Source organism: Ornithorhynchus anatinus, chromosome X5 (genome assembly GCF_004115215.2).
Source record: "Ornithorhynchus anatinus isolate Pmale09 chromosome X5, mOrnAna1.pri.v4, whole genome shotgun sequence".
Classification (NCBI taxonomy): Eukaryota; Metazoa; Chordata; class Mammalia; order Monotremata; family Ornithorhynchidae; genus Ornithorhynchus; species Ornithorhynchus anatinus.
The window spans coordinates 62,274,981-62,419,159 of NC_041753.1; the positions used below are offsets into that span (position 1 = coordinate 62,274,981).

General features: G+C 43.1%; 1 protein-coding gene across 1 annotated transcript; it reads right to left on the bottom strand.

The window, feature by feature from the left end:
* Positions 1–2,784: 2,784 nt before the first annotated feature.
* LOC103169475 (protein prune homolog 2-like) lies at positions 2,785–87,165 on the bottom strand. Its single transcript, XM_029054986.2, has 7 exons — positions 86,884–87,165; positions 35,135–35,239; positions 33,443–33,645; positions 30,872–31,035; positions 9,466–9,618; positions 5,831–5,925; positions 2,785–2,869 (listed from the first exon to the last, which is right to left on the bottom strand). Exons 1-7 carry the CDS (start codon positions 86,917–86,919, stop codon positions 2,837–2,839), a joined length of 789 nt encoding a protein of 262 aa, XP_028910819.1. The 5' UTR covers positions 86,920–87,165; the 3' UTR covers positions 2,785–2,836.
* Positions 87,166–144,179: the final 57,014 nt, after the last annotated feature.

A 144,179-nucleotide genomic window follows, 5' to 3' on the forward strand; every position in this document is an offset into this window, starting at 1 on the left:
CTTTTTGTAAAACAATGTGCCTGGCACATAGTAAGTACTTAAATACCATAAAAAAAAAAAGAGAGGGAGTTCCAGGCCAGAGGGAGGATATGGGCAAGGGGTCAGTGGTGGGAATAGAGAGAATTTAAAACCAGTGGTGAGGACTTTCTGATCAATGCAGAGGTAGAAGTACAAAGGGCAACCACTGGAGGTTTTTGAGGAGTGGGGAGATATGGGTTGAACCATTTTCAGAAAAATGAGCTGTGCCAGGCAGAGGAGATAGCAGAGTTAAAGCAGGTGAGGATGATGCTGAGATTGACAAGGTCTTTGAGCAACCCTGTAGTTAAAAAATGAAATAAAACAAAACAAAAATGTTATCTTTGGGCTTATGCTGTACAGAATATTCCACCACTAACCACTGGGTCAGGGAAGCCACAAATGACCTGTTTTTATCATTTCTCCAAGAATAAGGATGGAGTGGAGAGTTTCACATGAAATAGCAATGGCATTAGGAGTCAGAAGATCTGCATTCTAGTTCTAATTCTGCCACTGGCCTGCTGCCTTAGCCCAATTGCTTAACTTTACTGAGTATCATTATCATCTTATAAAATGGAGATAAAATGCCCACTCTCTTTACCTCTTAGATTTTTGAACTCTATATAGGGCAGGGACAGCTTTTGATCTTATTATTTTGTGTTTACCCCAGTGCTGAGTGTAGTGTTTGGCACATAGTCAGCACTTAATAATAAGCACCAAAATGATCTCAATGGCTCAGAATGAGTGAGCAGCCAACAAAACCTCTGATCCCATTCAGTTAGTAAGAAAGGAATATTAGCTTCATTGAAGGATAAAATTCCCCAAAGTAGTTTAAGCGATCCATATTTCCTTTAATACTATTGATACTATGATAGTGCCACATTTTAAAGGAATATTAGAGAAGAGGTTGAAGCTAATGATTAAAATGGGGGCTTCAGGCTCTCTACAGCTATCGTCTCTATTATAACCAATCTGAGGAATGGGGAGGTGAAAGAGGGGGAAGTTGAGTGAAGGGGAATTTATCAAAAGATTAACCATAGTTCCACTGGTACTCAAATCCTTTCAACAATCTGCAGACAATTCGCCGTTAATATAATCAGACTTCCCAGAGTAAATGATTTACAGTCCCATCACTGAGAATCACTACAATTAGTGGCATGACTTTTCCTTCCAGGTAATTTGAATTAAAAAATAATTGCTGAACTATGAGGATTTGGATGAAAGCTCTTCTTATTGTGAAATCCCTTAATGATTACATCTCTCTATGTGCCCAAGTACTTTTACTGTCATGTTTAACTGCACCTAATTTTGTAGCTTGAAATTCCACCCTCTTCCATTTGGGCCCCGTTTTCCCTGCTGATGAGTCATTCTGACAATAGGGATTTAGTCCAGGAGCATAGGTATTATTAAAACGAATAAAACTTGAGGATTCACATGACAATAGCCTGTGGTCTTACTGGCTGGGTGGAGAAGCAGCCAAATGATACTGATGTGGACCTCAGAAGCTAACCAATTTCTCCTCTCTGTCATTTCCAAAATGCTGTTTTTTTAATTTGGCGACAGTATGCCAACCACATGTTATCTCATGATGTATTTCTAACTTGAGTGGATGGATATCTTCAAATCATGCCGACCCATCTTTCTCCCTAGAATGCATCCTTGACAAGTGGACAACATTAAGGCCCTCTTTTGTGATTTCACTCATATTTATTTTTGGCCCTGGCATTTCTCAAGAGATATATCTACTGCCTTGGTTTAATAAGCTCCTTCTCCGCCTTTGCCTTTACTGGGCACCTGAGCTTTTTTCCTTTATGAAACAAGGTATTACAATCTCCACGTACTTTTTATAGTCCCCTGTCCATTAGCTCTTTAAGCAATTAATCATATTTATTGAGCACCTTCTATGTGCATTGTGCTTTACAAGCACTTGGGACATTACAACATTGGTAAACATGTTCCCTTACCAAAACGACATTAGTGTCTACAGCACTTTTCCAGGAAGTTTCTTGTTGCTTCCCTCTATGACTTGTCTCACAAATCCTGTTTCCCATCTTTTACCATTGCCACATGAATCCTGATTCTCACTTTCTACCACAGTTCCATGCTAACCCATTTTCTTTTAGTTTTTTGTTTGTTATTTTTGCAGGGGGGTGGGGTGTCTCTTCCAGCCCTTTCTGTTTTTCCCTGCTCTGCACTGCTCCCAGGTCTGGCTGACCCATTACAGCCTTAGCCTTACTTTTGTTATTAATAATAATAATAATAATGTTGGCATTTGTTAAGCACTTACTATGTGCAGAGCCCTGTTCTAAGTGCTGGGGTAGATACAGGGTAATCAGGTTGTCCCACGTGAGGCTCACAGTCAATCCCCATTTTACAGATGACGTAACTGAGGCACAGAGAAGTTAAGTGACTTGCCCACAGTCACACAGCTGACCACTGGCAGAGCCGGGATCCGAACCCACAACTTCTGACTCCCAAGCCCGTGCTCTTTCCACTGAGCCACGCTCCCCATTGTTTGTTTTTTTTTAATGGTATTGGTTAAGTGCTTACTGTGTGCCAGGCAATGTACCAACCTAATCAGAGGATATGCTCCAGGCAAATAGACTCATTGAATTAGAACAATTTCACTCCAGACAACTGCTGCATTCCTCCTGCCATCACTCTGCCAATCACTAGTATTTATTAAGTGCTTAAATTGTGCAGAGCACTGTACCTAGAACTTGAGAGAGTACATTATAGTTAGACACAACCTCTGCACTGAAGGAACTTACAATCTAGCAGGGCTTTAGCGGTAATAACGTGAAGCACAATGACTTGAGTTCTAGCTTCTCTCTATTCCCCGCTGACTTTGTACCTAGAAGAAAGGAGCAGAGACTAGCAATCATTTGAAGTGTGTAGGCAGGGAAATAATGGGGTTTTGAAATTATTGTGATTATCAAGAAATAACAGCAAGGAGGGAAAAGGGAAGAGGGGAAAGAAAAGGGGGGTTTAAAAACAAATAAAAAAATTATGAGTTAATCAAATACCAAAAGAGCCTTTGGCTAGAAATAACCAAAGGCCACTGTCAATGAGATTACTTGGGGAGAGAACTAAAATGTATCCTTAACATGGGCTTTAAACATTTGAAGGATTGAGCAAATCACACCTAATCATCTTCCTTGTCCTGTGAACCTGAGTAATTCTAATGTCGCCAATCAACAGTTCTTAGAGTCATCAATCAGTAGCATTTATGGCCTAGTGGATAGAGCATGGGCCTTGGAGTCAGAAGGACCTGGGTTCTAATCCCAGCTCCACCACATGTCTGTGTGACCTTGGGCAAGTCACTGCAGTTCTCTGTAACTGAGGCACGGTAAAATGGGGATTAAGACTGTGAGCCCCTTGTGGGACAGGGACTGTGACCAACATGATTAGCTTGTATCTTAGAACTTAGAACAGTGCTTGACACATAGTAAGTACTTAATACCACCATATTATTAATCAATCATATTTATTGAGCACTTACTGTGTGCAGAGCACTGCAGAGCTTGGGAGAGTACAATAAAACAGAGTTGGTAGACACATTCCCTGCCCATAAGGAGCTTACAGTCTAGAGGGGGAGACAGACTTGAATATAAATAAATTATGGATATGAACAGGAGGGTGGGGTGAATAAAGGGAGCAAATCCAAGTGCAAGGACAATGCAGAAGGGACTGGGAGAAGAGGAAATGAGGGCCTAGTAGGGGAAGGCCTCTTGGAGGACATGTGCTTTTAATAAGGCTTTGAAGGTGGGGAGAGGGATTGTCTGTCAGATAAGGAGGAGGAAGGAGGTTCCAGACCAGAGACAGGAAATGGGTGAGGGGTCAGCAGTGAGATAAGCAAGATCAAGGTACAGCAAGTAGGTCGGTGTTAGAGGAGCAAAGTGTGCAGGCTGGATTGTAGTAGGAAATCACAGAGGTATGGTTGGAGCGGGTACGGTGATTGGGAGTCATATCCTTAAATGTCTGTACCTCAGAAAACCAAAACACTTCTTACCTAATAAGATTTTAAGAAAATCAATATGCACATTTGTTTTATAGGTATATGATCTATTCTTGGAATAAGTAGCATTATCATCAAGTGTCAAGTAATGCAGTATACTATTGATCATCCTCTAGATCAACATGAAAACTACTGTCAAGACCAAAACGATCACTTCATCTCTATACACATGCTGACATTTCACACACAGCAATTTATATACAGCATTAAATGAGGACATGAGTGTCTACTGTGATACAATGATAATGATAGTGTACACTGCATAAATGACTATTGGCTGAGCAATTATAAAATGTTCTACATTAGCAAAGCATTCCAAGCAAAGCATTTGAAATCTAATAAGGCTTTCACAGAGCAGGGAAATTATGGAAAAAGGAATGCAGTCTAAGTCTTGAAACAACAGAAGGAGATTTCTGAGGCTCTGACTCATAGAAGGTCAATGCAACCATTGGGGATAACTACTTCCACCATCCTAAGTGGGAGGAGGCAAGACTGGGATTTCACTCTCAAGGCACTTATATGGCATGCCTCCCTCTCATGTGGCCAACCTTGTCAGCACCTATCTGTGGGGTAGCAAATTGCCTGAAAAAAGGGCTTCAGTTTGTGTGTATATGTGTGTGTGTATATATATGGAATTGTGCATTTGTGTATATATCCCCTAGACTGTAAACTCCTTGTGGGCAGAGAACCTGTCTACCAACTCTGTTGTATTGTACTCTCCCAAGTGCTTAGGATGGTGCTTGGAACAGAGTAAGTGCTCAATAAATACCATTGTTTGATGGAAACAAACACAGACCCACTCATATCACTATATAAGATTAAGAAAATCAATATGCACATGTTTGTTTTATAGGCATATGATCTATTCTTGCAATAAGTGGCATTATTACCATCAAGCTTCAAGAAATGTAGTAAGCTACTGATCATCCTCTAGATCAATATAAAAACTACTGTCAAGACCAGAATGATCACTTCATCTCTATACTCACACACACACATATATATATATATGTCAACGAGTTCATTCAAATAGAGAAATCAACTGGGACATACAGCTCTAAAAAAATAGATAATCCATGTTACTATTGCAGTAATCTTGACCATGGAACTAGATATCACTGGGGAGACACACACACACACACACACACAGAGTATACCGTTCTAGGGAACGTATGGAATTATACTCAAAATACATTTCCCAATTAAGTGAGATTAATACAGAAGACATCAAAAACTCCCAATCAACCCCTAAGAAAATTTCCAAAAGAAACCCAAAGACAAGAGAAACACTTGCAATTAGTTATTCGTATAAACTGGAACAGATCTTTTATAAAAGCTGGAGCTGAATTTTTTTTAGCCAAAATGACAGATTCTCTCAGGTTTCTAAATGTGTTCAGGGAAGATAAAATAAAGCACACTTTAAGAGTAAATAAATAATTTCAGTAAACAGCAACAAGTGGAAATGAGCTATATTTTATATTGATTTTCTGTAGAAAGATGTGAGGAGGTATGTGAGAATCTACACTTCAGGAATTAAAGCAATACATTTTCATGGCTAAGACTATCATGCTACAATATTTGAATTGGAAAGATTAACATGTATTTCTAAGCAAGCAAGATATTAGATAAGAAATCACATTAAACAACTTAAGTGGTCAAAAACTACTCACACAGTATTCACATATGCTCACAGATGAAATGATAAAACTGCACAAGTTACTGTGAATGAATAGACCACCTTACATTGATGTTGACCTAAATTGGGTACGTGGCTTAAAATAAAATTTCATTACCTACCTCAAGGTTCATGCACACAGTACTGATTCCTACTTTTATTTCTCCATCGGACAGTTCCTTTAAGTCCTTCAACATTGTCTGTTCAATGCCTAAACCTGTTGGAGACAGAACAAACAAGCCCATTATTACATTACTATTTAATACATTTTAAACAGTAGCCGTTTTCTTCCTCCAGTTGACTCCTTGTAAACTTGTTATGGGCAGGGAATGTGTTTATGAACTCAGTTAAACAGTACTCTTCCCAAGTGCTTAGTAGCAGCATGAGAAGCATCATGACAGTGGAAATTCAATTCAATCATATTTATTGAGCGCTTACTGTGTGCAGAGCACTGTACTAAGCTCCTAAAGAGCTGGAAAGAGCACAGGCTTGGGAGTCATGGGTCGTGAGTTCTAATCACAGCTCCGCCACTTGTCAGCTGAATGTCTTCGGGCATGCCACTTAACTTTTCTGTGCCTCAGTTACCTCATCTGTAAAATGGGGATTAAGACTCTGAGCCCCACCTGGGACAACTTGATAACCTTGTATCTCCCCCAGCACTTAGAGTAGTGCTTGGCACATAGTAAGCGCTTGCTTAACAAATACTATTATTAGTAGTAGTAGTAGTAGTACAATGCTCTGCACAGAGTAAAGTGCTCAATAAATACGACTGACTGATTGATTTGGTACTTCGGAAGGCTGATAACAGGAAAGTTTGGAAACCACTTTAGCCCATAGTACAACACTATGCTTTAAAACTGAAATTACATCAGTGATAATATCATAGGAAAATACTTCCTTGGGGTTTATTTCCAGGGTAGTCTACAATGAACCACTGTGTTTGTCCCTGGGAAGATTAGACTCTTGGTGTAAATCCTGTTCATTTTGCACAGCGTTTATGCAATCACTTTGGCTATTTTTGAACTGGGGTGGTAATAACCCTTTTATAATAGTAGGATCTTGATTTCATTTTCCTCCTCAGGTTAAATGTCTAGAATGTTTGAAGTTTTAAGTCAGATTACTCATTGATTTGATTGGACCCAATTAAGATCCACTTCAGAAGAAAGAGTGATACGGTTTATGAGGGATCTAATTCTAATTGTACATCAGTTGGATCAGATTCTTCTTCACTCCTCTACTCAAAGGCTACTTCTGAAGGTTGGGGGTGCCTGATTGACAGAGGAACTGAGAGATCAAGGAGTTGAGGGTTTTTTGATGGTATTTTTTAAGTGCTCACTATGTGACAGACACTGTTCTAAGCATTGGGGGAGATACAGGGTAATCAGGTTAGACATAGACCATGTCCCACATGGGGTTCACAGTCACAATCCCCATTTAACAGATGAAGTAACTGAGGCCAGGTCACAGCAGACAAGTGGCAGAGCCAGGATGCGAACTCAGGTCCTTCTGATTCCCAAGCCCACGTGCTATCCATTAGGCAACACTGCTGTCCCAGTGTGGTCTTGATAAGTATGAGAGAACTGGTGGAGAACACTGAAGCCAATAGTCAGGAGGCTTTGCCTGATATTCAAGGAAATGTGTAACTGTTAGAAGTTTTTGAAGAAGAGAAATATGTGAGTAGAATAATATTTTAGGAAGTTGATCCAGACTACAGAACTTAGGATAGATGGAAGATGCAAGAGGTCAGAGGCAGGCAGACTGGTAGTCTAATTGGAAGATGACAAGAGCTTGAACTAATGTAGTGGCCATTTGGGTGGAAAGAAAGAGGTGGATGTGAGCAATACTGTGGAAAGCTGAATGTCAGGGTTAAAAGAGAGTGAGGAGTCTGAAATAACAACAAGGTTGCAAGCTACGGAGACAAGTAGGATGGTGACACTGTAGTCAGATATGGGGATGTTAAGAAAGAAGGATTATCTCCATCAGATGCTGGTGGCTTTCTGTTTTCTCCTAGAGTTCAGGGTCACTAGGAAAAATGTCTAAAGACTGGTGTGCAGTCTTAACGGTCAAATTGAACAAATTGAAAGGTCAAAGGCTTAGCAGTGTGGTTTCGTGGAAAGAGCACAGGGATGGGAGTCAGAAGACTCAGGTTCTAAACGTGGCTCTACCACTTCATTCACTCATTCAATCATATTTATTGAGCGCTTACTATAAGCAAAGCACTGTACCAAGCACTTGGGAGAGTACCATATTATAATAAACAGACACATTCCCTGCCCACAATAAGCTTACAGTCTACAGATAAGAATACTTGTTCTGTGACTTTAGACAAGTCGCTTAACAACTTTGGGCCTAACTTTCCTCACCTATAAAATGGGGATTCAGTATCTGTTCTCTCTCCTTAGAATGTAAGCCCAATGTGGGACAGGGTCAGTATCTGACCTGATTATTAGTATGGTGCTTGACACATAGTAAGCCCTCAAATACCACAATTACTATCATCATTATTAATAAAATTTGTAACTCTCATTTTATACAAACTTTTTTTGTGTGGTCCTACTCCTGGGCAGGCTAAATACTGCCAGTTCTAAAAGCATGGTCAATCGGAGAAACTAAATTCTAAAATCCTGAGGCAAAAACCAGAACAATCATCTCATCTTTTGCACCACTGTAGCATTTTTCACTTACTATTTCTCATTGCACTAGAGTACATGTCATTTTACATACTCTGCTTTTCCTCCTCTTTGAAAATTATTTTATGTCAGTCTCCCCTGCTAGATTGCAAATTCCTTGAGGGAAGACATTGTGTCTTCTTCCTTTATTGTACTTTCCAAAGTATTTAGAAAGGTGTTCTGTGCACATTAGTCACTCAGTACAATGGGTTGATTGATTCTGTAATTGCATAAAAATGTTCATTTGTCCTGCTTGGTTCTTAAAAAATAAGACCTGAGCTGGAAAAGAAATCTGAGATTGCTAGTCACTGGACAACTGAACAACTCTCACATCTATTTGGGGCTCCAAGGAAGATTCCTTTTTATGAGGGCATGTCCCCAGTAAAATACTGTTGGCATACAGAATAGAGCCTGGGAGTCAGAAGATCATGGGTTCTAATCCCGGATCCATCACTTTTCTGCTTTGTGTGATCTTGGGCAAGTCATTTCACTTCTCTGGGCCCCAGTTACCTCATCTGTAAAATGGGTATTGAGACTGTGAGCCCCATGCGGGATGGGGACTGTGTCCAACCCGATTTGCTTGTATCCATCCCAGTGCTTACTACAGTGCTTGGCATATAGTAAGTGCTCAACAAATACATCATCATCATCATCATAATAATAATAGTGCCAGTATTTTGCTGAAGATTATCCTTCATTGGGAATGATAAAGGCAATTATCAAGCTGCTGTGAGAAGCAGCATGACATAGTGGATACAGTACGGGCTTCGGAGTCAGAAGGGCATGGATTCTAATCCTGGCTCTGCCACTTGTTTGCTGTATCACCTTGGGTGAGTCATTTCACTTCTCTGGGCCTCAGTCACCTTATCTGTAAAATGGGATTGAGACTGGAAGCCCCACAAGGGACAGGAACTGTGTCCAACCTGGTTTATTTGTATCTACCCCAGGGCTCAGTACAGTGCCCAGCACCTAGAAGCACTTAAATACCGTAATAATTACCATTTTCAAATTCATCTGAAGAGATACTGTGATGTGTCTCTGGCCCAATCATACCCATTCAGGGAAAGTCAAGTTAGGTCATCACTTACCTTGAGCACTGTACTGGGTATCTTGCAGAATACTGATAATGTCTTCTCTTGGAGGTAAATCAGGAAATTTCTCTTCCAGCATGGAAATAATTTCCTCCTGCTCCTCAGAAAGCCTCTGTGACTCCATGGATATGCACTTGAAGAGAATACTGCCTGAAATGCATCAAAAACAATACCTTAAACCTTCTATCCAAACTGAGAAAAAGGATAAAGATTGCCCAGTTCTTACTAACACACCAAAATCACACCCTTTTTCTTTAATCCTCTTGCCAAATCCCGATATTTCAAGGTTCCTCTTGAACACAGCCTGTACACATCATGTCTTCAAAAAGGCCTTTCGGGACCGCCTACCAAGCTTGAGTTCACTTAGTCAAATAACTCCAGCAGGTTTTGAGCCAAAAGAATTTGAAGATCAAAGTTCATCCAAATAACTTCAAATCCAAAGAACTTTTTTTTGAGGAAAATATCCACTAAAGCAATGGTGGAGCAACTGGCACACTGTCAAGAGGCCTCGGCAAAGTACCTTCCTTCGAAAGATTACCAAGTACCATCCTTATAACAGCTACTCCCACCTCCCCAAAGTCAGAAGTGAAATGACTTGCACCTTTTAACTGCAGTGCATCAGTGTTCTCTGCTGGACTTTGTTCACTGGCTCAAGTTTGTGGAAGGACCTGTTTTTGGCAATCTCACTCACTCATAAGACTAACTCAAACGGCAACCAATTGCACCGTCTTGTAATCCGACACAGCTGCAAACTTCAATAGGGGTCACACTACCTAAATGCCACTCATGTTCTGTCATCCAGACAAGCCTTAGGACAAAACAAAATTCCCCTCAGATTACCAGGATCTACTAGCTCCCATCCCTGTCTGCCTGTAGTCCAGGCTGAAGTGACTATGTAACATTGTTCTGGAATTTCGGGTGCCATTGTCACTGCAGTCTCTTGTTATAACAAATGTTTTCATTTCACACTTTGGATATAACATGAGATCAGAATTAGGGAACATTCTTCACTAGACATGAGTCTGTTCTAGGGTAACCTGTTCCACAATTTGGCACAGGTTCATTCATTCATTCAATCACATTTATTGAGTGCTTACCGTGTGCAGAGCACTGTACTAAATGCTTGATTCAGTATAGGAAGAAAGAGTTATGTGTGTGCACACAATGGTGAACAAGGCATGAGCCTTCAACACTTTTTTAATGGTATTTGTTAAGCCCTTATGTGCCAGGTGCTGTACTAAGTGCTGGCGTAGATACAAGCTTAGGTTGGACACAATCCCTGTCCCACATGAGGCTCACAGTCTTAATCCCCATTTTAAAGATGAGGAAACTGAGGCACAAAGAAGCAAAGTGATTTGCCCAAGATCACACAGCAGACAAGTGGCAGAGCTGGGATTAGAACCCAGGTCCTTCTGACTCCCAGACCTGTGCTCTATCCACTAGGCCATGCTACACTTCCCAGCTTTTGCCTCACTCTTATTTTACCATCCTCCCCTGTTCTTTCTATTTTTGCAGCTTTACAGTATTTAACACAGTTAGGTGTAAAGCATTCTAATAGTGGTGAACATAAGTAGCAGTACAAGTAGCATAAGTAACATTACTTTCCAAGTGCTTAGTACAGTGCTCTGCACACAGTAAGCACTCAGATATGATTGAAAGAAGTAGCATGGCGTGGTGGATAGAGCACGAGCCTGGGAGTCAGAAGGTTATGGGTTCTAATGTGTGCTTGGCACATAGTAAGCACCTAACAAATACCATTACTATCATTATCATTATAATCCCGACTCTGCCACTTGTCTGCTGAGTGATCTTGGACGAGTCACTTTACTTCTCTGGGCCTCTGTACCCTCATCTGTAAACTTGGGATGAAGACTGTGAGCCCCACGTGGGACAGGGACTGTATCCACCCCAGTGCTTACTACAGTGCCTGGCACATAGTAAGTGCTTAATAAATGTCATTATTATCATAACAGAATAGGAATTTACATCACAAAAATGTTAGTCATTGTGGAATCTTTAAACCATCCACCCACTAATTCATGAATTCCCATTAAATCGATGGCTACTACAATGTGATTTTCCCATAACATGAGGTTCTTTAACACAACTACTGTGTTAAAGAAGGTGAGTTGTTACAACAGGCCTAGTGCTGTAGAATTGCACAACTTTACTGTTAGGGAATCTGTGAAAGAATCTCAAGAAAAATTGAAAATGCTAGCAAGTTAAAGTGAATTTAGAGAGGAATGACACATAGTATTAAATATCAGGAAACAGGTACAAATGCTCAAGAAATCAGCACCCCCACCCCTACAGTTGTGCAATAAATTATTGCTGGGCTGAAGTAATTATTTTGTACTCTCTATAAATTTCTGTTAGGGGTGAATGTCCTCTCAACCATCTCTGCCTATGCTCTCTCTCCTCCCTTGGTCAGGTAACCTCACTTTGCAGAAGGGGTGACAATTGAAAATACCAGTTCCTAGGAACGTTAGACTGCAAATTTTCAGCCTCTATATGCTGACTCCATTACCACTGGTCCCTCTGAACTTTCTCTGCCTCTTAATGTACACCTGGGCACTCTCCTCATAATGCCCTTGGGGATGGACAGCTGGGAAAACACAAATACAAAAGCATGCTTTGATCCGTCCTCCTTTTGTCAAGAATATGACCACTCACTCATTTGTCTACTTAAATAAGTTGGCGACATTCTTCTTGAATGAGTATTAGTGCATTAAATAAGGCTGGGAGGGGAGGAGGAGGTAGAACCACAGTGATTCAACACAATCACCCTCCATCAACTCTGCTACTCAATTCTGAGCGACCACATAACAATGTGGTTATATCGGCTGCGGGCGCATGGAGACTTCAACTACCCATCTGCTGTACTTCTAAAAAGAGCATCAGAAATAGAATACGGTTGTTTTTAACTCCAAGCCCTGAGAGCATGCCTTGAGACCATAAAAATGGTGACTCATTCACTTGCCCAGGATGGGTCAGGATTTATGTTGGCCAAGCAATAAAAGATATTAATTTCATTGATTTTCCTGCCCAAGCACCTCCTTGGAGGAGGTAGGGGGTAATGGAAAAGTGGTTGTGGGCTGGGTAATCTTTTCTTCTGATTTGCAGGGCTCTTCTAGACCGGGCTGCCACTCCATATCATGGAAAGCTGCTGAATTGAATTGTTGAATCGCCTAAATCCATCCAAACACAACCACCTACGAAGGTTCTCATCCATGTTCAGTGGTAAAACAACAACAGCACTTGCCATTACCAATGTGAACTTTAAAGCCTCTGGTCAATTTTGGAAATTCCAAAGGTTTTTTTCTATGAAGAATGGATTCAAGGGTCTTAGGAAAGAACACAAAAGCTTTAAACCACCAGACATCTTCAATACGGTAAAGCACACGGGGAGTTGTCCGTCTTTTTATCTCTGGAGCCGCAATCTAGCGAAACACCATCTAATTGGGCAAGAGACAAGCTACCCGGTTTACACTTTTGAAAGCTTGGAGAGCCTCTTCAGCAATTCAAAACTTCTTTGAATTGTAATGAGATTTATAATGGGCTCCATTCCCAGCCTCCCAAGGGTCAGGTTTAGGCCAGCCCTTCCCAAATTAGAATCATCACCTACCTGCAATGAACTTGATTAACATACATATCACTCTCTTGGTGCCACATCTCATGACAGAATATTAACATTTCTAACACTCAGACTATTTAATGATAAAAGTGAGGCGTTACCAGGTTTATGTGGGGCCAGGGTAATTGTGGATCTTAACTCAATGATCAGCTGAGAGGTGTGGCTACATTTAGAAATGCTTGCAGCTGCCTGACACATCCCTCTCCACCCCTTCTTTTTCCTGTCCCCCACAGCTCCATTTTTTTCAAAAAGGAAGGCACTCTCCCTGCTTCTCTACCCCCCCCCCCACCCCTGCTCCTCTCCCCCTCCTCTCCCCCCAGATTTCCCTTTTTCATTCTTTCTGTGTTCAGGCTAACTTGTAGATTTCAGACTGAAGGTGAAAGTTGTCACTTGCAAACTGCATCTCCCTGCAAAAACAGCCTGGAATCATTCTCCAGGGACCTATTTTGGAATCATTCTCTCACTCTTCTTCTTTCTCCAAGGACCCCTTTCTAAATCTCTCTTCAGAGACCTGTTTCTGGATTATAAACGGAAGCATTTTACTTCTGAATTGATTACTGCAAGGCAAGAGGCTCAGGTCACCAGAGCCCCCTCTCATTGGCTTTGTCACCATCTCCTGGCCCAGATGTAGTTGCTGTTTCCCAAGCCCCTACAGCTATTTTAAGCATGAGGGGGCACTGCCACTGTGCTAGGCTGCTAAAGTCCTCCCTGTACTCCAGGCCCAGCCCAACTCAGCAGATGAGGTGCCTGAAATTAAAGTGCCTAAGGTGCTACCCCATGCCTAGAGGGGAGAGAGAAGGCCTAGAAAAGGGGCTTCACAAAGCCTAATCTTGCTTGTTCTGAACACTGTTCTCTTTAAAGGCAAGGGCTGAAGATAGCAGAGATAGGTCTAGCATCAAACTTTATTATCATTATTAATAATTATGGCATTTAAGTGCTTACTATGTGCAGAGCACTGTTCTAAGCGCTGGGGTAGATACAGGGTAGTCAGATTGTCCCACGTGGGGCTCACATTTTTCTATTTTTTTTTTAAATCCTCATTTTTACAGATGAGGTAACTGAGGCACAGAGAAGTTAAGTGACTTGCCCAATGTCACACAGCAGAGAAGTGGCAGAGCTAGGATTAGAACCCACAACCTCTGACTCCCAAGCCCGTGCTCTTTCCACTAAGCCACGCTGCTTCATTATGGGAAGAGACTGTGTCTACTCGTTGTTGTACAGCACTTGGCACAAAGTAAGCCCTGCAGGGAAAAGTGGGTTCAGAGAATAATAAGATGGAGATGGAGCTGAAGAAGGGGCATCAATCAATCGATCATATTTATTGAGGGCTTACTGTGTGCAGAGCACTCTACTAAGCCTTTGGGAGAGTACAATATAAGAGGGTTGATAGGCACATTCCCTGCCCAGAATGAGTTTACCATCTAGAGAGGGAAAAGTGTTAATCAGGTCAAACACAGTTCCTGTCCCACATAGGGCTCACAGTCTAAATAAAGAGAACAGGTACTGAATCCCCATTTTGTAGTTGAGGAATCTGAGGCACAGAGAAGTTAAGTGACTTGCCCAAGGTCACACAGCAGGTAGATGGTGGAGCCGGGATTAGAATCCAGGTCCTCTGGCTCCCAGACCCGTGCTTTATTCACTAGGCTACACTGCTTCCCACAAGGCAGAAACTATCCCAGATAAAAGAATAAGGAGACTCCACAAGGCATAGCTGTTTGAGCATTCATATGAAACAAGATGTACAAATACTTCGAACGTACTCTTGTTCTCCCTTCCGGCCTGCTGCGCTCTAGAGGTGGGGCCCTAGGGTGGAGCGGCTTGGTGGATGTCGATGGGGTAATGGGAGTGAAGAGGTTGTTGGCCCTGGAGGAGCTAGCAGCCTTGAGCTGAATAACCTCAAAGTAGATTAATTAATTCATTCATTCGTATTTAGTGAGCACTATTGTATTTGTTAAGTGCCTACTATCTGTTAAGCACTGTTCTAAGACCTGCAGGAGATTCTAGTTAATCAGATTAAATACAGTCTCTGTTCCACATGGGTTAACAGTCCAAATAGGAGGGAAAACAGGTATTGAATCACCATTTTGCAGATGAGGAAACTGAGGCACAGAGAAGTAAAGTGACATTCCCAAGGTCACACAGCTGGAAAGTGACAGAGCTGGGATTAGAACCCACGTCCTCCAACTCCCAGGTCTGTCCTCTTCCCACTAATCCACCCTGCTCCTTTGTCATCAATAGTATATACTGGATGCCTTCCTGAGTGTGGATTGCTGTACACTCATGCCTGGGGTCCATTCAATCAGTTCATTCATTCATTCATTGAATAGTATTTATTGAGCGCTTACTATGTGCAGAGCACTGTACTAAGCCCTTGGAATGTACAACTCAGCAACAGATAGAGACAATCCCTTCCCAGTGATGGGCTCACAGTCTAAATGGGGAAGACAGCAAAGCAAAACAGAATAAAACAAAAACAAGACATCATCAATATAAATAGAATCAAGGAGTTGTATACCTCATTAATAAAATAAATATGGTAATTAATATATACAAATGAGCATAGTGCTGAGGGGAGGGGAAGGGAGAGGAACAGAGAGTGGGGGAGAGGGGAGGGGGAGCAAAGGGAAAGGGGGGGTCAGTCTGGGAAGGCCTCCTGGAGGAGGTGAGCTCTCAGTAGGGCTTTGAGGAGGGGAAGAGAGTTAGTTTGGCAGACATGAGGAGGAAGGGCATTCCAGGACAGGGCAGGATGTGGGCCAGGGGTCGACGGCGGGACAGAGGTGAATGGGGGACAGTGAGGAGGTGAGCAGCAAAGGAGTGGAGCGTACAGGGTGGGCAGCAGAAAGAGAGAAGGGAGGTGAGGTAGGAGGGGGCAAGGTGATGGACAGCTCTGAAGCCAAGAGTGAGGAGTTTCTGTTTCATGCGAAGGTTGATAGGCAACCACTGGAGGTTTTTGAGGAGGGGAGTGACATGCCCAGAGTGTTCCTGCAGGAAGATGATCCGGGCAGTGGAATGAAGAATAGACTGGAGTGGGGAGAGACAGGAGGAAGGGAGATCAGAGAGAAGGCTGACACAAAAATCCAGTTGGGATATTATGAGAACTTGTACCAGCACGATCGCCATTTGGATGGAGAGGAAAGGGCGGATCTTGGTGATATTGTAAAGGTGAGACCAGCAGTTGTTGGTGACGGACTGGATGTGTGGGGTGGATGACAGAGCTGAGTCAAGGATGACACCAAGGTTGCGGGCCTTTGAGATGGGAAGGATGGTCGTGCCATCCACAGTGACAGGGAAGTCAGAGAGAGGACAGGGTTTGGGAGGGAAGATAAGGAGCTCAGATTTAGACAAGTTGAGTTTTAGGTTGTAATATTGAGTGCTTACTGTGTACTAAGTATTTGGAAGAGTACAATATAACAGAGTTGGTAGATGCATTCCCTGCACACAACAAAAGCTTACAGTCTAGAGGGGGAGGCAGACATTAATATAAATAAATAAATTACAGATATGGATATAGAGCACAGGCTTGGGAGTCAGAGGTCATGTGTTCTAATCCCGGCTCTGCCACTTGTCAGTTGTGTGACTTTGGGCAAGTCACTTAGCTGCTCTGTGCCTCAGTTACCTCATCTGCCTCAGTTACCTCATCTGTAAAATGGGAATTAAGACTGTGAGCCCCACGTGGGACAACCTGATTACCTTGTATCTACCCTAGCACTTAGAACAGTGCTTGGCACATAGTAAGCACTTAACAAATACTATCATCATCATAAGTGCTCTGGAGATGAGGGAAGGGTGAATAAAGGAAGCAAATCTAAGCGCAAGAGTGACAAAGAAGGGAGTGGGAGAAGAGGAAATGAGGGTTTAGGTGGGGAAGGCTTCTTGGAGGAGCAGTGCCTTTAGTAAGGCTTTGAATATGGGGAGAGTGATCATCTGTCAGATATGAAGAGGAAAGGCAATTCAGGCCAGAGGGAGGATGTGGGCCAGAAGTTGGCAGTGAGGTGGACGAGACTGAGGTACACCGAGTAGTTTGGCATTAGAGGAGCGAAATGTGTAGGCTGAGTTGTAGTAGGAGAGCAGTGAGGTAAAGTAGGAGGGAGAAAGGTGGGTAACAAGAAGAAAGAAACAAACAAGGATATTAAATGTTCAGAGCAACTGGGAAGTCTTGGAAGCAGTTACATTTGACTCCTTTATTTAGGGGGCTACATCCCTAACCCTCTCTCTCTAAGTCACTTCTCTGCTTCACAGCTATATTCCCCTGAGACTAACATTTCATTGTTTTGGGCCAATAACAAAACCCAAATTGGGTTTTGAGATTTGATTTAAAAGAGGTCCAACATTACACTAACAGAGGTGAAGAGCATCAAAGTGAATTGGCTGCTACATGGAGCACCCAACCAAATTCAGCTGTAGGAAGTGCTGCAGAGGGATGTGGGTTCTAGCTTTTTGGTTGAAGAGCCAGCCTGAGAATAAAATGGAAAAGAACCAGCCTTCTGAAACCTTTCTTGCCCTCTGTCTCTCAGTGGAGGGCAATGAGCATGCAGAGTTCAGGTAGTCAAAGCATTTCAAGGATTTTTCTGCCCTAGGCTGTTACAGCTTTTCTCCACAGGTCCTTCTGTTACTCTTTTCTTTCAAACTCAGTTCATTTATTAAAAATAATAATAATGGTATTTGTTAAGTGCTTACTATGTACCAAGCACTGTTCTAAGTGCTGGGGTAGATATAAGGTAGTCAGGTTGTTCCATATGGGGCACTCAGTCTTAATCCCCATTTTACAGATGAGGTTACTGAGGCACAGAGAATTTAAGTGACTTGCCCAAAGTCACACAGCTGATAAGTGGTGGAGCTGGGATTAGAACCCATGACCTCTGAGTCCCAAGCCTGTACTCTTTCCACTAAGCCACACTGCTCTCTTTTCATTTAACCAACCATTTAGGAAAGCAGTAGTTCACAAAATATCCATCAACCAAAATACCTCCTCCCAACAATCTGCTCTGTACTGAAGGTTGGATGAACTTCCACTGGGTTCCTGACAGGACAGAAAACCTAGATTTCCTCCACTCACCAGTAACCTAAAAAGACACCTTAAATTGTTCACCTACTACATGACATGTGAGGCACACTGAACGATCAAAGCAAAGATGAGAAAAACAGTCACAAGCATGGTCTCTTTCTCCAGAAACATTGGCCTCTCTGTTCTTTGTGCAGCAGGGTTCTGAAAGGAAGCACCACTTTTGCCAAAAGCAATTGCAGTACATTAATATTAAACATGATCTAATGAAGGCAGAAGTCATTTGGGGAAAACATTAAGAACAGTAAAAGCATCCTCTGCATGATAAATTTGTGGCAGAAAAGACAGTACTCAGACATCTTTCTCCATGTCACCCAGGATTGATTTTTTTTTAAAGCTTCGAATAGAATTGTGGTGAGGAGCAAGAGGGCAAAGCCTAGGCAGATAGCCTCTCATAATCCTGTAAAATGGAAATACCTAACTATAAATAAAACAAAGACAAAAATGACCACCTTTTGCTCACGTTGAGAAAGTTTGGGGTATTAGGCCTACCTAAAAAATACCCCCTAAAATTGTCCCCTTTCTACAAAACAAAGTTGGTGATGTACTATGCTTGGAGTATGGGCCCATTCAGGAAAAAGCATGATTCACTCTTCTGAGAAGGAAGCAATCACATTGGCACTGTTCCTTGCTTATCTGACTGCCTTAAAAGGACCTTTTTGAAGTAGCTAATCAGAGGGAGTAAAGTAGCCAAACTACTTTTCTCTATCAAAAGTCAAAGGGCCAGGCTCATGAAAGGAACAACTGGGCCTTAATGAAGTTTCTAAAGATAAGAAACCCAAGTTCTTCAAACTACCCCAGACCTCCACCCCAAACTGTGGTTGTTCCATTTCCTTTAGCATCCTGTGGCATTCTTCAAGGCCTTATTCAAACAAATTTAAAGGGTCATTTGTGCAAGTGTTCCGACCCAAGGTGCTTGACAATCAGTGGCTTCAATCTCATCATTGCCAGCTGGTGTCCCCCACCACACAAAAAATGTGATGATTCAGCAATTTAATGCATCTTGAGTTTGGCAACAGTCCCCCAGTAGACCTCTCCAGGGAAATAAAATAATACAAGCCCAGGACTCTGGTGGGTTTTATAATTGTTTGCTTCTGGCATCAATCCAGGGCACAAACAGGAACTGACTTTAAGCTTGTTTGACTGCCTCACACTTTGGCGGTTGAAGCAGGTTGAAGGAAAGCTCCACTGGGCAAGATTGTCTTACTGCTTGTTTGAAGCAGGAAAAAAAAAAGAGAAAGAATTAATGTACAAAGAAAGGTCCAGATAGGTGGAGGAAGAGGGAAGCCCTTAAAAGCAAAGCTGTCAATCAAGTCTTAAATGAATCATTTCGCAACCCCAATAATTTTGAAATTAGTACATTCTGGAACACTTGATTTTCTCACCCGGAAAAGTAAAACAAGTCATCATTTTAAAATTAGTTTTTACATCTAAATTTAACTTCCAAGGAGCAAAAAATAATGTTAACAATTTTAAAGATCTTCACTACATCCCTTGTAAGGACAACAATCATTCAAAGTTATCATAGTCCTAAACAATGCATCATGGAAGTCAACCAAATAGCGATCGTTAATGAATGCTTACTATGAGCAGAGCGCTGCACCAAAAACATCCCTTCTAGCCCACTGGAAGTTTCCTCTTAGTGACAGGATCTCCCGAATAACAGAAACCCTCAATAGCAGTTATCTCTGACTACATGTTAAGCACTTACTATGAGCCAAACACTGTACTCAGCACTGGAGTAGGTACAACAGGTACAAGAAAATCAGGTTGGACATAGTTGCTGTACCACATAGGGCTCACAGTCTAAGTAGCAGGGAGTAGGATTTAATCCCATTTTACAGATGAAATAATTGAGGCACACAGAATTTAAGTGACTTGCCCAAGGTCACACAACAGACAGTTCCATGAAGAAGTAGCGTCACTTAGAACTATGACCGGTTTATCTGGTCAAGTCATCCAAGATGATCATTTAAGCTTTGTAGTTTCTCTCCGCCTCTTCCATTTCCCAAGTAATTTAACCTATGTAGTCACCAGTCTAGGGACAAAGTGCCAGAGGCAGGGAAGAGGGAGGTGGGACATTTGGTGAGCCCAGATTCTATCTCTTTTGGGCCCTCCCTCCACCTCTTCTCTGTCATCTTCTGTGGCTCTGATCCCTGAGGAGTTGGGGAGGCCGTAGAAGTGGAGAAATGGTCACCCCAGCTCCAAATCTCTCCCTCAGAGGTGGCAGAGATGGAGCACACTGATTTTGATTTTTCAGAAACATTCCTTTCATCTTTCAGTCTCTGTGTCCCACTGTAATCTCCCTATTACCTGTTATCAGGTGTCACAAGCCCCCCCTAGCTCACACCAACCAGGACCTTCCCAGACCAGGAGAGTCTCAGTGACACATAATAAAGTCGAACCACACCATTGATCACCAAGGTTACTGTGGAAAGTTTTTTTACTTAGTTTTACCAACATGCAAGGGAGTAACACATACACACACTCACTCCACCAAGAGTCTAATACCAGTCTGCCAGTCAAGGGAGCCCATTCTGCCATTGCTTCTTCTTTCTGCTTCCAAGTACTGCTCTCCTACTGCTTGATTCTTCTATGTATGCCCTTTGCGTGCCTGTGTGGGCTTCCTCACTATTCAAAGCAACCACGTTTTATCTGCCCTAAGTGTCACAGCTGTGTCTCTACACAGCAGTCACTGATTGGTCCAGGCCCATTACTGGCTAGAACAGAGAGAGAAGGCCATGCTCCACTCCCCACTGACCAGCAATCACCTGTCTCAGGTAGAGCCCATCAGTGCCTTCACCAGTCTCTTCCTTGTTGTTGTTCATGGGATGACGAACAGTCACTGGGAAGGCAGCTTGTTGTGAGCTCGCCACATGGGGGGCGGGGGGAGGATTTTAATAAAGTTTCAGCATCTCCCCCACCAACTGTTCTAATCCCGGCTCTGCCACTTGTCAGCTGTGTGACTTTGGGCAAGTCACTTAACTTTTCTGTGCCTCAGTTACCTCATCTGTAAAATGGGGATTTAAGACTGTGAGCCCCATGTGGGACAACCTGATTACCTTGTATCTACCCCAAAACTTAGAAAAGTGCTCAGCACATAGTAAGTGCTTACAAATACCATCATCATCATCATCTATTGAGACTCAGGAGCCTCAGTTCCAAACCCCTCCCACAGCCAGTGAATGGGGAAGGACTAATTTTTATTTTTCCGAGACATTCTCTCTGTCTTTTGGGGATAGTTTTAATAAAGTTTCAGACCCTGTTGGCAGGAACCAATCAGAGTTTGTGGCTCATGTTATCAGGAACCAATGTATGTGGCTCGTAACCACACTGTAAATTAAGCCCTTCAACTGAGTGAGGGAAGATCAGATAGGGGCACCCAAGGACAGCCATAATCCAATTAGACAGTTTAGGCAGTTCGTACTCGAATCATGTACCCCAGCAGACAAGTGGCAGAGTAGGGATTAGAATTCAGGTGATCTGACACCCAGGGCTATGATTTTTCCACTCGGTCACACTGCATCCCTATTTCTTTACCTCCCCTCACCAATGGAATTTCAGTAGTAAGGAATGAATGGTGAGAGGTGGGAGAAGGGAAAGAAAACCAAAAAAATAGAGAGATGAAAGAATGACATACTAGTGAGAGGGAAACCCCACTCTTGTAAAGCTATCCCCAGTGTCCTAAGCCCCTGAAAATTGGCCCGGAGTCTTCCAAGGAGGTAGTGCATTCTCATCCTCCTAAAATGTATATTTTAGGTGCTTACTTTTCATCACAAATTCACCACTGAGAGGAAGGGGACTGGCAGCAAAGGGCTAACAGAGTCAAGCCAACAGTCATTACTCTTTTGATGACAGAGGCTAAGTATTCTAAATGCCCAGAAGTACTTCTCTTGGGAGCTCAACAGAAGCTTCTGTGTTCCGTCATGGGAAACAAGTTGAAACCCCAAATCGTGGAAAATGTAACCCGCCCCAGTATGGACTAAAGGTCTGCTTGTCACTGTCAGCCTCTAAATCTGCTCTAAGGAGGGTGGTTTCCATCTCCTGGTAAAATGAGACCTCTAAAGTTTTCATTTGTGAAAGGTTAATTGTGTATGAGAGGCCTTCCCTAAGTCCCTCCTTTCCTCTTATCTCACTCCCTTCTGCATCACCCTGACTTGCTCCCTTTGTTCATCCCCCCTCCCAGCCCTACAGCCCTTATGTACATAACTGTAATTTATTTATATTAATGTCTGTCTCCCCATTTAGACTGTAAGCTCATTGTGGGCAGGGGAAGTTTCTGTTTATTGTATATTCTCCCAAGCGCTTAATACAGTGCTTCACACATAGTAAGCACTCAATAAATACAACTGAATGAATGAATGAGTCTCCACTTCCTCTCCTCCAATTTTCTCTTTGATCCCCTCCAATCTAGTTTCCACCCCTGTCACTCCATGGAAACAGCCCTCTATATGGTGGTCTTCTTCTCCATAGCCAATGGTTTCTCTTCATCCTAATCCTTCTAGACCTCACAGATGCCTTTGACACTATGGACCACTCCATTCTCCTTAAAAGTTTATCTAACCTTGGCTTCACTGACACTATTCTCTCTTGGTTCTCCTCTTATCTCTCTGACCACTCCTCCTCAGTCTCCTCCTCTGCCTCCCACCCTCTGGCCCTGGGGATCCATCAAGGCTCAGTTCTGGGTCCCCTTCTATTCTCCAACTACATCCACTCCCTTGGAGAACTCACTCATCCCCGTGGCTCGCAACCTACCTTTTTTCAGAAATGAATTTCCCCATTTGTAACCTTGTTCCTATGAGAAAACTAGTTCCACAACATTTTGCCTTAAGAAGCAGTTTTCAGGAACCAGTTGTCATAAATCCTTAGATTACCTTATATTTCCCTGTGTTGTGAGCTCAGCAAAGGCCACCATCTTCTGTAATATAATTCTTCATATAATTGAACACTTTTACTAAGTTAACCCTCCCTCTTTCTTCTCTGGTATAATCAGCCTCAATCAATGGTATTTACTGAGGACTTACTTATACAGAGTACTGTACTAAGAACTTGGAAGAGTACAATACAATAAAGTTGGTAGACACATCCCCTGCCCATGAGTTTACAGCCTAAAGGGGGAGACAGACATTAATATAAATACACTATGAATATGCACATAAATTCTGTGGGGTTGAGGGAGGGGTGAATAAAGGGTATAAATCCTAGTGCCAGATTAATACAGAAGGGAGAAGGAGAGGTGAAAATTAGGGCTTGGTTGGGGAAGGCCTCTTGAAGGAGATGTGTTTTTAATGAGGCTTTGAAGGTGGGAAGAGCAAATGTCTGTTGGATATTAAGAGGGAGAGGGCTTCAGCAAGGAGGCGGGACATGGGAAAGGGGCCAGTGATGAGAAAGATGAGATCAAAATACCATGAGTAGGTTGGCATTAGAGGAATGAAGTTTATAGGCTGGGTTGTAGTAGAAAATCAGAGATAAGGTAGGAGGGGGCAAGGTGATTGTGTGCTTTAAAGCCAGTGGAAAGGTTTTTCCGTTTGATGCAGAGATGGATGGGCAACCACTGGAGGTTCTTGAGGACTGGGGACATATGAACTGAATGGTTTTGTAGAAAAATGATCCAAACAGCAGACTGAAGTTTGAATTGAAATAAGGAGAGACAGGAGGCAGGGAGATCAGCTAGGAGTCTGATGCAGTAATCAAGGTGGAAAGTACTGTGGCCTAGTGGAAGGAGCATGGGCCTGGGAGACAGAGGACCTGGGTTCTAATCCTGGATCTGCCACTTGTCTGCTGGGTGACCTTGAGAAAGTCACTTAACTTCTCTACGCCTCAATTACCTCATCTGGAAAAGGGGGATTAAGACCGTGAGAGTGTTCTGCACACAGTAAGCGCTCAGTAAATCCTATTGAATAAATGAATGTGGGACAGGGACTCTGACTAATCTGATTAGCTTGTACCTACCCCAGCATTTAGTACAGTGCCTCCCACATAGTAAGACTTTAACAAATACCATAAAATAAGGTGGGATAAGATAAATGCTTGGATTAACATGGTAGCAGTTTGGATGAAAAGGAGAGGGTGGATTTTAGCGATGTGAAGGTTGAATCAATCAATCAGTGGTATTTATTGAGCGCTTACAGTGTGCAGAGCACTGTATTAAGTGCTTAGGAGAGTACAATACAAGAGAACTAACAGATACGTTCCCTGCCCATAATGAGCTTATAATCTAGAGACATGAATTGACAGGATTTGATGACAGTGAGTATGTGGGTTGAATGAGAGAGACAAATCAAGAATAACACCAAGGTTATGGGCTTGTGAGACAGTGAGGATGGTAGTGCAGTCTACAGTGATGGGAAAGTACCCAAAGGGTACAGGTCCAAATGCATAGGTGACACAGAAGGGCGAGGGACTCGGGGAAAAGAGGGCTTAACTGGGGAAGGCCTCTTGGAGGAGATGTGACTTAAGTAAGTCTTTGAAGGTAGGGTGAGTGGTGGTCTGTCCTATATGGAAGGGGAGACCAGACCAGAGAGAGGATGTGGGTAAGAGGTTGGCAGTGAGATATATGAGATCGGGGCACAGTGAACAAGAAACCCCAGTTCCTTTACATTTTCCTTATAGATCCTATTTTTGAATCCCTTAACTTTCCTATACTACTCTCCTTGGCGGCATCTCTTTCTTGTGTCACTGATCCTAAAACTGAGGATAGTGGACAGATTAGCTCCTGCTTTAACTTCATTTATCTATCTCTGAACCATGCTACTTTCTTGACAGCACTGTTTCAGACTCATTTTCACTTTAACTGCTAGATCTTTTTAAAAACAAGAAATATCACATTGGGTCAAGACCAGTGGTCCATCCAACCTCACATTCTGCTTCTGATAATGGGACCAAGAACTACTTAAAGGAACCATGGGATGGGTGCCCTCATATTTATCTGAATTCATGGTAGGGATGAACTCTCTAACATTCTTAACTTTCTCCTGCTGATAACTCAAATGTATTATTTCAGTTGGGCTTTCCTCCACAAAGGCATTTGACCATGGTGAACTTCATTCTGTTGGTTTCTGACCACTTCTCCAACATGAATTCTAATATGGCCCCCCTAGGCGATAGTGACTGACATAACAGCTTGGTGTTATGCACAGACTCACTGGGTGTACTCTTTTCTATCAACTAGATTATTAATGAGAATTTTAATTTGCAAATCCTGGGGTTTCTGTTGATATATCATAACCAAGTTATTTTGTGCATTTCTTACAGCTGTTTCTTGATACTGAAATGTGTGAGTGTGTGTGGTGTTTTTATGCGTATGTAAAATCCACAAAAAGAGGAAACCTATTCTAATGACAGGTTGGGGGAACTATAGTTTACCATTTACAGCTCACATATTTAGGGCATTTTTTTCCAAAATTTAAAAGCCATTTAAGGAATATTCATGCAGTAATATAAACAGTAAATATGGCTCTCATTCATTTATGCATTCAATTGTATTTATTGAATGCTTACTGTGTGCAAAGCACTGTACAAAGTGCTCTCCTGAGTTTAGGGCAGGAAATGGTTCTACCAACTCTGTTATTGTCCTCTCCCAAGTGCTTAAGGCAGGACTCTACACACAGTAAGCACTTAATAATACCATTGTTCGATCGATTGATTTTAGGTTTAAAATGCTTAATGATTAACCTTACCAATCTGAATTTACTGATGCCACTGTAGACTGTAATATCCTTGTGGGACAAGAATGTGCCTACCAATTCTCTTATATCGGACTCTCTCAAGTGCTCTGTAGAGTGTTCTGTACACAGTAAGCACTCAACACATACGACTGATTGATTGATTGTTCTGTCTTTTGAAAGAATCTGTTGTTTTAATGGCCAGCATAGTTTCAAAGCCATTGGCTCCAGCTGGATTTCTTAAATTGAATTTTCAAGGATTGGAAACTACTGTATCTGTCACACCTTGAATGTAAGAGAACTGACCACACTGCTTATTGAAATGAAAACCCAACACTTGTTCATTCCTTAACATTACCTTCTGATTTCTGTTGCTATGGATTTTTTTGATTACTATAATAATGTTGGTATTTGCTAAGTGCTTACTATGTGCAGAGCACCGTTCTAAGCGCTGGGGGAGATACAGGGTAATCAGGTCATTCCACGTGAGGCTCACAGTTAATCCCCATTTTACAGATGAGGTAACTGAGGCACAGAGAAGTTAAGTGACTTGCCCACAGTCACACAGCTGACAAGTGGCAGAGCCGGGAGTCGAACTCATGACCTCTGACTCCAAAGCCCAGGTTCTTTACACTGAGCCACGCTGCTTCCCCAGCGTGATCAATCAGCATTCAGCTATTGATTCTTTTTTTTTTTCTCAGTCTGACCATAGTACAGAGCTAGACATATATACTGCCTAGTATAATGGCACAGTGGATAGAGCATGGGCCTGGGAGTCAGAAGGTCACAGGTTCTAATCCCAACTCTGCCACTTGTCTGCTGTGTGACCTTGGGCAAGTCACTTCACTTCTCTGTGCCTCAGTTACTTCATCTGTAAAATGGGGATTGAGACTGTGAGCCCCATGTGGGACAGGGACTGTGTCCAACCCTATTTGCTTGGATCCACCCCAGTGCTCAGTACAGTGCCTGGCATATAGTAAGTGCTTAAATACCTTAATTATTATTATAATTCTCTGCTAATATATGTGGTTGACTGTTGAATCTCAAGCAAGGAGAGAAGCCCAGAAGCCTTAAACTTTGCAAGACAAAATATCAAAAGCTGCACAATTTGGGTAGAAGGGAGATATCAGATTGCACTAGAAGTCAGACTATACTAGAAAAGGCTAAAATCATGTGGAAATATTCGCAGCAGAGAAGGCTATTTCTCAATGGATAGAATGAATAATAACCACTCTTTGGTGAACTTATTATTTCTTAAAAAGGTTCCCAAAATATGCAGTCACTATTGTGGCATTTGTTAAGCACTTGCTTTATGCCAAGCACTGTTCTAAGCACTGGGGTAGATACAAAATAATGTCAGAGAAGCAGCATGGCCTAGTAGATAGAGCATGGATCTGGGAGTCACAAGAACCTGAGTTCTCATCCCAGCTCTGCCACTTGTCTGCTGTGTGACCTTAGGCAAGTCACTTAACTTCTCTGTGCCTCAGTTACCTCATCTGTAAAATGAGGATTAAGACAGAGTTCCACTGTGGGACAAGGGATTGTGTCTAACCTGTTGAACTTGTATCTACCCCAACGTTTAATACAGTGCCTGGCACATAGTTAGGGCTTAACAAATACCTTTAAAAAAATCAGACAGTTCCTGTCCCACAAGGAGCCTACAGTTTAAGTAGGAAGGATGACAGGCATTTAATCCTTATTTTACAGATGAGGAAACTGAAGCACAAAGAAGTTGTCACTTGCCTAAGGTCTCACAGCAGGCAAATAGTGGGGCTGGGATTAGAAACCAGATCCCATGACTCCCAGGCCTGTATTGTTATTTTTGTAATAGTATTAAGTGCTTACTATGTGCCAGGAACTCTACTAAATGCTTAGGATAGATAAAAAGTAGTCAGGTTAGACACAGTCCATGTCCCACTTTGGGCACACAGTCAACCTCTATTTTACAGATTCTCTAAAGGTATTCTGTTAAGTCCTGCTATACTTAATAAACTATCAAAAACTCTTTGTTGTCCAATTTTTGTTCATAAAAATCTGGGTCCATGTAGCCTTCAAAGACTCAGGATCAAGGGTGCCTTAGCCCTTCCTGGTCTCTGCTCCTGCCACTATAAATCCACCCACGATCAGACATAAGATCCAAATGAGGCTAATTCTACTGCAGCACTGAAACTAAGGCTTGAGGCAAATTAATTTCCAACCCCTGTGAAGCTCAAGGTAACCCCTGATAAGGCAGACATCCTGCCGTGGCCAGTGGAAAGAGCATGGGTCATGGGTTCTAATCCCAGCTCCGCCACTTGTGAGCTGTGTGACTTTGAGCAAGTCACTTAACTTCTCTGTGCCTCAGTTGCCTCATCTGTAAAATGAGATGAGGAGAAGCAGCGTGGCTCAGTGGAAAGAGCCTGGGCTTCGGAGTCAGAGGTCATGAGTTCGACTCCCAGCTCTGCCACTTGTCAGCTGTGTGACTGTGGGGAAGTCACTTCTCTTCTCTGTGCCTCAGTTCCCTCATCTGTAAAATAGGGATTAAAAGTGTGTGAGCCCCACGTGGGACAACCTGATGACCCTGTATCTCCACCAGTGCTTAGAACAGTGCTCGGCACCTAGTAAGCGCTTAACAAATACCAACATTATTATTAAAATGGGGATTAGGAATGTGAGCCCCATGTGGGACTACCTGATTACCTTGTATTCCCCCAGCGCTTTGAACGGTGCTTGGCACATAGTAAGTGCTTAACAAATGTCATCATCATCATCATTATTAAAATATTAATTGCATTTTTCTCTTTGTTTTGAAGTTGTGTCAAAACCACAAGGTGCATATTTTGTTACAGGTAAATGATGTATTGGATAAAGTTGGTTTCCATTCTGTCTTTGTAGAAACAAGTATCATTGTACCAACCCCAATATTTATCAAATTTATTGTAAAATGCATGTCCTGGAGTCTCTTATAATACAGGCATAAATACAGAGAAGTTAAGATACATCCAAACTTGTATATGAAGAGGTCTTTCAGAAAGACCTGCTGGGTTACTTTAGTTACATTTGCAAAGCACCAGCTTTCAAGCTTAAGTCTTTGATGGAAAGCTAACAGGTCCAAATTCTCATCTCCAAAGAGGAGAGAAATGGAAGGGGGAATATGGAATATGTGATGGTGATCAATCAATCAATGGTATTTATTGAGCACTCACTGTGTGCAGAGCACTGTATGAAGCACTTAGAAGAGTAATCATTCCTTCAATCATATTTATTGAGCGCTGTGTGCAGAGCATGATGCAACAGTGAGTAGACATGTTCCCTGCCCACAGAAACAGCGTGGCCTAGTGAATAGAGCACAGGCCTGGGAGTCAAAATGACATGGGTTCTAGTCTGGGCTCAGCCACTTATCTGTAGTGCGACCTTGGGCAGGTCACTTCACTTCCTCTGTGACTCAGTTACCTCATCTGTAAAATGTGGGTTATCACTGTGAGCCCCATGTGGGACATGGACTGTCCAACCTGATTTCCTTGTCTCTACCCCAGAGCTTAGAACAGTGCCTGGCACATAGTAAATGCTTAACAAATACCATAAAATAATTGTCTCAGATAAACATCTCACATAGTTTTGATACAACATGTAGCCCACTGTTACTTTGTAGTCCCTCTAGAGACTTGATTTTCCAGAGCTCCCAAACACAATCCTTTGTGGAAAAGGCAAGACTCATTACTGCAAGCCTTAACAGCCCAGACGCTTCCGACTATCACTGAAAGTAACAGGTTTGGCTTTTCCTTGATACTCCTGGCTCCTGAATTTTTGAGATTATTTCCCTAACACCTGGGGGAAGAAGAAAAGTGTCGGAAGAGTTACCGACACAATATATTTGCTTCCCATTAATTGTATGTTTTGTATAATAAACCTAAATTCGTGGTGTGGATAGCATGATGCATACAAAATGGCCCACAGTACTTTACCAATACTGGATTTTTTGCACTGTCTTTTTTTTTCCTGGTTCTGTCACAAAGATAAATGATTATGCTTACTTGGTTTAGTTGAGGGCACAGTTTCCCATAGAGTACTTGTACTGTGATCTGCAGACAGCAAAATATTTAATGGCAGCTTTACTGGGGCCATTAGTTCTAAAACGTTTAAAGGGGATGGGCAAAGGTTAACCCCCTTTCTGTATGGTAGCATGGGAGAAGAGCCTTGTAAAACAGTTTGGTAAACACACAAGGGGGCATTCATTCAGAGGCCTTCCTTAAGCCTGGCTCTGTGCAAATTTGCACTTTGACATATGTCTATGTTAATTACTGCTGGAAAATTGTTTTAAGTGTTGATAATTTCAAGACAAGACAACATTCGGAAAGAAAGCATAACGAAACCGGACAGGAACATGTAAAGAAGATCAATCCTGCCCAGTTTTGTCTTATTGTATTGGCCCCTTTGGTGCAGAAGGGAGAGGAAGGGATTGATTATTGCTTCACATGACAGGAAAAAGGAGCAGACATCGATGGCTCTCCATTGCTTGATGGATTAATGGGGCATACAGAGGAAAGAAAAAAGAAGGATAGTGGTCATGAGATCATGACAGTCCTAGGTCAGAAAAAGATAATGAAAGTTACCTCTTCTATCACTAAAACCATTGCTATAAATAAGGATGTTTCTGATCAAGATATAGTTTGACATGTAAGCACTGGATTCTGATCTATATTCATGGTCCAATGTAGGGATTGGCCACCTTCCTTCACAGCTACAAAGCCTCCAGAGAGAGCATACGAACAACCCAGAAGAGCTATTCCAGCTACCCAACTGATTGTAATAGCTCCATTTAATATTCTTGTCTAGTGAAATAGCAAAGATCCCTCGCGCCTATTTTTAAATGCACATTTTTAATACGTATTCATATAATGTTACTCTTTAACAAACTCTTTACTCCCCGCTTCTTTTATGAAGCTTCCCGTGGTCTTTAAAAGGATTGTTAACCAAAGAATGGATCACACTCTTTCTGCATGAGCAGACTGAGAAACACTCCATTAAACCTTTCAGTATTTAATATAAAGAGTAATCTCTCACCTCTGAGGAGATGAGCCAGTTGCTCAGTGACTAACTCTGGTGCCTCCTGAAGAATCTCTTTCACCACAAACGAAGAAGACAAGTCCGGAAAGTCCAAGCTGGTACTGCATTTCTCAACAGGATTAATGACTTTGACAACAGCAGATTCTAAAGTTCTCTCCTCACTGGCAAACAAGAGAGAGAAAGTCGGGGAGAGGAGAGGAAATGTTACCTTTCTTTTCAGGATTACTTGATTTTTTATGCATACAAATAGCATTTCTCAATTTTTCATTATTATCTGCATGAAATCTTTATGCCTAACAATTAATAGAGGATACTGCTGCCTTCTCCCTATTTTCTTGAGAATAAATCTGCCCAAAAGTTTTAGCAACACTTTCATGACATGCAGTTCCACCTCTTGAAGCAAAAGAATAGACATACATAGGCAGTTACATTCAATCTGATGGAGATGTAAATGAATTACTTTTTATAATATACAACATACTCAGCTTTCTCGATTTGTGATCTTATGAAAATTAACAAAATGTGCTTTGAAATAACTCAGTTATTTTTTCAAGCATCATTTTCCATGACTAGGTGGGAAATTTTTTAAAAATGTGTTTCAGTTTTAAAAATCCAGGGTCTCTAATGAAGGCACAGTCAGCATCCCTGCTGGCTTGTAATAGAAATAATGAAGGCAATCAGGAGCCCTGATTGCCTCTTATATTAATGGGGACAAATAGGAAAGAAGTTTTGCATGTTATGTTACAATTAAACACAGACTTAATTTTCTTAAGGGGAAAAAAACCCTCTTTCTGTTGTGATGCCCATTTTTTTCAGTGAAATAAAAAAATCCCATATTTTTAGTCATTTTCCATGTTTCAGAAACCAACCCTATGTTCTTATATATTTGCTTGTCCCTCAACACAGATCTTGTCAAAGGGAGACAGTTGCTGAAATAGAGGTAGCCAGTGGCTTTGCTGACTCAATAGGTGGCACTCTTCCCCATCCCTTAGGACGGGAACTGTGCTTCTAGGGAATCTGACTTTGAGATGAGGAATATCAACCGACTACCTCCCATTTATGCCTCTTAAAGATCTTGTACCATTTTCTAAAACAGCAAAGTCCCGGAAACTTAACTTGGGTAATTCTCCATGTCGTTTCCAAGCTACTGAGTGTGGATATGAACTCAATGGCATGTCACTTCGTAACTATAGGCCAAAGTTCTATTTTCAGACCTAAATATTTGTATAGAAATCCTAAGCTACCTGTGGGTATATTAAACAGATCTGCGAGGCTATCACATAATCCAGAGCTACAAAGGAGTCTCTGGGTAGCCAGAGAATGCTGCAAAGTCCCATGTTCATCTTGGATAAAGGGACCAGAATCAATTAGTCAAGCAATCAATGACATTTATTGAGTGCATACTATGTGCAGAGCACTGTACTAAGTGCTCGAGAGAATATAACAGAGCTGGTAAATGGTATAATAACAAAGGACCTGCAGAAACGGTTTCCCCCAAAGAGATTTAATGAAACTCTTCTAACAGAAATTCCTGCTGTAAAAGTGTTTCTAATATATATTCAAATGTCTACATCCCAGCTATATATTCCCAATTTTACACTTATCCCCTAAGAACATTTTAGAGGCTGGTCCTTTAAAAATCATCTTAGCATTTTACTGAATTTGGAATCTCAGTCCATGCTAGTAACAAATTCCATGTGAAAGGTGTTTTTGAAAAATTCAGCATATTGCATTGCTCGATCATCAGAGAAGGGGGAAAAAGTGTGTAACTTCCTAACTCTGACTCTCTTGCAGGACTTCACAGTCATCCACGATTGCCCAGCAATATCCTTCCCCAGTCCTCCTATTTTCAGAACAACCTCTGGGAACAACATTCTGGGTATGTCACCCCCTTCTCAAAAATCTCCAGTGGTTGCATATCAACCTCTGTATCAAACAAAAACTCCTCACTATTGGCTTCAAAGCTCTCTATCACCTTGCCCCTTCTTACCTCACCTCCCTTCTTTTCTTCTACAACCCAGCCCACACACTCCGCTCCTCTGGTGCTAACCTTCTCACTGTGCCTCGTTCTCACCTGTCCTGTCGACCCCTGGCCCACGTCCTACCTCTGGCCTGGAATGCCCTCCCTCCTCTAATCCGCCAATCACACTTTCCCCCTTCAAAGCCCTACTGAAGGCTCACCTCCTCCAGGAGGCCTTCCCAGACTAATCCCCCCTTTTCCTCTGTTCCCCCTCCCCATCGCCCCGACTTACTCCCTTTGCTCTACTCCCCTCCTCCCCAATAGCACTTGTGTATATATGTATATATTTATAATTCTATTTATTTATATTAATGATGTGTATATATCTATAATTGTATTAACTTATATTGATGCTACTGATACCTGTTTACTTCTTTTGATGTCTGTCTCCCCGCTTCTAGACTGTGAGCCTGTTGGGGGCAGGGATTGTCTCTATTTGTTGCTGAATTGTACTTTCCAAGCACTTAGTATAGTGCCCTGCACACAGTAAGTGCTCAATAAATACAATTGAATGAATGAATGAACCTTGAAAAGAACAAAGGTCATACCTTGTCAGCACATTGGTGCTCACGAGTGTTAGAAATAACTTCCCTTCATCATTTAGCTGATGCAGATTGATCTCATCCCGGAAGATGTGGACCGATTCAGGGATATTCAACTCTTCTAAAATGAACCTTGTCTCGGTGAAGTAGCTGAACTCTGTCCGGCTTATGTTCAGCACCGGCAGACAGAGGACACCAGGTGGGCTGACCTGCCACAAAAAAGTGACATTAGGCACGTCAGAGACAGGCTTTGGCAGCAAGGAATACAGGAGCTGCGAGAAGCAACTGGTCCAAGAAGCCAATCTCTCTCTGTACATCTCTTTCCACCATATATTTACCTTGACTTTGATTCATGTTACATCATCTGTGCAATCCACTTGCTAGTTTACCTTTCTCCTGTATTCAGAACCATCCTAAGGAGGAGTAGGCAGAAGATGAAAGAGAGGTAGCACCTCTCCGATAGTCCAGGCTCTCAAAGAAACTCATGCCCACTACATTCTCTGGAGGCGACTGCTGGTCCTTAAGAGGAGGGCAGGGAGGGCAGACCAAAGCAGGGAAAAGCTAGCTCCACCTATCCTCTCTTCCTCCCATACCTCACTTGCTGGGCCATCACCAGCACCCAAGCTTGGGTTCTGCACACCTCCCTTCTCTCACTCAACTGCGCATTTCTCTCTTCTTCATCACCTCAGCTGTGGCTCCAAGCTGGACCAAGGATTAGGCCAGTAAAACCCCAGGCACAGACACAGTCTGAGGAGACACTGACCTCAGGGGTGGAAGGTTTTAGAAAGGGTTCAAGAATTGTCCTCAGAGATCAGCCATACTCTAGTAGGGTGGCCAGGCATTAATCTAGACAGTGCAGTTTTCAGTAGATCTTCCACCTGTCTGCTCGAAAAATACTATTGACTAATTGAAGTAGAGTACCAGATGCCTTTGTGTTCACTATTTTGATTTTCAAGACCCAGACTCCCTCTACTTCACCAAATTCCATGCCCCAGAGAGAGCTGCCATTTTCAGAGGGACCTGGATGGGGAACACAATGGCTCTGGAGCAATTGAGAAAAGAGGGAAAGGCAGTCATGTTAAATGCAGGCAGAATCGGCTGGACCTCTGCAAAAATGGTGTCCGTATGATGTCACCATGTATAGCGCATGCCAGTGAAATTCATGTGATGTCACTTGGGCCTTGGGGACCAGTTTGAGTCCTATCGCTGGCCATCCTATATTCTATGGACAGAAGTACTTAGATTCAACTGGTTCACATTTTTGAATACCTTCTCCATTTCATTGCCAAACACCCTCAAAATCCAAATAATACAATGCCAGGGGTGGGTGGAAGTGGAGGGAGAAAAATAGGGAGCTGGGTGGGGGCGCGTGGGTTGGCCCTGTTTGGGCCAGGCCATGAAATGGTGGGGCATGTTTGGGCTGACTTGCACTTTACTCTTTAGTTTTTTCTCTTGGTTGGGGGCGTCTGAGGAGAAGAGAGAGTACAGCAAGCACAAGTAATCTGACCCTACCACACCACACTGGGGGAGATCCACTTCACCTGGAAGTGAGGCCTGGACCCTTTAGACCGGGCTTATATCTGTGATCTGCTGGTGGTTACTCTATATAGTTTAAAAATATGTTTTAAATAAAAACAGTTTTACTATATAGCATTGCAGCTAAAACACACAAGTCACATTCCATTTTGTTTCTTTTACCTTATCTAGGAAATAGGCATAGGTGAAAGCAGAAATAAGAGAGTCCAAGTCACATGACTTATGTCCAAGAACCACATGCACTTTGTCCAAACGTTTGCTCCGGGTCTGAAACAAAATTCCAATTAAATATGGTCACTTTAAAGGCATCAGGTCAGTATGAAAGAATTTAAGTATTTAAGTCATGGTCTCAAGTGACAGGCAACCATTGTGTTGAAAGCAATAGCACTGTTTTTAAACTTTTTATCCATGACAACACAAGGAGGGAAACGTTATTTTGCCCAACATATATAATTAAAAATGAAGAACCTTCAGCATAATTTACTACCCAAATTCTAACCTATTGCATAAAGATAAAGGATGCCAGAAAGATTTAGTTTTAATCTGCAGCCAAATAAAATGAAATATGATTAAATGACAAATATTTTTCTGTAACAAATCATTCCTGAAATGTGGACTGCATAGAACTCTATGAGGTTAAACAATAATAATGTTAGTATTTGTTAAGCACTTACTATGTGCAAAGCACTGTTCTAAGTGCTGGGGAATATAAGGTGATCAGGTTGTTCCACATGGGGCTCAGAGTTTTAATCCCCATTTTACAGATGAGGTAACTGAGGCACAGAGAAGTTAAGTGACTTGCCCAAAGCCACACAGATGGCAAGAGGCGGAGCTGGGATTAGAACCCATGACCTCTAACTCCCAAGCCTGGGCTCTTTCCACTGAGCCATGTTATATCCCTTAATGAGCCGTGTTTCTCAGTTTGAGAAACAAACCTTGGTGACATTTTTCATCTTTGTCTCAAATACACACATATACACAGGTATTTTTTTAATATGAAAGCTAAAGGGTACACTGTTATTTTGAATTAATTTCCTGAGCTCTACCAAGAAAAATGTGTTATATTTTCTTCAGTGATAGATCTATAATTAGCATCTTAGATAAAAATTTCAAATTAATTACTAACTGAAAAGTATACAGTATCAGTATATCAGCTGGGCAATAACCCAGGATTCCTGTTCTTCACAAAATGCTAGGTTGGAGAGTCCATAGAACAATCAAATTCTGAATAATTTTATTTTAAGAAAACCTGTCCAAAGAAGGTAACGTGACAAAAATTTACATCTTTTACTCCATGTCACTGATTTTCAGTTACGCATATTTCTCCCATTCCTCCCCTCTCTAATTATCTTCACTCAGCATATTTTTAGGACTGACTGGCAGGCCAACCCAGTTTTAATTCTATCCTAAAGGCTAAATAAAAGGTCAGGCTGTTTGTTCATTGCTGCTTCAATAAAAGTGAAATGACTTTCTTTTCATTTCTTTCCAGAACAGAACACACATAATGCTTTTAGGATTGTTTAGTGACCTAGCATGTATTTTGCAAAAATACCTATGAATATTTCAGTATTTCTATTGCACCATCAGTATCATTTTCACAGTACCAGGCCAAAAAGCAACGATGTTTCTAACCTGAGGCAGGGTCTTTAGTTTCCAAAGGAGGAAAAACACAACTACAATACTTGACCTATCTGTTTTCTGATAGACGAAGGAATCAAATTTGGAATGAGCCTTGGGAGGAAAAGAAGAAGAGGTAGGAATGGAGCAATTCAAGTTCCCAAAGAGTAGGACTTTGGTATATATGCATAATCAGTTGTACTGTCTACCATTTATTCTAATTGCTCAATGTGTAAATATTTCTATGATTGTTTTCCCTCTTAAGAGTGTTAGTTCCTTGTGGAGAAGGAATGTACCTTGGGTATCTGCTATACTTTCCCAAGTATTATGTACAGTGCATTAAACCAAATCAATCCAACAAGAAATGGTACTTATTGAGCCCTTACTATGTGCAGAGCACTGTACTATGTAGTTGGGACAGTACAATAGAATATGACATAATCACTGCCTTCAGGGAGCTTACAATATAGCGGGGAAGACAGGCATTAAAATAAATTACAGATAAGAGAAGCAACTGAGTATCAATCAATCAGTGCTGTTTATTGAGTGCTTACTTTGTGCAGGGCACTGTACTAAGTGCTTGGGAGAACACAATACAACGGAGTTGGTAGGCACACTCCCTGACCACAATGAGCTTATAGACTAGAGGATAAGATATGTTCATACATGCTGTGGGGTTGAGGGTAGGGTGAGTATTGTGAGTGCTTAGGAGGTACATACTCAAAAGCACAGCTGATGCAGGAGGGAACAAAATAGGGTGAGAAGATGAAAGATTAATCAGAGAATGCTTCCTAGAGCAACTGTGATTTAAATAGGACTTAGAAGATGGGGATAGAAAGCAATGACCTACCAGGTGGGAAGGGATGGGGGGCAGTTCCAGGCAGAAGAGAGAGTCTGAGCAAGGGAGTCAGTGGTAAGAGGGAAGAGAATGAGGCACAATTAAGAAGATTGATATTAGAGGAGTAAAGTAAGTGGGCTGGGTTTTAGTAGAAGAGGAGCAAGGATAGATAGGACGAGGTGGTGAGGAGATTCTGCTTGATGAGAAGATGGATGAGCAACCATTTGAGCACTGAATGGGTGCTCAATATGTGCTATTTTTCAATCATTCATTGAGCACTTACTGTGTGCAGAGCACTGTACTAAATAATGTTGATATTTGTTAAGCGCTTACTATGTACAGAGCACTGTTCTAAGCACTGGGGTATATACAAGGTAATCAGGTTGTCCCATGTGAGGCTCACATTTAATCCCCATTTTACAGATGAGGTAACTGAGGCACCGAGAAGCTAAGTGACTTGCCCACAGTCACACAACTGACAAGTGGCAAAGCCGGGATTCGAACCCATGACCTCTGATTCCAAAGCCCGGGCTCTTGCCACTGAGCCAAGCTGATGCTTGGGAAAGTACAATACAGCAATAAAGAGAGACAATCCTTGTCCACAACGAGCTCACAGTCTAGGGGGGGGAGACAGATATCAATACAAGTAAACAGACATCAGTACAAATAAATACAATTACAGCTATATACATAAGTGCAGGGGGGCGGGGGAGTAAAGGGATTGAGTCAGGATGACACAGAAGTGAATGGGAGATGAGGAAAAGTGGGGTTTAGTTTGGGAAGGCCTCTTGGAGGAGATGTGCCTTCAGTAAGGCTTTGAAGGCAACAGTAATTGTCTGGTGGATATGAGGGAAGGTATTCCAGGCCAGAGGTAGGACACGGGCCAGGGGTCAGCTGCAAGACTGGCGAGAACAAGGCACAGTGAGAAGGTTAGGACCAGAGGAGCAAAGTGTGCGGGATGGGTTGTAGAAGGAGAGAAGGGAGGTGAGATAGGAGAGAGCAAGGTGATGGAGAGCTTTAAAGCCAATGGTGAGTTTTTGTTTGATATGAAGGTGGCTAGGCAATCACTGGAGACCTTTGGGGGGGGGGGGGTGACATGTCCTGAGTACTTTACTACTACCATTTGGACCACTGCTTTTACTGCTACTGTATACTAAAAACACTCCCTCCACATCAGCAAGTGTTCTGTATATTAATTTAAAATGTGAGTTCCTGAAGGGCAGGAATTATACTTTTTTCCCATCCCTCCCTCCCACCTCATTTTTTCAGACTTATGGTACTTCTTGGCATGGTTAGTATTACCCATGGTTTCTTTTATGAAGTTTTTCGAAGAAATCTAAAAGCAACAGACTGTGTACAACTTGCATTTAAGGTAATTCAAAAAAACTTTTGGACAGAAACTCTTCAAAGCCCATTTGCTTCCTCACTCTCCTCCCAACACCACCATAACTTTCAGAGTTGGCCTACTGGCTGGAATATCTTCACAATGTTTAGATTCTAAAGGTTGGCCTTTTAAAGGCTAACTGCTTTTCATCCCCATGGTATAGGCAAATGTTCTGGAAGCATCCAAAGGAATTTGGATAAATAGATTTATATTTTATTACACCACAAGCAACTGCATTAGCAAATCACATTACTGTAGAATATCTTTCTTCCGAGAAGCTCAAAAGGTCTTTACAGACATTACCTCATTTCTCCTCAGAAAACCTTTGAGAAAGGAAGTAGGGGAAATTAACACCATTTTCTAGATGAGCTACATGAGGCAAAAGGGTTAGAAGAGGTGGTCAAAATACCGACTGATAATGATAATTAATGATAGTATGGCACCTATTAAGTTTTTACTCTGTGCTAAGAGCTTGGGTAGATCAAAGGTTAAGGGATGAGACACAGTTCCTGTCCCACATGGGGCTCACAATAGATCACATCACCATTTTGCAGATGAGGAAACTGAGACCCAGCAAAGTTAAGTGTCTTGCCTATGGTCACACAAAAATGCCAGTGGCAAATACAGGACTGGAACCTAGGCTTCCTGACTCCCAGTTCTGTTCTTGTTCCAATATGCCACTCTGTCTCTCCATGGAATTATTGTTCACCAAAGCTCACAGCACCAGGAAAAGGAAGCATTCACTGAAGCTAGGCAGTAAACATATGGAATTCATTATCAGGAACAGTTGTGCAGGCTGGAAAATAGGTACAAGAGGGACTTGGCTAGATTCATGGATAAGGAGAGTGCCTAGTCATCCAGTTTCATAGCAGGCCAGTGTTCAGCTGGTCTATCCCCTATCCGGTATGGCTATGGCACCGGATGTACATTCAACACATTTATTTTCAACATGCAGCCTCCCTCTGCTGCCACCAAGTTCTGGAGCTGAGAAGAGGTGCCCATCTTCACAGTATCCTGGGAGGGGAACTCAGAGCTCTGGAGCAAGTTGGTGGGGTTGGGAATTTCACCAGAGAAACAGGCTAGATTTAGACAAGCTCAGCACCTGCTGCAAAATGACATTTATACATCATCAGGTTACCCTGCATGCTTGTACTCTCCCAAGTGCTTAGTACAGTGTCTTGCACACAGTAAGCGTTCAATAAATACAATTGAAATGAATGAATGAAGTCACACTTGAATCTCTAGGGCTGGCATTTCCGAGGGTCGTCCAAGGCACCTTATGGATGGAGGTCCATAATGGGTTTTTAGAGGGAAAGTTAGAGATGGAGAGGGAAAAAGACAACGCTGTTCCCTCAAGTCTCCAGGTGCCATTTTCAGAGACAGAATAAAAAGTGTGGAATTTGTTAAGCACTATGTGCTGAGCACTGAACTAAGCCCTGGGTTAGAAACGAGATAATTGGGTGGGACACCGTCCCTGTTCCACTTTGGGCTCACAGTTTTAATCCCCATTTTACAGATGAGGAAACTAAAGCACAGAGAAGTTTAGTGACTTTCCAAGGTCACACAGCAGACAAGTGGAGGACCCAGGATTAGAACCCAGGTCCTCTGACTCCCTGGCCTGTGCTCTTTCCACTAGGCCACGCTACTTCTCAATGGACCATTGACCTGAGATTGGTCTAATATCAATACTTCTGCAATTACAGGCAGTGGCATGTGGAGCATTTTAAAGTAAGTCACTAAGCAAGGACGATATCACTCTACAGCTTATTCCCCCGGAGCAGCTGTTTTAGAGAGAAAATGGGTGTCGTAGTGACTGCACTCTGAGGCTGAGTAGTATTATGGATTCATTCATTCATTCATTCAATCATATTTATTGAGTGCTTACTGTGTGCAGAGCACTGTACTAAGAGCTTGGAATGTTCGATTCAGCAACAAGTAGACAGTAGACAATACGGATGGGGCAGTGCCTGCTGAGGATTGTTGTCTAAGCACAAAACAAAGAGCTGTTTGCATGTGACCATCACCTAGCTCCCAGGAGAACTCTGGAGGAGAATGAAAGCTGAGCAGAAGTGGCTGGAAGCAAGGTAAGTAATACCTACTGAGAAGCCTCCTGACTTGGCTTTGTTTGGGCTTCTGCTGCCCTGGGAGCTCAGCACTTCCCTTTGCTAGTTCGCTTATTGTCTTTGGCTCCTGCAGATCAATTTAAAGGTCCTGCTTTCAAACAGCATGCTGGCTGCTGGCTGCTTTTCCAACATTTTAGAGCCAACATCCCCGAGCGGGCAGGTCCTGAATTTCCAGTGCTTGCTGGGCTCCTGCCAGGGTTAGACTTGGTCTCGCTGGGTGGTAAAATTTAGCCCCTGCAGAGATCCACTTATTCTTCCCATCCCCCCTGTGGTGGAAGGACTAAGAAGCAGAAAAACAACTCAAAAAGGAGCAGCAGAAGGGAAGAGGAGAGGCAAGGGGCTTTAGTTTGTCCACTGACTGATTCATCAGCCCCTGAATAATTGAGGAGGGATGGTTTGGCCAGCCCACAGAATCTCTTTCTGTAGGAGCCCTTCCCAAAGCAGGTCAGAGTAAAGGGATGGGCAAGGGCATCCAGACTCCCAGCCGGAAGCCCAAGGGTGCAATAACAGGAGACAGTGGATGAACCTGGGCCAAATTAGAGGCAGAGTTGGCACAACTTCGGCTGCAGACGGTTAAGATGAGACTTCTTTGGCTGGAACCTGCTCCGGGGTAAGGAGGGCCCATCTGTCCCTTTCAGGGACAGTAATGTTAATTCCAGCCCTGTCAGCAAAGGCTAATTAGTCTGCACGCAGAGATCAGGTAGCCCCCAGCAGGCTCTCTCTGTTTGGGATGTACCCGCCCATCCTCTTAACTTCCAGAATCAGAGAGACAGTTGGCGGGTAGATTACCCTATCTTCGGTTGGCCATTTCAACTGGAAAAATGTAAAGGAAGGAAGGCTACTTGCTGAGACCCTTATCCAGCTGATGTTGTATCAATCAGTCGATTTATCGATCGCTTACTGTGTGCAAGACACTGTACTAAATGCTTGGGAGAGTACGATATAACAGGCTTGATAGATGCGACCTCTGCCCACAACTAGCTTACAGTCTAGAGGGTGTATTTGTACCAAGGTGAGGCTTGACAAAGCCTTAGGATAGCATGATACGGCTACAATACACATGTATTTTCAAACAGCCTAACAAATCATTCTATGGAAAGTGAATGACTTCTTCCACTAAGACTCCAAAAACAAACAACATTTAAAAAAATGCTCCCAACACAAGAACTCCTCAATCCTATTTGAAAGGACTTCTTTTCAATCCACAATCCCGCACATAACAAAAAGTCAACATACTAGTTGAATTTCTCTCAAATTCCTTTTTTAAAAGTCACCAAAAATGTGGAAGCATTTGAAGTGAGCCACCTCGTCCATTAGAAGAGAGACAGAACTCATTAGGCAGAGGCGTTCTCCACAAAGCCGCAGTATCGATCCATCAGAGTACTTCCTGGGTACATCCTAAAGCCTAGAGATTGGCATCAGATACTGTACAGTGGCTCACATTAGGGAAAGGGATTTAGATTCCCCGAAGGGTCAGTTTAGCAAATTCATGAGTTCAAATCTTCAACACGAATGTGAGCCCAATAGAAATCACTGTCTATAAGACATCCTGACTCACATATGCTCGCCAACCCCTGCTTAGTACAACCACCTTTAATATTTTGACGAGGTAGAAAGGTTGTACTTGAAAAGACAGAAAACTTCACCTCCCACCCGACAGTATTGTAGTCACAGGCCAACAAGGTTTTTAGGAGGGTTAAACCTCAAAGGACATTGAATCCTCCTCCCCGCATATGTCAGAGTTAACAAAGTGTTCCTTAAATTTACATAGTTTTTCACCTGGAGAAGTCAAAGGTCTCAAAATAGCCAGGTACCAAAGATCTGGTTATTTTAGGTACTTCTGTGCCCTCCTGTGACCTAAAATAAAAGTGAGGCATCACTATCCTTGATAGATTTTGGAGAATAATAATAATTATGGTATTTGTTAAACACTTCCTATGTGGCAGGCACTGTACTAAGTGCTGGGGTGGATACAAGCAAAGATGGAATGAAAGCTATCAGGTAGCTGTCAGAACCACTAAGTCTTCCATTTTGTCAATTCGACCTTCCGGTGGACTCAGAGTTGCAATTTAAGGGAGCAAGAGCAATACCAGACCTCCTCCTGGGGAATCTGGCCCATTGTTTACAAAATTCCCATCACCTGCTTATAGGATCCTGGAAACCCTTTTGATATTTAATTAACGAGCTGGAACAGCAAGGATCATTTTGTCCCATGGGTGACTAATCTTCTCCAGCCCCTAGGTGTGAATTAGAGAAATCTAAAAATTAGGGGCTCATTTTTAAAATTCAATTTCCCATAAATAATTACATTTCAGCAGTAGTGCTAGTGGACTGTGCCTGAGGTAATCAAATAAGGGGTAGGAAAAGCAGAGATGGAAGAGTATGAAACAAGTCATCTAGAATTTGGGAGACCATACCTAAATTGTCCCCCCAAAATCATTGTTTGCATCCATCTCCAACTTCTCTGGCAAGATGGAAGGAGTGGAAGGAAAAATAAAGAAACCATTTTGTGATTTTTAAGTGATTTTAAAGTAAGTATGCTCGTACAAGCTGATTTTAACAGAATAATTTTGTTATATAAAGTAAAGAAAAACTTCTGTTCTCCAAAGTAAACAATCCACATTCCTTCAATGTTTCCTCATAGCTTTTATTCCCAACCCTCCAATCACTTTCATAAAATGCTTGTGTTAGCCATGGCAGGGGAAAAACTTAATTACTAAAAGCTTAAAGAGGGAGCAACTACATAGAACATTTGCTTACAGTCAATCTGGTAAAAAGGCCAGAAAACTATTTTTCCCCAGTTTCCCTCGAGAAGTACTCAACCCTGGAGAAAGCTTGTCTAACCCTTTTGCCCAGAAACAGAAGCATCACATTCAAACAAGGCATCTGGAGTTCAAGCATAATGAAAACCTGCAATGAAGAAAGCTGATAGGGAAACAAGTGCAGAACTGCTACTAAGAATGAATTTGGAGAAAAGAACTAAACTAACAAAACTAACACAATCACCTACCTGTCCAGCGGCCAATGCTAGCATTTCCTGATCAGCAGGCTTAGCTGAATCCCCCTCACATTCACACAGATTATTCGGCAAGCCATCAAAAAAAAAAAGTACCAAACCCCATTGCTCTTACTGTATTCATTCATACATTCATTCATTCATATTTGTTGAGTGTTACTGTGTGCAGAGCACTGTACTAAGAGCTTGGGAGAGTACAATACAGCAATAAACAGATAAAACGGTAATGAAACAAAGATTAAAGCTAACTTTTGCATACTCGTGTATTCCCTGCCCACAATAAGCTTTCAGTCTGGGGGGGAGAAAGACATTAATATAAATAAATTACAGATATGTACATAAGTGTTGAGGGGCAGGGAGGGGGGAAGAACAAAGGGAGCAAGTCAGGGTAACGCAGAAGGGAGTGGGAGTAGAAGAAAGGGGAGGTTTAATCAGGGAAGGCCTCCTGGAGGAGATGTGCCCTCAATAAGTTCTCTTATCTGTTGTATTTAAGGAGGGAGGGTGTTCCAGGCAAGAGGCAGGATGTGGGCGAGGGGTCGATGGCAAGATAGACGAGGTCAAGTCATGGTGAGAAGGTTAGCATTAGAGGAGCAAAGTGTATGGCCTGGGTTATAGAAGCAGAGTAGTGAGGTGAGGTAGGACGGGGGCAAGGTGACGGAGTGATTTAAAGCCAATGGTGAGGAATTTTTGTTTGATGCGGAGGGGGATGGGCAACCACTGGAGTTTTTTGAGGAGTGGGGTGACATGTACTGAATGGTTTTGTAGAAAAATTATCCAGGCAGCAGAGTGAATTATGGACTGGAATGGGGAGAAGCAGGAGGCTGGAAGGTCAGCAAGGAGGTTGATGCAGGAATCCAAGAAGGATAAAATAAGTGATCGGATTAACATGGTAGCAGTTTGGATGGAGAGAAAAGGGAGGATTTTAGTGATGTTGTGAATGTGGGACTAACAGGATTTTGTGATAGATTGAATATGTGGGTTGAATGAGAGAGTGGAGTCCAGGATAACGCTTTTGGCTTAAAAGCTTAATAAGCTTTTGGCTTTTGGCTTAATAAGCTTATGGGCTTTTGAGACAGGAAGAATGGTGGTGCTGTCTACAGTGATGGGAAAGTCAGGGGAGGACAGGGCTTTTGGTGGGAAGATAAAGATTGTATTTATCACTGTCCTTGTCTTTTTTGTTTTTGCATTTTTATTTTTATTATTTCATTTTTTCTTATGTGTCCGCTATCAGCAACCTCCTCTCCCCACCTTTGTTTTTATGACTCTCAGCCCTTTAGGGGCCAGGGGCCATGTCTATTTCTCATTTGAGTAGTTTTTCCCAGTGCTTATTACATTATTTTGCATTCTCATAGGCACTTAATAAATAATAATAATAATAATGATGGTATTTGTTAAGCGCTTACTATGTGCAGAGCACTATTCTAAGTGCTGGGGTAGACACAGGGGAATCAGGTTGTCCCACGTGGGGCTCACAGTCTTCATCCCCATTTTACAGATGAGGTAACTGAGGCACAGAGAAGTGAAGCGACTTGCCCACAGTCACAGTCACACAGCTGGCAAGTGGCAGAGCCGGGATTTGTACTATTACTACAACTGGTTACCCAAAATGTGTGGTGCCAAGGCCCATCTGGTTTATGGATATTATCATTAATTGAGGTTTTCTAGTTTTTTTCTATTCCTATTGAAATAGTAGCCAGTCACATTCACTGTATCACCTCAAACATTATTTTAATTAAGAAGGTGTCATGTAAAATTAAAGACCTGGAAAATACCCAAGGCAGTCTTTAGTTCCTTATTCACTTCATTTTTAGGTGAAGAGCTGTCTATGCCATGGTGTCTACCTTCTGTCCTCCCTGAGATCTGCCTCTTGTTATGCCCCTATTTATGCTACTAGGTCATGGATTACTTTCAGTAATGCAAATTTTCTTGTTTCTGTATGATTTTTGTCTCTGTAGCTAACTTGACTAAACAATCAGCTTCTTCACTGGGGCTAGACTACGAGCTCCTTTTGGGCAGGGAACAGTTTATCCAACTCTGTTGTATTGTACTCTCCCCAATGCTTAGTACAGTGCTCTGTGCACAGTAAGCACTCAATAAATACCATTGATTGGTTGACTGAGGTGCAGCAAGGCCCAGGAGTTTGTATTTTCCCAAGATGGGGGTGAATCAATCTAGGAAGCCTTCCCTGACTAATCTCTTGTCTCCCTGACCTGTGAGGCACCTATGCTCTTGAGTCCATACCATAATTACTTAGGTTCTCCCCCCACCCCAGTACTCATGTCCATATCTTTATACTCAGTTGCTATCCCCCATCTGTAAATAATTTTAATGTCTGCCTCCTCAACTAAATTATAAACTCCTCGTGGCCAGGGACTGTGTGTGCTTACTTCATTGTACTCTCCCAAGCATTTAGCACAGTGCTCTAGTCCTAGTTCTGGGTGTGCATGTGACTGGTAAATTAAAAGTGCGACCAGCTATCATATGACCATCGTGTGACCATGCATACATCTTATGCATGCCAAGATTGTCCTCTGCTACACTGTTGCATTTGTTCCCCAGGCACCATTTTCATTTCTTCCTTAGAGTGACAATCTTCTCTATACCTCTGTTCTAAGAAATACACTCTCCTTCCCCTCTCCCATATTCAATCAGTTACCAAATCCTGTCAGATCTACCTTCACAACATCTCTAAAATGACCTTTTCCTTTCCATCCAAACAGCTAGCATGCTGATCCAAGCATTTATATCACACCTTGATTACTGCATCATCCTCTTTACTGATCTCCTTGCTTCCTAGCTCTCCCCCTCTCCAATCCATGCTGCACTCTGCTGCCCATATCTTTTCTTCCAAAGGCATTTGTTAAGTGCTTACTATGTGCCAAGCACTGTATTAAGCACTGGGATAGGTACAAGCTAATCAGATTGGACATAGTCCATGTCCCACATGGGGCTCAAATCTTAATCCCCATTTTACAGATGAGCTACCTGAGGTACAGAGAAGTTAGGTAACTTGCCCAGGTCACACATCAGATGAGTGGCAGAGTTGGGATTAGAACCCAGGTCCTGCTGACTTCCAGGCCCAAGCTCCATCCACTAGACCACACTCTGAAAAAATCCTTCTATGCATACCTGGCCACTCCTCAAAACCCACCAGTGGTTGCCCATCCACCACTGCATCAAGCAAAAACTCAACACCATCAATTTTAAGGTATGCAATCAGCTCTCTCCCCAAACACCTATCCTCACCTCTCTCTCACTACAACTCAGCCCTCACATTTCACTCCTCTAATACCAACCTACTCACTGTCCAGCACTCTTATCTCTCTTGCCATCAACCACCTAGCTCATGCTTTCCCTCCTTCCTGGAACTCCCCGATTAACTTCTCACTGCTGTATGCCAAGTCGGTATGGCTTCTGTTGCTTTGGTCTGATGCTGTCTCCCAGTTGCCCATGGCTTTGTAACATCGTTTGAGGTTTTGCTTCTTTGGTTCTTTTATTCTCCTTATTTACACTTCCACCATTTCAGCTCACCATACAAGAGATATCTGGGATTTTGCTTTCATCCCTATTTTTCACATGACCTACCCAGTGAAGGTATGATGAGAAGAGCATTGCTTTATAGTGCCAGCAGTTGGACTGCAATACAAGACCTCATGGTTTACAATCCTGTCCTGGTATTTGATATGCACAAAGAGGGTGCTCATGCAGCTGCTCTAGAAGGCAGGATGTTTTGAACCAATCAATGATACTTATTGAGTGCTTTCTGTGTACAGAGTACTGAACTAAACACTTGGGAGAGTACAGTGCAACAGAGCTGATAAAAGTGTTCCTTCTTTAAAAAAAAAAAGTTCTAACTACTGCTTCTGAATCCTGCATCCCAGGACTCCTTAATGCTTCCTCTCAGGATCATACCTGGAGAGTTTCCAGTACTCTACCAGTCTCGGCTATGGGAGGGAGAGTCGAACAGAAGCACACCCATTCCGTTCCTAGCTTGGGCAGTGGCAGGCAAGAGGAAGGCAATATGCTACAAGTCAAAATTCACCTGTGCTGGGCAGCAGGGCATGGGACAGAGTTGAGGGCAGAGACTCAGGTTTACTGTGCAGAAGAAGGTGATGGTAAACCATTTCCATATTTTTACAAAGAAAACTCTATAGCTACCAGAATGATTACAGGGGGAGAGATGTGACCTTGGAGTCGCTATGGGTCAGAAACAACTAGACAACATAAGACAAGACAAATTGCCTAATGAGCATTCTATTTCTCTATAGCCCTGTCTATATTTGCATGGTTGCCTTGTTCTTTTTGCCCTTTTAATATCTTCAGTAACTGGAAATGACTATGTTCCCATAGTTGGCAATAGCTGCTTTAAAATGGCTGCAGAGAACAACAGCTCCTAGAAAAGAAGCTTACAGAGGCATCTTTTTCCCAGAAATCCTATCCACAATCCATCTCATGCCTCCTGCTCTCTGATGACTCTACCACACCACAATTTCCTTCCATATTCCTCTCAACAGCAAATTGTTTTTCACAAAGTCCTATATCTTATGAAAGTCCACTATACCTCCTCTTCCCATTTTTTAAAAGAATGGTATTTGTTGAACGCTTACTATGTACTAAGCACTGTTTTAGGAGCTGGGGTAGACACAAGCTAGTCAGGTTGGACCCAGTCCATGTCCCACATATAGCTCACAGTCTTAATCTCTCTAGACTGTAAACTCCTTGCGGACAGGGAATCCCAACTCTCCCAAGCACTTAGTACAGTGTTCTGCACACAATAAGCACTCAATAAATACGATTGAATGAATGAATCCCCATTTAACAGATGAGGTATCTGAAGCACTGAGAAGTTAAGTGACTTGCCTTAGGATCACACAAATGTGCGAGGTCAGCCAAGTGGTGGAGCCGGCATTAGGATCCAGGTCCTTCTGACTCCCAGGCCCAGGCTCTAGCCACTAGGCCATAGAGCTTCTCTTCCTTTTTCCAGGTACTTCTTTTTTCATCCCTATGTCATTTCACACACCTTCCAGTTGTGCCTCTCTGTGGAGCTCTTTCAACCTCACTGCTCACCTCCAAGCCTCCCAGCACCCACGATCCTTCTTAATGGGGTTGGTCTTCATTCACTATTCCCACATCCCACTGCAATCAATGCCTGTTTTCATGCTAACTTCCTCTTATTCACACTTACAGACTGGTTGCACTCCAAAATGCAAAACAAAATGTTCCCATTATGGGGACTTAACCATCTAGGCTCCCGAAACCCTCCTCTAGTCCAAATAATCTCATCACCGGGAATAAAAAGCTCGCAGTTCACATCGCTCATCATCATCAGTGGAAATACTGAGTGCTTACTGTGTACAGAGTACTGTACTAAGCACTTGGGAGAGTACAACACAACAGAATGGATAGACACATTCTCTGCCCACAACAAAACTTACTTCTTTCTGTACAATAAGACAGACCTTAAAGGCTGGGATGGGGGAAGAGAGGGAGGGATGCTTTGCACACAGTAATTGTTTAATAAATACCATTGATTGATTGATTATTGAGGCAATGCAGGAGGAAGGACCTAGGAGACAGGGCCACCACGTTCCTATTTTCCAGTTTGCCACCAACTGCGCCCAAGAGTTCCTCACAGCTTAACAGGCTTTTTGGGTTTTTTTTTTTAATGGTACTTGTTAAGCATTTACTATATGCCAAGCACTGTACTATGTGCTGGGGCAGTTACAAGATAATCAGGTTGGACACCGTGTCCCCCCACTTGGGCCTTACAGTCTAAGTAGGAGGGTGAGTAAGTATTGAATCCCTATTTTACAGATGAGGTAACTGAGGCACAGAGAAGTGAAGTGACTTGCCCCAGGTCACATAGCAGATGATTGGTAGAGCCGGGATTAGGACCCAGGTCCCCTGACTCCCAGGCCCACGTTCTTTCCACTAGACCATGCTGCTTCTCCACCCCACTCTTCTTGACCTTTGGGGAGGGCCAGACTGATGGAGAAGCCCTTGTCTAGGGGTAACTAAAGAGGATAAATGGGGTTTTGAAAAATGTGAGTTGTCACAATGGAGCAATCCAAAATTAAGTCATGTTAAGGCAGCTGAAAAACAACTTGTCTAAAGAGATAAATTCATTTTTGAAAGTTCCATGCATTATAAAATGACATTATTTCAAGCCATTCCATAAGGACAAACATTGCCTTATGCAATTATGTCTTCCATCTACCCTCTTCTTGCTTTTTGACTACACTGGAATAGCCCTAACAGTACATCTTGGTTTACTGGTCCTTGACTGGATCATGCCTACTCCTGCATTATAAAATCTGCAACAATGTCAAAAATCTTGTGTTTTACCACACTGAGGTATTTCAGGGTTTAAATGGGGCAAATCTCCTAGGATCTCAGCTCTGGTAGAGTGGTGGCCTAAGGAGGAGGGGCAGAGAATTGCACTCTCAGCTGGTTTCTGGGAGAGAGATCTTGGTTTGCAATATTAAAGCCCTGTATGTTTCAACTTTCAAGAATCCTGCAATCCCCTCTTTAAATGCTGCTACTTGAATGGAGTGTAATGAAGTGACAACAGTTTGAGGGTAGAAAGAAAATAATGTGCTAGGCTCCAAACCTCAAGCTGAATATCCTCATCTCAAGCTCCCCTGAAAGAAAAAATATGCCCTCAGAACATCTTGTAGAGCATTACAGGATGCCAAAAAACCCATAAATGCAAAAATATAAACAGAATTAGGAAGCAATTATGAAGTAATTTAATGAAAGGCAAAATGCAATAAAAGCAGGGACCATTAAAGGACCAATGTCCTCTCTTAAAATGCATTTAAAATGATCTCAGTTCAAAATATATTTCCTTGTATATTTATTTATGAGAAGCACTGTGGACTAGCCCCTGGTCCCTGGGAGTCAGAAGACCGGGTTTCTAATCCTAACTCTACCAATTGCCTGCTGCATGTCTTTGGACAAGTCAATTAAGTTTTCTGGGCCTCAGTTTCCTCATCTGTCAAATGGGGATTCAATACATGTTCTCTCTCCTCCTTAGACTGTGATCCTTATGTGGGACAGAGTCTGTGCTCAACCTGATTAACTTGTATTTACTTAGAAAAGTGCTTGGCACATAGTAAGCACTCAAAATACCATAATTATTATTAGTAAAGAAGATTTACATCAAGATAATAAGATCTCCAATTAGGTTCATTCTTTTGAGACCTGATACACTTCTACTGCCCAGCCACTGAAGATGGGGCTAAGGGCCTTGCATGAAGAATTGAGGCACTGGCTACATTTTTTCCACTATGAATAGCTTTATAAAAGCTGTAATACATTTTCAAATTATTTTTGTTCAGATGTCTTAAAAAGACACACTCATTTTTAAAACTGTTTTAAAGTACAACGTTGAAGAACTAAGCTTTCACCATGGATACCTACTATTATTACATCCCATTTGAGAGAATATACTCATCTAATCACTTGGTAAAAAATTATAGGTAGGTCACAACAGGACATGGATTACTTGTCCTGTATATGTATATGTATATATATATATATATATATGTATATGTATATATATACATGTATATGTATATATTTTCATTACCCTATTCATTTTGTTAATGAATTGTACATCGCCTTGATTCTATTTAGTTGCCATTGTTTTTACGAGATGTTCTTCCCCTTGACTCGATTTATTGCCATTGTTCTTGTCTATCTGACTCCCCCGATTAGACTGTAAGCCCATCAAACGGCAGGGACTGTCTCTATCTGTTGCCGACTTGTTCATCCCAAGCGCTTAGTACAGTACTCTGCACATAGTAAGCGCTCAATAAATACTATTGAATGAATGAATTACTTGGCTCTATCAATTAATCAGTTGTATTTATTGAGCACTTACTTGTGCAGAGTATTGTATTAAGAGTTTGGAAAAGTACAATACAACAAGAAACAGTGCCCACAATGATTCCCACAATGAATTCCCAGTCTAGAGGAGCTCACAGCTCTCCCAAGGGCTTAAGGCACTGCTCTGTACACAGTAAGATTCTAAAAGGCAAGCTAAAAAGTAGGTCCTCTCTGGGACAGACACATTAACACAGCATTCATTCATTCAATCATATTTATTGAGCCCTTACCATATGCAAAGCATGGTACTAAGCACTGGGGAGAGTACAATACAACAATAACCAGACACCTTCCCGGCCCACCATGAGCTTACAGTCTAGAGGGGGTACAGGGGGAGACAGATATTAATATAAATAAAGGATAATAATAATAATAATGTTGGTATTTGTTAAGCGCTTACTATGTGCCGAGCACTGTTCTAAGCGCTGGGGTAGACACAGGGGAATCAGGATGTCCCACGTGGGGCTCACAGTCTTAACCCCATTTTACAGATGAGGTCACTGAGGCACAGAGAAGTTAAGTGACTTGCCCACAGTCACACAGCTGACAAGTGGCAGAGCTGGGATTCAAACTCATGACCTCTGACTCCAAAGCCCATACTCTTTCCACTGAGCCACGATGTGCAAACAACACAGAAGGGATTAGTCTTTTCAGCCCCACTCACATGAAGGGTTAGGATCTCACAATCAGTAGCATCATCTCAAAAAAGGAGGGAACTATATTAGGTGAACGACAAAAACAGTATGCTTTATGTAGAAAACGATTGAACTGGGGTTTCTTGACCAAGATTTAAATCTCAATTTAAATGTAATTTGATTAAATCAGTTTCACCCTGATATTTTTCACTTCTGTATTGATTCTTATCCACGTTAATGTCTGTTCCTTGCTGCAATTCGGAGGTCACAATCTGGAAATTTAGTTCTAAAATCAGAGTGTATTGGGCTTTTGGGATTAAAGAGAAAAATCAACCTTAACCCAGTTTGGTGAATAAATCAGGTTTCGTTTTTCTTCAAAAAGCCAAAGGCTGATTCAGTTTCTGAATATATTGTTCTATAACAGCTCTCTTGATGTTTACAGTATCACTGATGTGTTATTTGATCTTTAAAATGTTCTTTTCTGGCAGAGAAAATATATGCATGTCACAGACCTTTGATCTCTTCTTCGCCACTATGGAAAGTTTCTTCCATGAATAACCTAGAGCCATTAAGAGATCCCAGTACAAAACAGAGACTAGCTAAATTGCCATAAATTCATTAATTAAATTATTATTAAGCTATTTATTAAGTACTTACTATGTGCCAAGCACTGGGATAGATAAAAGGTAGTCGCATTAGACACAGTCCCTGTTCTTCACAGATCTCCCAGTCTAACGATAGTAATGATAACTGTGCACTGAGAAGCAGCATGGCCTAGTGGATAGAGCACAGATCTGGGAATCAGAAGGACTGAGTTCTAATTCCGGCTCCGCCACTTGTCTGCTGTGTGATCTTGGGCAAGCCACTTCACTTCTCTGGGCCCCAGTTCCCTCATCTGAAAAATGGGGATTAAGACTATGAACCCCACGTGGGGCATCCTGGATTACTGCATCAGCCTCCTTGCTGACCTCCCAGCCTCCTGTCTCTCCCCAGTCCAGTCCATACTTCACTCTGCTGCCTGGATCATTTTTCTATCAAAATGTTCAGGATGTGTTTCTCCACTCCTCAAGAAACTCCAGTGGTTGCCCATCCACCTCAATATCAAAGAAAAACTCCTCACCATTGGCTTTAAAGCACTCAATCACCTTGCCCCCTCCTACCTCACTTAACTATTGTCCTACTATAACACAGTCCATACACTTCACTCCACTAATGCTAACCTTCTCACTGTGCCATGATCTCATCTATCTCACCACCAATCCATTAATTAATTCAATCGTATTTATTGAGCCCTTACTGTGTGCATATCACTGTACTAAGTGCTTGGAAAGTACCCACATCTTGCCTCTGCCTGGAACACCCTCCCTCCTCAAATCCGACAGACAATTACTCTCCCCCCATCCAAAGCTTTATTGAGTGCACATCTCTTCCAAGAGACCTTCTGTAAGCTCTCCTTTCTTCTTGTCCCACTCCCTTCTGCTTCACCCTGACTTACTCCCTTTGTTCATCCCCACCCTCCCAGCCCCACAGCACTTATATTCATTCAATGGTATTTATTGAGTGCTTACTATGTGCAGAGCACTGTACTAAGTGCTTGGAATGTACAATTCAGTAACAGATAGAGACAATCCCTGCCCAATAACGTACATAACTGTAATTCATTTATATTATTGTCCCCTTCTAGGCTGTAAACTCGTTGTAGGCAGGGAATATGTCTGTTTATTGTTGCATTGTACTCTCTCAAGTGCTAGTACAGTGCTTTGCACACAGTAAGCACTCAAGAAATAGTATCGAAAGAATGAATGAACATTGGCCATATCTAACCTGATTGGCTTGTATCTACCCCAGCATTCAGTACAGTCCCTGGCACATAGTAAGCACTTAAATAGCATTAAAAAAGGGAGCACATGGTTCTAAAGCAAAGAACTACCTCAGCTTGAAATAAAGGAGCAAGAGCAAGAAATAGCAGATTAATGACACAATTACATCACCTCCTTTCTCCCTTCTCCTTCTCTAGTGACTACACATGGTCCACAAAGGTTCCAACTCAAAATGCCTTTTTCCTGTCTCCTGGAGGGTCCCATAACTTCTCTGTACCTCAGTTTCCTCATCTCTAAAACAGGGATGATTCAATATCTGTTCTCCCTCTTACTTAGACTGTGAATCCAATGAGGGACGGGGACCGTGTCCAACCTGATTATCTTGGATCTTCTCCAGCATTTAGTACAGTGCTCGGCACATAGTGAATGTTTAACAAATACCACAATCGTCATTATCCCTTTGCAGTCCTGCTTCATGCAGATCACCTCTTCGCTTCGTGTTACCCCAACAATGCCAAAAACTGAGCTCTGCCATTTTCCCAGAAGGTACTACATCGAACAGCATTGAAAGCTGGAGTAGAGGCTGCGGTCAGTCTTTGGATAAATAAAAGGTTCCAAGCTGTCATCACGCTTCACTGAGAGGAAGAGATACTGAGACTATTCTAACTAGAAGAGCTTTGCAAGTTCCCGCTGTTAATGAAAGTTCTTCTACAGAGAATAACAATCCATCACAGAGCCAGAGATTAGCAAACATTTTTTTTTTTCATTTCTTTAGGAAAAAAATGTGTAACAAGTACAAAAAGAAGAAAACAAACAATTTAAAATGACTTCAGGGTACATGAAAATATCACATACCACCCTGTCAAAGCAAAAAACAGGATTTTTTCTGAAATATCTGCACTAGGAAAATATTCTCTGTGGAACTATTATTTAAGCCTAAATCACCAATACTTCAGTGGGGTGTCAAGTTGAGTCAGTATCAGAAAAATTACCAGAGTAAAGTAAGGGAACTGGGAACCTACGCTTTTCCATTTGTGCTACTTTCACTTTGACAGTTTAATGTTATTACTATTTTCATGTGCAGCCAACGGATTTTTACCTTACTGAAAATTATAATTCAATATGTAATGGTTAGGGCAATAGATGGTAGAGTACTGGGAACTCTCCAGGTGTGACCCTGAGAGGGGGATATAGGACTTAGTAAGAGGAAATCATCTTCTTGCTCATATCTTTCCCTCAAAATAGGATTCCAAGTGTATCTTTTAGAGAGCCAGACAGCACAGCATCTGTGGCCCAGTAATGGGGAAAGCAAGACAGGTGAGTGAGCATAATGATAGAGTCTCATGTCAGGAACAACAGATGAGCCCTGGTCCTGAGGCTGCAAAACCGAGAACCTACTCAGTGGAATTGGTGACAGCACTAGTGGCTTTCATGGTGCCGCTTGTACTCTCTCGTCCTTACCACTCGTGTTCTCCCTGGAGCACGGAGTGCAACAGGCGAGTCAGCAGACAGCTGTGCAACACACTGCAAAGCACTTGTGTGGTCTTCACTTACATTGGCCAGCTACAGGCAAAACCAAGACTAGAACCAGGTCTCCTGAATCCCAGACAATAAGATACGACATCCTCCCAGCTGAAAACTGGGACTTGGTTGCTAAAGACGGACTTGCATGGCACCTTACCATCAAGAAAGGAGTAAGTCACTGAGTAAAAGCTTTGTGTGGAGAGAGAGAGATGAGGAGACAAAAGAAATTAAAAAAACAACAGCAGCAGCCCTTATGCAGTTGGGACTGTGAAACCGGCATTGGCCTTTTCAGCCACAAAGACACTCATAATAATAATAATAATGATGGTACTTGTTAAGCACTTACTATGTGCCAAGCACTGTTCTAAACGCTGGGGTAGATACAAGGTAATCAGGTTGTCCCACATAGGGCTCACAGTCTTAATCCCCATTTCACAGAGGAGGTAACTGAGGCACAGAGAAGTTAAGTGACTTGCCCAAAGTCACACAGCTGACAAGTGGCGGAGCTGAGATTAGAACCCACAACCCCTGACTCCCAAGCCTGTGATCTTTCCACTAGGCCATGCTGCTTCATAGATGACCATCTCGGTGGTGCCTCTGTGAATAATAATGATGGTCTTTGTTAAGCGCCTACCATGAGCCAGGCACTGTAAATACAAACAACAACCCAATACAAGACCCATCATCAGCACCACAAGTATTTATTGAGTACACCTCAGGGTTGGAACCCTAAACTAGTTGCTGCGGGAGACACACAAAAAAGACACAGGAGACGGTTCTTGCTCTCAAGGACTTGACAATCTCTGAAGGACACAAAAGGAGTTGAATCTGAGAGTGTCCGGTGTCCAAGGACGAGGAGGTTTCTCTAATCCATCAAAGCATTGCTCATTCATAGCAAAACCAGCTTTGGGCATGAAGGCTAACCCAACACAAATTTCAAGTAAGCATGGACTTTTCCTTGGAATTCGAGGTCTCCTTTACTGTAAGCCTATCAATGGGCAGGGACTGTCTCTATCTGTTGCCGATTTGTACATTCCAAGCGCTTAGTACAGTGCTCTGCACATAGTAAGCGCTCAATAAATACTATTGAATGAATGAATGAATCTATCTGATCCCATCAGCACTGCAACACTGGCCTATCTAGACTGGTTCTAGATGCAGTATAGGAGTTCCTTTCTTCTCCTCCAGAATGGAAGAATGTGAGCTAATTAGCCAGGTCTCCTTCCCCTGAAAATCAGCTAGATAAGCCACACAGGCATTTCCCAGAAGCTGTTCCTTACCGAAGTCAGCTTTTTGTTGGCATAAAGAAGATCTATTGCTTTAATACTCATGAGTGTAAGTGTCTGTATATAGAATGGATGTCAAGCAGGTGACAACATACACCTGGCATGTCTGAACTGTATACACTAATGACAGTAATGAACAGATAAACGGCTGCAAGCATGCAAGCGGGGAAGGTATGTTTCCAAGCTGGTATATTTATGCAGGTTCACAGGGAACGTGCAAGGGATAAGCAGAGCAAATTACTGTACTGTGCAAAAATGACAGTTTTCAATGATACCAGTATTTATTATACTGTATGTTTATTGGTGGCAGAGAAGTCCTTGCCCTCCAGCTGACTTGGGGTGAGTTTTATTTTCCCTCATGTAAATACTATTTGGCTACATAGAATTGTTTGGAAATTCCATATGAAATTATATTCTATATTAAATTATATTAGATTCTATGTTCATAAAAAGAGCAAAACACTGTATTTTTGTTATTGGAATTTCTGCTTCCTCCTAATTGAAACCTTTATTGGCCAGGCTGAGAAGCAGCATAGCCTGAAGTCAGAGGACCTGGGTTCAAATCCCAGCTCTGTCACCTTCCTACTGTATGACCTTGGACAAGTGATTTAACTTTGCTATGCCTCAATTTCCTCATCTGTAAAATGGGGTTAAGATACCTATTCTCCCTCCCCCTTGGACTGTGAGCCCTGCGTGGGACAGGGACTATGTTCCACCTGATTTTCTTGTTTCTACCCCAGAATATAGTAAACACTTAAATTCCACAATCATTAGAGGCCTGGCCCCAAGCCTGATAGGAGGTGGCAGGGATAGCAGCACTGCGACCAGCTGCGTGGAGGAGGTGGGAAGACTTCAGAAATCTCCACTCACAGGTCAAGGGCTCTTCACAGATAATAATAATAATAATAATGTTGGTATTTGTTAAGCGCTTACTATGTGCCGAGCACTGTTCTAAGCGCTGGGGTAGACACAGGGGAATCAGGTTGTCCCACGTGGGGCTCACAGTCTTAATTCCCATTTTACAGATGAGGTAACTGAGGCACCGAGAAGTTAAGTGACTTGCCCAAAGTCACATAGCTGCCAAGTGGCCGAGCCGGGATTCGAACCCATGACCTCTGACTCCAAAGCCCGTGCTCTTTCCACTGAGCCACGCTGCAAGACTAGGGCTCACCACCTTTCACTGCTTTAGCTTTCCACTTTTGCAAAGAATCTACATTCACAGCTCTATAACAAGCACAAGATGTGGAAATGAGGGTCTCTGAAGAGAAAAAGAGAAAGTGTCCTTTCCCCTTTTCTGCCTCTTTTTCTCCTTCCCTTCCTTTCTCCTTTCCTCCTCTCCCCAGGCAATTCAGAGTCTCAGAGAACCCTGATCTCACTTGGCACCTCCCATCTAAATTGATTCATTTACCACTATTTACACTTTACTGCTGTTTGCAACATTCCACTCTTCACCCTTTATCTCTACAAAGAGGTTTCACACTATTTTAAATGGTACCTCTTAAAGCCCTTACTATGCACCAGTCTAGACAGGGTAATTGGGTTGGACGCAGTCTCTGTGGGGCTCACAGTCAATCCCCATTTTATAGATGAGGTAACTGAGGCACAGAGAAGTGAAGTGACTTGCTCAGTGTCACACAGCAGACAAGTGGTGGAGTGGGGATTAGAACCCCGGTCCTGGTATTCATTGAGTGATTACTGTGCATAGAGCACTGTACTAAGCGCTTGGGAGACTATAACAGAGTTGGTAGATACATTCCCTGCCCACAAGGAGCTTACAGTCTAGAGGGAGGGGAGTAATGGTCCTTTCTATGTTACAGAAAGGAACAATGGCCTCAAAGTAACATGCTTGTTTTATCTCTGCAAAATGTTTTTTTCAAATTAGTAGTGGATAGGGATAATCATGGAAAAGTTTTGTTTGAAAAAAATAAAGGGAGGGACTTTAGAAGGAAAACCCCCCACATTCTTCCAACTTTCATCTGCTAAGGTTTAAAGGGGGGAAAAATATCTCTTTAAAAGGGCATTCAAGCACTTAATTACAGTGCTCTGCACAAAGTAAGCACTCAATAAATACCACTGTGTACTCCAGTATCTTTTTTTTTTTGATGAGGGGAAAAAATGATCCACCTCAGGTTCTAATTTTGGCTCCAGCACTTGTCTGCTGTGTGACCTTGGGCAAATAATTTAACTTCTCTGTGCCTCAGTTCCCTCATCTGTAAAATGAGGATTAAGACTGTGAGCCCCTTTTGGGACATGGATTGTGTTCAACCCAATTAACATATCTATCCCAGCACTTAGCATAGTGCTTGGCACAAAGTTAAGCGCTTAACAAATACATAAAAACTAAAAAAAAAAAAAACCTGATTCCCGGGTGCATGCTCTTTCCACTAGGTCATGCTGTTTCTGCCACTTACATCGACTGCATGCCCAACGAAATAGAATAATGCTCTACTGTACTGATACTTCTTCACCGTTAAATGCTAACAAGTTACTGTCATCCTGGAAACAGCAGCCTGCTTCTCTCAGTGGAAGGTTTCAAGATCTATGCCCTCAGTTGCCTTCATTTTTTAAAAATCGCCACTTTTTCACCTAGGATGACCACAACTATGTGACATATGATTCCTCCAGTTCTACCACTGGCCTGCTGGATGACATAAGTCACTGAACCTTTCTGAGCCTCGGATTGCTCATCCGTAAAAGAATTACCTCACAGTTGTCAGCCAGCCCGATTCCCACTGATAACTGAAGCAGTGTGGTCAAGTGGAAAGTGCACGAGTCTGGGAGTCAAGAGACCTGGTTTCTCATCCCATCTCTGCCACCTGTCTTCTGTATGATCTTGGGCAAGTCACTTCACTACTCTGGGCCTCTGTTACCTCACCTGTAAAATCGAGATTCAGTAACTGTTCTCCCTCCTACTTAGTCCATGAGCCCGAAGAGGGAAAGGGATTGTGTCCAACCTCATTATCTTGTATCTATCCCAGCGCTTACTTAGTAGAGTGCTTAATAATAATAACAACAACTGTGGTATTTGTTAAGTGCTTACTATGTGCCAGGTACTCTTCTAAGCACTGGGGTGGATACAAGCAAATTGGGTTGGACACGGTCCCTGTCACACCGGGGGCTCACAGTCTCAATCCCCATTTTACTGATGAGGTAACTGAGGTCCAGAGAAGTGAAGCAACTTGTCCAAGGTCACAGAGCAGACAACTGGTAGAACCGGGATTAGAATCCATAACCTTCTGACTCCGCAGCCTGTGTTCTATCCACTTCCCATGCTGCTTGACAAGTAGTAACCACCATTATTATTCTTTTCTATCTTCCCCGACCTCCACCCACACCCATGCCCCTGGAGAAGAGAGAATAGATTGAAAGAAGCCTCTGAACTTCTTTCTCTCCCAGTAACCACCTTAAAACAGAATCCTGTGCTTCTACTGTCAAGACAGTGTTATCTCCTCCAGGGTGGGGACTAGAGCAAGGAAGCAGGAACATGTTCATTGTGATACTCCCAGGAGAGCAGTGACCTCACCAATACCTTGCCACCAGTGCAAAGTTGTTTTTTTGCACCATCTGTGAAGTGATACAGTAGAGTCCCCAGGAGCTAACCTACAAAATAGGGGCCCAGGAATAGGACAAACCAAATTCACTCTAACCTGCTATTGATGAGGGAAAACTTTTGAAAAAACTACACAGGAAAAAGCAATCCTGGGTTAGATCCCTAACATAATGACAGACTAAAATCACTTAGGTTTAAATCAGCAGTGTCCCGAGTTCCCACCCACCAGATAGGGATGCTGCTTCACTGCAGGGCCCGGATCTTGGCTTCTCTAAACAGAGTACCTTGCAGCTCTTTTATTTTCAGTTTGTGTATTTATTCCTCTCTTTCACCTTGCTTTACTGTTATCACTGTCCTCTAGACTATAAATTCGCCGTGGGCAGGGAATGTGTCTGTTATACTGTTGTGTTGTACTCTCCCAAGCGCTTAGTACAGTGCCCTGCTCATAATAAGTGCTCAATAAATACCATTGATTGACTCCAGCTCTCCCTGGGCATCTGCCACCAGTTCCCTCTCCCCAGTTTTATGATCATGAGCCCCTTGAAGGCCAGACACTGTGTCTAATCCCAACTGTATATTCTTTCCCAGTGCTCTGTACATAGCGAGCACTTAAGAAACATAATCACAACTAATAATATAACTACTACTGAAAAATATTAAAAAAAAAAATTTCTGCCCTGAAACAGGAATACTGGGCCGCAGGATAATATGCATCTAAGAACAGATGTGCACACATCCGCAAACAACACACCTCACAAACATTTAGGCAAGGATAAAATGGAACACACTTGTTACAGATTTTGAAGACAAATTAATAGTATTTTCTTCCAGGGATCCCAGCCAGTATAAGAAATCATGGTACATTCTTCTTTTCCTCTTTTTCCAGCAGGTGTCAATCCCAAACATAGTGTTACAACAGCAGCCTGTTGGGAGACAACTGCAGGAGAACAATGAGACTAGCAGGCAACAATCAGAAGAGGCACTGTGCAACTTGAGCAGAGATTTCAGGAGATTGGGGGACCAAGAAGTCGACTCCAAACTAGTGTTAGGCCCTACTAATGGCGTTAGTGAGGTGAAGGACCAGTTTTGCAGTCCCGCAGTGTAGAATGGATCATTGGTCACGCCCATACACATGAATAAAGGATCTCACTCTGCGAAGATAAAAAAGACAGCACGCTCTCTCCCCCCCTCTCTTTATATGTGCACATAGGTGTATATATTATATAGATTTACTACACACACACGCCCTACACGCCCTTATGACCAATCTCTGATTTTGATCCTTTAACTGGCCTCCAGACGCCTCCCGCAATCCTGATGTGACCAGTGGATCCAGGGCTATTTGATGTTGTGGGGCCTTGATGTATGCAAGCCTTTTTCTGGATTTAAATTAAAATTATCACAAGTCTAGCCTTGAGGCTACTAATGCTGTAGTAAATTCACCTTTTAATTAACATGAAACTGCCCTGTGGCTACTCTTCAGTCTTCATTCATTTAATTCAACCATATTTATTGAGTGTTTACTGTATGCAGAGCACTGTACTAAGTGCTTGGTAGAGTACACTATAAAAATAAGCACACACACTCCCTGTCTAGAGGGGGAACATGAAGAATATAATTTTAATTCAAAATAGCCTACTTCTTACCTCAGACCAGTTATTCCATACATACCCCAAACCAGAGGTCATCCATTTGATATATAATAGTTTTTCAAGCATATAGTTTTGGATTTATTTTTGCAGAGCCTTCTTATCCCAGAGCCCTGGGCTGCAACCCCCTATGCCCTTGAATCCATTGGACCCAGAGTAGAGTGTTTTAAAAACTCGGCATCAAATGGTCTACTTTTATCCATTTCCAGTCCGGCCTTCCTTTCCCATTAAGGTATTCTTGTTCAAAGCACTCATACAATCAATAATTCAGTTGCACTCTTTTCGAGAGCATAATTCCACAATCACCCACGGCCAATGTATTCAAGAGGTTCCCGTCTCTCAAGATACAATTATTTCCCCCCTTTTCAATCCAGTGCTCCAATTTCACATCTAGATTCTCTTTTCAGGGGATTGCTGATAAGTCTCTAAAATCAGACCCCAGAGATCTCCTGTTCTGCCTTTTGGCTTTTTTGGTTCCCGACAGCATATCCTCCTCTCAAGCGGAATTGCAATCAGCCTCTGCAGAGCCTTTCGAAACGGCATCAAGATGAGAAAACATCTTGCAGCAAAAACCAGACCTAAGAGCTTCTGAGAATGAGACTGTCCCTTCCTTCCGAGTCAAAATGGGAGCAGAATGCAAGACGGGGATAACATTTGACAGGATGTAGGGAGGTCGAAAAAAGTGCCCCATCGGCTGCATTAAGTAACCTCATGATCACATTTAAAGGCTAAGTGAACTAGTGCCACCACAAGTCCTAAAATACATGACTCCAAAAGCCGTCAGCATTTTCCATACCATATGCTTGGAAATGTTATTCTGCAGGGAACCAATTAAAACTATGGAATACTTAGAACACAGACATATGGAACAAAACAGAGCAACTTATCTTGTCACTGCCTGCTTGCTTACTACATCTATTAGGGAAACGTACTGCTGAATTATTAGGAGAAATAATGTTATCTTAATTATGGGCACCAAAAGGCAACCCGGCAGCTTAAAAATGTGGCTTTGGTGGTAGTAGTTTAACTTGGAGTTGTAAATGAGGTGAAACACTAAAAGCCATTGCTAAACAAACAGCAGCATCAAACATTAAGATTTTAATTCAAGAAGCATTGAGCTCACATCAGTAGCATGCTGTAGGAGAACCAAATTCTGAGGGGGGCATCCTGTTGGAAACACAAAGCTAGTCACTTACCCCAGGCAAAAATGGAAAACTCTGGCTACCATGAAGAGAAAAATCTGGAGGCAGTGTTAATGCGGGAACTGATATCTTCAGGAAGCAAACAAAAACACAGTGAAACTTCTTTTTTAAAAAAAGACAGGGAGAGCCAGTTTTGTTTTGTGAATTAGGTCTTTTAACGGGTATTTAATTACACAGTGGGTAGCCAGAACAAAGTGAAGAGTTTGTTGGATGGAGGGTTTTGTTATACAGGGATTTGTTATAAGGAGGTCTGGCTGGATTTAGAATCTAGTGTGACAAGTAAAAATGTTTACCCACATTTTCCACCGCCTTGTGGCAAACCCGCCTCTGTGGCTCATTTTCATTCCCAGCATTTTTATTCCAAAGACAGTCAACAGGATGCTGAAAGCGATCAAGATAGACTCCTTATAAGGCCAGGGCTAACACAGCAACGACAACTATTTAAAAGCTCTGATACAGAACCATTTTTGACGATGTGGATGAATGACAGAACAATGAATGGAAAGCCGCAAAGAAATCTGCTGTTTAGCTAGGAGAGTCCCTGATGGCATTCCAAAAGATCAGACATGCAGAGGCATAGGATGTCCATGCAGGATTCTGGGCAAGTAGCACAACATCATGATGGCCTACAGGCCATTTTGCAGGACACTGAGTTCATCCAATCTTGAGCATTTCTTTAGGGGTCCAGGAGCACCTCTCTAAAGCCTTGTCAGGGCCTTCCCTGGTCCTCCCTGAATTAATCATGCTGAAATGTCTGGACTCCGGTGAGCATCGGATCAACATATGCAAAGTTATGGCTGAGGACACTTATGTTTTTCATGTTAACATATATTCATTTTGAATTGTTTACATTCATAGTATTTTACCATAGGTACAGATTTTCATCACTGTTTGATCATGTAACTTGATAAATGGGATTAACTATATTGCTTTTAATCACTCAAAGCAGCACAAGGACTGGGCAAGGAACGTGTCCACTGACGCTTTTATATTGTACTCTCCCAAGTGCTTAGTACGGTGCTCTGCACACAGTAAGTGCTCAATAAATACCACTGATTGAGGAGACCTGAGTTCTAATCCTGACTGCCATTTACCTGTTGCATAATCTTGAACAGTGTGGCTCAGTGGAAAGAGCATGGGCTTTGGAGTCAGAGGTCATGGGTTCGAATCCCGGCTCTGCCACTTGTCAGCTGTGTGACTGTGGGCAAGTCACTTCACTTCTCTGGGCCTCAGTTACCTCATCTGTAAAATTGGGATTAAGACTGTGAGCCCCACGTGGGACAACCTGATTCCCCTGTGTCTACCCCAGCGCTTAGAACAGTGCTCTGCACATAGTAAGCGCTTAACAAATACCAACATTATTAATATTAAGTCACTTAATGATAATAATAATAACTATGATAATTATGGTATTTTTTAAGTGCTTACTGTCTGCCAAGCACTGTACTAACAGCTGGGGTAGAGCTGTTAATCAGGTCCCACATGGGGCTAACAGTCTAAGTAGGAGGGAGCACAGCTATTGAATCCCCATTTTGCATATGCGGGATCTGAGGCACAGAGAAGTTAAGTGACTTGCCCCATGTCCCACAGCAGGTTTTCTCTATCCCAGGAAAATAAGGATAGAATACCTGTTCTCCATCCTACCTAGACTATGAGCCCCATGTGGGACAGGTACTATGTCCAACCTGATTATCTCATATCTTCCCCCAGCTCTTGGAACATAGTAAGCTTTTAACAACTATCACAATTATTATTACAAAAATATATTTATATTGTTTTGTTCATTTTTTTTGATCGATGCACTTTCCCAATTTCATTTGGGAAACTGTACTTTGCTTAATGCTTTTTTGCTTTACTGTTTTATTTTCATTAAGAGTGCTAACCTGGGTCTTTCATCAGACCAACATAAATAACAACTCTAGTTCCTCCAGCTTGGAAAAAAACAATTTTTGCTTCGCCAAATTCATGTTCAGCACGGCCCAAGGGATCAAACACGGGACTAGAGATCAGGAAGCTCTTTTCTGGGCCCTCCTGCTGACACGTGAAATCCCTGGCAGATCACATAGCTCTTTAATGTCTCCTCCGCCAGTCCAGTCCACCAGACCCACACCACCAGCCCTCAGCAATACTGATCTGTCTCCAAAGGGCATTCTGGGGATTAGCTAATGAATGACTGGAAAGCCCTTGGAAATTAGAGTGCTACAGAAATCCTCATTAGGAGAGTTAGCAAACAAGCTCCCTCTCTGCTTAAAGACTGCTTCTCGGAATAATATATAATGCACGATGAACGATAACGTGGATGTGTTTACCTGTCTTTGGCGCATCACTACTGGCTAGTATTATATACTACTGTGTATATATATGTGATTGTATTTATCTATTTTGTTGGTATTGATGCCTACTTGCTTTGTTTTGCTTTCTGTCTCCCCCTTTGAGACTGTGAGCCTGTTGTTGGGCAGGGTTTGTCTCTATCTGTTGCCAAATTGTACATTCCAAGCGTTTAGTACAGTGCTCTGCACACAGTAAGTGCTCAATAAATATGGTTGAATGAATGGCTATCTGCCTCAGAGGAGTCTTTGCCTGTTCAAGATAACTAATGTTCATACCCAGTTATAGTGCCATGGCATTTTTTTTTTGAGGGCTTTTTTGTTGTTTTTTCATGGTATTTATTAAGGGCCAGGTCCAGTAATAATAATGTTGGTATTTGTTAAGCACTTACTATGTGCAGAGCACTGTTCTAAGTGCTGGGGTAGATACAGGGTAATCAGGTTGTCCCACGTGAGGCTCACAGTCTTAATCCCCATTTTACAGATGCGGTAACTGAGGCACAGAGAAGTTAAGTGACTTGCCCACAGTCACACAGCTGACAAGTGGCAGAGCTGGGATTCTACCACTAAGCACTGGGATAAATACAAGATAATCAGGTTGAACACAGTTCATGTCCCATATGGGGCTCCCAGCTTAAAATCCCCATTTTATCAATGAGGTAACTGAGGCACAGAAAAGTTAAGTGATTCCCCAAGGTCACACAGTGGACAAGCAGAGGAGTCAGGATTAGAACCCAGGTCTTCTGATTCCCAGGCCCATTCTCCTCCCACTAGGCCACGCTATTTTCCATTTGTCACACTTAATGCCAGTTTCTATAAACCAGACTCCTGATAATACTAACTGTGGTATTTGTTAAGCATTTACTATATATCAAGCAGTGTCCTAAGCAGTGGGGTAGATGGAAGATCATCAGGGTGGACACAGTCCTCATGCCACATGGGGCTCACAGACTAAGGGGGAGGGACAAAAGATGTTTAAACCCCACTGACAGATAAGGAAACTGAGGCACACAGAAGTGAAGTGACTTGCCCAAGATCACACAGCAGTTCCTGCCCCTATGGAAGCAGCATGGCCTATTGGACAAAACACGGTCCTAGACCCGGGTTCTAATCCCGGCTCCACCAGTTGCCTGCTGTGTGACCTTGGGCAAGCCATTTAATTTTACTTTGCCTCAGTTGTGGAAATCAACTGCAAAATGGGGATTCAATAGCTGTTCTCCCTCCTACCTAGACTGGGAACCTTAAGTGGGACAGGGACTGTATTGGCCTGATTAACTTTATCTCCTCAGCGTTTAGAACAGTGCTTGACACATAGTAAGCACTTAACAAATACCCCCCCCCCCCAAAAAAAAGTAAATGTCAGAACTGGTCTCCTAACTGCCAGTCCCAGGCTCTTTCCGTTAGGCCACATTATTTCATAAATCACCCCTGGGAAGGAAATAAGGAATTCAGCAAACCTATTGCTATTGACATATTCTGTCTTTTGATAAAATTGTTTAACAGAGCAGAAATAAGAGTCAATAGCTACCCAAGCAAGGAATTGCTGCCGATTTCTCAGTAGCAATAATCAGGAGAAAATGTCAGTTCTGTGGTCAGCTTGATGGCTCTATGGATCAATGGAGATGGAGGATGCTGATTACACTGAGTGCATCAGAATCGAATGGCCAGAACCAGCAGAGTCCAGCTCTTTTTAGAACATCATGTTCTCTTTAAGAGTACCAGAAAGGAGAATGGCAACATTGTACTCGCCCAAGCGCTTAGTACAGAGCTCTGCATACAGTAAGCACTCAATAAATGCAATTGAATGACACTTGACTTAGTGGAAAGAGCACGGGCTTTAGAGTCAGAGGTCGTGGGTTCTAATCCCAGTTCCGCCACTTGTCTGTGTGACCTTGGGCAAGTCACTTAACTTCTCTGTGCCTCAGTTACCTCATCTGTTAAAATGGGGATCCCCACGTGGGACAACCTGATTACCTTGTATCCACCTCAGTGCTTAGAACAGTGCTTGGCACATAGTAAGCTCTTAACAAATACCATTATTATTACAATTATTATCTTAAAATACAAGAGACAACAGTGGCCTGTTGGTGGCAGGGATTGTCTCTGTTGCTGAATTGTACTTCTCAAGCGCTTAGTACAGTGCTCTGCACACAGTAAGCGCTCAATAAATATGATTGAATGAATGAATGAATGGCCTGTGGTGCAGAGCACTGTACTAAGTGCTTGGGAGAGTACAATCCAATTCAGCACGGCCTAGTAGAAAGGGCACGGGTCAGGGAGTCAGGCGACCAGGGTTCTAATTCCGACTCTACCGCTTGCCTGTTATGTGAAATTGGGCGAATCACTTCACTTTTCTATGCCTCAGTTTCCTCATCTGAATACTGGGGATCAAATACCTGTTCTCCCTCCTCTTTGAACTGTGAGTCTCATGTGGGACAGGGACTGTGTCTGGCCTGATGATCTTGCCTCTACCCCAGTGCTTTGTACTTAGTAAGCAGACTACAGATATTATTATCATCACTATACATGATTCTTGCCCACAAGGTGCTTACCCTAAGTACCGCATCATCCTATGTGGCTTACAAAAACAAAATCTGGCCTACACCAGAGGTTTTCCTAGATTCCTTGCTGCACCCAAAAGTAGCTAATGAAAATAGAGTATCAGTAGCAACAGCTCTGTTGTCTTTGGGTTTGTTCCCGGATGGCTGTGGTTCTGGGTGTCCTCTTTTTGGCCCCTACTACTCTTCCCTTCTTGTTCCTGCCGGCCCATTAAGCCACCACCACCAACAGCTCTGCAGCTGCGTAGCACCAAACATCCCCCTCACCAGGCATCAACCTTGTTCTTTGCCCTGTGGCCCTAGCTACCTTCCCTAGCACTAAGCTAGGTTAATACAGAATGGCTTGAGCTGCACTTTTAAGGGATGGCAAGAACACGTGAGCCTTTGGACAGGCATGCTGAGCTCACAAAGGCTGACTTCTTTAAAAAAAAAAAAAAAAAAAAAGGAATGTGTTAAGCACTTACTGTGTGCCAGGCACTGTACTAAGGACTGGGGTAGATAATAATAATAATGGTACTTGTTAAGCGCTTACTATGTGCCAAGCACTGTTCTAAGTGTTGGGGTGGGTACAAGTGAATCGGGTTAAACACAGTCCCTTTCTCTCATGGAGCTCACAGTCTCAATCCCCATTTTACAGATGAGGGAACTGAGGCATAGTGAAGTGACTTGCCCAAGATCACACAGCAGACAGGTGGCCGAGCCAGAATTAGAACCCATGACCTCCTGACTCCCAAGCCCGAGCTCTATCCATTAAGACATGCTGCTTCCCAGATACATACAAGATAAATCAGGTCCCATTTGGACCTCACAGTCTAAGTAGGAAGGAGAATAAGGGATTGAATCGATTGATCCCCATTATGCAGATGAGGGAACTGAGACCCAGAGAAGTGAAGTGACTTGCCCAAAGAAGGTACATGGCAGAGTCAGGATTTGAACTGAGGACCTCTGGCTCCCAGGCTCCAGATCTTTCCATTAGGCCACACTGTGCACCAAAGAATCTAATTCATAATCTTTTATCATTGACATATATGTAAATTGCAATATAATCATGTAACTACAGAAACTCCCTCCCCCTCCATCTACAACAGACCACCACTCTCTCCACCTGCAAAGCCAAGTTGCTTCTCAAGATTAGACAGCCCTCTTGCACCACCTCAGCTCAGAGAGACTGAGAGTGAGCATACGTTACTTTTGTACCCTGGTTAGCTCTCCGAACTAGCTCCAAGAAAATGGTGCTAAGTGAAAGTGCACTGAATACAGGAAAATCATTTTCCCAGAGGAAATAATGTAAATATGCCCTAATGCATTCCCAAGATCAAAAATAGATCAAGATAATATTACTTAACTTTCAGTGTGTTATCTTCCACACTCTATTCAGTAATTGTGCTAACTAGTTGATATCTGTCATTATCTATGCTAAATAGATGTCATTATTTACTGCTAAATTGAAATGGGCTTTAATCACTCTATTCAAACTACTTCAAAGGGAGAGGAAAGGGAGTGCTGTAGCCAAGCTAAGTTTTGCAGCATTATCTCCATGGGGGAGAGTGCTGTTTGTTAGTATCTGCTTTAAAATGAATTAGCACTATCATGAAAGAGTGCTAAAAGACAGCCTTATGCTGTGGGACGGTGAAGATAGACATTTTATAGTGTTTATTATAATGACATTTATTCATATGAATGTCTGTCTCCCCTTCTAGACTGTAAGCTCGTTATGGGTAGGGAATGTGTGTGCTAATTCTGTTGTAATGTACTCTCACAAGCGCTTAGTACAGTGCTCTGCACAGAGTAAGCACTCAATAAATACGATTAATCTATGGATGGTGCAATTGTCATATACTGAGATTTCTTGTTGATGATGACCTGCATACTCTGATCCTACACCCATACAAATGGGTGTGGCAGATGGGGGAAGGTTTCTGGAGGAAGAGAGTTTTTTTTTTGTTTTTTTAAGGAATTTGTTAAGTGCTTACTATATGCCAGACACTGTATTAAGCACTGGTGTAGGTACAAGCTAATCGGGTTGGACACAGTCCTGTCCCACATAGGGCTCACAGTCAATCTCCATTTTACAGATGAGGTAACCGAGGCACAGAGAAATTAAGTGACTTGCCCAAGGTCACATAGCAGACAAGTGGTGGAGCCAGGATTAGAACTCACATCTTCTGACACCCAGGCTCGTGTTTTTTCCACTAGATCATTCTGCTTCTCTACCTCCTTTTCTGTCTCCTTGTCTATCCTTGTATAGCTGGATTATCTGCTAGGCAGGGAACTGAATTAAGTGGCATCCTTCAACTCTGCGTCCGTGATACTGAGCCTCCATTGTGTATGGGGTTTGCCAGGGAGAGGGTGATATGTAGCCTCAACCTACTTCAGATCAATTGTCAACCCTTAGCACTTTGCTAATTTTGAGAAACAGTTCACAAAAATCTGCATGTTTTCTTATGCATGTGCTTCCAGAACGTAGTCACCAGGACGTAAGAGCTCCAGCATGTGAGTAATTCGAAGACTTTAGAAGATGCCCTCAGCTGGTTGAGTTGAAACAGTTTACCAGAGGGTTAGAATCATACTGACATGGACTTCATTCATTCATTCATTAGTATTTATTGAGCGCTTACTATGTGCAGAGCACTGTACTAAACGCTTGGAATGTACAATTCGGCAACAGATAGAGACAATCCCTGCCCAATAACGGGCTCACAGTCTAATCGGGGGAGAGACTTCCAGAACCCTTCTTGCATCTCAGGAGGGGCTGATGAGAAACAGCAAGAGGTCAACCCAGCCGGAGAAAGGTTTATGGCAAGTATCTAAGCCGGTTCTTGAATCCTACCTATGTCAGTGCCACCTTCTTTCACCCTCACTGTATCTTCCTAGTTTTACTGCACCCCAAATTCATGGGCTGAAAGAACACAAGTTCTTTCAGTGTGGCCTGGGAAGCAGTGTGACCTTGTGGAAAGAGCACAGCTCTGGGCGTCAGAGGACCTGGGTTCTAATTCCAACTTTGCCACTGGACTATGTGACCTTGGGCAAGTCACCTCACTTCTCTGTGCTTCTGTTTCCTCATCTGTATACTTGGGATCTGTTCTCCCTCCTCAGACTGTGAGCCCCATGTGGGACAGGGACTGTGTCCAGTCTGATGATCGTGTATCTACCCCAGATTCCATAAAAATGTAACAAAAAGTCAGAGAAGAAAAAGGAGTTTATGAAATTCCTTTTAAATTCCTGATTGATAGTTTTTTACACCTGCTGCCTGACTTCTATCAGGCCCGATTTACTGTAGCCCCGGACTAAGCAGGCTTGGGTTTTTTCTGGGGGCACGGAGCATGACATCACAACATCACTCGGGGTCCAGAGCAGAGTGAGTCCAGACCCCAGTTCTGTGCCACTGCTGCTGTCCCGACAGACCATGTCAATTAGGAGTACTGCCAGGACCAGGAGAGCCAGGAAGCTGAGCCAGAAACCCTGACCAGGTCAGAATAGTCTGCAGGGGAGTGAGGCCTTCTCTGGTCCCAGTATAGCACAAACCACCAGCACTAAAGCTCACAGTGGCCTGGTTAACATGTTCAAAACTCAACTTCCCTCCTCCACTCTCCCTTCCTCCAATCTTGCCCCAATTCTCTAGATAACATCCTCATCCTCTCTCCTCAAAACACACAACCATGGTTGCATCATCCTCATCCCCTCTTTGTCTTTCAGCTGCCATATTCAATCTACTGATTCTTCCTCCAAAACATTTCCCCAGTCTTGCCCTTCCCCTCCACCCAAATAGCCACCACTTGCTTCTATCTCTTGTCGTAGCATGGTTAGACTATTCAGCAACCTTCTCCCTGGTCTCCCCTGACTCCAGCCTAACCCTAATTCAGTCCATACTCCACACTGCTGCTCAGATCATCTTTCTTGACAAATGACTCAGCATCCATAGCTCAAAGAACTCCAACGGCTGCCCATCTACCTCTGCCTCAAACAAAAACTCCTTACCATCGGTTTCAAGGCTTCCCACCATGTCCCACTAGTTGTCCTTCGAATTTGAAGAAGACACCACTGACAGCAACTTTCGCCTATGAGCTCGCGTGTAGCTGAAAAGCCTAATGCCAGAACCAACATCCTGGCCACAATTTGCTCACAAAAAGTCTGTCACTTGTGTCCTCGTGTTTAATGTTTGCAGCACCTGGTGCTGTTGTCTCTTTTTCCTCCTTGCCTCTTGTTCCATAGGAAGCTTCTGCTTAAAAAGAACCTCTCCTTTCTTGATATCTCCATTTTATATAACCGGTTCTCTTCATCCACAACTCCTCAGTTTGCACTTTCAAACTCACCTTCTGCCTACAGCTCTAGGTGGGACTGCCAAGAGGCTCTATGCCATTTCAGTCACCTCAGCCAATATGGTACCCCATTTGGGGTGCAGGAAATGCAGTTGCCCCCTCATCTCCCTTCCCTAGCCCTGGGACTCACGCATAAGCTAATTTTTAAAGCTGAGTTTGGTCTATGAATGTGTGTGTATATGTATACACACATAGATGTATATATAACCAAATGGCTATGTGCAGAGACCCTTGCATATAACGTTGTGTCAAATATAAAATGTTTCAAATATAAATACAATTAGCAGCATGGCTCAGTGGAAAGAGCCTGGGCTTGGGAGTCAGAGGTCATGGGTTTGAATCCCGGCTCTGCCATTTGTCAGCTGTGTGACTGTGGGCAAGTCACTTAACTTCTCTGTGCCTCAGTTACTTCATCTGTAAAAAATGGGGATTAAAAAATGTGAGCCCCAAGTGGGACAATCTAATTACCCTGTATCTACCCCAGTGCTTAGAATAGTGCCCTGCACATAGTAAGTGCTTAACAAATACCAACATTATTATATAAATGCATTTATATTTGACATAATGTTTTATTTGCAAGGTTCTCTGCATATAGCCATTTGGCTATTTTAGCCACGTGTACTTAGATATGTATAAGATGTTCATTATGTAAATCTAGTATTTACATTTACAGACTTTTACAGCGCACTAAAGAGTTGCCCTGCACTGTTATTGGTACAATAGCTTTATATCCTCTAGACTGTAAACTCATTATGGGCAGGGAACATGTCTGTTAATTTTGTTGTACTCTCCCGAGCGCTTAGTACAGTGCTCTACACATAGTAAGTGCTCAATAAATACTACTGATTGATTGATGTGGGAGGGTGGTACAATAGAACCATTTCTGGTCATAAATATCTTACTAATAGAAATATATTGTCATTTTTGCAACAAGGAAATCACCATTCAAGAAATATTTGTATAATGATTTCTAGAGCAAATGAATGGAATAGATAGGGGAAAATCATGAAAAAGACAAGTGCACCAAACAGGGTGGGGGAAGAGATGATACTATCTCTGTTTTGAATGTTAAATAGTCCTAGCCCCTTGGAGAAGCTGACAGAGTCATTCACAGCTTCAGAGGCCACGCTTTCCAGCTGAGCAAAGTTCAGAGGCAGCAGAGCTCAGAGGAATTTTGTTGGGCATGAAAATCAAAGAGGTTTTTCTTTTTAATGGTATTTGTTAAGCACTTGAACTCTTCTAAGTGTGGGGATAGGTATGGGATAATTAGGTTGGACATAGTCCCTGTCCCACATGGGGCTCACAGTCTTAATCCCCATTTTACAGATGAGGTAACAGAGAGAAGTGAAGTGACTTGCCCAAGGTCACACAGCAGACAAGTGGCAGAGCAGGGATTAGAACCCAGGTCCTTCTGACTCCCAGACCCATGCTCTAGCCACTAAGCCATGCTACCTCTTAAAGGCAAAGGAAATGTAAGATTGTATTACAGGAGAGAGGTTGCAGAGGTAGATTTGGGAGTCATCTGCATACAGGCAGGAGCTGAAGCCATGCAAGCAGATGATCTCGCTGAGACAATGAGTGTACAGCAATGAGCGGAGAAGACCCACGACCCAGTTCAGAGCCTGGCGGGGCATCCACAGTTGGAGGATAAGAAGTGGAAGAGGAATGTGACTGACATTCCTCTGCCCCCCAGTACCATACAATGTCATATCCTATGCACATGCCTAATGTGAAATAATGACATCACATGCCAATATTTTGTGCAAGAGTGTGCTACCCCTCTTGACCCTCAGCCAAGAACACTGGGCAACTCAGCTCCGAGACCCCCAACTTAGGCCCCGCTAAATGGATCGCTTCCATTCTCCAACCACGTTTGAGATGGTTCTGGATGACTATCTCTGGAAAGTCTTGGCTGGCTATTGCCTGTATGGGCCTCCAGAGAGATGGCTCACATCATTTACTATCCAAAGCCAGCCCTGAATGTGGAGTGGAGCAAAAGCTCAGCAGAGTTGAGTGGTATGTGAAAGCTGGAAGCTAGAGTCGATCAGTAAGAGTCATCGATGTGGATATTGACGCCTCCAAAGAGCAGAGGAGGAGAAGGGAGAGGGAGAAGGAAAAAGGAAAGGTCTCACAGTCCCTCAGAAATGGAGAGGTGGACCAGAAGGGTCATAAACAAGAGCAACTAGTAGCTGTAGTGGATGATAGAGGCAAATTATGTGAACTTTGAATAACAATAATAAATATTTAATGATCAGAATAATAATGATAACAGTGGTATTTAAGCATTTACTACTGTACTAAGCGCTGGAGGGGTGGGGGAAACAAGCAAATCAGGTTCAACACAGTCCCTGTCCCATGTGGGGCTCACAGTCTCAATCCCCATTTTGCGGATGAGGGAACTAAGGCCCAGAGAAATGAAGTGACTCACCCAAGGTCACACAGCAGACACGTGGAGAAGCCAAAATTAGAACCTATGACCTTCTGGCTCCCAGGCTCATGCTCTATTCACTACGCATACATGAAAGTTGCAGTGGTAAAGGATAGAAGGATGAGATGGTGCAGAATTGGCACTGGGGTCAAGGAATAGGCCAACTCTTCTACCTTTCCCCAGAGGAATAAATTCAGTCGTTCGTTCAGTCAATAGTTTTTATTGAGCAGGACATGATACTTGGCACTTGAGAACATACAATAAAAGCAATAAACAGAGTTGCTGACCTGGAGGAGCTTATGTTCCAATGGAAAAGTTTGCAATCTAATGGAGGATATTACAATCTAATAATTTCAAAAAGGGAGTCTAATGGTTTTAAAGAATCCATGCAGATTCCAAAATGGCATAATGCAGGACTAGGCAGTGCCAATATGTCCACACACTAACTACTGGGGGAGAGAGAAGTAGATAAAGTGTATGCTGTATGGTGGTAGCGAGAGGGGAGTCCCCTGGAGGTGGGGAATGGGGGACACCAGAGGCCAGGGCCCACATTCAAATGTAGGTAACAGCCACAGGCTAGGTGAGGTTAGGGTGCCAGGAAAGTGTGATAATATTCATGCTGTGCTATATGCCTAGCATCACACATGACATCATGTGTGTCTCAACATCCAGCATTCTCAAGGCTTATCAGTGGCCACCCTTTGGACAAAGAGGAAATAGTCTAGAACCTAGAAAATTCTGGCCGAATACATAAGGCAAGTGTGGCCGTGGAAAAGCCTATTCCATCCAGCTGTCGTCCACCATGTTATTCTTTCCCATGCTGTCTCCAGACAGCTGAAATTTGAGTCTGAGCAACTAAAAACGCTTCAAACACCCCTGCTCTAAAGATGTCTGCTTCTGCGGAGAGTACCAATGCTCTGAACTTGGATATTGACCATGAAATGTTCCTCTCCAGTTCTGTCCCCTTGATATGTCAAGAAAGAAAGAGTGAAAAGTTGGGTGGAGAAAAGTACGAGGGAAGAGCTGATAAAAAGAACAGAGGAGGCAGTCATGACGTATGAATAAAAAAGGAGCTAGAGAATGACTCAGGAAAAATATTTAAAACCAGGACATCAGAGAGGATAAATAATAAAGCAACCACATCTATAAACAGATACAGAACATGGGGAGAGGAAATAAAGAGAAAAAAATAACAACAGGCAATAACAGTAAAGCCATCTAGATAAAGAGTGGGATAAAATATAATGCAATTAAAAACAGAGATGCCCAGAAGAAAAATGAAGTAAAAAAGAGGAGCCGGGAAGAAGAGGAAGATGGGAATCAATTAATATTAGGGGAGAAGATGGGGTTGTTGAAGTAAATCCTTGGAAAATTGCCTTTGGCATTAATTATTTGTGAGGCAATTCAAACAATCATTTTCCAGGAGCTTTCCATTTCTTAAAGATGCTATTGATCCTGATTGGTTCCTCTAATTTCTCCTCCCCACTCCACAGTACTAAGCTGAATGAGTCTTCTTATCTTCATTATATAAGCACCATGAGGGTTTTGCCAACTGTAACTTCTCCATCTGGATGATTATTAACTTCAAAGATAGAATGGGCAGATTATCTAGACTGCCCCTATATGTTTATGGAAGCTAGGATAAATATTCACAAAAGTGGCAATTAATGAGGAAAGGGTATTCCTATCCTCATTTCAGTTTCCAGTTTATTTCTGGAATAAGTCTTAAACTTAGGTAGAAATGGTGAAATGTAGCAGGAATGGAGGGAAATGGGAAATGGCAAAGAACCCCAGAAGTTAGCTCAGAGAACCCTAGCCCCTCCAGTAGACAAAAACCATAATCATCATACAATCGGTCTTTCTCAAGTAAATACTCCCACCACTGCTGCCCAAATCTTCCTAAATGTATTTGCCTGAGTATACAGTTTGGAATACAAAGAAGCAAAATGGCCTAGTGGAAACAGCACAGGCCTGGGAATCAAAGGACCTGGGTTCTAATCCTAGCTTCACCACTTGTCTGCTGTGTAACCTTGGGCAAGCCACTTAACTTCTCTGTGCCTCAGTTACCTTATCTGTAAAATAGGGATTAAAATTGTAAACCCCATGTGGGACAGGGACAGTGTCCAACCTGATTATCTTGTATCTACCCCAGGTCTTAGTACAGTGCCTGGTGCATAGTAAGCACTTACTACACTAGTTTAAAGTTCCTCTATGTTGACCTTAATGAATTATGTAGCCTAAACCGCACTAACAGGTAAAAGAAACACAGGACCTGAAAAGAATACATTTATAAGGATAATTCAGCAAAGCTGGAAAAAATAAAATCAATCTTCAAGATAGCCAACTTTAGCCATCTCGGTTTTTAATAGGACAAGCCCCTCTCATGCAACACATTATTTCCATTAAAGTTCTTTAACTTTCTTATCTAACATCTACTTGGCAGTTTTCAGTTGATAGACAGACCTTACATTACGTCTTGAGTTAAAAGCGAATGGCACTGACATTTCTAAATGTTCACCTTAATTCTGTCTTTCAACACAATCGGTTTTGACCTTACAAAATTAGCCAGCTTAATCAATGGTATGCAGAGCACTGTATTAAGCACTTGCAAGAGTACAATACAGCAGAGTTAGTAGACACATTCCCCACCCACAGGGAGTTTATAGTCTAGAGGAAGAGATCCCAGGGAGAGTTGACATATCCATTTTACATCAGATGAAGTAAAAGTTGACTACCCCGTTGTGGAACCTCTAAGACTCTCTAATAGGCCACACCTCTCCTGCATCTTCAAAGTCACATCTCCTCCAGAAGGCCTTCCCCTGAGTAATCACTAATCTAATCTTCCTATGTTGTATCCCTCACTGCCACCTTAACTTCATCCCTTCTATTTCTCTTTATCACATAGACAATTCTATCTCCTCCAGATGATCTGAATTCCAGATTTAAAGGTACTCCAGGGGCAGAAAATTATAGCATTTGGGGCCTTTGCCCAAGAAACCTCCCCGTTCCTTCTTACAAAGTTAAAACCTGGGAAGAATCAGCTAATAAAAGCTGTGCATCCGAGAAGAGCATACCTGAAGGTCATGAGTTTAAAGACAGAGTGATGGGATTTCTGGAGAACAAAGGGGACAGAATGAAATTCCTTTCTTGCCATTTCTAGTTAATTTCTAAGAGGTAACCATTCCTGTGGCTTGAATTTGTCAGGTTTCATAAGTTTGGACATTCAGGAAGACCTCAAAGGTACAATTCAAAAACAACAAACCTAAACTACGCTCAAGCTAAATGACAGGAAAGGAGTGTGTGTGTGTCAGTATCTGTATTACTTGCAAGACAGGGGGTGAGTGGTACAGCCTGGAAAAAAACATTCAGAAAGAGTAAACCCACATTAGATTAAAGCTAAACTATCCTCAAGAAGCCTGGGAATGTCTCCAGGGAGAACAGAGTATGACTAGTGTAATGTATAAAACTGCCCCCAACCCAAAAGTATAGCTATTAGTGGAAAGTTGAGACTGTACTTTTTTTTTAGATCATTAAGAAAAGTTGCTGGGATTGGGGAAACCCCAGTGCTTAATTTGTTTAGACTGTGAGCCCCATTGTTGGGCAGGGATTGTCTCTATCTGTTGCCAAACTGTACATTTCAAGTGCTTAGTACAGTGCTCTGCACACAGTAAGTGCTCAATAAATACGATTGAATGAATAAATAATGATAAAGTGCCAGGGCTCAAATGACAACTGTATTTGATATGAATATACTATGTACCAAGCACTGTACTAAGCACTGGGGATGATACAAGATCATTAGGTTGAATACAATCCCTAGCCCACATGGGGTTCATAGTCTAAGCAGAATGATGTAGTGGATAGAACACAGGTCTGGGAGTCAGAAGGTCATGGGTTCTAATGCTGATCCTCCCCTTGTCTGCCTTGTGACCTTGGACAAATCACTTAACATCTCTGTGCCTCAGTTACCTCATCCGTAAAATGGGGATTGAGACTATGAGACCCACGTGGGACAGGAACTGTGGACAACCTGATTTGCTTGTATCCACCCCGGCGCTTAGTAAAGTGCTTTGCACATAGTAAGCACTTAAATACCATAATCACTATTATTATTATTAAGTAGGAGGGGGAATCCCCATTTTACATTTGAGGAAACTGAGGCACAGAGAAGTTAAGTGATGTGTTCAAGGTGTCACTGTTATTTGAGAGTGGCCTATTAGTACAATATTGGATGAGTGTTAGATGTTTAAAAATCTAAAGCATAGATTTTATTTTTACAATTGTAATGGTGAGTTCAGAGGTATCAGGGCTTATGAACTACACTGTATGCTTTGCACAAAGTGCTCAATAAATACCATTTAATGAACGAATGAATGAACTGTAAATTCTAGAAATGCCAGGGCTGGGTTCTGGTAAATTCAGGTAGAAATTAAGCCCTGAGAAATTCCTATGTACTTGGTCTTTACAATGCTATTTATATAGATTAGATAGAAGATTCGTATGCATTCTTTTTGTTCACTGCTCTGACATTATAAGGGGACTGAAACCATGCTTGCAGATATCAGTGCAGCTTTCTGTCCATTAATCATAATTCGTATCGATAAAATTAAAAAAAATAAAATTCAATATAATCGTCAGGCTAGAACGGGCCATAAGAGGACCTCCCTGTCTTCGGGCAAGACCACACTAAAACCATCCCAGAAATGAAGATCTAACCAATTTTTAAAGACCTCCAGTGAAAAAAATTATACAATTTCCCTTGGCAACCTATTCCAGTACTGATACCTTCACTTTGAAAAATGTTTCTTTATATCTCACCTAAATCCCCCATGCTGCATGTTCTCCCTGTAGTAGAATAGGACAACTGTGGGCCCCACCCTCTTTATTCAGAGCCAGCTCTTGGTAAGCCACGATACCTGGAGGCACGTAATTTTGGCATCCCATAGATGTAAAGGCAGGGGGTGAAGAGACGGTGGAGGGAAGGAGAGCTGTTGGTGCTTGGGATCTTGTGGTCCCCTGCCTCTGGATACAGGATACAAGTTAAACTGTATATTAAATAATGCAATAAAAAGGCTTTAAACATTATCTCTTAAAGTTTACATGAAAACCAAGTTAATGCCTACTAAATCAATCCAAATGAGTTCTATATGCATTGCATATGAGTTGCATATGCAAATGATTCTGTGGTAGATTCCATGCTTGGATGTCCTGATTCTATTGAGATGCAAAGTAGGTTTTTCTCAGAAGCCTAACCTCCCCTTCGCACACCCGACCCTATTTCCCCCACCCCTGACTCCCACATTGCTAGCAAATATTTTCAGTAACCAGTGAAACATGATGTTGGCAGTAACCCAAGCTACTGTTCTCTTTCAGGAGTTTGCTGGTTGACTTGGGGATTTTTTTCCCCACCTGCAAGGGATTCCACTACCTACGTGATTTTGACTAGCTCTTTTACTCAGAGTATTACTGATGTGACCAGGTAAATGCATTTTGATAAGGCATTTGGTAACCACTGTACCTTAATATACCCGATGGAGGGACTGTTCTCTTTGAAGGAAATGTGCAGACTATTGCACATCAGCCTTGAAAGGGAGTAAGGGACCCGGTTAATCTGTAATGAAATTGCATTTTTGTTATTTAATATTCACCAAACACCTTCAGTTGGTCAGGGGTTATAATTTATAACATTATATTCCTGGTTCTGAACAGTGCGTGTTGTTTTAAAAGCTAGTCACACATGGTGCCCTTTGGTCCTTGATAATGTTTTTCCAGAAGTCAGATGTCAGTTTCTTAAATAAAACATAAGGTCTAAAGTGATTTTAAAAGGTCATCAAATAAAAATACAAACAGTAGCCACAACTGCCAGGGGCTGGTGTATTGTGGGGCATAATTTTTCCAGTGGAAAACTCTGGCTTTTACCCAATTCTGACCAATTAATAAATGGTATTTATTGTGAGAGTCCACTACAACAAAGTTGGCCAGGGCCAACCTAACTTCTGGTGTCAACTTAACATTAGCAGGTACCACACCATGCCTAGAAAAGTAATGCTTAGAGGATCTAAAATAACCATTCAAAAAGCCTCACTCCCCTCTTTAAAAATGGCTAACATTTTCTTGCTGTCATTGGACCTAAGGCTTTCCACCAGTTGCCTCCTTATCTTTGTGTTCTCTCTTCCCATTTGATGCCAGTTCACACTGTTCACTACTCCCAAGCTGAACTACTAACTGTACCTTGCTCTTGATTCTACTATTTCCAACCCATTGTACATACCCTTCTTCCTGTGTGGAATTTCCTCCCTGCTAAAATCCTTCAAACCATGTCCCTCCCCACCTTTGAAGCCCTCCTGAAGAAAAAAATACCCAAAAAACAACTTCCTCTAGAAGCATTCCCCAACTAATTCTGCTAGACTGTAAACTCCTCTGCTAGGCTATAAGATCCTTGAGGGCAGAGATCATTATTACCTACTCTTTTGAATTCTCCCAAATGCTTAACACACTGCACTGCACTAAGTAAGTGCTCAATAGATACCACTAATTGACTAATTTCCACCACCCTGATCAAGCCCTCTCATCAGTAACCTTTTGTACTTGTGTTTAGCTATTGCACATGTATTCTTTTATTTGTTCATTTTTGCTTACTTTTTTTGTTAGTTATACCTTTGATTGTTCCTATCTTTGTCTCCCCCATCAAATTGTAAAGTCCTTGAGACTGAAACCAAACCTTCTACTGTTATTGTATGTTTCCAAGTGCCTAGTACAGTGCTCTGCACATAAGTGCTCAATAAATACTGATGATGATGATGAATACTAAGCATGTAAAGGCTTATGAATTAGCACCCCTGGGTAGAAGTCAGTCAGGCTCCTAGACAAGATTCTTGCTCTCAAGGAGCTTACCATTTAGTCAAATGTATTTCAGCTGTTCTTTGTTAATTTGCAATGCATATCAAAAGTTTCAAATATTACTTTTGCTGTGTTGAAACCCAAGCTGGTTTTGTTATGCTATTAAATATTAGGATTATTTTTCCCCACATGAACAATGTCCTGCACAGAGTTAGCCACTGTGATATTAGCATTCTGCAATATTAATGTAGTCCAAATGACATGGAATGCAGATTGAGCAATTAAACTAGAACCATTTCTGTAAATTACAAAATTGCCTGCTTTTAATTTGAATTGAAATAAAAATCCTTTGTCTGGCATCTGATTATGTCAAACTCAACCTAAGGATTAGGGTCAGAGAGAGAGAAACATTTAGGAAAGGAGAAAAAATCTTGGCCAATTGTCCAAAATCCTCTGGGCGTGCATACAAATTAAATCCTAGTTCAGATTACTCTGATAATTGGGCCTTTTTCTGGGTTTTTTTTTTAAAACTTTCTGTAAGCTCATTGTGTGCAGGGATGGTCTCTTGTGGATACAGGCAGTGGGATTCAGTCATAACTTCTATCTAGAATAAATGACCCACAAACGGAACCAGTCATTCCTAAAATCTATCACAAATCAATAAAAATGCTCTGGAGCTATCTATGCTCCTGTGCCAGCTTGCTTTTAGGAGGCAGGGAATCAATTGGCTGTTCTAGAACACCAACTAACCAAAATGTGGTCTCAAAATCCGCCTTGTTTCTGTTATCTTGAAAAATGACAGAAGCCAGAGATCCTTTAACTGATGCAACTCTTGGGGTTGAAGCCTTGGTGAGAAGCTCGTTCTGTGTCACATACAAAGCTATCGGGACTCAATACCTCATTACCAGAAAATACTGGTTTGATTCCTGGGCTTCCTGCTAAGGAAGTTGTCAGCACTGGCAAGAGCCATTTCTGAGAAAGGGGAGATGGCTGATTCCCTTTTATTCAACCAAGGTTATGGTTTTAGCTTTTGGCCTGAACCTACCTGTTTGTCCTCCAGAGATATCACAGCATGACCTTAAAGATCAAAATGGATGTATGAATTTTCATTTCTTGAGTTTTCTTTCATACCAGCAATTCTCTCTTTGAACTCTTCTTCCCCAAGCTTCAAAAAGAATTGCTTGGTTTTATTACCGCATGGCAAGGGCCATGCAGATTTGTTAAATCAGTTCTTTAGTGGAACAAATTTTGTAGATTTTTCCTTTACCTGGTCTGGCCAGCCACTCTTCTCTCCCCTACTACGCAGAGGAGATGGTTTGCTTTGTCCTGAAGGGGTACATGAGGTTGGCTGGCTACATCATGGGCTGGGAGTGAGTGGATCAGGTTTTGAAACAAAGAGTCCTTGCATTAACCCCACCCTTCTCCCTCTGCAAGAATCCCTCTCAACTGCTGGACATATAGCAATATGTTCCTGGGGGTAGTAGGAAGAAGAGAAGCTCTTCTGTCCTTCACAGCCAGCCTTGCACTTAGAGAGTTAGCTGCTCTTCTGGCTCTAAAACTTGAAAGCTTTTGACTTTTCTAGTCAACCCATCAGCTTCAGCTGGTTGCCAAAACATGGCTTCTGCAGGTCCCAAACCCTGCTTCTGTTTCATATTAAAGCAAAAGGATTTTAATAACTGGATGACCCAGTTTCTGTTTTGAATCCAGCAAAAATGCTTCCACTGTTTTTCCTTTCAGACTTCACTGGGAAGAATCACAGTCTGACAGTTGGGGTTTGGGGACTGCTCCGGAGCTGTGGCTGGGGAACACTTTTAGGTCATCCCTGCCTTAAAGACTGTCAAAAGCCGGCTTCTGAGGTGGCACCCCATTTCTCCAATCATCCATCGGATGGCATTTATCAAACAGTTTTAAGAACTATAAATGGGAAGCAGCATGATTAGTGGAATGATCAGAGGACTAGGAGTCAGGAGATCTGGATCCTAATGATAATAATAATGGTATTTATTAAGTGCTTACTATGTGCCAGGCACTGTACTAAATGCTCATGGGGTAGATACAAGCAAATCGGGTTGGATACGGTCCCTGTCCCACATGAGGCTCACAGTCTCAATCCCAATTTTATAGATGAGAAAATTGAGACACAGAAAAGTGAAGTGACTTGCCCAAGGTCACACAACAGACAAGTGGCAAAGCTGGGATTAGAACCCAGGAAATCATGATTCCCAGGCCCGTAGTGAGCCACTAACTCCATGCTGCTTCTCCTAGTTCTGACTGCACTGTTGGGTGACCTTGGGTAAGGAATCTCACCTCTCTCAGCTTTAGTTTCACCATCTCTAAACTGGGAATAAGATTTCCATTCTCCTCCTCTCTTAGACCGTCCCCCACAAGGGGACAAGGACTGTGTCTGAGCTGATTAGCTTATATCTAGCTTAGTGTTTAGCACATCGTAAGGACTTAATAAATGCCACAATTGTAATGCCAACTCCAAAGTTTCAACTCATATCTTCTATCAGCATTATACGACATAGTTCTATTTTTCTCTAGATGCTGTACCAAGAATTAACAAGTAAAACTGAAAATATTTTGGCACTCTGTAAGTTAATTCCCCAGCAATGAATGACATTGTCACCTGAACAGCAGTAGCATTTTTTCTTCAAGCTGTAAAGCAATCGGTTGTCCCATCAAAATAGCCAAGCCAAAGTATAACTTGGATTTTGCAAATTAATTAAAATTTTCTTAACAGAGACCTAACTTTTTTTTTGCTACCAGGAAGAGTATAATGCTAAGATCCAAATGCTGAAAACATCTTTCCTGAGATCTACTATGAAATAGGATAACTTCCTCTATTACATAAGCCAAAGGGAGAAAAAATTCCAGGAAAAAGGAAAGTAAACATAATTATTTTTCTGAGGCCTTGAATGACAAGGCATTTCAAACAACCGTTTTGCTTTCATAATATGGAGCGATTGCTCAACTAAGGAGGAGACTCTAAAGAACCTTACATAGTAGTCGGAGGAGATTATTCTTCCATAGGAAATTTCTTCACTCTCTTGAAACTTTGTCTTCAGAAAATGGAACTCTGAAGCCCAAATTCACTAACAGAATCCTTTCACTTACTCTGTGACCCATCCACGCAGTACATCCATCTAATACTAATCTAAAATATGAATTTTATTTCCAACACTAAATCCTTAAATTTTATTTTTTGACTGATATGGATCCAAAATTCAATTGTCCATCTTTGTCACAGCTTTCTAATGCATTTTGTCAAGCTGACCTTTTTTCCATTTTTGAAGTTTACTCATTCACATTTAATCTCTGAGGAAGCACAAATCGTGGTTTTCTATTTTCCAGAAAATTTTCTATTTTTCAGAATCCGAATTTATTGCTCACGTAAATGAAGGCAGGTGAGTTTCAAAACTGCAGTGCCTTCATCTCAGTTGCCCAGGTGAAAGAGAAAGAGATTAACACCAACTATAGAAGTGGCAACAAACTTTCTTAATTAAAAAAAAAAATTCTCACTAGCACTCACAACCACTCATTTGAGCAATTCATAAGAAATTGTCCATTGTAGGAAACTCAATATCTTAGATTGAAGCTGAAAATTTTCGGCAGTCTTAAAAAAAGATGGAATACTTACGGTTAGATCATTTTAGGAAATGTGCACCTCTGAATTCTAAAGGTAGAAAGTAAAACCTTCCAGACTCTCTTCCCAGCACTTCCTTTATTGTGTGTGGGTAAATGAGTTACAGTAATAACCCAGTAAATTTCCTGCCATGTGACAAAGACGTCACCACCGAAGCTTAAGTATCTCTGCTTCTATGGGGGTTTAAAGGTTAAAGCGATCATAAATTATGTATTTCCTCCTGTGCCAGGCCATCCCACAAAAAGTGCTTTCTCTGTCGTTTTAAAATATTGCTTTTTAAATGGACACCGAGGTAAAGAAAAAGAAGAGATTACATTGATTGCAGCTACAGGAGGTAGAGGGAGAAGATTCCTCTGAAGGGCGTCATAACCCTACCCTCCGGGGATCTGAAACAGTTTTGGATATAGGAAATTGCAGAAGTTTATTCTTCTATGAGGCAACAGTCAAACTAGAGTGAGTAAAATTAACAGGCACTTGAACCCTGATTGGGCAACTAGCGTGTGGCTAGTCTGGGCTCTTATTTCTAAGAACTGACACCTGAAACAAATATCACATTATTAGCAACAGTTGGGATTTTTCTCTTCCTGTCCCGGACCCAATCTCCGCGATCGAGCAGAATAGGCTCAGGTGTCAATCCAGTGGTCCACCACAGGTAAAACAGGAATGTATAGGTCCCTCAACGACGTCGGGTGGGTGTGAATAACTCCTCTGGCTAGATACTGCCAGAATCCACGGGACGGTTCCTTCTCACTCGTCTATTGTGTTGTGTTCAACTGTTTCATGTCTAGGAAATTTTGAGTGAGAGGTGTCCCCCCCCCCCCCTTTTCAGAACTGTGTAACTCCGTATCTATAGAGATTAATGTCTAAATGCCGAATGCTTTTTCGGAAAAGATAACACTAAGAAGTCCAAGTGTACAGGGATCCTAACGGACTTGGTTTGGCCTCTCTCTTCCACTCCACCCGCACGCCAAGCCGAGCTTTAACAACCCAAACTTCCAGCCCGACCCTGGACGATCCCATGCCCACGCTGGACAATTCACTTTTCGGCAGGTTGGCAGGGGCACGGGCCAAAGTCGCTTGAGAAGGTTCCCGTGAAAAACCACATCCATGCCCACCGGCCTTCGCCCAGACCCCACGAGTGCAGCGTCAGCAACTAAGTCACAAACTTGTATCTCCCTCGTTATAGACCCCACCTCCGTTTCTCATCTCCCCTCCCCCGCTCCTCACCCCGCCCTCCCACCTCCCACCTCCCCACTCACCAGTTTGGATCTGGCTCGCTGCAAAAATTCATCCATTGCTGCCCTGCGAAAACCGAGGGGACTGCAAAGAGCAAGCTGGGCAGGGAGGGGAGGGGAGGGAAAGGGCGGGGCCGGGACGAGACTGGGGGGTGGGGGAGGCGGTGTCAGACCTCGGAATTGGTGGGGGAAAAGTTTTTCGAACCAGCCCGGGGTCTAATAGGGGCGGCGGCTCGTCCTGCTCCTTCTTCTGCTGTTTCTGAGCTTGGCATCTGCCGCCCTCTGTTAATTGAGCTTCTTCCCCCCACCCCCGATGCCCCCGCAGCTCCCGACACGGCCCCCCGCCCTATGAGGGAAAGTGGGAGTGACCGTTAGGAATGGCGGGCTCGAGCTTCGCGTCCTCTGGGGCCCCACCAGCTGACGTCGTTCGTCCAAGATGCTGCAACCATGGACAGCGCCCAAAAGTGAGGCCTCCAAAGTGCAGGGGGCTGCAGCACAGAGCTCTGCAGCAGCAGCAGCAGCAGCAGCAGCAGAGAGAAAAAGAAAGAGAGAGAGGCAGCTCCGAGTAAAGGAGAGCGCTTTCCCATCCAGTACCTGCTGGCTGGCTGGCTAGCTCTGCTGCAGAGAGCTACTTTGGTTGCATAATGAATGGGGGACTGCTCAGTGGAGAAGTAAATGCTCTCAGCTCTATTAGGAAGAGAGGCTTGTATTTAGGAGGGGTAGCACTCTATTAAAAATGAGAAGAAAAACACCAACAGGCACAGGCTGAGTGAGAGACAGGGCAGCTCTGCCGCTACCTGCCTTACTAGGCCCATGGAGGCTTCTCTCTTCACCAGTCACCAACCTTTCTTTCCCCAGCGCCAGTTTGGTGGGGAGTGCCTGCCCCCGAAAGCGTAAAGGCCGATTGAAGTTACTCGGGGGCAGGGGTGATGGTGTCTACTAACTTTACTGTGCTCGTCCAAGAGCTTAATACTGTGTTCTGCCTGCACGCAGTAGTCTGTAAGCTCCTTGAGAGCTAGGAAATGTGTCCACTTTGTTGTATTCTACCAAGCGCTTAGTACGGTGCTCTGCACAGTGTGAAAACCTTAACGAAAACTACGGATTGATTAATTAATGGGTGTGAAACACAAATCTGACCCCTATTAGGGCTAGCATGGGTGGATGTGCTCAGCCCCTAAACCTGCAGTGGAAGTCCCTAATTTGTTGGGGCGGGGGGGAAGGAAGCACACACACACTGAGTTCCAAGGAAGAGGGATGCAAAAGTGGAGAAAAATGGCTAGTTTTCAGATGTGATTTAAGTATCCAGTTTGGGAGATTAAGTTACAGAGCGGCAGTGGATGATACTGAAGGAAACTGGATTGAGGTTAATGATAACCCCCTTGGCAGCCTGCATCCACTTCCCCTGTCGATTTAAAATCCTCTGGGAAGATCTCAAATGACCCAGCTCTAAAATGACTGAAGGACCAGCATCTCAGCCTCATGAAAACAGGGTGTCATTGGAGCTGGAACTGGAGCAAGTGGACTTGGTGGGTCAGGGGAGTGGACAGCATTATTATTATTATTAAAACAGATTGCATTCAGCTACAGCCCAGCATGAACGGGGGCTAGGAGGCCCATGGCTCAGTTGAAGAGATCTGGGTTTAGTGGAGTGTGGCCAGCCCAATCCTGGACAGGAACTGGGCAAAAAGGAGAGTGGTGGATCCAGGGAAAGAGAAGTAAGAGGAAAAGAGGAGCCATCCCAGCCAGGTGCTCTGGACACAGACGGGGCCAAGGAAGAGAGAAGAAACTGAACTCCAGCTCAATCTAGGAGTCAGGCCTGGTGTCTAGAGAATCCTGGGATGGAAACAGGGAAAGGAGAAAAGGGATAATGGGGGAGAAAGGGGACTGGGATAGGTGAAAGTGTCTGTGGGCCAAGAGAGGGAGAGCAGAGCAAAAGAGATGAGACTCGTAGCTAGAGCAGGAGTTGGGTGGTGGGGAGACTCATTCACTGGGGGAGGGAGAAAATGGAGTGAACAGGATCCAGTTGCCAAGGGAAGAAAAGTTCTGGCTCCTGGGTCAAAATTTGGTTAAAGACAGCCCAGGTAGGAAGGGTGGAAGGAAAAGGAGAAGGGGAAATGGAAAGGCAAGGAGGGAGGGATTCTAATTTGTGTTTTCATCCTTTGTATCCTTATCACACTATCTCATTATCACACCCACTTACACTGATTCTCTCTACTCTCCTTCCCTCCTCCAAGAAGGGAGATGAGCATTTCAGGGTCAATCTCCGATTGTGAAAACTCCAAGAATGTGTGTCTGATTGAAGTCTTCAACCTGTCAGACCCAGATCTGCTGATTCCTCCCTTCACTGCTAGGAAGGTTTAGTGTGGGATGCTATTTCAGGACTAAAATGTGAAGCAGCAAGGCCTAGTGGAATCGGAGGACCTGGGCTCAAATCTCTGCTCTATCATTTCCTTGCTGTGTGACCTTGGTCAAATTGCTTAACTTCTCTGCACCTTCATTTTCTCATCTGTAAAATGGGGATAAAATGCCTATTCTCCCTCCCTCTCAGATTGCAAGCTCCAGGTGGGACAAGGACTGGATCCACTTTGCTCATATTGTATCTTCTTAACAAAAACCATTGTTTTTATTATCATTACCATCATCATCATCATCATTATTATTATTATCACAAATTGCATTCATTGCATCCTATGGAAACTGGACCAGGTACAGAGCTGGGTTATAGGCAAGCTGTTAAGAGAGCCCAATAAAAATGGATCCTTCTGATTCGCTCTAGGTACAGAGATGCAGTACATATGGATATTCCAAGTAAAACAGAGAACTGGGCACTTCATGAAGAAGCCTCTGGGACAAGGAATCACAAGGAGACAGGAAGAAATCTGTAGAAGAGAGCAGCCAGGTGTGCTCAAGTAGGTGGGACACCAAGCCAAATCAAGTGGGGGTGAGGGGTAGGAATTATTCAAATGTTACATTAACCTCACGTTTTTTCTTACTGTTTATTCAATTGGTTCTCGAATAACCTCTCCAAAAATACGAGCCAATGGTATAACATCTTATTCTATTGTGATCTTTGGCTTTTCAATTTAGGCCAAAAAGTTTGTCATTGGATCATTCCATTATATCTTTGGTGTCCCAATCAGGTACTTCATCTCAGAGTATCTCGGTTGTAAGGCAAGTTGCCTACCCATTTTCCCGACTTTAAACTCTAGGGTCAGCCCAACTGTACATAGTAATGTGGACTGCCTGTGTTACACCCATTTTTCTGTGTTTTACTCTAATTCTTTTTTCAGTATTTCAGCCTTTAAGAAAATTTTGCACATTCTCCCTTCCACTGTCCTTTGTGTTTCTTTCAGTTTGTTCTCTCAGGCTACCATTGCTGACTAATTTGCCGGACTATGCACCTTGGCCTCCTGCAGTACTAGGCACATATCTGATATTTCCTATTTCATAAGCACTAACTCCTCCTCCTAAATTATTTTAGTGTCTGTTTCCCTAGGTAGATTGTAAACTCCTTGAGGGTCGACTCACTTTATTGTAATCTCTTAAATGCTTGGAACAGAGGTCTATACACAGTAGGTGCTCAATAAATACTATTGATACCGTGATTGATTGGCCAGTAGGATAGTGAAGTTAAGAAGTTCACTTTTCATTTTCATGGGTGGTCTGCTATTCAGGGTTAAAATTTTTATCTCATTGTAGGGCCTCCTTACTCAACTACTTAAATCAGCTTTTTCGCTGACCTGCCCGTCTCCTGCATATCCGCTCTACTATCCAAACTTCACTCTGCTGCCCAGGTCATTTTTATAAAACATCATTCTATGCATGTCTCCCCTGTCTTTATAAACTTACCCATTACTCTCCACATCACTGTTTACCAATTCCTCTCTACATCATCCAGTAACTCCTGACCACCAGCTTCTAAGCATTCAAACAGCTCTCTCCCCTTCCCCTTATCTATATTCTCCCACTAAACCCCATCCAGCATGCTAAATTCAATGCTTACTCCTATCAGTCAATCAATCAATTGTACCTATTGAGCATTTACAATGTGCAGGGCACCATACTAGGCATTTGGGAGAGTACCACACCCACAGTATAACAGACACATTCCCTGCCCACAACATGCTCAGGGTAGCAGCCGCTAAGCCTCTGGTTCATCCCACTGGATAGAAAGTAAGGCCTCCAGGAAGAGAAAATAAATCCTATTTTATCTGAACAGGCTGGAAGTATTGGCAGGCTGTGATGGATATACGTAATAGGTCTAGGAAAATTTAGCTAAAAACATGCTCGCCTGCAGAAATTGAAGTGATGGGCTTTGATTAGTCCAGTCTTTACCTATGTGGCACCAAATCTTCAACAAGAGATCTATAAACTGTTCCGATGGAAAATTTGATGGGGGCACCCAGACTGTGAGACTATTAGTATCTGTCTCCCTCTTGACACTGTAAGCTTCTATGGGCCCATAAGAAGCTTACAGTGTCAAGAGGGAGACAGACATTAAAATAAATGACAGATATGTACCTAAGTGTTCAGGGCGGGGTGAATACCAAGTGCTTATAGGGTCCAAATCCATGTGCAAGGGTGATGCAGAAGAGAGAGGGAGTAGGGAAAATGAAGGCTTATTCAGGGAAGGCCTCTTCTAGGAGATATGATTTAAATAAGACTGAAGGTGGAGAGAGTGGTGGCCTGTCAGATGTGTAGGGGAAGGGGCTTCCAGACCATGGGCAAGGGGTTGGGGGTGAGATAAGATCAAAGTACAGTGAGTAGGTTGGCTTTAAAGGAACCAAGTGAGCATGCTGGGATGTAGTAGGAAATCAATGAGGTAAGATAGAGATAGATGATAATGCAAGGGACACAATACATTCCGAGCTGTGTTACTTGTAGGGACACTGCCCATAAAACTGTGACTGATTGGTAAGGAAGAATAAATATTGTTTTGTTCCTCTGGCTTCTAATGTGAACACTCTGTGCTGACACTGCTACCATTAGTTTAATGATTCCTTCCTGGTGTCTAGTGGTATTGAGATATGCAAAATCATTAAGGGTGTGGACAGGGCAAACACAGAATTGTTGTTCATTAAATTTCAAGGAGTATCTATTGAAGTGGTATGTTCAAAACAAATGAAAGGAAACATTATTTCACACAGTAGATAGTAAATATGTGGAATTTTACCCCAGCTCGTTGCACAGGCTGAAAATATCAGCAGAAATTCTTGGTGAAAGGTCCAGAATGGGTTCCTAGGAGAAAGGTTAGGAATGTATGGTGTAGTGTATAGAGCACAGGCCTGGGAATCTGAAGGTGTAGTGTATAGAGCACAGGCCTGGGAATCTGAAGGTCATGGGTTCTAATTCTGGCTCCGCAGCTTGTCGGCTGTGTGACCTTGGGCAAGTAAATTCACTTCTCTGTGCCTCAATTACCATATCTCTAAAATGGGGATTGAGACTGTGAGCTCCACAGGGGACAGAGACTGTGTCCAACTTGATTTGCTTTCATCCACCCCAGTGCTTAGTGCAGTGTCTGGCACGTAGTAAGCGCTTAACAAATACCATCATTATTAAATGAAAAATTTAGGAATGTTGAAAGCTAGAGGAGGACTTAAATAGATGTCAGACCCTAAATGTAGCTCCCTCCCCCTTCTGCTTCATCTATGCACTTGGATAGATGCACTTGGATAGCACTGTGACCTTTGGGCCTTTGATATTCAGCCCACCCTCAGCCCCACAGCACTGATATACATATCTTTAAATTATATATTATAAATTATTTATTTATATTAATGTCTGTCTCCCCCTCTAACTGTAAGCTCACTGTGAGCAGGGAATGTGTCTGCCAACTCTGTTGTATTGTACTCTCCCAAGTGTTTAGTACAGTGCTCTGCCCATAGTAAGCACTCAATAAAAACCACTGATGATGATGAAGCCCGTGGTGGTTGATTATAAGGGGAAAATAGGCATGGTCAATGATCCACCACTTAACATTTGTGTAGATGTTGTCAAGGAGGGTAATTATCACACAGCTTCTCCAATCATCTTGTTGCCACTGTTAGAGACAGAATACTAGGCTGGATGGCCATTGGTCTGACTCAGTCAGGACAAATTGGGAAATCTATCACTGAAGAGTTTGTTCCAGTTTTGACGGTTGCCATTTCAATTAAGCTTCCTTCACCTTTCTCCCCACAAGCATTAACTTAAATGGATGATTCATCAAGTCTAGTGTATTACTGGCAGCCTATAATGCTTTTGGAACGGTAAGCCAAGGAATCCTTAGGAGGTAGGCTTTTTTAAAAAAAGAAATCCTATGAAAGATGGGTCCATAGTGAAAGTATTAATAACAGTGGTATTTGTTGAAGGCTTACTATGTACCAAGCACTGCACTACACACTGGGGTAGATAGAAGATGATCAGATCATACATAGTCCCTGTCACTCATGGGACTCAAAGTATAAGTAGTAGAGAGAACAGGCATTGAATCCCTGCTTTACAGATGAGGAAATTGAGGCAGAGCCAAGTTAAAAGACTTGTCCAAGATCTCGCAGCAGACAAGAAGCAGAGGTGGGATTAGGACCCAGGTCCTCTAATTCCCCCTCCTGTTCTCTTTCCACTAGGCCACACTGCTTCCATTCAGCATGTTTCGTCTAGGGTATCTCAACTTTGAAGCCCTATTTAGTAGCAGGTAGCATTACCTCTTTGAGAGATGAAGATGTGGATGCCCAGGAACATTAAGCCATTTTCCAAAGGTCACCCAGGAAGTCAACATTAGGACAGTAGAAAACACATCCCTAAAAATGCTCAATGGCATGAGACTTGTCTTGTCTTATGCCATCGAGTCATTTCCGACCCATAGCGACACCACAGACACATCTCTCCCAGAATGCCCCGCTCTGCATTTGTAATCATTCTGGTAGTGTATCCAGAGAGTTTTCTTGGTAAAAATACAGAAGGGATTTACCATTGCCGCCTTCCGCACAGTAAACTCGAGTCTCTGAGTTTTGACTTGTAATAGATTGCCTTCTCTCGCTAGCCAGTGCCCAAGCTAGGAATGGAATGGGTAGGCCTCTGCTTGACTCTCCCTCCTGTAGCCGAGACTGGTAGAGTACTGGAAACTCTACAGGTGCGACCCAGAGAGGGGGGCATGATACTAAAGGTTTGTTATTCATAGTATAATGCAACAGGAGTAATGAATGTAGTTGCTACCTTAAATGCCATTAAGATGATGGCATATGTAATTCTGTAATCATTCATTTCAATGGGTTTGGACTCCAATATTTATTAGCAGGAGCTGGGCTATTTGGTCACCAGTCCTTTGTAACCTCTCTATGTCTTAATTCAGAAATCTTGAATAACATATGGTATACCAACTTCCTGCTCAGGACAATGTACAAAACCTTATCTATAACTGCATCTGAGTCTTTGGAGAGACTACAAGTCCTCCTTAACATCCTTGGTCTTATAGTCTTACAAGTCCAGAGCCCGCTTCAGGCAGAAATGATCTTTTACTCTTTTGGCTATTTTCTTCCCAAGGAGCTCCATTTTCACTTACTACGTTAATACGTCCAGGATTGGTTGGTAGTCAGAAACTCCCCCACCACCCTGAACCCCCCTCCCGGCCACCCCCACCATAAATACGTGAGCACGGCCAGCTGCCTGCCACACTAGAACTTTCAGGAATTCCAGAAGGGTCTGGAATGGTGGCTGCTGCCACTTCACATATTGGCCCATTTCAATTTTACCTCTTCTTTGGCAGACAGAGTGGCTGAGATTGCATGAAGCAAAGTAATGACTATTTAAAGAAAATTCCAAAATCCCTAGGGTGGAATTTGTTTTCACATCAACTTCTAACCTTGGAGAATTTACCAACACTTTTGCTTTCTCCAACAAAAGTGTCATTCAACTTGTGGGGTGATGAGCCAAAAGGTTGACCCTGCCTGGTGATTTTTTTCCCCTCAGCTCTTCGGGGCAACAGTAACAGCAGTAGCAGTAGCAGTAGCAGCAGCAGCAGCAGCAGGACTTAGACTGAGCCCCATGTGGAACATTGTTAAACATTACTAAATCTGCCCTTTCCTCTCCATCCAAACTGCTACCACATTAATCCAAGCGCTTATTCTATCCTGCCTTGATTACTGTAGCAGCCTCCTTGCTGACCTCCCCACCTCTTCTCTCCACTTCAGTCCATATTTCGCTCTGCTGCCCAGATCATTTTTCTACAAAAACGTTCACTTCATGTTTCCCCATTCCTCAACAACTTTCAGTGGTTGCCCATCCACCTCCCCATCAAACAGAAACTCCTTACCATAAGCATTAAAGCACTCGACTACCTTGCCCACTCACTTCACCTCGCTGCTCTCCTACTACAGCCCACTCCACACACTTCACTCCTCTCATGCCACCCTGCTCGCTGTGCCTCGACCTCATCTATCTCACCGCCAACCACTCACCCACATCCTGCCTCTGGCCTAGAACGCCCTCCCTCTTCACATCTGAGAGACAATTACTCTCCCCCCCTTCAAAGCCTTATTGAAGGCACATTTACTCCAAGAGGCCTTCCTTGATTAAGCCCTCTTTTCCTTTTCTGTGTATAAATATATGTCTGTCAGTTACGAAAAGGGAGGGTGTTCCAGGCCAGAGGCAGGATGTGGGCAAGAGGTCAGCAGTGAGATAGACAAGGATTGAGGTACAGTGAATAGGCTGGGATTAGAAGAGCGAAGTTTGCAGGCTGGATTGTAGTAGGAAAACAGCGAGGTCAGGTAGGAGGGGGCAGTGACTGACTGCATTAAAGCTGATGGTAAGGAGTTTCAATTTGATGCAGAGGTGAATGGGCAACCACTGGAGATTCTTGAGTGGGAAAACATGGACTGAGAGAGAGGTTTCTCTTTAATATGTTGATTGTAAAATGTAGCTCTTTGAAAAGTACCTACTTCAGGTGTGATCGTTCCTAACTGAATTTTCCAGTACAAATGTCAGTGTGGCCACACATTTTATACAAGCCGAACATACCCAGCACCAACCTTCCAGTGACTGTTTTGGGGCCAGACATATTCAGAATCCAGGCAGGCTGGGAAGCAGCATGACCTAGTGGAAAAAGCAAAGGTCTGGGAGTCAGAGGACCTGCATTCTAATCCCAGCTTTGTGACCTCAAATAAGTCACATAACTTCTCCAGCCTCAGTGTCTTCATCTGTAAAATGGGGATGAAATACTTGTTCTCCCTCCCTTTTAGGCTGTGACCCTCATGATGGACAGGGACTATATCTGATTCTCACAGATCGTATCTACTCCAGCTTACACTGCTTGGAGCTTAACATGTACCACAGTTATGATAATTGTTATTATTAGGAACATCTGGGGGAGACTGTAGAGGGGAAAGCACAGAACTACCAGGCCCCCAGGACCACAGCTGCCAATTAGGTGCTAGCTAGGCTTGTTGCCTTGTCGCCTTGCCAACCAGATATTTTCAAGGTAACTTTACTGAATTGTAACCAAAAGCATTCGCTCCACCAATCCCTCCACTGAAAATGAGGCAAGACTTGTCAATCATAAATCATATATATGTATGTATATATATTATGCATATATATGTATACATATGTACATAAAAATGATTCTGTAGTGCATAAACTGTCCCAACAAGGCTAAACAGGATTTGTTCTAAGGACCAGAGAGACTAGAGTGTACTTTAATACACTTTAACTCAGGAATTCAATCAATTAATCCATGGTATTTTGGGAGTGCTTACTGTCTGCACAGCATTTATTCATTCATTCATTCATTCAATCATTTTTTGAGCACTTACTGTGTGCAGAGCACTGTACTAAGCACTTGGAAATTACAATACAGCAATAAAGATAATCCCTGCCCACAGCAGGCTTACAGTCTAGAGGAGGGGGGAGACAGACAACAAAACAAGTAAAGAGGCATTGATAAAAATAAGCAGAATTATAGATATATACATATGTACATAAGTGCTGTGGGGGAAGGAAGGGGAAAAGAGCAAAGGGAGCCAGTGGAGGTGACACGGAAGGGAGGGAGAGCTGAGGAAAAGGGGGCTTATTCTGGAAAGGCCTCTTGGAGGAGGTGTGCCTTCAGTAGGGCTTTGAAGGGGGGAAGAGTGATTGGTGGATTTGAGGAGGGAGGGCATTCCAGGCCAGAAGTAGGACGTGGGCCAGGAGTCGTGAGCCAAACAGGCGAGATCAAATCACAGTGAGAAGGTTAGCACCAGAGGAGGAGAAGCTGGGATGGAGAAGGAGAGAAGGGAGGTGAGGTAAGAAGGGGCAAGGTGATGGAGAGCTTTAAAGCCAACAGTGAGGAGTTTTTGTTTGATAGGGAGGTGGATAGGCAACCACTGGAGACTTTTGAGGAGGGGGGTGAAAAGCTTGGAATGTTTCTGTGGAAAGATAAGCCGGGCAGTGGAGTGAAGTTTGGACTGAAGTGTGGGGAGAGAGGAAGTAGGAAGGTCAGAAAGAAGGTTAATGCAGTAATCCAGTCGGGATAGGATAAGTGATTTTACTAACGTGGCTGTGGTTTAGATAGAGAGGAAAGGGTAGATCTTGGCGATGTTGTGAAGGTGACAGATTTACTGACAGATTGGATATGTGGGGTGAATGAGAGAGCCAAGTCAAGGACGACACCAAGGTTACAGGCTTGTGAGACAGGAAAGTTGGTTGTGCCATCTACAGAGACGGGAAAGTTAGGGAGAGTACAGGGTACTAAGCGCTTGGGAGAGTATAATACAACAGAGTTAGCGGAGATGTTCCTTGCCCACGACAAGCTTACAGTCTAGAGGGAGGGGTTGACATTAATATAAATAAATAAATTATGGATCTGTCTATAGGTGCTGTGGGGCTGAGGGTGGGGTGCCCAAAGGGTACAGAGAGAGAGTCAAAAGGCCCACAACAGTCCACCAAGGAAAGTTTCAGAGGTCTAAAAAGTTGTGCTGGGGAAAGGAAAAGTCATCGGTATTGTTAATTACAGGTAGGGTGCATTTTCCTAGTCTCATGTGAGAACATCTTGACATTCAGCTGCCTAAATTCTGAATTAGGACATTTGGGCACATTGTACTCCAGTCACTTCTGGGAACTTTGGCTGTCTCATCAAATAATTTATATCATCTGGAAAGGCAGTTGAGAAGTGGGAAGGGTTCTTAGATCTCTGAGTCATCAAGATCATAAGGCAGTGGCTACAGATCACTTTGAGGATGGAGGCAGAGAAGGAAGAAGGGAATTTCTCTAAGGGATAAAGGTTTCTTTAAGGGAGAAACATGATGTGGAGAGAGAGCTGGAGCTATAAACTGGACAAGCTTTGGTTCTCTAGTCTCTGGATATCCCCCTCTTTACCTTCCCCTGACTTGTGTTTACCATCTCCCAAAGACCTACATCTTCCTCACAGTACTTATTTGACTATCACACCCTCCTTTGTTGATTGTGCATACCAACAGGGAATCGAAGAGGGTGGATGGGATTGGCTGAGTGAAATAACCAAGGGATTTAGGCTTCCCTGAGCACTGAATGATACCAAAACAACTTTGTTACAGATGACACTGAAGCCCAATACACTGAGATCTCCTAATTTAGCATGTGTTTTCACAGTAAGCTTTGGATAAAATACTATTAGGGTATGTACTTCTGACAACACGCATCTCTCTACATACAACACAAAAGTGACAGTGGGTAGGAAAAATGTGTGCATGTGTGCAGCATCAGTCAGGGCACTTATACTGTGGTGTGAATTTTCCTTAATACAGAGTTGACTGGTCAAGTACCTACCTCTTGCCTTATAAGATAACTTTTTTATGGTATTTGTTAAGTGCTTACTATGTGCTAGGCACTGTATTAAGCACTGGGGTAATGATGATGATGATGATGGTATTTGTTAAGCGCTTACTATGTGCAGAGCACTGTTCTAAGCGCTGGGGTAGATACAGGGTAATTAGGTTGTCCCACATGAGGCTCACAGTTAATCCCCATTTTACAGATGAGGTAACTGAGGCACAGAGAAGTTAAGTGACTTGCCCACAGTCACACAGCTGACAAGTGGCAGAGCCGGGAGTCGAACCCATGACCTCTGACTCCGAAGCCCAGGCTCTTTCCACTGAGCCACGCTGTAGATACAAGGTAGGTTGGATACAGTCCATGTCCCACATGAAGCTCACAGTTTTCATACCCATTTTACAGGTGAGATAACTGAGGCCTAAAGAAGTGAAGTAACTTGGCCAAGGTCACACAGCAGACAAGTGTCAAAGTGTATTAGTGTATTTGTTTCTTTCCCCACCAGCTAAACAGAAGTAGTACAGAAAAAAAAATGCCTAGCATATTTCTTTTAGAGGCAGAGAGAGAAAGATGGTCATCTGCTCACAACAGGTCAAGTTTCCTGGTTCCTAAGTATAGAATGGAAAGCTAGACCTTCATAGCTAGACCTCTTCATTAGGCCAAAGAAGAAATAGTCAATCAATACATCAATCAATCAATGGTATTTATTGAGCACTTCTGGTGTGCACAGCACAGTACTAAGTGCTTTGGAGAGTCCAATATGATAGTTGGTGGACACATTCCCTGCCCACCAGGAGCTCCTGACAACATCCCCCACTACCTTCAGAGAATCAGAGAGGTTAATAGGCACTGCCCTTTAACCAACCAGTCAAGACTTTCCCTGTACGTTTGACTATTATGTTTAACAGAAGAGTTACACTTCAATCCCTGCTTTTCCTTGAAAAATGAGTATCTGGGGATTGAGAAAAACTAGTCATAATTCAGTCATTCAGATAGGTTTGTGTGTGAAAGGAGAGCTTTAAAGCCAGAGGTGATCAGAATTCAGAAATCAAAGTAAGTTTTTTTCCCAAAGCTCAGACCCAACAAATATTACTGTCTTAATTCTTAAAATGGATTCTTGTTTGTGCTTGGGCCATGTTGAAACCCTGGACAAAACTCCCTCAAAAGGAATATATCCTCTGACTAATTTTTTAAGGAAGAGCATTTGCTCTTTCCACTCAAAATAGCTTGCATTATTTATGTGAAAAGAATCTCCATGTTCCCTCATTCTCACCGGACTGCTGAGCAAAACACAGGAAAACACTGACCTCTTCCTACTGCACCACCCAGGGTACTTGCTCCAGACACTCCCTGCGCCCATGGCATCCTGAGGGGTCCAAGTGATGGCAGTAAGGTGGTGGCCTCTACAAATTTTAGAGCACTGGGAAGTAGTGGATGGGTGGCTCGATTACTGCCCCTACAGGTTCCCTTTACCACCGGACTCGTCGAACTCTGAGCTTTGTTGTTTATGTTATAGTCTTCTAGACTGTAAGCTCATTGTGGGCAGGGAATGTTTCTACCAACTCTATTGCATTGTACTCTCCAAATGCTTAGTACAGTTCTCTGCAAACAGTAAGTGCTCAGTACATACCATTGATTGTGTTGCTTTTGTAATGAATCAATCATATTTACTGAGAGCTTCCTATGTGTAAAGCACTGAGCTAAGTGCTTCAGAGAGTACTATACAACAATATAGCAGACACGTTCCCTGCCCACAATAATCTCACAGTCTAGGTGGGGAGACAGACATTAAAATAAATTATGGACATGTACATTAGTGCTGTGGGGCTGAGGGAGGGGTGATGAATAAAGGGAGCAAGTCAGGGTGATGCAGAAGGGAGTGGAAGAAAAGGAAAAGAGGGCTTAGTCAGGGAAAACCTCTTGGAGGAGATGTGCCTTCTATAAGACTTTCAAGTGGGAGAGAGTAATTGCCTGTCAGATATGAAGAGGGAGGGCATTCCAGACCAGAGGCAGGATGTGGGCAAGAGGTCGGCGGTGAGGTAGACAAGAGTGAGATACAGTGAGTAGGTTGACATTAGAGGAGCGAAGTGTGTAGGCTGGGTTGTAGTAGGAGAGTGGCAAGGTGAGGTAGAAGGGGGCAAGGTGAATGAGTGCTTTGAAGCCTTTGGTAAGGAGTTTCTGTTTGATGGGGAAGTGGGTGGACAACCACAGGAGGCTCTTGAGAAGTGGGGAAAGCATGGATTGAAGGTTTTTGTAGCAAAATGATCCGGGCAGCAGAGTGAAGTATGGACTGTAGTGGGGAGAGACAGGAGGCAGGAAGGTCAGGAAAGAGGTTGATACAGTAATCAAGGCGGGATTAACTTGGTAGCAGTTTTGATGAAGAGGAAAGGATGGATTTTAGCGGTATTGTGGAGGTTGAACCAAGAGGATTTAGTGATAGATTGAATATGTGGGTTGAATGAGAGAGAGGAGTCAAGGATAATGCCAAATTTACATGCTGGTGAGACAGGAAGGATGGTTGTACTGTCTACAGTGATGAGAAAGTCAGGGGAAGGACAGGGTTTGGGTGGGAAACTAAGAAATTCTGTTTTTGACACGTTAAGTTTGAGGTAATGGCAGAATATCCAAGTAGAGATATATTGAAGGCAAGAAGAAATGTGAGATTGCAGAGAGGGGGAGAGATCAGGGCTGGAGATGTAGATGTGGGAATCTTCTGCTTAGAGGTGGTAGTTTAAGCCATAGGAGCAAATGAGTTCTCCAAGGGAGTGGATGGAGATGGGGAATAGAAGGGGACTCAGAACTGAACCTTGAGAGACACCCACAGTTAGGGGGTGGGAAGCAGAGGAGGAGCCCGTGAAAGAGACTGAGAATGAGTGGCCAGAGAGATAGGAGGAGAACCAGGAGGACAGTGTCAGTGAAGTCAAGGTTGGATAATGTTTCCAGAAGAAGGGGGTGATTGACAGTGTCAAATGCAGCTGAGAGGTCAAGGAAGATTAGAATGGAGTAGAGGGCATTGGATTTGGCAAGGAGATCATTTGTGACCTTGGAGAGAGAGGTTTCTCTGGAGCGAAGGGGACGGAAGCCAGGTTGGAAAGGGTTGAGGAGAGAATTGGAGGAGAGGAACTCGAGACAGCAGGTGTAGACAACTCAGAGTTTGGAGAGGAATGGTAGGAAGGAGATGGGGCAATAACTGGTAGGAACCGTGGGGTCAAGGGAAGGTTTTTTTAGGATAGAGGAGACAGGGCATGTTTGAATGCAGTGGGGGTGAAGCCATTGGAGAGCCAACAGTTGAAGGATAGTGGTTAGGGAGGGAAATAGAGAGGGGGCAAATGTTTTGTTAAGGTGCGAAGGGATGGAGTCGGATGCACAAGTGGAGGGGGGGATTTTGAGAGAAGGCAGGAGATCTCCTCTTGAGATGCTGCTGGGAAAGACGAGAGAGGTGAAGGAGGAGCAGGAGGAGGGAGGGATTGGGGAGGGGTATGGGAGATTTTAGGGAGATCACACTTGATAGTTTCAATTTTCTCAGTAAATTAGGTGGCCAGGTCATTGGGGTAAGAGATGGGGGAGGTGCAGCGACAGGGGGTTTGAGGAGGGAGTTAAACATCTGGAACAAGTGGTGAGGATAATAGGCATGGGTGTCAACAAGGATGGAGAAATAAATTTGCTGGGCAGAGGATAGGGCAGAGTTAAAGCACTTCAGGATAAACTTGAAGTGGAAGAGATCGGCTTGATATCTAGATTTCTGTTCAACAGTGCTCTGCGGCTCGTGCATAAGAGCGAAGGAAGTGGACTGTGGAGGTGATCCAGGGCTGTGGGTTAGTGGTAAGAGATCGATGAAAGGATAAGGGGAAAAAGGGTGGTGTTGAGAGCATCAATTCAGTCATCAAGGAAAGGAGGCTAAATGGGGCATGATGAGTTGAGAAAATTGGATGGGGTCAAAAATCGGAGGTCTCTGTGGGGGAACAGCACAGATTTGTGGGGCGGAAGTTTGTGTAGTTATATTATTTCATCTTTCCTACTGCATCGGTAGCCTTTTTTTCTTAGATGAAAAGCCTGACTTTTTCTTAGAATGTGAGCACCTGGGAGGGCCAAGGACCACATGTAATTCTCACATGTGCATTTTTTACCAGCATTTAGTCAGTGCTTTGCTTACAGGAGGTACTTAATAAATACAACTACAACTACTTTGCTCATTCACCACTTGAGATATTTTTTGACTTTGTGCATTTTTCTCAGTATGGCCATAAAACAGAATTGTTTGGCTTCTTGTGCATAATATTGTTATAGGGCTCTTTGGACTCACATGTTATTCATTTGGGTTGAGACTCCAGAGAAATCTCTGAATTAAACTGCTTTCATCAACAGTGTACAGCCTGATTCTTTATTATTAGTTCAGAAATTCAGGTTTGGGACTCAAACCACCTTATAACACCCCAAAACATTATAAAAGTATCTATTTATATTTTTTTAAACAAACCCAACAGAGCATGAAATTAACAGTTAGAGAAAGCATGTCCCCTTTCTCACCTCATTCAGGTCTGATTTCAAAGTGGCAACAAACTCCCAAATTAATCATTTATATTTTTGGTGATTCTGTAACTCTTTAAATTAATTCAGGCCCTCTGTGCAGTCTAGTGGAAAGAACACGAGGCTATCAGTCAGGAGACCTCGGTTTTGACCCCACTTCTGCCACTGACTTCCTGTATGACCTTGTCACTTAACCTCTATGGGCCTCAGTTTCTTCATCTGCAAAATAGAGGTAATAAAACTTGCCTATCTTTACCTCAAAGGAATGATGTGAGGATCAAACCAGATAAGTGACATGAAAACACTTTTGAAAATTGACAAAGAATTTTAAAATGCAATTAAAGGCCTAATTGGATGAGAAACTTAATTGATGAACAAACCACAAACTAGAGTCACATTCCTTGCCACAAAACTTGCATCCATTTCTTCTCGGTGAAGAGTCACAACTGTCACAGCAGCATACAGACACTACCATATAATAATTTGGGATTGAAGATGGAGAAAATGTTCTCTCTAGCTAAAATTCAAGGGAAATCTCAAGGAGCAGAATACAATTACCCAAATCAGTCACTGGATTTTATATGGGATCTGTTGAAAAGTGCTACAGGGTGGAGCTTCTGGTCGCAGCAGATGGTCAAGATGATCGTTTCATTTCTTGCTCAAAAGCCAGCAACTCCAGCAGCAAAGCCCTTCTTGAATCCCTGTTGGAGCCCTGGGTCAGCACCAGCTCAGAAGGGCCATTGAAACCTATCGAATCAACCCATCTGGTAATTTGACTCCGATTAGAGTCATTGCTGGTTCAAAGAACTGAAGGGGAAAGGAAAATAAGATTTTTTAAAGACTACTCTTTAAAAATGTACATCTGTGAAATTGCATTTTCATTAACTTAAATATTTGCTTATGCAAATGTGCCCATTCAACACTGAATAATTAAAGTGTAGGCAGATTATTGAACTCTTTGCATATGGATTTTTGAAAAATAATGCTATTCCTCTTGCATTTCACAAAAGTAAAGTAAATGCAGGATTCATTCAAAGAATGAATGCTCTAGCCATGCATGTAACTTCCATTAACATGAATAATAATGCTTTGTATTTCTGCGGCATCTTTCATCTGATTACATTGATACTGACAAACACTGCTGGATGGTGTACTATGATTTCCATTTTGCAAATGAGAAAACGCAGACGCAGTTTCAATTTCATCTACCAAAGTCACCCAGCAAACCGGTAGCAGTTTTTGTTCAAACTCTGGGGCTTAATCCTGTTGTTTTTTCCTCCACAAGATCTGCCCCTTGTTCTCCACCTTTACAGCAACCATCCTGGTTCAAGCTCTCATCTTCACTAGGAAACACTACTGCATCAGACTTCTCATTGGTCTTTCTACCTCCAGCCCCTCCCCTCTTTAGTCTATACTACACTCTGCTGTCTGGATCCTCTTTCTAAAACACTGTTCTGAATGAGTCACCCGCTTTTCCAAAACCTCCAGGGGCTGTTCATTTTCCCTCTGCCTCAAACAGAAGTTCCTGGCCATTGGCTTTAAGGCTTTCTCCAGCTCTCTCTTTCTTACACATTTATTCTCCTCACCTGCTACATCCCAGCTCACACTTTCCACTTCCTAAAAGTAAACTTTCTTACTGTACTTCTCTCTCTACTCTCCAGCCTTCAACTTATTGATAATGGCCTTCTCCCTATCAAAAATTAGACTGTAAGCCCATCAGTGGGCAGGGATTGTCTCTATCTGTTACCGAATTGTACATTCCAAGCACTTAGTACAGTGCTCTGCACATAGTAAGCGCTCAATAAATACTATTGAGTGAATGAAAAATTCTCTCCCTTTCAAATCAGCCAAACCACAGCCCTCCCCACTGTCAAAGAACCCATGTCCCTCAGGAGATATTCTCCGCTTAATTTCGACCACCTGTGCTCATGCAGTGCTTTGCACACAGTAAGTGCTTTACACACAGTAAGTGCTCAATAAATATCATTGAATGAATGAATGTCCTCCTGGGCCATTCCTAATACTTATGTTTTTATCAATTTGCATGCCCTATTTACTTTATTTCAAGCTCATTGTGGTCAGGGAATGCATCTGTTTATTGTTATTACTTATTATTCCAAGCTCTTAATACAGTACTCTGAAAGCGCTCAATAAATACAATTGAATAAATGAATGAATGTTTTCATTCTCCCGTCATTACCAATCGAAACTATAGTTTTCCTTCTGCTCCCACTGTATATGCACAATTTTTTCCCTACCTGTCTTTCCCATTAGATTTTAAGCTCCTTGGGAGAGGGACCATATCTATTACTTTTAGGGCCTCCCTAGAGCCTAGCACATTGCTCTACCCGCAGTAGATGCTCAACAAATACTATGAAGTGATTGAATTAATGGAAATTTGTTTAGGAGCTTTCTTGAAATTTTACAGGGGAATGTGGTAATCAAGGCTCAGAAAGCTAGTTATCGTACTAAGAAGCGTTGAGGAGAATGAGGTGTTGGGAAGACAATGATACTCCGCTCTACAGAAACTACCCTCTCAAAAGTTACCAATGATCTCCTTCTTGCCAAATCCAACAGCCTCTACTCCATCCTAATCCTCCTCAACCTCTCAGCTGCCTTTGACACTGTGGACCAGCCCCTTCTCCTGGAAACATTTATTCATTCATTCAATAGTATTTATTGAGCGCTTACTATGTGTAGAGCACTGTACTAAGCGCTTGGGATGAACAAGTCGGCAACAGATAGAGACAGTCCCTGCCGTTTGACGGGCTTACAGTCTAATCGGGGGAGACGGACAGACGAGAACAATGGCACTAAACAGCGTCAAGAGGAAGAACATCTCGTAAAAACAATGGCAACTAAATAGAATCAAGGCGATTTATCCAACATTGGCTTCACTGACTCTGTCCTCTCCTGGTTCTCCTCTTATTTCTCTGGCATTCATTCTCAGTCTCCTTCATGGGCTCCTCCTCTGCCTCCCACCCACTAACCGTGGGGGTCTCTCAAGGTTCAGTCTCAGTCCCCTTCTATTGTCCATCTACACCCATTCCCTTGGAGAACACATTCACTCCCATAGCTTCAACTAACATCTCTGTGCAGATGATACCCAAATTTACCTCTCCAGCCCTGATTTCTCTCCCCCTCTCCAGTCTTGCACCTCCTCCTACCTTCAAGATATCTCTATTTGGATGTCCTCCCATCACCTCAAACTTAACATGTCCAAAACTGAGCTCCTTATTTTTCCCACCCAAACTCTGTTCTCCCCCTGACTTTCGCATCACTGGCACCACCACCCTTCCTGTCTCACAAGCCCGTAACCTTGGTGTTATCCTTGATGCCTCTCTCATTCAACCCATGTATTCACATTCAACCTTCACAACATAGCTAAAATTCTCCCTTTCCTCTCCATTCAAACTGCTACCACATTAATACAGTCATCCTATCCCACCTGGATTACTGCATGAACCTCCTTGTTGACCTCCCAGTCTCTCTCCACTCCAGTCCATACTTCACTCTACTACAAAAACATTTTGTACATGTTTTTTTATACAAAATTTTTCTACACGTTTTTCTAAAATAACTTTCAGGATATGTCACTCTGCTCCTCAAACAACTCCAGGGGTTGCCCATCCCCCTCCACATCAAACAAAAGCTTCTCATCACTGGCTTTAAAGCACCCCACTACCTTGCCCCCTCCTACTTCACCTCACTTCTCTCCTTCTACAACGTAGCCTGCACGCATCACCCTCTAATGCTAACCTCCTCACAGTGTCTCGATCTCACTTATCTCACTGCCGACCCCCAGCCCACATCCTGCCTCTGGCCTGGAATACCCTACCTCCTCAATTCTGACAGACAATCTTCCCATCTTCAAGGCCTTATTGAAGGCACATCTCCTCCAAGAGGCCTTCTCAGACTAAGCCCCACTTTTTCTCATCTCCCCCTCCCTTCTGCTTCGCTCTGACTTGCTCCCTTTGCTCTTTCCCCCTCCCAGTCCCACAGTACTTCTGTAACATATTTACAATTTATTTATTTGTATTGATGTCTGTCTCCCCCGCCTAGACTGTAAGCTCACTGTGGACAGGGACTGTGTCTATTGTTATACTGTACTTTCCCAAGTGCTTAGTACAGTGATCTGCACATAGTAAGTAGCATGGCATAGTAGCTAGAGCCTGGGCCTGGGAGTCAGAGGACATGGGTTCTAATCCCAGCTCTGCCACATGTCTGCTGTGTGACCTTGGAGAAGTCACTTCACTTCTCTGTGCCCCAGTAACCTCATCTGTAAAATGGGGATTAAGATGGATTGTTTCCAACCTGATTGCCTTGTAACTACGCCACTGCTAAGAACAGTGCTTGGCATATAGTAAGTACCTAATGAATACCACAATTATTATTATTATTATCAGTCAAAATGGAAGCTGGGGCTTGTGCCTGTACACATCTTTTGCATTTCCTGCAGCTGCTCTCACCCCTCCCTCTCAGAACTGCACCCCTACCTCACCGGAGGGGTCAGCCATGATCAGCCCCGGAGGAGAGTGGGGAAAGCTAGGTGGGGAGGTCAGAAGCCTGTGTCTCCTGTCCCTCCCTCTGTTTCCTTTCAGCCCATCAGGTACAGAAAAATCCTATTGCTTCTCTTTCCCCCAACTCTCTTACAGAACACTGTGAGGGGCGGTAACCCAAACAATAATGTGGTCCTCAGTGACGAACTATGGACCAGATTATTTTGAGCTCTAATTAGATTAGTTAGACTTGTGCCTCGTGATCTGCTAATAAGAATGATGATTCAATTCCAGAATGCAGTCATATTCCAAATACATAGTACTTAATAAAAGATTATTTTAAACATGGCTCTAAAACAATGAGCCATTTTTCAATGACTTTGCAATAGTCTCTGTTTTAGAGAATTAGAGCAGGGATGATTATGGGGAACAAAGTGGCTCGGCAATATGATCTTATAAACTGCTGCTTGCATCATTGCTGTACTTTTCCAGGGGGAACTCAATTATAGCATACATAAAATATGACAGCTTAGCAGTGTACTCTCATATTCCACTGAGTACAAGGTAGTGCAGGCCCAAATGCTTAGTTAGGTTTGGCTGGTTTTCATTGTTTCCAATGATGTTTCATCTAGAGTACTTTTCGAAGGTTGTCAGTGGAGAGTGCCCTGAGACTGGATCTAAACTAGAAAATGATCTGGATAATTCATGCCCCCACAATATTCTTTGGTCTAAATCATCCAGATATTTCAGGTTGTAATAGTTTTGTCTGTGTGTGTGTGGAGGGGTGCATGAAATATTCAGGCATTGAGGACAAAATGTATGTTTGACCTGAATTACACAGAGTATTTGCTGGTGTAGACCCAACTCTTTGAGTCTCTAGAGATGAGAATCTGACTAAATAACCAAAGTTCCATTTTGTAAATGAGTTAATAGAGACAATCAGCATTAACATCACAAACAACATGTAAAACGAATTGCGAATCTAGAATTGTGGGGCCCAGCCCTAGCTATCAGATGGGCAGTTGGACAGAGAGGAGCTAGAACCCAGTGGAAACTATAACCTTGGAATATGAGTTGGCAGCTTTTTGAAGGATCTGCCTGTAGAGTCACAGGGTTAGAAGACCCTCCAGAGGTCATTTAGTGCAGCCCCCTCCCACCTCCAGGAAGTCCTATCCTAAGGCACATAGATGGGTGCCAATCCCATTCTGAAATAGCTCCAGATTCCATGACCTCTTTCATAATCTCTTCCTGTGTCTCACAATTATGAGTGTTAGAAACTCCCTTGAGCAGGAATGTCTTAGTGCTTAAACTATTGCTGGGAATGTGTTGATCCCTTTTGGAAGCTATAGTAACTTGGTCAGGTCACTGAGGAAGATTGAGCGCAGGGTTTCTTAAACTGTAGGTTGCAACCCTCTGGGGAGGGGGTCAAAAAGCATGATTTGAGGAGATTGTGGAGGCCAAAGCCTCGATGGGCTCTAAATAGCCATTGGAAGGTGATGGTGATGGTGACATGAGTAGTACCCTCTCTCATTGTATTTTTGTTTCTTAGCCAGGGTATCTGACTGCTTTCTTCCCTCTGTTCAGCTGTCAGTTTACATTTATTGAGCCATCATTAGATACTGAGGGACTTATCATACATATGGCCGGAGATGACCCAACCCCATAGCAAGGGCCACCTTCTTTACACTCCCCACCTGAGGCCGCAAGAGCTAATGTATCCTTGCTTTGCTAGCCAGTCCCCAGAGACACCAAAGAATGGGTGGGAGGCAATAAATTCAAGGAGTTTTGAGTCTTTCTTATAAAATGTCTTGACCTGTCAGCGTTTCCTGGGATGGCAGGTATTTTATAAGCTCCTTGAGGGCAGGGATCACATCTACTAACTCTACTGTATTCTCTTAAGCATTTAATACAGTATTCAGCCCACAGAGAAATGGCGTCTGAAAGAGATTGGGACTGGTAATCAGAGGACCTGCAGTCTAATTCCAACTCCTCCACCTGCCTGCTGAGTAACCTTGGACAAGTCACTTCACTTCTCTGTGCCTCAGTTCCCTCGTCTCCATAATGGGGATTCGATACCTCTTCCCCCTCCCCCTTAGATGGTGAGCCCCCTGTGGGAGAGGCACTCTGTCAGATCTGACTGTCATGTATCTACTCTCACACTTATTACAGTGCTTGGTGGCACATAGTAAGCACTTAACAAATGCCACAGTTATGATTATTAAGGGCAGGGATTGTGTCTTCTAATGCTACAGTTGAAATGCTTAGTGCAAAGCTCTAGACACAGCAGGTGCTCAATAAACATTATTGATTGCACTCCACATCCATTAATGAGAAGGAGAAGTGTATAAATTCAAACTGGGGCCTGATCAAATGTCTCGTAGTCCATTAGTGGTGCCCACTTTCTGTGATTATTCTCAACACTTAGTATCGCTGGAATGCCTTTCTGCCACCCCCTCATTTGGAAGGTTCCTGATTCCTTCTGAGCTACAGTGATCTCTCACAAGTCATCTAGATTTTTCTTATTCGGCTAAAGATTCAATTCAATGCATTGTAGCTCCCAATACCTAGTTTAGCTCATACATAATACCGTAGAATACTGATTATCCAAACTGTTCAGGATCAATCAATCAATGGTATTTACTGAGTGCCTACTGAGTTCTAAGCACCACATTCAGCACTCGGGAAAATACAACAAAAGCAAAACACACATTCCTTGCCCTTAAGAAGCTTACTCTCTAATAAGGGAGAAAGACAGACAAAAATTATTGACAGATAACAGGAACAGGAGGAAAAACACAGGACTGGGCAAAATCTAGAGAGGCATTTCAATTAATGTTAATGTTTTATTAAACCCAACTGCTCAGTCAGTGAGTGGTAGAGAAGGTTTGGCTACTTACAAAACATGCCCAGTATTTCTCCAGAAGCTGAACTGGAGCCAGTGGAGGTAGCTGGAAAAGGTCTCCGATTCAGCTACTGGAGAACTGCAGACCATTTTTTGAAATTGGATGGTTGCAAATGATGGCATAGATTCTTCTAGCAGCTGAACCAGACTCATATCCCAGCCATCTCCCATGGCTTCAGTTCAGCCGCTGAGGTAATTCACATCAGAGTTTGTAAGCACCCAACCACTTTGAGCAATCTGGTAAGCACAAGAGCCATAACTGAAAGGAGGAGAAAGAGAGTGGGGTTTTCTGGCACCATTTTTTAATTGATTCAGGAATCAAGGAACGAACGGTATAGGGGAATAGAAGTCAGAACTGGCTTCCAGAGGAGAGAGCAAAGGGAATATGAAGTTGATGTTGGGGTCTGAAGAACCAATGCTGTGGTTTTTGGGTCTGGGGCCCACAATCAGGAAAGGGCCCAGGAACATAATTCACACTTACTATCATAGGGAGCTCCACTGCTCACATGGCTTCAACTGTCACTGCCCAGATATACCTTGCTAGCCCCAGCTTCTCACCTACTCTATAATTTCACATTTCCTTTTGCTTCCAATCAATCAATAGTATTAACTAAGCATCTACTGCATGCAGAACTCTGAGCTAAGTGCCTGGGAGAATACAATAGAGTTAGAACACATGATCTCTGCCCTCAAGGATTTTGTAATCTACCGAGGGAGATAAACCCTAAAATAAATTATAGTTAGGAGTAATAGAGCGTAAAGATATATTCATAAATGCTGAGAAACACTGTGCAAGTGCTAAGTCAGACTCTAATTTCAACTCTACCACTTGCCTGTTGTGTGACCTACTGTGTCACTTAACTTCTCTGTGCCTCAGTTTCCTCCTCTGTAAAAGTGAGTTAAACACCTGTTCTCCCTCCTACAGTGCTAAGCACTTAGTACAGTGCTGGGTGCTTAGTACAGTGCTTTGCACACAGTAAGCTCTCAATAAATACTATAGAATGAATGAATGCTTAGACTGAAAACCCCATGTAAGATAGGAACTGTGTCTGACTTAATTATTTTACATCAACCCCAGCACCTAGTACAGTGCTTGACACATAGTAAGAGTTTAACAGATACCACAATTATCATTATCATTATTATTATCATTAGGTCTGGGAAAGGTGAGTACCCAAGTGCTTAGGTGTTACAGAAATTCTGCAATGGCAGTTGGGGGTAGAGTGGGGAGATGAAGTTTGTTATGGGCAGCGAATGTGTCTGTTATATTTTTGTTTGTACTCTCCCAAGTTCTCAGTACAGTGCCCTGTACATAGTAAGTGCTCAATAAATACCATTGATTGATTGAATAAATATGATTGATTGTTGAATCGGAGAAGCCCTCCTAGAGGAGATAAGGAGAGCAGTCTTTTTGCTGGATCTGAAATGGGAGGGAGTTCAAGGCAGAAGGTAAGAGGTGAGCGAGAGATGGATGGTGAGAGAAAGAAGAGAAAGGGGCACAATTAAGTAGCTTGGTTCAAGAGGAATGAAATGTGCAAGCTGAGATGTAGTGGGAGAAGAGAGTAGATAAGAAGGAGGGAGGAAGTTGACTGAGAGCCTTAAAACTGGTGGTCAGGAGTTTCTGCTTAATGCAGAGAGGAATGGACAATCATTGGATCTTGTTGAGGAACGGGGAGATGTGTGTGGAACAGTGTTGCAGAAAAACAATCCAGACAACTGACTGAAGTATGGTCCACACAGGGGAGAGACTGGAAGCAGGGAAACCAGTGATGAGGCTGATGCAGTAGTCAAGCCAAGATATAGCAAGTGCCTGGAAAAGGGTGGCAGTAGTTTGGATGGAGAGGGAAAAGGAGATATGGAAATGTTGTAGAGGAAAATCTGGAAGTATTTAGTGACAGACTCAATTTGGAGTCTGAAAAAGAGGGCAAAGTCAAGGATAAGGCCAAGGTTATGGGCTTGAGAAAGAGGGAGGATGGTGGTGTTGTCAACTGCTCCTAGCTTTAGCATCTCTGTCGATAATACCAGCATCATACCTGCATACCTGTTCCAGAAGCCAGTAGTCTTGGGTTCATACTCAACTCCTCACTGTCTTTCAGCATTCACATTCAATCAACTGTCAAATCCTGCCAGCTCTTCCTCAATCAGTCAATGGTATTCGTTGAGTGCTTACCGTGTGTAGAGCACTGTACTAAGCGCTTGTGAGAGCACAATAAAATACAGTACAATACAATGGAGTTGATAGACACGTTTCCTGTCCACGAGGAGCTTACAATCTAGAGGTAGTAGCTTTTGAACAGCATTTTCCAGATTAGAGGTCAAGGTGGGCCTCACTAATGGGGGGGTGGAGATGGAGAGGGGGTGGAGTCAGAGAGAGGGAGAGATTATCTGAGGAGGAAGGGGTGGAAGGGGCCGGGCACGAGTCGTCCCAGGGGGATGCGTGGTAATCAGTCAATCGATGGTATTTATTGAACGCTTACTATGTGCAGAGCACTGAACTGAGAGCTCAGTGCTCTTAGGGGTGAATGTTCCAGGTCAACCCCAGGAATGTCCCAAGGCAAGGGCTCCGACCATCTCCTGAGGACACCCATCTGAACATCTCTATGGCCACATCCTGGTAACGCACCAGCAGCTGATCCCAAACCTGACAATCCGAGGAAAATATGGCTATCCACTCCTTCATCTTGGCAAACATCTTCTGTGCCCAAGTCAGGGAGTGACCCCAGGTACCTCCACCCAAACAGCTATCTCCCTGGTTTGAGCTCTCATTCTAGCACAATTAGACACTGTACCAGCCTCCTCATTGTGTCCAGCCTCTCCTGCCCTTCAGTCTATACTCCATGTTGCTACCTGGACCATCTTACTGAAATATTGCTCAACGCACTTCACTTCTCAAAAACCTTAAAAGGCTACCAGTTTCCTTCTGCAACAAGCAATGACTCCTTACTATTGGCTTTGAGTTTCTCCACCAACTCTCCCCATCTTTCATACCAGATATTTATCGTATCTGGTATTCATACCAGATACGGGAAGCAGCGTTACTCAGTGGAAAGAGCATGGGCTTTGGAGTCAGAGGTCATGGGTTCGAATCCCAGCTCTGCCACTTGTCAGCTGTGTGACTTTGGGCAAGTCACTTCACTTCTCTGTGCCTCAGTTACCTCACCTGTAAAATGGGGATTAAGACTGTGAGCCTCATGTGGGACAACCTGATTACCCTGAATCTACCCCAGTGCTTAGAACAGTGCTCTGCACATAGTAAGCACTTAACAAAATGCCAACATATTTGCATCTTCTACCCCAAAACTCACCTAATTGTACCTTGCTCATGCTCTTCCCCCAGCCTGGAATTCCCTCCCTGGACTACAGCTCTCCCTATCTTCAAAGCCCTCCTGGAATCCCACCTACTCTGGGAAGCCTTCCCTGATTAATTCCCAACATTTCATCTTGCATCAACCTAACCACATTAGTTAGGTTAATCAACCTTGCATCTTACCGTGTGTGTGTGTGTGTGTGTGTGTATAATGATTGTGGTATTTCTTAAGTGCTCATTATGCACTAAGCACTGGGTTAAATACAAGATAATCAAATCTCACATGAGACTCACATTCTAAGTAGAAGGGAGCCCAGGCATCGAATCTCCATTTTGCAGATGAGGGAACTGAAGCACAGAGAAGTTAAATCACTTACTCAAGGTTACACAGCAGGAAAATGGCAAAGCCAGCATCAGAACCCAGGTCCTCTGACTCCCAGGTCCATGCTCTTTCCATTAGGCCACGCTACTTCCCTATGTATATGTTATATATGTATATCCCATTATTTATTCAATTATTGCATCCTCATGTAGTCATATTATTACCTGTTGAATCTTTGCTCCCACTATTTGCCAATAATTTTTGTCTGTCTCCCCCATTAAATGGCAAGGTCCTTGTGGACAGGGAACCTGGGTTTTGCTTCTGTTGTACCCTCCCAAGTCCTTGGCATAATGTTTGGCTCTCCATTATCTCTATTATGATGCTTAATACATATTCTTGATTGATCTGAGTGATTGCCTGACGATTTACCCACACTACTAAACGGTCATTTAACCAAGAAATATGAGTTTGCATGGACTGAGTAATTGAGGTTCTAGAGAAAACAAAACTCAACATAAATTATTGTGGAATAAAGTTAGAAAATGTTTCATCTTTGAACAGCTCCTCTAGAGAGATTTCTCCTCTGAGATCGGTGCTGGTCGATCTCCAGCAATTGAAAGGAGGAGGCTATTGAATGGAAAAAAAGAAATTACATTAATTGCAGTTGGTAGGCAGAACCAAGCAGAATGTGTTTGTTTCTGCTTTTAAGTGAAATAGAGAAAAGCTGTGATCATGAGCAACAACCTAGTAAAGCAATCCAGCATGTATATGGCACAGGAAGGTCACTGAACATTTTTTCACAATAACTCATCTTTTGCCCCTCACACATAAACACAGATTCTGCCAAGCCCCACACATCCAAACCGTCACCAAGACCTGCCAGTCTCACCTTTATAATATCGCCAAGATCCGCCCTTTCCTCTCCACCCAAACGGCTATCTTACTGGTACAGGCTCTCATAATATCCCGGCTGGATTATTGTGTCAGCCTTCTCTCTGATCTCCCTACCTCCTGTCTCTCCCCACTCCAGTTTATTCTTCATTCCGCTGCCCGGCTCATCTTCCTGCAGAAATGCTCTGGGCATGTTACTCCCCTTCTTAAAAACCTCTAGTGGTTGCCTATCAACCTCCGCACAACACAAAAACTTCTCACTCTAGGCTACAAGGCTCTCCATCACCTCGCCCCCTCCTACCTCTCCTCCTTTCTCTCTTTCTACTGTCCACTCCACACGCTCCGCTCCTCTGCCGCCCACCTCCTCACCATCCCCCGTTCTCGCCTATCCCGCTGTCGACCCCTGGCCCATGTCCTCCCACTGCTCTGGAATGCCCTCCCTCCTCACCTCCACCAAACTAATTATCTTCCCCTCTTCAAAGCCCTACTGAGAGCTCACCTCTTCCAAGAGGCCTTCCCAGACTGAGCTTCCCCTTTTCCCTCTGCTCCCTCTCTACCACCCCCTTCACCTCCCCTCAGCTAAGCCCCCTTTCCCCCCCCTTTCCCTCTGCTCCTCCCCCTTCCCTTCCCCTCCCCTCAGCACTGTGCTCGTCTGCTCATTTGTATATATTTTTATTACCCTATTTATTTTGTTAATGAGATGTATATCACCCTGATTCTATTTATTGCTATTGTTTTGATGACATGTACATCCCCTTGATTCTATTTATTGCTACTGTTTTTGTCTGTCTCCCCCGATTAGACTGTAGGCCTGTCAATGGGCAGGGACTGTATTTGTTGTCAATTTGTACATTCCAAGTGCTTAGTACAGTGCTCTGCACATAGTAAGTGCTCAATAAATACTATTGAATGAATGAATAATTTCTATAGGGAGGAGTTGCAATCTTATTTTATTTAACAGATAGTGAAGATACCAAAGGTCACAGGTGTGAGATCAACAGAGAATGCCCAGCACTTAGTACACGCCAGTGCTTAGTACACTCACTGCCTCCAGCAGTTGGTATAGTGCCTGGAACATTAAGTGTTTAACAAATACCATAAGAAAGAATGCTGTATTATCTAATTTCACATTTAGAAGCCCTAAGTCAGTAACACAAAGCATATAATAATTTTAGCATTTATTATACACTTCCTATGTGCCAAGCACTGAGGCAGATACAAGATAAACAGATTGGACTCAGTTCCTATCCCCCACAGGTCTCCCAGTCTAAGAGAGAGGAAGAGCGGGTGTTTCATCCCCATGTTACAAATGGGAAAAGGGATGCCCAGCAAGGTCACACAGCAAGCCAGTGGCAGAACTGGAACTTGAACCTAGGCCTCCTAACCGCCATTTTCATATTCTTTCCAATAGACTCTGCTGTCTTCCATCTTAGAGACCCCCTCTTCAAAATCTAGAAATATCCATTGTAAAAAATATGCAAATAAATCATAAAAATGGCAACTTCTTGGTAAATGCTGTTCTGGCTGCAGTCTACCATCACCTGCCATCCACTCCTGGGGGCATCTGTCCTTCAAATCAAGACCAATGGACAGCCCTCCTGACAGAACTCTGGGAAAGTGGGACAAGGCACAGACATAATGGATGACTTACTTGGACATGGGGCAGTCTTAGGCCTGAGCCTTATATTTACTAATTGCTTCTGACACCCAAAGAGAGAGGAAAAGTGTGGAGAGGGGAAAAAGGAGCTAAGCAAAATTCTGCAGACTATTTGAAAAGTTCTGTTCCACTGCCCTGATGGTTTTATTCCTATGATTTTATTGACCAGAATCCACTTCCATTCCCCAAACCCCGAATCTCCCTAAAATCCTGGTATTTGTAGTCCCTAGGGAGGGACTGGTCCCATCTAAGTAGCAATTGTTCCAGAAATGAAGTTCCCAGTAAGGAAGCAAGTTCTTTACAGCCCATTCCAAGCCCATTCCTCACCAAATATTAACTCAAGAAGCCTGCCCGAACAGGAGCAAAAAGACAAGCACAATCAGATTTGCAACTGAACAAAAAGATTCTTTTAAATCAACACCACTTTCAAATGATAAAATGGAAGCATGTTATAATCACAAAAGGAGTAATGATTCATGGCAATGCTATGCAAACAAAAGCCATCTTTGTTTGACTGCTTGTTCATTTAGCTAGATGCAAAATACCATAGTCTCAGCTATCTCAGTGAATGGGAGTTCCAGATCTTAATATGGAGAATTTATTTATTTAAAATCACATCAGTGGTTTACTCAACAACCGACTTTCAGTATTGTTTGGGAAAGAGACTGTAACAAGGCTTAACTTTCGCAGAATTCGGCTCTCTGGTTATTTAAATCACCATTTTAACCCTACACCGCACACAAAACACCTGCTGAGTTTCTTCAGCCTCTTTTTCCTTTGGGATTGTTTTATCTAAGGTCTTTCCAAAGATTATCACAGGATAATGAGACAATTGCTGAAAGTTTTGCATTTATTTTCTGCTTCAATAGCAGTGCATTTTGTACTCATAAGGGTTTTCAGCCAAGAATTTCTGGTGTAAATCTAACGGTTTGGCCATTAATGATCATTAATGTCACGACTAAGGAACAGTTCCTGTTGGTATTATTTATTAAAAGCAATCAAAATGTGCCATTATGTTCCTAATTACAATATTTACTCAGATTCCCTTATTTATCCACAGCAAAAATAAACTCCGGCAGCTGCGATGGCAGCTTCCCCACCAGGCAGGAGCAGAGCCATTAGCCATTAGCCCCCCAGTTCGAGAGATGGCCCTTGTTAAAGCTGAAGAAAAGGGTGTGGCCTCCGGAACAGTCTTTGGCTTTGCCTCCTGCCAAACTGACCTGAAGGCAGAGTTCTCTGGAGAAAGTTGGGCACTAGTTCCATTCTAACCTGGCTTGTATCCCTACATTTCAGCCCTTGATATTCACCCCCACAGCACTTTTGTGCATATCTATCATTTATTTATTTATATTCATGTCTGTCCCTCTAGACTGCAAGCTCATTGTGGGTAGGGATTGTGTCTAGCAACTCCACTATACTCTCCCAAGCACTTAGTACAGTGCTCTGCACACATTAAGAGCTCAGTAAATACCAATGATTGATTGATTAGCCAATTCCAGGCTTTCCATTTCACCCTGCCTGGCCACCATCAGTGACCTAGACCCGTCTTCTGCATCAGTGGAAAATTCCTGCAGCCTTCTTTTCTAGGGTTCTTAAAGTACAAGGTGCTTATCTGTCTGCATACAGTCTGGTTTGGTTTGGAGGCCAGGGGTTAACATAGATGACCTCTGGAAGTCCCTTCCAATCCCATGATTCGGAATAGAGGCTCGTTATGAGCAGGAATGTGTCTACTCGTTGTTGTATTGTGCTCTCTGGAGCACTTAGTATGGTGCTTTGTGCACAGTGAGTGCTCCATAAATATGATTGAATGAATGAGTGAATAGTGGCAGCCCTCATATCTGAGCCCAATGACTATATTGCTCTGAAACCAAGACAAGAGTGGTTTTTTGGGGTGGTTTTTTTTGTGTGTGGTATTGTTGCTATTCTGTCATAATGCAAAGCAAATAGATACAAATAATGTTCATTAGCTTGCTAGATCATTGAGGGGAGGGAATTGTCTTTTACCTCTATTGTATTCTGCTAAGTGTTTAGTGTTGTGCTCTGCTCCCAGTAGGTGCTCAATGAATACTATTTTTTGATGGATTGATTGATTTGGAAACTACATTCTGAAAAGTAAGGCATTTCACTTTCTTCCTCCTCTCCAACTTCCCCTCTGGCTCCATGCCTATGATGACTGAGCCCAGCCTGGGGAGATAAAATGCTTGAGTGAACACTTCCTCCACCTTCCCTCTCATAAGCAACTGCTAGGAGAAAAGTTGGAGCCCAGCATCAAGAGAGTTTCAGTGCTGGAGGAATGAGAAGAAAAAGTTGTTGATCACCTTTTGCCTTCCCATTGTCTGTTTTTATGCCTTTCTTTTCTGCTCCATGTGTCCGTCCCTCTCAATCTTTTCAGCATGGCCTAGTGGAAAGAATACAGGCCTAGGAGGCAGAAGACATGGGTTCTAATCCCAGCTCTGCCATGAGCCTGCTGTGTGACCTTGGGCATGCCACTTAACTTCTCAGCCTCAATTTCCTCATCTGTAAAATGGGGATTAAATACCTCTTCTCCCTCCTACTTTGATTGTGATTTCTCCTGTGGAAGAGGGAGAGGGACTGTATCTACCCAAGCACTTAATATAGTGCTTGGCACATAGTAAGTGCTTAACAAATTTCACTCTGTCTCTGTATCCCAATCACTCTATCTTTAGGCCTCTTCCTCTCTCCTCTTTTTTCTTACCTTCCTCCATTTTTCTATCCTCTAACCCTGTTTTCTCTGTCTCTTTAGTTTCTTGTCTCTCTATAGATGTCACCTGATGCTTTCTCAAACTTCATCATCCTAATAACTAAAAATAGAGGTGGTTTTGTTAAGTGCTGACTTTGTTCCAAGCACTGTTACTAAGCGCTGGGGTAGATAAAACACAATCAGATCAGTCACAGTCCTTGTCCCACATGGGGCTCACAATCTAAGGGGGAAGGAGAACAGGTGAGGAAATTAAGGCACAGAAAGTTAATCAATCAGTGCAACATAACGGACAGAGCACAGTCCTGAGAGTCAGAAGGTCATGGGTTCTAATCCCTGTTCTGCCACTTGTCTGCTATGTGACCTTGGCAAGTCACTTATCTGTGGCTCAGCTACCTCATCTGTAAAATGGGAATTAAGACTGTGAGCCTTATGTGAGACAGGGATTGTGTCCAACCTGATTACCTTGTATCTACCCCAATGCTAAGAACAGTGCTTGACATATAGAAAGCACCTAACAAATACCATCATCATCAATCAATTATATTTATTGAGTGCTTACTCTGTGCAGACCACTGTACCAAGTGCTTGGGAGAATATGGTACAACAGAGCTGGTGGACATGATCCCTAACCACAAGGATCTTACAATCTAGAGGGGGAGACAGATATTAAAATAAATAAATAAATAAATAAATAAATAAATAAATAAATAAATAAATAAATAAATAATAAACGGCATATGTACATAAGTGCTGTGGGGCTGAGGGTGGTGTGAGTATCAACTGCTTAAAGGGTACAGATCCAAGCACATAAGTGACAGAGAAGAGAGAGAGATTCAGGGAAAAGAGGGCTTAGTCGAGGAAAGCTTATTGGTTAAGTGGATCCTTTTATCAAGACTGCTGCAAGCCAATTTAGAAAAATGATGTAGGTTGTCAAAGAAAAAAGGGAGGGGGGAATGAAGTGGGTGACCATCAAGCTGACTTACAGCAACAGAAAAAAAGCCCAGATCCTACCTTGAATAGTTCCAGAAAGATGAAATCACCTACTTGGGCTGAATAGATCAGCTTCTACTTCTCTCTAAAATCTTCTCATCACACCCCTGCCCTCAACTTAAAAAAAAAAAGATTTACTCTGGGGCTGAAGTGATTGCACATTAGCAACAGGGACACATGAATTGTTGAGGTAATCATGCCACAGGGAATTTATTCAGCTGAGAGTTATCAGGGTTCTGGTTGTTTCTTGATAGCTACATGGCCCATCTTGCCTCATTCTTAAATTAAGTTATCTGATGTAATTTAGCAAGTTAGATTATTTCAGGTGGGAACAGAGTGTATGACACAAAGTACTTTATCTTGTACTTCATTTCCAATAATATCTTTGCATTAAACCTGGCTCTCCCCAGATGACACTGACTCCCCTCTGGATCTCTCTAGAGTGGGGCTCATCTTCTCCCACTCTCCAAGACTCACTGGGAAATGAAGAGGACTGGGCTTCCTTCTCAGTCCCCAATGCTGCTTTTAGCACCATCCCACCTCCCCCCATCCCTCTCTTTCCCTTCCTATGAAGCCCATATCATCCACCTCTATCACCCACTCCAGATGCTGCCCCCCAGGCAGCAGCGTGGCTCACTGGAAAGACCACGGGCTGTGGAGTCAGAGGTCATGGGTTCGAACCCCAGCTCTGCCACTTGCCAGCTGTGTGACTTTGGGCAAGTCACTTAACTTCTCGGTGCCTCAGTTCCCTCATCTGTAAAATGGGGATTAAGACTGTGAGCCCCACGTGGGACAACCTGATTCCCGTGTCTATCCCAGCGCTTAGAACAGTGCTTGGCACATAGTAAGCGCTTAACAAATACCAACATTATTATTACCTCCACATTCCTGAACCATTTTGATCCCTTTCTTACATTCTTTCTCTCGTTCTTCATCTCTACACTGATCCTTAGGGACTTCAATATCTATCTCTCTCACTCTTTCAGACAGTGGGAAGAAATGAAGAAATATATATATATACTTAGAGAGACAAAGAGGGAGAGACAGAAAAAGACAGAGAGACAGAGAGACCAGGAAGATGGGTAGATGGGAGTGAGAAAGAAGGCAGAAAGGAAGGAAGTAGAATGAAGAATGGAAAAAACAAAAATCAATCCCAGACCTGGGGAATTGAGCAAGGATTATTTTACTATCACACCCTAAGGTAGAATCAATATAAAGGAGATTCAAACTCGTGGAATAGGGTCAGGAAGTTTCAAATCAGCCAATCACTCTTCCCCCCTTCAAAGCCCTACTGAAGACGCACCTACTCCAAGAAACCTTCCCAGACTAAACCCCACTTTTCCTCTGCTCCCACTCCCTTCCGCATCACCCTGACTTGCTCCCTTTGGTCCCCACAGCACTTATGTATATATGTATATATCTATAATTCCATTTATTTATATTGATGTCTATTTACTTGAATTGATGTCTGCCTCCCCCCACCAGACTGTGAGCCCGTTGTGGGCAAGGACTGCCTCTCTTTATTGCTGTATTGTACTTTCCAAACTCTATACACAGTAAGCACTCAATAAATAGGATTGGATGAATGAATGTGGATGTGGATGTACCTAATGACTCTTCCGCTACCCGTTTTCTACCATTCCTCAACTCCACTGACCTCCTGCTCCACCCCACCACACCCACTCACCACCTTGGACATACACTTGATCTCGTCTAGTAATTGTACAGTCTCTACCCTTACCTACTCTCAACTTCCTCTACCAGACCACAACCTCCTCACCTGTCTTCTCTCTCACACACCCTCTCCCTGCAAATCTGTCCTGTTCCCCCACAGAGATCTCTGATCTTTTGACCCCCTCCAATTTTCTCAAGTCATAGTGCCTCATTTAGCCTCCATACCCAAACTGCCTTCTCTTGATGCACAAATCAATGCCCTCGACACCACCATATCTCCTGATCTCAACTCATTCGTTGCCCTATCCATTCGTCAATCTCATCCCACCAATCCTCAGTGCTGGATCACTGCCACAGTACACTTTCCTCACTCCTGTGCTCGAGCTGCAGAGTGCTGCTGGTGAAGATCCAGATATCAGGCCGACCTCATCCACCTCAAATTTATCATTGTTTTCTTTAACTCTGCCCTCTTCTCCACACAGCATCATTATTTCTCCATTTTTACTAACTGCCAAGTCCACTGCTCTCACTGGTAGTTTCAGATGTTTTAACTCTCTCCTCAAACCCGTTGCTCTGCCTCAACATGTCCTGGAGGCAGTTGGAAATGCAAGACTGCAGAGAAGGAAAGAGATCAGGGCTGGAGAAAGACTTGAGAATCATCCACATAGAGGTGGTAGTTGAAGCCATGGGAACGATTGAGTTCTCCAAGAGAGTCGGTGGAGATGGAGAATGGAAGGGGACCCAGAACTGACTCGTGAGGGACTTCCATAGTTAGAGGGTGAGAGGCAGAGGAAGAGCCCAAGAAAGAGATTGAGAATGAGTGGCCAGAGAGATAGGAGGAGAACCAGTACTTATGTGCATATCTGTAATTTATTTCAATGACTGTCTCCCCCTGTAGACTGTAAGCTCCTTATGGGCAGGGAACATGTCTAATTCTGCTATAATGCACTCTACCAAGCACTTAGTATAATGCTTGCTCTGCACACAGTATCAGAAATCAATGAATATGAGTGATTGATTTAAATAATGGTAGCACCCTGGCATTACTCATTTGGCTTAGTGAGAATCAAAATATCATTTTTAAAGTTAGACAACAGAGCATGAGTTTCTTCTCTCTGTTCTCCAAGTCCTGAGAAAGGCTTTAATTTAACATTTTATGTCCATATGCTAACTGGTATCAGAAATACTTTGAGCACTGTTAGTAGTAGCCCTATGAAAGATAGGGCCAGTGTCTAATTCCCACTTGCATATTCTCTCCCAGTGTTTAGTGCAGTGCTCTGTACACAGTAAGTGCTTAATAAATACTTCTGGTAGGAATAGTATTTACTGAGCCCTCACTGCATGCAATACCTAGTACTAAGCACTCAGAAAGTACAAAACAAAAAAGTGAGAAACAGCATATGTGACTTTGGGCAGGTTACTTCACTTCTCTGTGTCTCAGTTACCTCATCTGTAAAATAAGGATTAAGACTACAATCCTCATATGGGACACAATTTGTGTCCAACCTGATTATCTTGTATCTACCCCAGTGTTTGGTGCAGTGTCCGGCACATAGTAAGTGCTCAACAAATCAATCAATCCTATTTATTGAGCTCTTCCTATGTGCAGACACTGAACTAAGTGCTTTGGAGAGTACAATACAATAGAATTAGCAGAAATGTTCCCTGCCCCTAATGAGTTTACAATCTAGAGGGGGAGACCACTTAAAAAACAACAAAGAACTAGATTCTTTCGTATGAAGATTTTACAGTCAGATTCTCATTCTCTTTTCTGTAAAGGATCTCAAATCGGAATTTGACCCCAGCAGGGCTGAGATGTTTGTGTTTTTCATTTGGAATCAGTTGCAGCCCTGTAGCTGAAGAGTAGGGATGCATTTGTTAAATTATGAACAACTTAAGTTCTCTCCTGCCTCTTCGTAGCTACTAAAGGCAGTTCTGATTGCTCTCTAGCTGAAAGTGCCCATTCAGCTGTACTAATGCCTTAAGCTATCAATAAGTCCTTTCCTTTTCCGGGCTTTTTACTGTGGAGCTCGGCAACCTTCACCATTGGCTGAAGAAAAAGAGTTCTGAGCCGTGCGCCGCATTGCCGTGGTCACCGCCCTACGGTCAGGACGGTCCCAATGGGACAACAGACCCTGGGACATACAAGTCCATGTTAGCCCCCTCCCCCTCTAGACTGTTCTCCCCCTACAATAATAATAATAATGGTATTGTTATTGGTAAGCACTCACTATGTGCCAAGCACTGTTCTAAGCACTGGGTTAAATCCGAGCTAATTGGGTTGGACACAGTCCCTATCCCACATAGGGCTCACAGTCTTAATCCCCATTTTACAGATGAGGGAACTGAAGCACAGAGAAGTTAAGTGACTTGCCTAGGATCACACAGCAGACAAGTGGTGGAGCCGGGATTAGACCTCCTGATTCCCAGGCCCGTGCTCCATCCACTACGCCATGCTGCATCTCATGCTGCTCTAGACTGTAAGCTCGTTGTGGGCAGGGAATATTTCTCTTTATCATTATAGTGTACTCTCCCAAGTGCTTAGTACAGTGCTCTGCACACAGTAAGCATTCAATAAATACGATTGATGACAGACTGACTAAGCCCCCAAGTGGGCCATGCACATAACTCCCCACAGGGCTTGGGGGGAGGAATCACACTGGCCCCACGTGTTCCCCGTTTTGCTGCCCCCTAGGAATGGCCCCACCTGCCATTGTCCAGGGAAACCAACTGACAGCTAGAAAAGGGCCACCCAAACCTGCCTGTTTGGGAGGGCAGTATCGAGGGGTCCCTAGAGACCCTGGGGCTGGGTTGCCTTATTGATCCTGAACTGCATCTGATTCTCTCTGGGGAGGTGGCAGGAATGAAACTGCAGCTGCAACCTGGGGAAGATCTGGAAACTACAAGAAGCGATGGCATTATGTGGTTTCGGGTTGGCCCGAGACATTTCTCTGCATTAGCTTTTAATGAGCAATATTCTACATAAGCTCTGTGGAGCCAAATTCCCGGAGTTAATGTTTGTGTTGGGTGGGAGGAGGAGGAAAAGGAGAAGGAGGAGGAGGAGGAGGAAAAGGAGGAGGATGAAGAAGAGGAGGAGGAAGAGGAAGAAAAGAAGGCAGGCAAGAAAAAGGGGGAGGAAGAAGAGGAGGGAGAGGAGGAAAAAATGAGGGTGTATCACAGCATCCAAGCTGGAGATGAACTGAACTTAAAAGCCCATTCCCCATTTAAAATTCAAGTTCATCTTTGTCTTCTGATAAACTTCTGAATTAAGAGCAGAGTGGGATGGACTGCTCATTTGGGCATGGTTGCTGGCTAATACCTTGGAGACAAGAATGAAGTTCTGAGTGATCTTGATAAATTAGAAATAGTCCAACCAAAATGGATGAAGTACAAGAGAGTACACCTAGGGTAAAAATCCACCTCATCTGAGAGCAAGGCTTCTACTGACGGGTTTCTACCTAACACACAAATCCAAGTAATTCAGCATCTGCCTCACTCTTGTAGTGGTGGCTATTATGTCTCCCCTTCACGCTGGAAAATAAATGTTTCCCAGATACCAGGGGGAGACGATCCTTTTGTAACCCTCCTTCCTCTCCAGGCTATCCCCCAGATCTAGGCTTATATCCAGGAGAAGGGTAGGTTGAGCTGGCAGTCCCCAGGAGGTGGAGAAAAGCTATAATGATAATAATAATGATGATTGTATTTGTTAAGCGCTTACTATGTGCCAGGCACTGTTCTAAGCACTGGGATAGATACAAGGTAATCAGGTTGGACACAGTCCCTCTCCCACAGGAGGCTCATAGTCTTAATCCCCATTTTGCTGATGAGATACTTGAGACCCAAAGAAGTGAAGTGACTTACCCAAGGTCACAGAGCAGGCATGTGGCAGAGCCAGAATTAGAACACATGACCTTCTGACTCCCAGGCCCATGTTCTATCCACTACACCATGCTGCTTCTATAGCAATAATAATGGTATTAATTAAGTGCTTACTGTGCCAAGTTTGGGGAGATTGAAGATAATCAGATCAGATAGAGATCCTGTCCCTCTTGGAGCTCACCATCTAAGAGGGATGGAAAACAGGTCTTCTTTCCCCATTTTACAGATGAAAAAACTGAGGCCCAGAAAGGCTGAGTGACTTGCCCAAAGTTATACAGCAGGCAAGTGACAGGGCTGGGACTAGATTTCAAGCATTATACTCTTCTGTAGGCCATGCTTCCCCCAGACCTTGAGTCTGCTGGGCTGGAAAGAGAGGCACTACACAGCTCCAGAATATCAGTCAATTAATCAATAATTATTCAGCAATTATTGCATGCAAAGCACTGCACTAGGTGTTTGAAACAGATTTGATAAGCATGTTCCCTACTCACAAGGAGTATACAAGCTGGGGGCGGGGGGCGGGGCATAACTCATCAGCAGCTCTACCACCTATAATTCATGCTGTGTGACCTGGAGCAAGTCACTTAACTTCTCTGTGCCTCCATGTTCTCATTTGTAAAATGAGGGTTTAAAGAAGCAGTGTGGCCTAGTGGATAAAGCACAGGACTGGCAGTCACAAGGACCTGGGTTCAAATCCAAGCTCTGACACTTGTTTGTTGTGTAACTTTGGGCAAGTCACTCAACTTCTCTGTGTCTCAGTTCCCTCCTCTGGAAAATGGAGATTAGGACTGTGAGCCCCAAGTGGGACATGGACTGTGTCCAACTTGATTAGCTAGTATCTAGACCAGCACTTAGTACAGTGCTTGGCACATAGTAAGTGCTTAACAAATACCTTTAAAAAAACACACACTTAAGTACCATTAAAAAACCTGCTTCCCTGGAAATCTATGGAAGTTATAAGGGATGGTCTAGGCCTGCTTTAGAAACCTCACAGATTTCTTTCCATTCTATGAACCCAGGTCTCCAAAGTGCCTCGTGGAGTGCCAAATTCAATAAAGGTTACTTCGACAAATGGAGATCTGAGAACAGAACCCAGAAATCCTGATACTCTTGTACCTGTTACTTGAAATAAATGACTCCTGGAAACCATCTCACATTACACATCTATTAGACCTCATTGGCAGAGAGGTCAGAGATCTGCACAAGCAATATGATTTTCACCTATACCCAACCTGCTACCCACAGATCATCCATCTCTATCTCTTGCTGACCTCCCCACCTCTTGCCTCTTCCCACTGCAGTCCATACTTCACTCCACCACCTGGATCATTTATCTACAACAATTCAGTCCACGTTTCCCGACGCTTCAAAAACCTCCAGTGGCTTCCATCCATCTTTGCATCAAATAGAAACTCCTTACCATTGGCTTTGAAGCACTCAATCACCTTGCCCCCTCCTATGTTACCTAACCGATTTCCTATTACAACCCAGCCTGCTCACTTCATATCCTACTCACTGTACCTCGAACCTATCTCACCGCTGATCCCTCACCAACCTCCTGCCTCTGACTGGAAATTCATTCATTCAATAGTATTTATTGAGTGCTTACTATGTGCAGAGCACTGTACTAAGGAAATCCCTCTCCCTTCATATCTAACAGACCACCACTCTCTCCATCTTCAAAGCCTTATTAAAATCACATTTCTTCTATAGAAGCTTTCCCTAAGCCCTCATTTCCCCTACGCCATCTCCCTTCTGTACTGCCCTTACACTTATTTGGATTTGTACTCTTTATTCATCCCACCCTGTCTCCCCCGATTAGACTGTAAGCCCGTCAAACGGCAGGGACTGTCTCTATCTGTTGCCGACTTGTTCATCCCAAGCGCTTAGTACAGTGCTCTGCACATAGTAAGCGCTCAATAAATACTATTGAATGTACATAGCCATGATTTATTTTAATGTCTGTCTCCCTCTCCAGACTGTAAGCTCCTTGTGGGCAGAGAGCATGTCACCCGACTCTGTTGTACTCTCCCAAGGGCTTAGTACAATGCTCTGTGCACAATAAGTGCTCAATAAATTCAACTGATTGATTGATTGATCGAAAGTCTGTTTAGCTGCCCAGATGTGACTACATTTGTGATGGCAATTCTATTCTCCATCCAGTAGTCCTAAATTGGACTGTTTGATTTTGAAAGTCTCCGCTCAGAAGTTAAAAATCAGCCCTCCACTTTGTTTCTTGGTTTTTGTTTAATCGAAGAGGATTAGGGTTTGATGTTGACTGCGATTTAGCGAGTGATCACTGCTTGCTCTTTACCTTTATTCAACCCATCTCACAATTAGGCTTGGATCCCCACAGATCAGGTTGAGAAACTGCACTTACCGGTTCTTGGGATTCAGTTTGAGGTGAAAGGCTCATGTCACTTCTGCCTTGGGACCTTTTCCAAGGGTGGCACCTCTCTGAATCCTTGGGTGACCCCAAGATTTGTAAAATCAATGTTTAAATGATGTTGATTTCTGCTTGGCCTAGGCTTTGCAGAAATTAAATTATTAATAACAATAATAATGGTATTAAAATCAATGTTTAAATGATGTTGATTTCTGCTTGGCCTAGGCTTTGTAGAAATTAAATTATTAACAACAATAATAATGGTATTTGTTAAGTGTTTACTATGCGCAAGGCCCTGTACTAAGTACTAGGGTAGATACAAGCAAATCCGGTTGGACAAAGTCCCTGTCCCGCATAGGGGTCACACAATCCCCTTATGAGGTAACTGAGGCACAGAGAAGTAAAGTGACTTGCCCAAGGTCACACAGCAAGAAAGTGGCAAAGCCAGGATTAGAACCCATAACCTTCTGACTCCCAGTCCAGTGCTCTATCCACTACGCCATGCTGCTTCTCTATATTGCTTCTTGGCTGGTCTGAGATGTTTGGCTCTGGTTTTACAGTGTTTGGGCTTCTTTACCTCATTGGCCGATACCTTGGCTGGTAAATTTCTGGTGTTTCTCTGATGAAGGGACAGAAACAGATGGGAACCTTTCATGGATAATTTGTGCATTAAAAATTGATGGTGCACTTTAAAGTTTAATATTGAAACAAAATGCTTAATGTTTATTGAGGCCTCCCTTTTGTAAGTTACTGAAAGTAGAGAACAGAATGTTGGTTCTGGCAGTACTAAAACATTGTTTAATATTCACTGTATATTTTCCTAAAAAGTCATGGGCAGGCTTTGGCCTGATGCAATCCCAGATGATTTCAACACTTGAAGGAAAATGAAGACTGACTCCTCATTACTGCTACCCCAAACTTTTCAGTCTAGGTAACTGTTCTTTTTCAGAAAGTCCTCATGAAGTCTCTAAACCATAAACTCCTTGTGGGCAGGGAATGTGTCTACCAACTCTCTTTTACTGTATTCTCCCGGTGCTTAGTACAGTGTTCTTCACACCATAAGCACTCAATAAATACCACTGATTGATTGATGAAGTCCACCAATCAACAAAGCTGGAAAACAAAAACCTAAAGTAAAAGTTAAAAACAACTAACATGAAAACATAAGAACACACATGAGGCCATTTTACTGAGTCAGATTAATCATATATATTATATACACCTACACATACATAGTTGTCCTCTATTAGACTGTAAGCTCCTTAAAGACAGGATCATGGCTTTCCTGGGCCACGCCCAATGCCCATCGGGTGCCTGGTAGATATTATCATGCAGAAATGCTCACTTGGCAATTGCATGCTGTAATATTGCTGCAATATTGAGAAAGTCTTCATTCTCCAATAGTAGTAATCATCGTGGTATTTGTTAAGTGCTTATTATGTGCCAAGCACTGTACTAAGTACTGGGGTAGACACAAGATAATCACATCTCAGATAATCCCACATGATGCTCACAATCCAAGGAGGAAGAAAAATAGGCATCTAATCCACATTTTACAAATGAGGTATCCAAGGCAAAGAAAGGTTCAGTGACTTGTCCAAGGTCAACAGCAGACAAGGGGCAGAGCCAGAATTAGAACCCAAATCTTCCAACATCTCTTTCCATCAGACCACACCGCTCTTCCAGGAGCTTAATGTTTAGCTGTTTTAGTGGTATGGAAGCCACTTCTCAACACAATGGTTGTATAGTCAGTGTGAGCTTGGTCCATCCAAAGCCCTACTCTACCCACAGCTTCTGTGATCTCTACATCCTAGAAGTCCCTCTGCCATACTTTGATGAAGTGCCACTATTTGGATCATAGGTGTATCCTGGATGTTTTTCTTTTGTTTGGCAGGTGGAAGATGAAGATGGTGAGCACAGGATGAAGTCTTGCCCATTCACTCAGCAAAAGTAGGCCAGTGCTGTTGAGTTTTCCAATGCCATATGGCCCAATGACTTTCTTCCATGAGTGGGCATCACTACCAACTCTAGCATTAAAATCACTCCTTATAATTAATTTATCCAATGTTGACTTCCTGCAATGAGTTTTTCTACATCTTCGTACCAATGATTCTACAGTGATCCAACTCAGGATTCTCTCTCCAAAAGTGGCAGCAAGATGCTTGGGGGAACTGTGTGATGGTTGCCCTCTTTGACATCCATCCTAATAGCTAATCAATCTGTCAATCAATGGTAGTTAATGAACAATTACTGTGTGCATAGCACTGTACTAAACACTTGGGAGAGTACAGGACAACAGAGTTGGTAGATATGCTCCCCGCCCAACAGGAGTTTCGTTACAGCTGCATCCCTAACTTTCCCTCTAGTAACCCAGAATGACCCTCTCAACGATGGATTTACCCAGACCCCTCTTGAATATTCTGATATTTTTTGGCCAAAGCTACTCTCTGTGTATTTGGACAAAGTTATTCCTTTTGTTTTGAAGTCCTCATCTTGAAGCTTCACTAACTTGTAAACACTTCTAACTCTTCTTTCTTCCTCCTATCTGAAAGTAACTTGAATATGCATCCCTACTCCTAGATTGTAAGCTCCTGGAGAGTAGGAATCATGTCTACTAACTCTACTGTACTCTCCCAAGCACTTAGTATACAGTGCTCTGCATACAGTAGGTGCTCAGTAAATATCTCCTACTGATTGACTGATTAGGTATCCCCTCATCCTGGGGTTGTAAATTTGGTGGACATCAACTCCATGTTCAACCTGTATTTACCCTCCATGATTTTCTAGACTTCAATCATGTACCCTCTGAGTCTTTATCTTTTCAGATTGAAGAGTCCTAGTGTTTTCATTCTATCCTCATCAGAAAGCTTTGCCATCTCCCTGATCATCTTGGCTTGTCTTCACTATACCTTTTACAGCTCTATCATGTCTTTCCCAAGATAATAATAATGATGGCATTTGTTAAGTGTTTACTACATGTCAAGCACTGTTCTAAGCGCTGGGGTAAATACAAGCTAATCAGGTGGGACACAGTCCCTATCCTACATGGAGCTCACAATCTTAATCCCCATTTTACAGATAAGGTAACCGAGGTACAGAGAGGTTAAGTGGTCACAGAGAGGTCACAAGGTCACAGAGAAGACAAGTGGCAGAGCCGGGATCTGACTCCCAAGCAGCGTGGCTCAGTGGAAAGAGCACGGGCCTTGGAGTCAGGGCTCATGAGTTCGAATCCCAGCTCTGCCACTTGTCAGCTGTGTGACTGTGGGCAAGTCACTTAACTTCTCTGTGCCTCAGTTCCCTCATCTGTAAAATGGGGATTAAGACTGTGAGCCCCACGTGGGACAACCTGATTCCCCTGTGTCTACCCCAGCGCTTAGAACAGTGCTCTGCACATAGTAAGCGCTTAACAAATACCAACATTATTATTATTATTACTCTATCCACTAAACCATACTGCGAAGATTTTACAGGTTGCAATTGGCTGAGGCTGTTTGGTGGGGGAGATGGCAGCACGAGGGTGGGGAGGAGTTGTAAAGCAGTGAGCTGATGCTGATGGAAGGGGACAAATGGCAGAGCTAGAAAAGGACAGGGAGGGGTTGGGGGTAAGGGATGGCATGAGGGGTGGGGAGGGATTGGATTGGAGTGAGCTGACAGAGCCAGTGCAGGGGAAGGGGGATGAGGGGGCTGTGCTGGGAAAGGACAGAGATGGAGTAGGGGGGAAAGGGGAGGGGATGGCACAAGGAATGGGAAGGGGTTGGGGGATTAGAGGGAGAAGATTGAAGGGATATGGTGATATCAGAAAAGTGAAGGGTTTATAGGAGAGGTTTCCAGCAGCAATAACTGTTGAATCTGGGGGTTCCATTGACCAGCCACCAAATCAAATGCAGGTCCCTGAGAGCAAAGGTTCAGAAGCAACAGGTGGCTGATTTGAGGTGAAACCAGGAAGCTGCAGACATGCAAAAAGAGGAGCCTTCGGTCAGCAGGGTGTCAAGCCCGCAGGCAGACGGGGAACAGGAAGAGAGAAAATAAAGGAATGGATGTTTCTTGGCCACAGCGGGTCGGGACCGAGTTCTGTGTGTCCAGATGGGTGGTCAACACTGGTTCCGATGTTAATGGTTACAATTTTCTCCAATAATCAAGAAATACTATGGCCTAGTGGATAGAACACAGGCCTGAGAGTCAGAAAGACCTGTGTTCTAACCCTGGCTCCACCATTAGTCTTCTGTGGGACTTAGGACAGGTCACTTAATGTCTCTGTACCTCAGTTACCTCATCTGTAAAATGGAGATTGTGAGCCCCATGTGTGATACGGACTATGTCCAACCTGATTAGCATTGTATCTACCCCAGCACTTAGTACAGTCCCTGGTACATAGTAAGTACTTAACAAATACCCTAAAAAATAAAATAAATATCCTAGCTAAAGTAACTTTATTTGAAGCGAGGTATGTTGGGTCTGCTGGTACTGTTGCTGAGTATTTTGGAGTGTGGATTTATGTTCTTGTATTCTGTCAGAGGTCCAAGAATAATAGGACAATTCTCATAATATCAGAGTGAGATTGAGCAGGAGCAGTTGTTGGGGTCCAAAGAGAAGTGGCAGTGTAGGGGCACAGGAAGTAGGTGGGTCCTTTGAAGATTTCTCTCACATCATTTCTGGGTTGGTCTTGGCGTTGGGTTGATGTTGGTCCTTGGAGCATGGCTCAGAAACACCAGCTAAGGTTCTGAATTCTTTTCATCTTTATTTTTTTGATTAGCTGCCTTTTTCTGAGTCACTCAGTCGGTCAGTCCGTTCCTCTGTGCAGAGCACTGTACCAAGCATTTAGGAAAGTACAATATAACAATAAAGACACATTCCCTGTCCACAGCAACCTTACAATCTAGATGGAAAGACAGACATTAATATAAATAAATTACAGATATGCACATAAGTGCTGTAGGGCTAGGAGGGGTGATGAATAAAGAGAGCAAATCAAGGTGATGCAGAAGGAGAAGAGGAAACGTGGGCTTAGTCAGGGAAGGCCTCTTGGAGGAGATGTGCCTTCAATAAGGCTTTGAAAGGGGGGAGAGTAATTGTCTGTCAGATATGAGGGGGAGAGCATTCAAGGCCAGAAGCAGGATGTGGGCAAGAGGTCAGCAGCGAGATAGGCAAGATGGAAGTACAGTGAGAAGGTTAACATTAGAGGAGTGACGTGTGTGGGCTGGGTTGTAGTAAGAGAGTAGTGAGGTGAGGCAGGATAGGGGAAGGTGATTGAGTGCTTTAAAGCCAATGGTGAGGAGTTTCTATTTGATGCAGAGGGGGGATGGGCAATCCCTGGAGTTTCTTGAGGGGTAGGGAAACATGTCCTGAACGTTTTTGTAGAAAAATGATCTGGGCAGTAGAGTGAAGTATGGACTGGAGTGGGGAAAAGACAGGAGGCAGGGAAGTCAGCCTGGCCTAGGGGAAAGAGCACAGGCCTGGGAATCAGAGGACATGGGTTCTAATCTTGGCTCTGTCCACTGCTTGCTGGGTGACCTTGGGCAAGTCTCTTAACATTTCTGTGCCTCAGTTTTCTCAATTGTACAATGGAGTTTCCATGCCTGTACCCCCTCCTATTTAGACTTTGAACCTCATGTAGGACGGGGCAGTGTCCGACCTAATTAACTTGCATCTATCCCAGGGCTTAAAACAATGTTTGATACATAGTAAGGACTTATGTCTCCATCTGGATGTCGGTCCGCCACCTAAAACTCAACATGAGCAAGACTGAGCTCCTCATCTTCCCTCCCAAGCCCGGTCTTCTCCCAGACTTCCATATCACCGTGGATGGTACAACCATCCTTCCCGTCTCTCAGGCCCGCAATCTCGGTGTCATCTTTGACTCGTCTCTCTCGTTCACCCCACACATCCTATCCGTTACCAAGACCTGCCGGTTTCACCTTTACAATATCGCCAAGATCCGCCCTTTCCTCTCCACCCAAACGGCTACCTTACTGCTACGGGCTCTTGTTATATCCCGGCTAGACTACTGTGTCAGCCTTCTCTCTGACCTCCCTTCCTCCTCTCTCTCCCCGCTCCAGTCTATTCTTCCCTCCGCTGCCCGGCTCATCTTCCTGCAGAAACGATCTGGGCATGTCACTCCCCTTCTTAAACACCTCCAGTGGTTGCCTATCAACCTCCGCTCCAAACAAAAACTCCTCACTCTAAGCTTCAAGGCCCTCCATCACCTTGCCCCTTCCTACCTCTCCTCCCTTCTCTCTTTCTACTGCCCACCCCGCACGCTCTGCTCCTCTGCCGCCCACCTCCTCACCGTCCCTCAGTCTCGCCTATCCCGCCGTCGACCCCCGGGCCACGTCCTCCCGCGGTCCTGGAATGCCCTCCCTCCTCACCTCAGACAATCTAATTCTCTTCCCCTCTTCAAATCCCTACTTAAAACTCACCTCCTCCAAGAGGCCTTCCCAGACTGAGCTCCCCCCTTTTTCCCTCTGCTCCCTCTACCCCCCCTTCACCTCTCTGCAGCTAAACCCTCTTCTCCCCCCTTTCCCTCTCCTCCTCCCCCTCTCCCATCCCACCCCCTCAGCACTGTACTCGTCCGCTCAACTGTATATATCTTTATCACCCTATTTATTTTGTTTATTTTGTTTAATGAGATGTACATCACCCTGATTCTATTTAGTTGCCATTGTTTTTATGAGATGTTCTTCCCCTTGACTCTATTTATTGCCATCGTTCTTGTCTGCCTGTCTCCCCCGATTAGACTGTAAGCCCGTCAAACGGCAGGGACTGTCTCTATCTGTTGCCGACTTGTTCATTCCAAGCACTTAGTACAGTACTCTGCACATAGTAAGCGCTCAATAAATACTATTGAATAAATGAATGAATGAACTTATCCAATACCATAATAATAATAATCTATCTCCTCTGGGCCTATGGTTAGCACTGCCCTTCCAAACAGAAGGTCTGCTCCACATCGGTGAGTGACACAGGGAAACTGTCGTGCTAATATGGTTCTCGCTAGTTTCTTTGGAGAAGTAATTTTTTTAAAAATCCAACAAATTTTCCCAGGCTCAACTTCTTCTGCTAAAAGTGAAGGCTTATTTGTTGTGCTTCCCATTACTTCTTTAAAAATATTTTGACTTTATCGGCATTAGCCTATATGAGATAATCAGAATGAGATTATCCCTGGTTATACGTCTCTCCCAAATAGGTAGAGAACCCATCTAAATAAATGACAAGTACCCTCCTACCAATGACTGACAAAGAATCCTAAAATTTCACAAGAACTAAGACAGAATAATTGTAGTAGTAAAATTGAGAGGAACTGATCAAGAGGAATAACTAATGGAAATCACAAGAAAGGACTGACAACCGAGATAGGTACCAGGCACCCAGCTGAGATTGGCATTTATGAAATTTCCAATAGTATGGAGGATCTGCCTTGGAAGTGGACTAGTAAACCCTTACACAGTGACTGCATGATTAGGGTTGTGTGACTATGTAGGGATCCCAGATTTTGAGCTGTATAGGCCTGTGAAAGCCCCGGAGAAGGCGAGAGGAGACTAATGTCTCCCTAATGCTTTGGGCAACTGTGAGCATAAGGGAAGGAGGTTGTTATAGGAACTCGTAGTGTGAAATCTGGATGCCCCAAGTCCCCCTAACTCCCAACTCTCACCTCCAACAGTGTGGAGCCCCACATGGCTCCCCAAAGGTCCGGGCAAAGTGGGGATTCCCCTTCTCCCAGCAGAGAAATTTTGGAAACACTTCACAGCTTAGGGCTGAGATGGAACTGAGAATTCCTTAGCTGGGCACTGTGGAATCTGGCTAGCCTACAAGTCATTTGAGGTTCTAAATCCTCTTCTCCAGGGATTGCTAAAAAACACTTTTGATTCGAATATGTCTTTTTAGAAACAATGAGTATGTCTTCCTTTCTTAGCCTGAGGAGAGAAACCACACTTCAGTCATCAGTCACTCGCTAGTTTTAGCTACAATTCTCTGGAGAGAGTTGTCTGTCAGCAGGCAAATGCTTACTACAATGCTCTGCACACCGTAAGCACTCAATCAATACGAATGACTGACTGACTGATCCATAAAACACTCAAGGGGTGAAAAAGTCAGTGATATAAACATCTTTACAACACCTCATGGATAGAGCATGGGCCTGAGAGTAAAAAGGACCTGGGCTCTAATCCCAACTCTGCTACATATTCATTCATTCATTCAATCGTATTTATTGAGCATCTGCTGTGTGACTTGGGCAAGTCACTTAACTTCTCTGGGCCTCTGTTACCTCATCTATAAAATGGGGATTAAGAGTGTGAACCCCATGTGGGACAGGGATTGGGTCTAACCTGATTAGTTTGTATCTACCCCAGCACTTAATACAGTGCCTAGCACATAGAAAGTGTTTAATAAATACCATTAAAAGAATAATAGGATTGGGGTAGAAAAATGACTGCCAAATCTGCACAGGCTTGTGCAGATTTAATGTATCAGTCCATCATCTTATTATATGTTGACTATTTTACTGTCCTTGTTGCTCTCCTAAGTGCTTAGTACAGTGCTCAGTTAATAGTGGGTGTTTAATGAATGCTATCGATTGATTGTTGCCATTCCTAGAGATGGAATATGGGACTGAGTAGACTATTGGTGTAAACAAGTATTACTTATGTTCTTGGGTTTCTGTGTGACCCTCCCCAGCAATGGGGGAGGGAGTGGCTTTTTAATACCCACAAGAGAACCAAAAATGTGGTGAGAGCAAAACGAAGGAGAGAGAAAGGGAGGGAGAGAGAATGAGAATTAGAGGAAAGGAAAATCGTACCAAAGGGAAAGAAGAGAAGGCCGGCATTAGGAGAAGCAGTACTCTGAGCATTTCAGCTCTGGCTGCTACTGGTATGTCACTGCTTAAGCAGCATGGCATAGTGGATAGAACACAGGTCTGGGAGTCACGGGCCTGGGAGTTCATGGGTTGTAATCCCCACTCTGCCACTTGTCTGCTGTGTGACCTTGGGCAAGTCACTTCACTTCTCCATGCCTCAGTTCCCTCATCTGCTTTGTGTCTTAGGCAAGTCACTTCACCTCTCTGGGCCTCTGTTACCTCATCTATAAAATGGGGATTGAGACTGTGAGCTCTATGTGGGACAGGGACTGTGTCCAACCCTATTTGCTTGTATCCATCCCAGCACTTAGTTCAGTGCCTGGAACAGTTAAGTGCTTAACAAATGCCATAATAATAATTTAATCATATTTATTGAGCACTTTGTGTGCAGAGGACTGAACTAAGTCCTTAGGAAAGTACAATACAACAATAAACACACACATTCCCCGCCCACAACAAGCTTACCCAACCCCTTTGGTATTTATTGAGCACTTAACTATATGCAGAGCACTATACTTAGCACTTGGGAGAGTACAATACAACAGAGTTGGTAGGCACAATCCCTGCCCATCCTTGTCTCTCCTGTCCCTGATCCCCCTGAGTGGCTCAACAAAGAGCCCCTCACAGTCCTTTGGCAAGTGCTGAGAACCCTGCCAGACTGAAAGAGTTAGATGTCAAAACTCACACTGATTTTGAACAAAACCACAGCTGACACTCCACCAGTATGAAATGATGAAAATAATAACTGCAGGTGACCAATCTAGGTCTCTCCTCATAGTAAAGTAGCACTTTAGTAATAACAGCAGCAGTAATAATCATATTTATTAAGCGCCTGGTGTGTTCTAAGTACTGGGAAAAATATACGGGTGAGAATTAGACCCGATCTATTGGACAAAATGAAGGGTGTATACTGCCCCTGTTTCTGTCTTTCCCACTTGAATGGCACAAGGCAGGTCAGGAGTGAGGCCCAGGATGGCACAGAGGGAGCAGAAGGGGCATGGAGGGGGTTCCGGGCATCGTACCTCAGTAAAACATTCTGGAATCACCTAGACCTCCTCTTCCTTATTTTCTACCCTAACTTATTCTGTCCTTCAAGTCCCCCAACCCCCCACACCTAAGTCATCTGCCAGTCTACTTTTTCTTTGTCCTCTCATCAGCTCCCAAAAACCCGATGCAGTTATTAAGGGAAAGCAAAAAGCAAATGGCTGTGGCATGGGCAGGATAGATAGACTCCACATCTCTCCATTCCTCAAAAATCTTCCATCTCCGCAAACAGAAACTCCTCACCACCATCAACTTTAAGGCATTCAGTCAGCTCTCCACCTACCTTGCCTCAGTGATTTAATACGACCCAAAATATACACTTGATTCGTCTTATGCCAACTTACACACTCTACTTGGATCTCGTCTATCTCGCCACCGACGCTTTGCCCACATCTTCTCTCAGGCTTGGAACTTCCCCCCCATTCATGGCATAGGGGATAGTGTATGGGCCTGGAAGTCAGAAGGACATGGGTTCTAATCCTAGCTCTGCCACCTGTCTGCTGTGTGACCTTGGACAACTCACTTCACTTCTCTGGGCCTCAGTGACCTCATCTGTAAAATGGGGAGTGAGGCTGTGAGCCCCATGTGGGACAGGGACTGTGTCAACCCCATTTGCTTGTATCTACCCCAGCATTTAGTACAGTGCCTGGCACTTAGTAAGCACTTAAATACCATTATTATAATAACTGACAGACCACTGTTCTCCCCACCTTCAAAAGTCTTGCTAAAATTACAACTCCTCCAAGAGGTCTTCCCTGACTAACCCCTCATTTCCCCTATTTGGCCTTCTCTCTGTGTCATCTATGCTCTTGGGTGAATACCCCTTAAGCACTTTGATACTCACCCCAACCCCAGCTCCAAGGCACTTATATACATAACCCAATACTCTTGCCATTTCCCCTATGTAATGTATAATGATTGTCTCTGTTGTTGAATTATACTTTTCAAGCGCTTACTACAGTGCTCTGCACACGGTAAGTGCTCAATAAATATGATTGAATGAATAATGAATGAATACTGATGGTATTTGTTAAGCGCTTACTATGTGCTAGGCACTGCTCTAAGTGTTGGGGTAGATACAAGCTAAACATGTTGGACACAGTCCATGTCCACATGGGGCCCACTGTCTAGGAGAGCAGCGTGGCATAGTAGATACAGCATGGGCCTGGAAGTCAGAAGGTCATGGGTTCTAATCCCAGTTCCACCACTTGTCTGCGGTGTGGCCTTGGGCAAGTCACTTTACTTCTCTGTGCTTCACTTATCAGTTGCGTTTAGAGAAGCAGCATGGCTAAGTGGAAAGGGCACGGGCTTGGGAGTCAGAAGTCATGAGTTTGAATCCCTGCTCTGCCACTTGTCAGCTGTGTGACTGTGGGCAAGTCACTTCACTTCTCTGTGCCTCAGTTACCTCATCTGTCAAATGGGGATTACCTGTGAGCCTCACGTGGGACAACCTGATTACCCTGTATCTACCCCAGCGCTTAGAACAGTGCTCTGCACATAGTAAGCGCTTAACAAATACCAAAATTAAATTAATTAAAATTATCTCACCTGTAAAATGGTGATTAGGTTGAATGCAGTCCCTGTTCCACTTGGGACTCACAGTCTCAATTTGCTTGTATCTACCCCAGTGCTTAGTACAGTGCCTGGCACATAGTAAGTGCTTAACAAACACCATAATTATTATTATTATTATTAGGGAGGAGGGAGAATGGGTATTGAACTCCCCACTCTACACTGTAAGCTCATTGTGGGCAGGGAATGTGACTGTTCATTGTTGTACTCTCCCAAGCACTTAGTACAGTCCTCTGCACACAGTAAGCGCTCAATATATACGATTGAATAAATGAAAAAAAATTTTACAAATGAGAAAACTTACACAGAGAAGTCAAGTGACTCATCTGACATTCCCCTGCCAATTTCTCACCAGAGTTGTTGGGTAGGCAGAAGCAGGGTCAAGACCAAAGTGGGAGGCATGACCAGGATGATCGACCTATTCACCACATGTTCTCCTAAGCAGGTTCTCCTGAGCTACAGAGTACCCCACTACCATAACGAATCCTTCCCTCCCCATCCCGCCCCCCGCCCGCATCACTGTTGCAATCTCTTCCTCTACCTAGCCATCTCAGACTTCTTGGGATTTCTCTGAGTGTTCCTGGGACTTCAATTCTCCCACCTGCACCTCTTGCTCACCTGCCTTGGCGTGGCTTAGTGGAAGAAACCCGGGCTTGGAAGTCAGAGGTTGTGGGTTCTAATCCCAGCTACTTCACTTATCGGCTGTGTGACTTTGGGCAAGTCACTTAACTTCTCTGTGCCTCAGTTACCTCATCTGTAAAATGGGGATTAAGACCGTGAGCCCCACGTGGGACAACCTAATTATCTTGTATCTACCCCAGTGCATAGAACAGTGCTTGGCACATAATAAGCGCTTAACAAATACCATCATCATCATCACCTACAGACTGTGAGCTCTTTGTGGGCAAGGAATGTGTCTGTTTATTGTTATACTCTCCCAAGTGCTTAGTACAGTGCTTTACACACAGTAAGTGCTCAATAAATACGATTGAATAAATCCACCTCCTACTGGAGGCTGGCTCTTTGCCTATTTCTATGGAGAGATGAGTATCCTTTGCCACTGTCCCAGAGGCAAAGAGGATAAACATTTCAGCCTCCTAATGCAGACCCCACCAGCCCAGGGGGAGGGACTCACAGGGCACAAGACACTGCTTGTGGTTTCAAGTAAGAGGGGGCTGTTGCTTCACAGGTCTTCCTCTCCTCCAAAACAAAATAGGTTCTTTCCACTGGGATAAAGTGCACGTGCAATACACACCCAGCACACTAGACACTCGAGTCCTAGCCAATCCATGGCCAGGGTGAAAGTGATCAACACAGTGACCCCCACCCCACCCCCCCGTCCCCAACTTCTGTATTAAAATTATAACTACATATGTTAAAAAGCATTCAGCATACCTGGATCTTGCTTGGGAATTTTCCTTACTACCAACTTTGTTGTATTGTACTCTTCCATGTGCTTAGTGCAATGTTCTGCACTCAATAATAGCTCAATAAATACCATTAATTGATTGATCAATTGATTCAACTGGCTACTTCTTTTTTACTGCTGTTAACTTTGGCCAGTACCACACCATTCAGGTTAAAATTTATCCTTGCTTACAAGTTTGGTACTTAAAAGTGAACATTTCAAGTAAGGCTGACCCTTAAAAGCACTTTGCTTTTTTCAAAATGACACTTCCCACAAATCCTATTTCAAGCACTGAAATAAGCAATGAGACACTAGCAATATACTGAATCAATAGAAATTAAACAAAACAAAGATCTCAGCTCAGACTACAGCAACCTTCAACACTGACTCACCTCAAGAGACCAGAGACATGATGCGAAAACAAATATTACCAAGGTCAAAACAATATCCACTTGGCCTCCTAAATCCACCAACCAATATTTGTTCAGCTACTAAATGCCACCTAATTTTCCAGCGGGAATTCAAGGAAGGCTGGCCTATTAGGGTATTCACACATCCAGTAATGAGGCAGCAGAATTAATAACACATGGCTATGGATCCATATGCATGCTCTTTATTGTTCTATAGGCACCACTGTGGACTTATGACAAATGTTGAATTAAAAACTTGGCAAATTTCTCCTCTTCCTAGCAACTGAAATGTTCTAGCCTCATGAAGAAGAATTGACTTTTCACACTAGAGGAGCTTGCCTCCAGGTGCACTGCTCTGAATTTTATTATGTGCTAGGATTAAATAAAACTATTTTTAATGAGTCTAGACTGTAAGCTCATTGTGGGTCAGGAAAGTTTCTACCAACTCTGCTACACTGTACTCTCCCAAGCACTTAGTACAGTGCTCAACACACAGTAAATTTCATGGATTGAACGATTGATTGAGTCTAGTGAATCCAAAGTGCAATTGACTTAGATGCACTGTCAATATTCGCGAGTTGAAAGCAGAACACCTTAGCATATCGAGAAAAGGGAAACCAAGGCTGGAGATGGCTACATTGGCAGATTCATACAGAGTCATCCATGATTGTCTATTTGATCTGAGGGCATTATTAGTGCTATTGATTATTCTCTTGTGCCAAACATTCCAAATGCCCCATCTCCTACTAATTATTCTAGAAAATTTTCCAAACTTTCCTTCTCCTCGCCTTATCGGGGATAAGGAGATGAAGATGTGTAAATTCTGGTTTGGGTTTTGTGGTGTTTGTTAAGTGCTTGCTATGTGCCAAACATTGTGTTAAGCCCAGGGGTGGATACAAGATAATCAGATCAGATGCAGTCCCACATGGGGCTCAGTCTGTTGAGGTTTGGAGAAAATCCCAGTATTATAATGACAATAATTGGGACTATTCCCCCAACTATCCTCCATCTACAACCACTTCCTTGGAGAACTCATTCACTTCCATGGCTTCAACTACCATCTCTACATGGATGATTCCCAAATCTACCTCTCCAGCCCTGACCTCTCTCCTCTGCAGTTTCACATTTCTACCTATTTCCAGGTCATCTCTACTTGGATGTCCCACTAATATCTCAAACTTAACAAGTCCAAAGCAGAACTCATCTCCCACCCAAACTCTGCCCTTCTCCTGACTTTCCCATCACTATAGACAACACCACCATCCTTTCTGTCCCCATAAGCCCATAACCCTGGCATTATCCTCAACTCACCTCTCGCATTTAACCCATGCATTCAGTCTGTCATGAAATCCTTTTGGTTCCACCTTCACAGCATCTCCAGAATCCACCCTTTCCCTCTTCATCCATACTGCTATCACGCTGATCCAAGCTCTCATCATTTCCCACCTTGACTACTACATGAGCCTCCTTGCTGACCTCCCTGTCTCCTGTCTCTCCCCTCTCCTGTCCATACTTCACTCTGCTGCTCGGATCATTTTTTGACAAAACCATTCAGCCCATTTCTCCTCACTCCTCAAAAACCTCCAGTGGTTGCCCATCCACCTCCACATCAAACAAAAACTCCTTACCCTTAACTTTAAGGCAATCAGTTCTCTCCCTCCTAACCATTCAATCAATTATGCTTATTGAGTGACTACTGTGTGCAGAGCACTGTACTAAGCACTTGGGAGAGTATAAGAGAGTTGGCAGACAGGTTACCTGCCCATAAGGAGCTTTCGGTTTAGAGGGGGAGACAGACATTAATATAAACACTTTATGGATATGTGCATAAATGCTGATTTTCTACTACAACGCAACCTGCTCTCTCTGCTCCTATAACATCAACCTACTCTCTGTGCTTCGATCTCATCTATCCTGCCACCAACCCCTTGTCCACATCTTGTGACTTTCTGGCTTTGGGACCACCTCTAGGTGAATCCCTGACTATGAGTATTAGGGCTCTCTGTGCTCCCTACCTAGTAATAATAATGGCATTTGTTAAGTGTTTTCTATGTGCTAAGCACTGTTCTAAGCACTGGGGAAGATACAAGATAATCAGGTCAAACACAATCCCTGTCCCACACTCTAAGTAGGAGGAAGAACAGACAGTGAATCCCCATTTTACAGATTAGGTAATGAGGCCCAGAGAAATGAAATACAAGTGCTTAGTACAGTGCTCTGCACACCATAAGTGCTCAATAAATACGACTGAATTGAATACAATCAGATGAATGAAGTAACTTTCCCAAGGTCACACAGCAGACACAGGCGGAATTAGAACCCAGATCCTCCGACTCCCAGGCCCATGCTCTTTCCACTAGGCCATGGTGCTCCTCTGGGTGCATCTCTGAGTTTGCCACTCGCTGTGTCTCTGGGTCTTTAAGATGGATCTCTCTTTCCTGTCCCACAGCATGGAAGCCCTGCCTCCAGCTACCCCTGCAATCAAAATTAAACTTGGCACCTAGGGTTCCATACCCTAT

Bases quoted from the DNA above. Each gene is read 5' to 3' on its own strand.
- LOC103169475 (XM_029054986.2), bottom strand. From the start codon at position 86,919: ATGGATGAATTTTTGCAGCGAGCCAGATCCAAACTG. The intron at 33,646-35,134 runs GTAAAAGAAACA...TTTTTGTGGCAG, and splicing joins ATGCCTATTTCCTAGATAAG to GTCAGCCCACCTGGTGTCCT. The intron at 31,036-33,442 runs GTATGACCTTTG...CTTGTTTGCCAG, and splicing joins AGCACCAATGTGCTGACAAG to TGAGGAGAGAACTTTAGAAT.